The sequence below is a fragment of the Oncorhynchus tshawytscha genome, linkage group LG09 (assembly GCF_018296145.1).
Source record: "Oncorhynchus tshawytscha isolate Ot180627B linkage group LG09, Otsh_v2.0, whole genome shotgun sequence".
Taxonomy (NCBI): Eukaryota; Metazoa; Chordata; class Actinopteri; order Salmoniformes; family Salmonidae; genus Oncorhynchus; species Oncorhynchus tshawytscha.
Window position 1 is genome coordinate 17,732,246 of NC_056437.1, and position 142,713 is coordinate 17,874,958.

Below are 142,713 nucleotides of genomic sequence, written 5' to 3' on the forward strand. Positions count from 1 at the left end.
CCGCCCTATGGGACGCCCAATCACGGCCAGTTGTAATACAGCCTGGATTCGAGCCATGGTGACTGTAGTGACACCTCTAGCACTGAGATGCAGTGCCTTAGACCACTGCACCGCTTGAGAGCCCATTTAGAGAGTTCATGTGTGTGAAATTCCATTAGCTGTCCGTATCCCAAGTCACTAACACTTAATTTGGCTGCTCATTAACCATATAAACATAACATCAAATAAACGTACACATCCCATTTACCAATAACGGGGATTCTGTCTGTTAGGATCGGTCAGTGATTTGCTGAATTGTTTTGTGCTACTGTGACACTTTGATGTTTTGGGTATATATATACTGCTCAAAAAAATAAAGGGAACACTAAAATAACACTAGATCTGAATGAATGAAAACAAGTCAAAATGAGGCTCAGTAGTGTGTGTGGCCTCCAAGTGCCTGTATGGCCTCCCTACAACGCCTGGGCATGCTCCTGATGAGGTGGCGGATGGTCTCCTGAGGGATCTCCTCCCAGACCTGGACTAAAGCATCCGCCAACCCCTGGACAGTCTGTGGTGCAACGTGGCGTTGGTGGATGGAGCGAGACATAATGTCCCAGATGTGCTCAATTGGATTCAGGTCTGGGGAACGGGCGGGCCAGACTATAGCATCAATGCCTTCCTCTTGCAGGAACTGCTGACACACTCCAGCCACATGAGGTCTAGCATTGTCTTGCATTAGGAGGAACCCAGGGCCAACCGCACCAGCATATGGTCTCACAAGGGGTCTGAGGATTTCATCTCGGTACCTAATGGCAGTCAGGCTACCTCTGGCGAGCACATGGAGGGCTGTGCGGCCCCCCAAAGAAATGCCACCCCACACCATGACTGACCTACCGCCAAACCGATCATGCTGGAGGATGTTGCAGGCAGCAGAACGTTCTCCACGGCGTCTCCAGACTCTGTCACGTCTGTCACATGTGCTCAGTGTGAACCTGCTTTCATCTGTGAAGAGCACAGGGCGCCAGTGGCGAATTTGCCAATCTTGGTGTTCTCTGGCAAATGCCAAACGTCCTGCACGGTGTTGGGCTGTAAGCACAACCCCCACCTGTGGACGTCGGGCCCTCATACCATCCTCATGGAGTCTGTTTCTGACCGTTTGAGCAGACACATGCACATTTGTGCCTGCTGGAGGTCATTTTGCAGGGCTCTGGCAGTGCTCCTCCTGCTCCTCCTTGCACAAAGGCGGAGGTAGCGGTCCTGCTGCTGGGTTGTTGCCCTCCTACCGCCTCCTCCACGTCTCCTGATGTACTGGCCTGTCTCCTGGTAGCGCCTCCATGCTCTGGACACTACGCTGACAGACACAGCAAACCTTCTTGCCACAGCTCGTATTGATGTGCCATCCTGGATGAGCTGCACTACCTGAGCCACTTGTGTGAGTTGTAGACTCCGTCTCATGCTACCACTAGAGTGAAGGCACCACCAGCATTCAAAAGTGACCAAAACATCAGCCAGGAAGCATCGGAACTGAGAAGTGGTCTGTGGTCACCACCTGCAGAACCACTCCTTTATTGGGGGTGTCTTGCTAATTGCCTATAATTTCCACCTGTTGTCTATTCCATTTGCACAACAGCATGTGACATTTATTGTCAATCAGTGTTGCTTCCTAAGTGGACAGTTTGATTTCACAGAAGTGTGATTGACTTGGAGTTACATTGTGTTGTTTAAGTGTTCCCTTTATTTTTTTGAGCAGTGTGTATATTTATAAAACACACACACACCACACACTGGCAAGAAAAAGTATGTGAACCCTTTGGAAATACCTGGATTTCTACATAAATTGGTCATACAATTTGATCTGATCTTCATCTAAGTCACAACAGACAAACAGCCTGCTTAAACTAATAACACACAAACAATTATACATTTTCATGTCTTTATTGAACACACCGTGTAAACATTCACAGGGTGAAAAAAAATATATGTGAACCCTTGGATTTAATAACTGGTTGACCCTCCTTTGGCAGCAATAACCTCAACCAAACGTTTTCTGTATTTGCGGATCAGACCTGCACAACGGTCAGGAGGAATTTTGGACCATTCCTCTGTACAAAACTCTTTCAGTTCAGCAATATTCTTGGCATGTTGTCGTGAACGGCTCTCTTGAGGTCATGCCACAGCATCTCTAATCGGGTTGAAGTCAGGTCTCTGACTGGGCCACTCCAGAAGGCATATTTTCTTCTGTTGATTTACTTCTGTGTTTTGGATCGTTGTCCTGTTGCATCACCCAACTTCTGTTGAGCTTCAATTGGCAGACAGATAGCCTAACATTCTCCTGCAAAATGTCTTGAAAGACTTGTGAATTCATTTTTTCGTTGACGATAGCAAGCTGTCCAGGCCCTGAGGCCAAAGCAGCCCCAAACCATGATGCTCCCTCCACCATACTTTACAGTTGGGATGTGACGATGTTTGTGTGCTATGCCATTTTGTTCTCTACACATAGTGTTGTGTGTTCCTTCCAAACAACTCAACTTTAGTTTAATCTGTCCACAGAATAATTTTGCCAGTAGCACATCCAGGTGCACTTTTGAAAAATTCAGACGTGCAGCAATGGTTTTTTTGGATAGCAGTTGCTTCTTCCGTGATGTCCTCCAATGAACACCATTATTGTTTAGTGTTTTACATATCGAGATGTTAGCATGTTCTAGAGATTTCTGTAAGTCTTTAGCTGACACTCTAGGATTCTTCTTAACCTCATTGAGCAGTCTGCGCTGTGCTCTTGCAGTCATCTTTGCAGGACGGCCACTCCTAGGGAGAGAAGCAGCAGTGCTGAACTTTCTCCATTTATAGACATTCTCTTACTCTGGACTGGTGAACATCAAGACTTTTAGAGATACTTTTTTTTTTACCATTTCCAGCTTTATGCAAGTCAACAATTCTTAGGTCTTCTGAGATCTCTTTTGTTTGAGGCATGGTTCACATCATCTTGTGAACAGCAAACTCAAATTTTGTGAGTTTTTTTTATAGGGCAAGGCAGCTCTAACCAACATCTCCAATCTCATGTCATTGATTGGACTCCAGGTTAGCTGACTCCTGATCAAATGAGCTTTTGGAGAAGTCATTAGCCTAGGGGTTCACATACAGTTGAAGTCGGAAGTTTACATTTCAACTCAGTTTTTCACAATTCCTGACATTTAATCCTAGTAAAGATTCCCTGTCTTAGGTCAGTTAGGATCACCACTTTATTTTAAGAATGTGAAATGTCACAATAATAGTAGTGTGTGATTTCAGCTTTTATTTCTTTCATCACATTCTCAGTTGGTCAGAAGTTTACATACACTCAATTAGTATTTGGTAGCATTGTCTTTAAATTGTTTAACTTGGGTCAAACGTTTTGGGTAGCCTTCCACAAGCTTCCCACAATAAGTTGGGTGAATTTTGGCCCATTCCTCCTGACAGAGCTGGTGTAACTTAGTCAGGTTTGTAGGCCTCTTTACTCGCACACTCTTTTTCAGTTCTGCTCACAAATTTTCTATAGGTTTGAGGTCAGGGCTTTGTGATGGCCACTCCAATACCTTCACTTCACTTGTGACCAAGCTTTAACTTCCTGACTGATGTCTTGAGATGTTGCTTCAATATATTCACATAATTTTCCTGCCTCCTGATGCCATCTATTTTGTGAAGTGCACCAGTCCCTCCTGCATCACAGCACCCCCACAACATGATGCTGCCACCCCTGTGCTTCACAGTTGGGATGGTGTTCTTTGGCTTGCAAGCCTCCCCCTTTTTCCTCCAAACATAATGTTGGTCATTATGGCCAAACAGTTATATTTTTGTTTCATCAGACCAGAGGACATTTCTCCAAAAAAGTAAGATCTTTGTCCCCATGTGCAGTTGCAAACCGTAGTCTGGCTTTTTTATGGCAGTTTTGGAGCAGTGGCTTCTTCCTTGCTGAGCGGCCTTTCAGATTATGTCAATATAGGACTCGTTTTACTGTGGATATAGATACTTTTGTACCGTTTCCTCCAGCATCTTCACAAGGTCCTTTTCTGTTCTGGGATTGATTTGCACTTTTCGCACCAAAATACGTTCATCTCTAGGAGACAGAATGCGACTCCTTTCTGAGCGGTATGATGGCTGCGTGGCCCCATGGTGTTTATACTTGCGTACTATTGTTTGTACAAATAAACGTGGTACCTTCAGGCATTTGGAAATTGCTCCCAAGGATGAACCAGACTTGTGGAGGTCTACACTTTTTTTTTCTGAGGTCTTGGCTGATTTCTATAGATTTTTCCCATGATGTCAAGCAAAGAGGCACTGAGTTTGAAGGTAGGCCTTGAAATACATCCACAGGGACATCTCCAATTGACTCAAATGATGTCAATTAGCCTATCAGAAGCTTCTAAATCCATGACATAATTTTCTGGAATTTTCCAAGCTGTTGAAAGGCACAGTCAACTTAGTGTATTGTAACTTCTGACCCACTGGAATTGTGATACAGTGAATTATAAGTGAAATAATCTGTCTGTAAACAACTGTTGGAAAAATTACTTGTCATGCACAAAGTAGATGTCCTAACTGACTTGCTAAAACTATAGTTTGTTAACAAGAAATTTGTGGAGAGGTTGAAAAACTAGTTTTAATGACTCCAACCGAAATGTATGTAAACTTCCGACTTCAACTGTATGTTTTCCAACCTACTCTTTAAATTATGTATTCAATATAGACAAGACAAATACATGTATTTGTGTGTTATTAGTTTAGGCACACTGTTTGTCCATTGTTGTGATCAGATCAAATTTGATGACCAATTTATGTAGAAATCCAGGTAATTCCAAAGGGTTCACATACTTTTTCTTGTCAGTGTATATATTATGTGACCGGTTTCTCTGTGCTCTCTTTTTCTGTGTTGCAGTACCAAGTTGGTCAGCTGTTCACCGTAGCTGAGGCCAGTAAGAATGAGACGGGGGGAGGAGAAGGCATTGAGGTGCTGATAAATGAACCCTATGAGGAAGAGGGAGAGAAGGGACAGTACACACATAAAGTTTACCATCTGAAGAGGTACAGTAGTACATGCACACAGACATACATCTGCCACCTAAGAGATGCATACACTGGGTGAGGATGAAGAGGAGAATACAGACACACACACATACACACAAATGCAAGGTTTCCCAAACTTTGTCCTGGGGCCCACCCTGGGTGCATGTTTTGTTTTTGCCCTAGCACTACACAACTGATTCAAATAATGAAAGCTTGATGATGAGTTGGTTATTTGAATCAGCTATGTAGTGTTAGGGCAAAAGCCAAAACGTGCTCCCAGGGTGGGCCCCAGGACCGAGTTTGGGAAACCCTGCAATAAGGCTGCGTTTTGCCTAATTGACCCTTCGCTAAGGCCCTCCCCAGAATTGTGGGCAACCAATCGCTTGGAGTCCCCTCTCCTCAGATAAGCTCTTGTTTCAAATACATGTAAACCAAAGAGGACAATGGCAAAAAAGGAATTTTCATTTAAAAAAAGTTGAGATTGTTCAAATGGCTAAATAATTTAACAGCAGGGGTACTTGCGACTGTGAGTCATGAAATGCAGAGCCTGATGGAATATTTTTTGAATCCGGAATTATGCATTTGTTTCATAATTTGATAGCTGGTTAGCTAGCTCTGTCTCATTGACCATCATTGAAAACGTTGCTAGCTAGCCAGTTAATATATCTTATTTTCCCCAAATGTACAGTGCATTCGGTAAGTATTCAGACCCCTTGACTTTTTCCACATGTATTAAATCGTTTTTTCCCCTCATCAATCTACACATAATGACAAAGCAAAAACATGCTTAGAATTTTTTTTTATGTATTAAAAAAAATATAAGAAACAGAAATACCTTATTTACATAAGTATTCAGACACTTTACTATGAGACTCAACATTTCTTAAAACCTGTTTTCTCTTTGTCATTATGGAGTATTGTGTGTAGATTGATGAGGGGATTATTTAAAAAAAAAAAAAAAAAATTAAGTTTTTAAAAAACGCTGTAACCTAGCAAAATGGGAAGGGGTCTGAATACTTTCCGAATGCACTGGATGTCATCTGCTTTCAATGACAGGATACGATTTGAGCACTAGTTGGCTCCAAAAGTGGTTAGTAACTTTGACTGCATGCTGACAGCGCATTCCGAGCCATCCAGTGGCTATCTGTACTAAAATACATTTTTATTATTTTTCTCCCCCTTTTTCCTCCCCAACTTCGTGGTATCCAATTACAGTCTTGTCTCATCGCTGCAACTTCCGTACGGACTTGAGAGATGCAAAGGTCGAGAGCCTTGCGTTCTCCGAAACACAACCAAGCCGCACTGCTTCTTGACACAATGCCCATTTAACCCGGAAGCCAGCCGCACCAATGTGTCAGAGGAAACACCGTACACCTGGCAACCGTGTCAACATGCACTGTGCCCGGCTCGCCACAGGAGTCGCTAGTGCGCGATGGGATAAGGACATCCCTGCCAGCCCTCCCCTAACCCTGATGACGCTGGGCCAATTGTGCGCCTCCCCATGGGTACCCCGGGCGCGGCCGGCTGAGACAGCCTGGGCTCAAACCCAGAGTCTCTAGTGGCACAGCCAGCACTGCGATGCAGTGCCTTAGACCACTGCCCCACTCGGGAGGCCTACTAAAATACATTTTACCATGTTCCCGTGAAGCAATTGTAATTACAGTCCACTACAAAATACCCAAGAGTCTCTTGATTAGCAAGGGGTAGTCTGCTTAATTTTTATTGTGTATTAGAAACACAGTTTGAGGTCATTGTGATGGGCAATTGAGCTTCCTGGGAAAATATTGACCAAGGTAGTGACAATAACCAAAGGGGTGGGGCTTAGCCAAGAGTCAATTATTGGCAAAAGCAATGATCTGATTGGTCAAAAGATCCGAGTTGGACTGCCTGTGTAAATGCAGCCATACACACTCAGCTGATTGACTCCTGTCTCTCTCTCTCTTTGCAGTAAAGTCCCAGGCTGGTTGAGGTATATTGCACCAGAGGGAGCATTAGTTTTCCATGAAAAAGCCTGGAATGCCTACCCATACTGTCGCACCGGTGAGTACCAGAACTCTAGTTTAAACACTCAATTTAGCCCATCTCTGATTGGGACTGGCTTGCAAGAAGATACCAACCCTACTGTTACGTTGGTTTACAATCAGCTGCACTGGGGTCGGAACGTAATCATGGTTACATTAAGACACTGGAGCCGGTGCAAGATTTGGGACGGAAAACGTACCTCAATGCAGGGATGGCATATGCCACTGTACTCCAAATGTTACCTTTATCCACACTGCTCCATCATGAAGAAAAACTGTTTTTTTTTCATCCTCATGCTAGCTAGCAGTACCCACAGCAGCCATTATGGAATGTTGAACAAAAGGAGCTGATTGGCCGACACTGCCATTGCAAAATGATAGCAGTATTTCAGTCTTCTCGACGTAGCAGTGTGGATAAAGGTACAATTTGGAGTACAATGGCATATCCGATCCCTGCATTGAGGTACGTTTTCCATCCCATATCGCACGTCGGGTTTAAATGTGTCTTAATGTAACCATGATTGCGCTCAGTATTAACAAGCATAACGGTAGGGTCGTCATAACGGTAGGGTCGTCATAACGGTAGGGTCTGCATCTTCTGGCAAGGTACTGGCCTACATTGTAATTTGTCACTGATTATTTTATTGAAAGTAAACTGTTTCCCTTTTTCTTCTGTTGCTTGTTTTCTCCATCTGCTGCAGTTATAACGGTGAGTAGTGAGTGAACTGACACAAACACATGCACACTGGGGCCTTGCGGTTAAGAGCGTTGGGCCAGTAACGGAAAGGTCGCTGGTTCGAATCCCTGAGCCGGCAAGGTGGGAAAGTCTGCTCTTCTGCCCTTGAGCAAGGCAGTTAATCCCCAAAAACTGCTATACGGGCACCAATGACGTTGATTAAAGCAGCCCCCCCTCACCTCTCTGATTGAGGGTTTAAGTTAAATGCGGAAGACACATTTTGGTTGAAATGCATTCTTGTGCAACTGACTAGGTATCTCCCTTTCTCATATTCCCCCAGCTATTGTCTGTGTGGGCTAGGTTTGTTGTGTGAATGTATTTGAGACACTCGATCCCATTAGTGACTTATGGCGTGGTGGCGTTGTGTAGCTAGCTATGTTGCTAATGCTATCACACCACAGTTAGCTAGGCAGAGTGAAGTAGTGCACTAACCAGCCATGCCGTTTCAGCCTGTTGAGGGAAAATTTGTTTGAGGAATTAGGCAGAAGTCATCTATCAGCAATAAGAGGTTTATTCAAGCAATTGCAAGGAAGATCACTCTCAGGATGAACCCGGAGAGTATCCTTCAGGACATACTGGAAAGGATTTCTCAGCATATACCACAGTGGATCTCAAAGATTTTACAATCAGTCTTTATATAAGTAATTTACACAATGAACTGCTTACCCCTCCAAGGGGGAGGCGAGCTTACAAAAGAGATAAGGGGTAATTGGTTCCACTTCCATAGAAAAAACATACGAATGAGAACAGGTTCTAACCAGTTCTCACAGTCTTAAGATAGAGGAGTGATAGGATCTTTAAAGCCAAACCAGAGGAAACTAGATTTCTGCCTAGCTAGGTTTTTAGTGTCTGAAAGATAATGAGCCAGTAATAAATCACTTCTCTGTGCAGTATGTAAAGGGTTTACTGGAAAGGTGTGGGAAATGACCAGTGACTAGTACTATTCAACAACATACTGTAGCATTAGACTGCACCCACAAGCCCAAACAGATAATCAGTTAATTAGCTTAGCTGTGGGGTTTAAATAGGCCTTAGGCATCCCAGGACTCCATGCAAGACTTTCTCAGTATGAGATTCCCATTGGTTCTCCATTCAAGGCATTCTCAAGCTTGCAATTGGCTGACATTTTAAGGCTACTATATAGAGGAAGTGAACACTAAAGCCTTCTTGCAATTAGTTTCCTTCCCACCACAGAATCCATAGAATCAACTTATCAACCATTTGGAATGGTACACCCAACATGGCTGCCATCCTGACCCACATCAGCAAGAATGAATTTATGCTTTGCCAGGCTAGATTAAAACATGGGCAGAGATTTGATTTGTCTCCTTTTCTTTCATTGCTCACTTATCTTTTCTCCTCCTCTCCCTCCAGAACGAGTATATGAAAGATGACTTCCTGATAAAGATTGAGACGTGGCACAAACCTGACATGGGAACTCTAGAAAACGTGCATGACTTGGATGGTCCTACGTGGAAGACAGTGGAGGTGATTCCCATCGACATCGCAGACAAAGATGTGGTGGCCCATGGGGTGAGTGGGCGTACGCGCACACACACTAGTTGAATACATGGAACACTGTTTGAAAAAATGTATCATTCCTCTATTGCGCATCAGACCTGACATCACTGTATTGGCTAAAGCAGTGAGTTTTTAACCACTCAGCCATGTTAGATCAGTGACATCAAGATGGCTCTTTTCCCAAGTGGTAATGTAGTCTGTCCCCTGTCCCAGGCACTGATGGTTATATCACTAGGGTATTTGTCTCCCCCATGTGGAGGAGTTGTGTCACTGCACGTTGACTGGTTGTCTCTGCCAGTCTACCTCCTTGCCAGAATCCCCCCCTCTTTGCATGAACGTGCACTCACTCAATTCTTCATTGCTGCGATTTGCTAGTTGAGATTTCGGTTCATGTTAGGCTGCGTTTCATTTTATGTCGGTTTGATCACGGGGGAGGCACTAGTATTATCTGCAGTTTTCGGTTTGGCTAACACATTTGAAACAAATAAGTCTATAAATAAATCTCTTTGCCAAAATTCGGCATCTCTCCAATGTCTTATTTGACTAGTAGTTGTTCTGAAATGTTTATTGCTTGCCTGTGTGCCACAGAAAGTATTTGACTCTAGCCACAAATTTAAGGAAATTAGAAGGGGGGGTTCGGTAAGGCTATTTTCTAATTTCCTTAATTTTGTGGCTAGAGTCAAATACTTTCTTTGGCACACACTACTGGTCAACATGAGCTAGAAAAAATATTTTGAAGTGTGTCATGCCTTGCAGTCCCAAGATAGAAGGGGTGGGGGTGGAATTTCGGCAGGCAAGAAAATGGCCTTGCCGAACCCCCCCTTCTAATTTCCTTAATTTTGTGGCTAGTGTCATACTTTGTGGCACACATCAGTCAAATACTTTCTATAGAACAAACTTCACGTCAGGATAGGCAACCGAAAATAATAATGTATGTGTGTTATATTTAACATAGAGGAGGGAGAAAAATGTAGGCAAGCAATAAACATTTCAGAACAACTACTAGTCAAATAAGACATGGGAGAGATGACGAATTTTGGCAAAGAGATTTATTTATAGATTAATACACTTGAAACAAAAAGCCAAGCTGAAAACTGCAGACATTACTAGTGTCTCCCCCGCGGTCAAACAACCATAAAAAATCAAATGAAATGCAGCCTGACATGATCAGAAATCTCAACTAGCATTGCAAGTTGCAGGTTGGGGGATTCTGTCAGGGGGGAGATTTTCAGCACAACACCGGAACAAAGTTCCTTGTTAGTCGCACAGTCTGCTCCTCTAACGTTTGTTACGTGCTTCTGTCCATGAAAGATTCCTGCCAGTCTAGTGTCATTCCTAGTCCTGTGTCTGCTGCTGTTAGCCTGCCAGTCTAGTGTCATTCCTAGTCCTGTGTCTGCTGCTGTTAGCCTGCCAGTCTAGTGTCATTCCTAGTCCTGTGTCTGCTGCTGTTAGCCTGCCAGTCTAGTGTCATTCCTAGTCCTGTGTCTGCTGCTGTTAGCCTGCCAGTCTAGTGCCATTCCTAGTCCTGTGTCTGCTGCTGTTAGCCTGCCAGTCTAGTGCCATTCCTAGTCCTGTGTCTGCTGCTGTTAGCCTGCCAGTCTAGTGTCATTCCTAGTCCTGTGTCTGCTGCTGTTAGCCTGCCAGTCTAGTGTCATTCCTAGTCCTGTGTCTGCTGCTGTTAGCCTGCCAGTCTAGTGTCATTCCTAGTCCTGTGTCTGCTGCTGTTAGCCTGCCAGTCTAGTGCCATTCCTAGTCCTGTGTCTGCTGCTGTTAGCCTGCCAGTCTAGTGTCATTCCTAGTCCTGTGTCTGCTGCTGTTAGCCTGCCAGTCTAGTGTCATTCCTAGTCCTGTGTCTGCTGCTGTTAGCCTGCCAGTCTAGTGTCATTCCTAGTCCTGTGTCTGCTGCTGTTAGCCTGCCAGTCTAGTGTCATTCCTAGTCCTGTGTCTGCTGCTGTTAGCCTGCCAGTCTAGTGTCATTCCTAGTCCTGTGTCTGCTGCTGTTAGCCTGCCAGTCTAGTGCCATTCCTAGTCCTGTGTCTGCTGCTGTTAGCCTGCCAGTCTAGTGTCATTCCTAGTCCTGTGTCTGCTGCTGTTAGCCTGCCAGTCTAGTGTCATTCCTAGTCCTGTGTCTGCTGCTGTTAGCCTGCCAGTCTAGTGTCATTCCTAGTCCTGTGTCTGCTGCTGTTAGCCTGCCAGTCTAGTGTCATTCCTAGTCCTGTGTCTGCTGCTGTTAGCCTGCCAGTCTAGTGTCATTCCTAGTCCTGTGTCTGCTGCTGTTAGCCTGCCAGTCTAGTGTCATTCCTAGTCCTGTGTCTGCTGCTGTTAGCCTGCCAGTCTAGTGTCATTCCTAGTCCTGTGTCTGCTGCTGTTAGCCTGCCAGTCTAGTGTCATTCCTAGTCCTGTGTCTGCTGCTGTTAGCCTGCCAGTCTAGTGTCAGTCCTAGTCCTGTGTCTGCTGCTGTTAGCCTGCCAGTCTAGTGTCATTCCTAGTCCTGTGTCTGCTGCTGTTAGCCTGCCAGTCTAGTGTCATTCCTAGTCCTGTGTCTGCTGCTGTTAGCCTGCCAGTCTAGTGTCATTCCTAGTCCTGTGTCTGCTGCTGTTAGCCTGCCAGTCTAGTGTCATTCCTAGTCCTGTGTCTGCTGCTGTTAGCCTGCCAGTCCATTCCTGTCCTCCAGAGGATAGGCCTGCGCAAGACACTGTGTAGAAACTCTGATCTATACATCACCTTACTGACATACCGCTGACGTGCCATATTGTACAGGCCATAACATAACATTAATTAGCGTAGATCAGGAAATTTCTGCTAGTAGACTTGACCCTGTGTAGTAGTGATGGATACAATTACGTATCGCAATATCATTTTTGGGACAATCGATATTTGACTCAAAGTATAGATTTGTACATTTTTATAAATGTTTTGTTACTATAGGTAGTGTTAGCTAGCACTAGTCGTTTGTACCTACACCAAAACTCCAGTATTTTTCATCCTATAGCTTGTTCTCCATCTTCTGTATAAATAGTGAGCCAACATGTTTCAGCACTTTTATTTCCCTAACTGACCAAAACTCGAGTGGTGTCTTTCAGAGAGCTGCCCTCTGGTGGTGCACAGCGCTCACATCTGATTCAGTACATCAATGGCTGCGGTCCAAACACTTTAAAGACACACCCTATCCCCTCAGCCCTCATATTAAGTGGACACTTCTGATGACGCATCATGACGTCTGACGAGTATACACTTGCAGGGCGAGGGAGGAAGGAATGACTTCTAAATGGACCGCCCTTGGCTGGAAATTCGTCACTCGATCATCCTGTGATGATTGCGTTTTCAGCCAACGGTAGATTGTGGATGCTTATATGCGCTACAGTCAATTATGAGTGCCTGTCTACTTATATTAAATATATCATTATTAATATACGCCTGCTGTATGATAGCTAGCTAACGTTAGCCTGCCTAGCGGGAACTTCTGAAGGAAAAACATTTTTTTCCTACAATTTCCAAAAGATAACCAAACAAAAGCATATTTACTTTTTACGTAGTAGCAAAATGTCTAGCTTATTTGCATTTGTTTTTTCTTACACTTGTATGTTGACTTCTCCATTGTTGTTTTTAAGTTTTTGCAGATTTTTCTTAGCGGATGTACAATCATGGCAAATTGAATTATGGGGAGTTTCAGGCCCGGAGTGAACATCATTGTACACTCGCAAAGCCCACTAAAAACGAGGGCTTAGGGGCTTACGTTGTAAACTTCCCTTGCTTGGCTAATCATTTGGACCACCCTCCAAGATGGCGACGGGGATTCCCCCAAGGGCATAAGGTGGACGAGGGTGTGTCTTTTTAAGTGTTTGGACCGCAGCCAATGACTAGAACAAAATGGATGGGTGTCCCCAAGCACTGTAGCTGAGAAACCATGCTCTTCTCTGTCTAGTCAGGCTACTGTGTCTGTAGTGTTAGTCTCATGTACAATACTGACTGACCACTCAGCCGGTAGTGTACCAGGACTACAGTGCAGTGGCTCCTGTACAGTACCCACAGCAGCCATGTAATAACACGAGGGGATCAGTGGTAGGGCCACGCCCTAATCTGAGGGGCCATCTGCTGCAGGTACACACACACAGGCCTGACGGATGCAAAGGGACAAGGGGAGAGCCTGTGTGTGGTTGTGTGTGCGCCTGCCATCATGCTGCTCCAATGGCTTTCCTGCATCATAAGGGCATGGCGTTGATCTCTGTTCCCCAGAGCGTCGTATCATCCACTCTTCTGATTCTACACACAATATGTGAAAATCAAGAAATATGGAGCGGCTTCATTCCAGATACTATTAACTCAATGAACAATAGTATATACAACTCCATGTCATGAGTTTCCCTGTGTGCGTGTTCTCTCCTGCAGGACTAGAATGGAGCTGTACTGCGTATATATATATTGTTGTCAGTATCAGGGTTTCTATTAGGAAAATGTTGCACCGCACAAGTTACCTTGAGATTTGTATTTATTGGACATTTGAGAAATGTATCAGTCATCCATATGCATTGGGTGCGTACCCATTAAGCCATCCACTCACACAGCCAGCGCCATCATATTGGTTAAATATGACGAACAGTTCTTGTGCTGACGTTGCTTCCAGAGGCAGTTTGGAACTCGGTACTGAGTGTTCCAACCGAGGACAGACGATTTTTACGAGCTATGCGCTTCAGTACTCGGCGGTCCCGTTTGGTGAGTTTGTTTAGCCTACCACTTCGCAGCTAAGCTGCTGTTGCTCCTAGACATTTTCACTTCACAATAACAGCACTTACAGTTGACCGGGGCAGCCCTAGCTGGGCAGACATTTGAAGTACTGACTTGTTGGAAAGGTGGAATCCTATGACGGTGCCACTTTGAAAGTCACCGAGCACTTCAGTAAAGCCATTCTACTGACAGTGTTTGTCTATGGAGATTGCATGGCTGTCTGCTCGATTTTATACACCAGTCAGCAACTGGTGTGGCTGAAATAGCCAAATCCACTAATTTGCAGGGGTGTCCACATACTTTTGTGTGTATGTATGTATGTATGTATGTATGTATGTGTGTATATGTATATTTGCATACATACATACATGCATACATACATACACACACACACACACACACACACACACACACACGACCGTTCAAAGTTTTGGACTCACTTACAAATGTCCTTGTTTTTGAAAGAAAATCTAATTTTTTGTCCATTTTTAAAATAACATCAAGTTGATCAGAAATACAGTGTAGACATTGTTGATGTTGTAAATGACTATTGTAGCTGGAAACGGCAGATTTTTTAATGGACTATCTACATAGGCGTACAGAGGCCCATTATCAGCAACCATCACCCCTGTGTTCCAATAACACGTTGTGTTAGCTAATCCAAGTTATCATTTTAAAAGGCCAATTGATCATTAGAAAACCGTTTTGCAATTATGTTAGCACAGCTTAAAACTGTGCTGACTAAAGAAGCAATGAAACTGGTCTTCAGACTGATTGATTGACAGACAGATATATCTTTCTATTTATATGAGAGAGTAGCAGCAGCGTATGTGGAGAGTGAAAGCTGAGCACATCATCTCTCCATCTGTGACAACAGGATAGCTGTTTTCCAAGCAATCGTATTTTAAAATGTTATACAATCGGAAAACAGATTTCTTTCTCCTGGAGCATTTTCTTCCCCCCCAGAAAAGGGGAGAGGGGGAGAGTGGCTCGCTCGACACAGCTGCAGGACCCCAGCGAAACGGGCAGGCAGTCACACTTTCAGTACTGGATTCATGAGGATAATGTACTTTACCGTTTGACCAAATCATGGTTTTAGCCTCCTAAAAAAAGAGGATGTTTTTAATGAGGTGAATGAGTGCAGCCTGCACCGATGCGACCAATATAGTTGTAGTCTTGAGCCCTGCCTTGTAGGCTTTTCACTGTAGACATACACTCCAACTTTCGTTTTACTTCATTGAAAAAGACCTTCGTCTTCGCAATCAATAATAGCCTAGGCCAAGTCTCTCTCTTTCGCTCTCTCCTCAGCAGAACGGCAGCCCCGGACAATTTGGCTGGCTACAATTTTATTTATTGGCTTTTCATTTATTTTATCTACCAAAATCTGGAAATTACCGGCTAACGGAAACTCTGGTCAGTATGCATGTATAATGCATTTTCTGTCCTACATGACTATAATGGGTTGTAATGTGTATATACACTGAGTGTACAAAACATTAAAAATGCCTTCCAAAAATTGAGTTGTAACACCCCCTTTGCCCTCAGAACAGCCTCAATTTGTCAGGGGAGAGCATACAAGGTGTCAAAAACATTCCACAGGGACGCTGCCCTATATTGACTGCAATGCTTCCAACAGTTGTGTCAAGTTGGCTGGATGTTCTTTGGTCCACCACCCATCCTTGATACACACGGTAAACTGTTGAGCGTGAAAAACCCAGCAGCATTACAGTTCTTGACACAAACCAGTGCGCCTGGCACCTGCTACCATACACTGTTTTAAAGAGGCTTAAATCTTTTGTCTTGCCCATTCACCCTCTTGAGTGGCACACATACACAATCATTCTTAAACCTCCTCCCCTTCATCTACACTGATTGAAGTGGATTTAACCGGTGACATCAATAAGGGATCATGGCTTTCACCTGGTCAGTCTGTCATGTACAGAGCAGGTTGTCGTTGTGTAAGGTATGTTTTTTGTTATTTACTACAGGATTATAAAGCAGAGGAGGATCCTGCTCTGTTCAAATCTACAAAGACAGGCAGAGGACCGCTCTCACCTGAATGGAAGGTACAGGATTTTACCTACTGTCACCATATATATCCCGTCTTGTCTGTGATAGTTAGTCATATTGACACACACACTACCATGCTTCTCTCGTTTGTGGTGCTGGAGGTTAATGCTCCAAAATCAACATTGTAGAAAATAAAAATACATTTTGCCTCATCCCTCCCTGTGTTTCTCCTATGACAGAACGATCTGATGAACAAGACCGACTGTCCTAAGATGTGTGCCTACAAACTGGTCACTGTCAAGTTCAAGTGGTGGGGCCTGCAGACCAAAGTAGAGAACTTTATCCAGAAGGTACAATACTTTTCTCTTTCTCTCTTTATCCTTTTCACATTTAGGGCCTCCAATGAGAAAACAGACTGATACCTAATATGGTTGTTCTCTGGTCTCTCCTTTCATTCCCTCTCCCCCTCTCTCCTCCCCCATCTTCCCTCCTTAAGCAAGAGAAGCGTATTTTCACTAACTTCCATCGCCAGTTGTTCTGTTGGATTGACAACTGGGTGGAGCTGACCATGGCAGACATCCGACGAATGGAGGAAGAGACCAAGAAAGAGCTGGAAGAGGTAACACACAATTAATGTCTGCCATTTTTTTCATAGGTTTTAGACTTGTGCCTTGTTGTTTTTTTGTGGTGCATAGATAGGGACAGATGATGAAAAGGTCACGAACACATGATTCCAGAGGCATTGAGGGATCAAGGACCACAATAAACAACAAATCACCTATCTAGGACTGACCGTGACCCTCACTAACCCCTATGGCCTTAACCTTTGACCCTCCTATGAAGCTCTCTGATTGGTCCAGCTGACAGTTCTACTCTGCTGCCTTTAGATGCGTGAGAAGGGCACCGTTAGAGGAACCTCGGCAACGGAAGAGTAACCCCGCCCCTATAGGTCAAAGGTCAGAGACAGGCTGAGTAAGTTCCCCAACAGGACACAGGAAATGACATCTTCGTGGTGTTGGAGACTCATCCTGTACCTGCTCTCATCTCTCTCAATCCCCCCCATTAATTTGTTGCTCATCATGTTTTTCTCCCTTTTTCCAGCTGCATGTTGCCTTGCCTGTCTAATGAAACAATCTGCTTTTGGTTCAGTCTGTCGTTTGTCTATGGTGGTTTTGGAGTTCTATCTGCATGTGGTGCTCTCATTCCGTTTCTCTTTTTTTCCATGGCGTCTGCATCCTGTCTCTTTTTTTCCATGGCGTCTGCATCCTGTCTCTTTTTCCATGGCGTCTGCATCCTGTCTCTTTTTCCATGGCGTCTGCATCCTGTCTCTCTCTGCAGTTCTGCTCCTCAGCTCCTGCTGCATGACTTCTTCTCTTCCTTACCTCTTTGAAACCTTTTGTCCCCTTGCTGTCTTATTAACATGGTGTGGTCTGTGTGTGGTTCCAGGTGTTGGGGCAGCGCTCCTACCCTGTTGCTCTCTGCCATCTTTCTGCATGTATCATGTTGCCTACAGATGGAAAGAGGAGAGTTTTCACTATGATGGAGATGGGTTGAAGTGATGTGACTGCTAGTAAAGAGGAAACATTATTCTCTATTTCATGAACTAAACATTGGCCATTAGTTCACAATGTAGTACGTTTAGCTGTTGCTACATTATATATATATGATGGAAAGAGAGAATATGTTCACTCCATCACCTCAGTCTCTCCTACAGACACACATTTTGTCCTTCACTGTGTGACACGTGTGACTAATCTGTTTACTTCCTCCGCCAGCTGCGTAGTTCAGGTCAGGTTCGAGGCATGAGTGCTGCTCACGAGCAGTGAGGTCGACCAACCAAACCCTTCCATGATGATGATGTCACCAAGCTCACAAAGAAGAGGAAGTCAGCTGCTCTACTTCCTGTCTCCCATGATTCATATAGGGGTTTGTCCTGATTGGTCAATAGTAGTGTACCGACCCCCAATCACACGCCTCCTATTCACATTTAAAAAACGATTTGCACAGAAAGTAAATTTAAATTGCCTGTAACTATAATTGTTAGTTAATTATGAGACAGGCTTCATTTGTATCCAAGACACTCAAAGCCAATCCTTTTAATCAGACTAGAATGTTATTTTACAGTCCTCAGTATATGTTATAGTTTCCCCCTAAATTGGAATCGGATCACTTATTGGACCAATTTGTGTTATGTATTTTGTTCCCTGTTGGATACTGTATCTGTCATGGCTCTAGTTGGCTTCATCCTTGTTTCGGTCTCCTCCCTCGAGACTAAGATCTGTATAAACCCTTATACGAGGTGTAGGGGTCCGCAGACTTGAAATAAGTCCAAAATGGCACCATATTCCATATAGTGCACTACTTCTGGCCAGAGGGCCGGGTCTGAATAGGGTGCCATTTGGGAAGTCGATTTAGCACATCAACCCCTGTCTGGCAGGTGGCTGGAGGATGTTTTTTTGATTTGACCCTGTCCAGGCCTGTTGCTATCTCTTGTAAAACATGGTTGAGTGGTTTGACATGCATGTATACGATTCCTGCCCTCTGACCGATTTTGTTGCCATTTGTTGTTGCATTGCTGTCCTTTGATCCGATGTGTTTTCCTTTCAGGTTTTAAACATTTCATCCATTGTTTGCCTCAAGTGAGTGTTCACTGAGTTCATACATTTCAGAGCTGCTAGATCAGCTGTCACTTGTACCTGTAGTTCAGGTGTCATTCTACTCGGATGATGGAGAACAGATGGAATTAAACCCTTTTGCTTTCTGCTTACCTGTAGTCACGTCGCTAATGACTTCGGGGCTAGAATTTGGTGGCGTTGAAATACTTTAAAAGTATTTGATAGATACCCAGGTCTGCTGCACCGTTAGGAGGGACAGAAATACATTGCCCTTGTGACTGATGTCTCTAGCTGTCCTGTGGGAATACCAATTTATTTCTACCACTGTAGTGTTGACTGTCCTCCTATTTCATATTCACGGTTATAAAACATGGTCAGGTCCACTCCAGAGGAGTGTTTCCCAAACTCTTTCCTGGAGCCCCCTGGTGGGGGGCAGGACCGTGTTTGGGGAAAACCCTGTTCTAGATGACCTCTATCTCCAGTACTGTAATTATATATAGTAGGGAGCTGGCTCAAATGGCACCCTGTTCCCTATATGTAGTGCACATATAGTAGATGGGGTGTTGAGGTTTAGAATAGGTTGTATTACTCTTGGAAAGTTTGTCAGATCAGACACTGCTCTGACAGGTTAGGATTGGAGAAAGTAATGTTCCTAGAGCTGTGACTTAGGTAAAAATGTTCCGCTTTCAGCCATACTGTAGTTATTACCCCTGTGAATGTAGTGTGTCTATGGGATAATGCATGTCTTAGTATGCAAAGAAAATATTTTTGTGTGGATAATCACACATTCTCCATCAGCGCAACCATGTAGCTACCTGCTGCAGCATTAACAGATAAGGATATTTGATGAAGTATCTACTTAAACTAACTGAAAATTGATAGTTTATTCCCGTTATCTTGTTTTACATTTTGATCTCCAGGATCATGAAGCCTTGGAGTGAGAGAGACACTGTTAAAAGGATAAGTTGTATTCTTTTGTCCATTGTGTTTCTCCTATTTTTTGGGGATTTTTATTTTTTAGCCGTTCCTGTTGGGTCGCACAGCTGCATCCGACAATGGCTGCATCTACATAGCCAGCCCAGTTCTGATATTTTTCCCTCCACATCCCATCAGCTCATCTGGCTGGTCAAAAGATGAGAATTGGGCTGCCTGTGTAGATGCAGCCGATGTGACCCTTAACTGTCGCAGGTGATGATTTGGATTAGTCTTTATAGAAGTACCAGTGATGTGAGCCAGGTTTAGAAAGGCCTAATGGAGTATCACTTAACTCAGTCCTGGGGGTCCCCTTTTCATTCCAGCCCAACACTAAAACTGAATTAACTAGTTTTCACCAAGCCACTGATTACTTTAATCAGGTGTGTTAGTGATGAGCTGGAGAAAAACTGTGTGTACCCCCCCAGGAATGGATTGAGAAACACTGGCCATCAGTCCATTGTATCTGTATGGTCATCATGCCTAAGCACTTGCAAAATAAATTTCAACGATGCATATAAATGTATATTTTCTGATCATGTAGTGAATGTAAAATGTTAATATTTTTGTTTTTCACAGCTTCTGAGCTGTGGCAAGGTCTAGACGATAACAGAATATCTATTAAAATTTAACACAAAACTCCACCCAGTGCTGTGCTATTAATTTGACATCACGATTGTGGTTCATCTACTACTGAATATACAGTTAATAAATAGCCTACTCTGTATTTGAGACAAACTGATTTATTTTATGACATTCCAGTGTTTGTTTTCCATTTTCTAGCAAAAGAGACAGGATGGGTATAAATTGATGGCACTCCAGATTGTCGACCACTTCGTTCTCAGCACCTCAATGAGTCCACTGACAGCCTCTATAGAGGGTCCGGGGGTCAGTGTGAGAGGATCAAACTGTTCAACGTCCCTGCCCTCTCGTCCACGTCTTGTTTAAAAAGGATAAAATAAACCAAAGCATATAGAGATTGATATTAGTCAGTCTCAGTGTCCCCGGCTGTAAACATGTCTACTAGTTTAGGTCTCTATTCAATATCGCTGTAGCGTTACAGATTGAGCCGATATGCGTTTTGCAGTCTCCCCTAAAAGATTTCCACATAACAGGATAATTTGGATAGCATTCTAGCTTCGCCCCCATGTGGTTGCTAGCAAGCAGGCTAGGTATCAACTGCCAATCCAATAGGGGCTGGAAGCTATAGTGAGCTTTAATTGGTTAATAGCGTTGCGAGATCACAGAACTGCATAAAATTCAGCTTTCCCAAATTTGATCCAACCATGTCCACACTCCCTCGCCCCAAAGATATGTGGAAATGCACTAACTCGAACATTGCCTTTAAAAATGTCAATCACGCTGATAGACTGAATAGAGCCCTTAGGAAGCCTCCAGATAGAAATGCATTGATTAGAACACATTTTAGAGCGTTCCACAATGCTACTGAACGTGACCCTAATGTATATCGGTAGCTAGCAGGTGAAACGCCATAAGAGCAACGTTTTTAAGACACAACGGCCATGTTAGAGAAGATCAAAACCGCAATATATCATTGGTAAATTGTGACCGATCTAATGAGTCATATTTGATGCTCTCGAACACGGCCATTGACAGTTTTGGTTAGTGAAATTAATTGTGGGAGATCATTGCAGCGAGATGCACCCTGAAGAGACAATGAAGGACTATTTCAAAAACATTTCCCATCTTCATTGCAAATCGGACACGTTGGTTGTCTCCTTCACATTTAGATATCTTAACTTTGGGTTTCAGCCATTGTCAGAACTGTTTCCACAGCATTTAACACTAGCACCTCTGAATAAACAGGTTGTATAACTATCGGTTTGTCTGGTTTCTCTCCTACAGTGTTAAAACAAACCATACACTGACTGTTAATTTAACTAAACCAGGCAAGCTACAGATACATGACTTTTCAGATTCAGGTATTCCAATAACTACAGAGGGTTTCAAACAAAGAAGACAAAGGGGGAGTTTGGGATTGAAAGGCTGGTGGGGAGCAGGGTGAGGAAACCAACCAGAGGTGCAATGAGTTAACCAGGTTCATTAAGAATGACTCAACCACATAGATGTTTAGCTATTAGACTAAGCTCATCTTTAAAAAAATATATATATTTAGGCAGGTTAGCTGGCTAACTCTTTGATCCTACCTTGTAGTATACTCATCTGCTCTAAACTGACCTATTAAGTCACTGGTTGCCCGGAGAGGAGTGCAGACAACTCGTTTCCCAGGTTGCTGGCTAAAAGTCAAAGCCTAAAATCAGCACTGGAGTTGTGCACTTCTGAAACCAAAAATTCAGAAGCTTTTCAGAGTTGGGGCCGCGTTCAGCTTTCCTTGCTTGTACAATACGCCAAGAACCTTCTTTGTTCAGCTGTCCTCGTTTTCATACAGTAAGCTAAGCACCATCTCTGCCCCATTTGTTCTTATGAGCAGAAGAGTGTCACTGACAACAGTGGGCTGCCAGGTCAGGCTCGGGAAGTGAGGAGTCCAACATGAAAAACAGGAGCAGATCTTCTCATCTGTCACCATGGAAGCAACAGAGGCCAGGAAAAAACAACTATGTTGCTTAGTTCTTATTTCATTCACGTTAAGTCAAGGAGTTGTTGCTGTGGTAGTTGATCTGTAGACTATGTACAATAATTTATTAGAGTAGATCTAAAATTGCTTATTTAGTATGTTTGAGGAGCTTCTCTGACATTATCACATATAATAAACCGGAAATATCTGTGGTTCCTTGCTGAGAGAGAGCAGTGATGGTGGGAGTCCTGTGTTATATAAAGTGACACCCAGGGTGAAGGAGATGTAGGGAAGGCGATAAAGTGAAAGACTGTTGGTAGCAGGCAACACCTCCTTTGAGAGGAGCAGGGGGGGCAGTTAGATGAGGTGATCCAGTATAATAGTGATAATTAGGTATGACAATATTGATTGAAGGGTGATGGTGATTGCTGGTCAGAACTTGAGGCTCTTCAGCGAATCAGCTCTCTTCCTCAGTAGATCTCCCAGCTCCTGCAGCGAGCCAAGATAACTCGTCTGAACCTTGTCCATGGCTGCTCTGGTGAATCCACACTCCTCCTGGGAGAGAGAGGGTAGAGACAGACAAAGATGTAAGGCAAGGGGGGGAAAGTAAGAACCATGCTTTGAATTAAAGAAACACATCAGTAATCATACACACAGCTACCCACCCAGACCTACCAACCTGTGTCTGTGCGTGTCCCACCCCCAAGGTGAGTGCTGCTAGTTTGAGGGCTGTCAGGCTGGCCTCCTGCCCCTTCACGTGATCCAGAGCCTGAGTCACAATGCCCTGTAGGCTGCCAGTCCACTCCTGGAAGCCACTCAGCACCACTGGCTATAGGGACAGAGGAAGGGGGCAGAGAGTTATTTGGCGAAAGGGATGGTGTCAGAAGGGTTGTACGCGGACAAGGGGAGGATGAGACGGTAGTGAGTGTGTACCATGGCTGTGCTGCTGTCCTTTGTCTTCTTCTTCTTCTTCTTCTGTAGGCTGGACTTGAGCGGTCGCAGGACGCTGGCAGAGTAACTGGCCACCCACAGCACCACACACACAGTCTGACCAGGAGACATCACCATGTATTACACACACACACACACACAGTCTGACCAGGAGACACCACCATGTATTACACACACACACACACACAGTCTGACCAGGAGACACCACCATGTATTACACACACACACACACACACAGTCTGACCAGGAGACATCACCATGTATTACACACACACACACACAGTCTGACCAGGAGACACCACCATGTATTACACACACACACACACACACACACACAGTCTGACCAGGAGACATCACCATGTATTACACACACACACAGTCTGACCAGAAGACATCACCATGTATTACACACACACACACACACACAGTCTGACCAGGAGACATCACCATGTATTACACACACACACACAGTCTGACAGTCTGACCAGGAGACACCACCATGTATTACACACACACACACACACAGTCTGACCAGGATACATCACCATGTATCACACACACACACAGTCTGACCAGGAGACATCACCATGTATTACACACACACACACACACACACAGTCTGACCAGGAGACATCACCATGTATTACACACACACACACAGTCTGACCAGGAGACACCACCATGTATTACACACACACAGTCTGACCAGGAGACATCACCATCTGACCAGGAGACACCACCATGTATTACACACACACACACACACACAGTCTGACCAGGAGACACCACCATGTATTACACACACACACACACAGTCTGACCAGGAGACACCACCATGTATTACACACACACACACACAGTCTGACCAGGAGACATCACCATGTGTCTGACCAGGAGACACCACCATGTATTACACACACACACACACAGTCTGACCAGGATACATCACCATGTATTACACACACACAGTCTGACCAGGAGACACCACCATGTATTACACACACACACACACACAGTCTGACCAGGAGACACCACCATGTATTACACACACACACACACACACACACAGTCTGACCAGGAGACATCACCATGTATTACACACACACACAGTCTGACCAGGAGACATCACCATGTATTACACACACACACACACAGTCTGACCAGGAGACATCACCATGTATTACACACACACACAGTCTGACCAGAAGACATCACCATGTATTACACACACACACAGTCTGACCAGAAGACATCACCATGTATTACACACACACACACACACACAGTCTGACCAGGAGACATCACCATGTATTACACACACACACACACACACCACACACAGTCTGACCAGGAGACATCACCATGTATTACACACACACAGTCTGACCAGGAGACACCACCATGTATTACACACACACACACACACACACACACACACACAGTCTGACCAGGAGACACCACCATGTATTACACACACACACAGTCTGACCAGGAGACATCACCATGTATTACACACACAGTCTGACCAGGAGACACCACCATGTATTACACACACACAGTCTGACCAGGAGACATCACCATGTATTACACACACACAGTCTGACCAGGAGACATCACCATGTATTACACACACACACACAGTCTGACCAGGAGACATCACCATGTATTACACACACACACACACAGTCTGACCAGGAGACATCACCATGTATTACACACACACACACACACACACAGTCTGACCAGGAGACACCACCATGAATTACACACACACACACAGTCTGACCAGGAGACATCACCATGTATTACACACACACAGTCTGACCAGGAGACATCACCATGTATTACACACACACAGTCTGACCAGGAGACATCACCTTGTATTACACACACACAGTCTGACCAGGAGACATCACCATGTATTACACACACACAGTCTGACCAGGAGACATCACCATGTATCACACACACACAGTCTGACCAGGAGACATCACCATGTATCACACACACACAGTCTGACCAGGAGACATCACCATGTATTACACACACACACACAGTCTGACCAGGAGACATCACCATGTATTATACACACACACACACACACACAGTCTGACCAGGAGACATCACCATGTATTACACACACAGTCTGACCAGGAGACATCACCATGTATTACACACACACACAGTCTAACCAGGAGACATCACCATGTATTACACACACACACACACACACACAGTCTGACCAGGAGACACCACCATGTATTACACACACACACACACACAGTCTGACCAGGAGACATCACCATGTATTACACACACACACACAGTCTGACCAGGAGACATCACCATGTATTACACACACACACACACACAGTCTGACCAGGAGACATCACCATGTATTACACACACACACACACACAGTCTGACCAGGAGACATCACCATGTATTACACACACACAGTCTGACCAGGAGACATCACCATGTATTACACACACACACACACACACACACACACACACACACACACACTGACCAGGAGACACCACCATGTCTGACCAGGAGACATCACCATGTATTACACACACACAGTCTGACCAGGAGACATCACCATGTATTACACACACACACACACACAGTCTAACCAGGAGACATCACCATGTATTACACACACACACACACAGTCTAACCAGGAGACATCACCATGTATTACACACACACAGTCTAACCAGGAGACATCACCATGTATTACACACACACACACACAGTCTAACCAGGAGACATCACCATGTATTACACACACACAGTCTGACCAGGAGACATCACCATGTATTACACACACACAGTCTGACCAGGAGACATCACCATGTATTACACACACACAGTCTGACCAGGAGACACCACCATGTATTACACACACACACACACACACACAGTCTGACCAGGAGACACCACCATGTATTACACACACACAGTCTGACCAGGAGACACCACCATGTATTACACACACACACACAGTCTGACCAGGAGACACCACCATGTATTACACACACACAGTCTGACCAGGAGACATCACCATGTATTACACACACACAGTCTGACCAGGAGACACCACCATGTATTACACACACACAGTCTGACCAGGAGACACCACCATGTATTACACACACACAGTCTGACCAGGAGACACCACCATGTATTACACACACACAGTCTGACCAGGAGACACCACCATGTATTACACACACACAGTCTAACCAGGAGACATCACCATGTATTACACACACACAGTCTAACCAGGAGACATCACCATGTATTACACACACACACACACACACACACAGTCTAACCAGGAGACATCACAGTTGCTGTGCATCTGCAGTATTTCTTATTATTACATTTCCATTTGAGCAATGTTTTAGTGATATATATTTAGAGCGACTACACTGACCTCGACGAAGAAGACCAGTGTTTCTAACAGGGAGGGCTGGGTCATCAATCTGCTGTCTTTCATCTCCAACACATCTCCTTTACATCTGGATAACAGCTCTGGAGGGAGGAGGGGCACAGATCAGCATGGGGGAATAAGAAGGAACTACTACACCAGTGATACCTCGACTAGCAACCCGAAGCCATGACATCTCCTGTGGCTGACTACACAGTCATTATTACCATGGACCTGTTGTAATCTTTAAAGTGCTCTGATGTCTTACCTTGGAGTTGTACTATTAATGATTTGAAGGAGTTACAGATCTGGGTTTGGAGTTCTGACGAGTCGTCTGGAAAGAGAAATTATAAAGAACATGACATAATTTCTCCCCTTCCCCTCTCTAGACTCCTCCCACTTCCCCACCCCACATCCCTCTCTTCCTCCATCGCTCTCCTCCCCAGTCCTGCTGCTTCTGTAGATGGACAGACGGTTGGAGGCCAGTGGTACAGAAGTCTACATCACTCATCTTACCCAGTCCAGTGGTCTCTAGTTCCTGAAGAGTCAGTGATAGTTGCAGAGCAGAGGCCTGACAGTGACAGCTGCCACTAGACAGAGCAGAGGCCAGGCGGGAGGAGGGAGGGCCCAGGAACGGGTACTAGAACAACACAACAACAGTTAGGGGTCTTGTGTGGCTCAGTTGGTAAGAGCATGGTGGTGGGTTCTGTTCATGCTGGGGCCATCCAGTATGCACTCACTGATGTAAGTTGCTTTAGATAAACCAACTACCATATTACATTACACAGTTATTAGTGAAGCGTGTGTACCTGTGTCTGTTTCTCTGTGATCTGGGCTGCGGTCTGTAGTGTCAGGTCTAGCTGGGAGAGGAGAGTCTGGAGGGTGGAGCTTTTGGCCGATACACCATTCTCATTGGTCTTATCAGAGTTCCGTTTTGAGGGGGCGTGTCCGAGCAGAGCCAATGAGGCGAGGAGGCGGAGCGTGAGAGAGCGAACCTTTAACCAGACCGACTCCTCCTCTAGAGACAGACGACGATGCTCCTCAGTCAGCTCCCTGGAATACACACACATTTTTACAGACTGGCATGGGTAAATATGTTGTGAACTTGTGACAAGTGTGTGTGTACCGGTCCTTGGGGTCCCAGCTGAAGAGGACCGTCAGGTCTCTGTTGTCCCTCATGTTGTCCCAGGGAATGTCATCCTCCTCAGGACACAGACCCATCGCCTTCACACTCTCCTCCAGACTTGATGTGCTAGAGCAACACAGGAATGTGTTATAGGTAGGTGTGTGTGTGTGTGTGTGTGTGTGTGTGTGTGTGTGTGTGTGTGTGTGTGTGTGTGTGTGTGTGTGTGTGTGTCTCACATGTCAGCCTCGGTGTACAAGTCCAGTAACATCCTCTCGGTGCGGACCTGAGCGAAGTGCAGAGATTGGTTGAGCCGGGTTCTAAATGCTATGAATTCTGGGATTTTCTCAAACGCTCCATACTTATAGGCCTGGATTATGTACTCTGAGGTCTGGTGGAGGACAGAAAAGAGGAAACAAGGAGAGGTGAGAAAATACAACTCATCAGAATATATGACATATTTAGGACATATTTAGGACATACTTAGATGAGACAGGGACTCACATCTTTCTGGTTGGAGTGGAAAAACCTGAGGGAGAAGTTATAGGACTGGGAGGCTGCAGCAAACTGCCCCAATGACCCTGCATAACGAGTTAACAGATACCTAGGAGAGAGGAGAGAATATAAGGATTAGTGCATCGGTTATGGTCATCTTAATGTGTGTGTGTGTGTGTCAGCGTTTCTGTCAGAGCATTTTAATTTACTGGACCAAAAATGGTTGCGGAACCAGATTACGGCGTCCACCCAGTTCTCAGAATGACAGAAATACCATTTAGTTCATGGTAACATGCATCTCGGATGCAACGGAGTGAGTCATTCTTAATGAATTCCGATGAGGAATTGGAATATGTTAGAATACATAGGAAGTGCGTTGAATTATACTGCCAACATTATATAGTCTAATTAACTTATTCGTGTCTATACAGAAAGAAAGAAAATCATCAGAAATGTGGCTACTACACCAGAAAGCATGATTTGGCCAAAGAGGATCATTAGCTGTGGATTGTTTTAGAAATCACAGCCTACAGTCAGAAGGGCCCGCAATTTGGGCAGAGCACGCGGCAAATACCAAATAGATGATTGTTGAGATGCGATCGTCAGTGAAAAGCATTTAGACCCCGAGCCAGGCATATCGCAATATTTAAAAGTACAAATCGCCAAAAAACTGTTTGGAAAACAAATGACTATTTCTGTAAATGCCACTGTCAGCCAGAGAAATATGCTGAGAAGAATTATCACCACAGCAAGCAAGGTACTTGGAGTCACAGACAGGCCTAGATGAGATCTTTAAGGTCAGGGCCCTCCGCAAGGCTCACAAAATCATTTTAGACCCAAGCCACCCCCTGTAGCCAGACTTTGAACTACTCCCCTCTGGGCGCAGGTATAGGGCACCCCTCAGCAGGAAAAACAGAACGAGACAATAATTTGTTCCAGGTGTGATATCCCTCCTAAATAGATCAGGCCAATGTTCCTATCGACTCAGTAAGGCCAGCAGGCTAGTCTTTTTTTAAATTTTCAATGTTTTATTGGTATGTAACTTATGAAAGTTGTATTGTCAATTTTGTATTTAAAGGCCACTTTAAACGTGTACATTATACTGCAACAACATTTCCCCATGGGGACAATAAAGTAAGTAAGTAAAGAGAAGACAATGAAAAGAAACCAATCTGTCTTAATTATCAAAAGTCTCAACTTAATTGAGCGATCTTATTGGCACCAGCGAAGAACATTGGCCATATCCCCGGTGAGTGTGCATATTCACCGTCTGTGTCAGTGCCACCTTTGTTCGTTTCTGGACAATAATTTTCTCCTCCAGCTTAGATGGACATCATATTGTATTTGTCTCTCCCCTTTTAGTTGGCCTAATATATGGATCAGACAATGTTGTTATTGATCTGCTAGTCAGTGTCACCATGTCATTTATGTGGGGCGGCAAGGTAGCCTAGCGGTTAGAGCTTTGGACTAGTAACCGGAAGGTTGCAAGTTCAAACCCCCGCACTGACAAGGTACAAACCCCCGAGCTGACAAGGTCTGTCGTTCTGCCCCTGAACAGGCAGTTAACCCACTGAAAACAAGAATTTGTTCTTAACTGACTTGCCTAGTTAAATAAAGGTTAATAAAGGTCTCCAGTCATATAAAGTATAGTAGAATTGCTTGAAATTTGTTCATAAAAATCCAAAATTTTCCTGAGAAGAAATATAGGCTCTGATATAGCCTAGGCCTTCTCAAAGTCACTACTCGCTGCATTGAACAGTCTTTTTTGCAAACAGTGATCGAGTTATATTATTATGACTATCCAATCTAATCAACACATTAGGAATAGGAGGCTATCTTACATACGTTTGCAAATGTGAGAATGCATGGAATGCTTTATTATAAAAGGTGCATTTTTATGGAGAAACTTAGCTTTCCCAAACTTGAAACCCAAGTGTCACCTATGTTAGAACTGCCCATGTGTACTTTTCCTCAGCCAACAATGTGTGAGACAAACAGCAAAATCACTAGTCTAAGTCAATCTACTATCCCCCATAGTAGAAAAGTTGACCTATTCTATTGGCCAGCTTGTCATTCTGTGCGAGAAAGAAATAGCCTATTCCAAACAGACTCTGGGACAGTTGTGGGAAGATAGACATGAAATTCATACAACCTGTAGGCCTAGGCTACATTAAAAAAATGTTTTTAAAGCAATGAGTCTGATGCAACAGATCAGAACGTCCAGAACAGCTGGTGCTCTCATGCATGCTTCTGTGTTGATTGCTCCAAGCAAACATAAAAAGGCATTTAGCTCATCTTGTAGGCTTGTGTCACTGGGCAGCTCACGGCTGCGCTTCCCTTTGCAGTCCATAATAGTTTAAGGCCTGCCACATCCGACGAGCGTCAGAGCCGGTGTAGTAGGATTTAATCTTAATCCTGTATTGATGCTTTGCTTGTTTAATGGTTTGTCTGAGGGCATAGCAGGATTTCTTATAAGTGTCCGGATTAGTGTCCCGCTCCTTGAAAGCGGCAGTTCTAGCCTTTAGCTCGATGCAGATGTTGCCTGTAATCCATGGCTTCCGGTTGGGATATGTACGTATGGTCACTGTGGGGACGACGTCATCAATGCACTTATTGATGAAGCCTGTGACAGGTGGTATACTCCTCAATGCCATTGTATAAATCCCGGAACATATTCCAGTCTATGCTAGTAAAACAGTCCTGTAGCTTAGCATCCGCATCATCTGACCACTTCCGTATTGAGCAGCCCGACCTCCGTCCCTCTTTTCTCCGTCTTTTCTTCATGCAAATGATGGGGATTTGGGCCCATTTTTACTCATAATATGTAGTAAGAGGTTCAGGTTTCAAAAAATTAAGTATACGTTTTCAAAATGCATACTGCCTCCAGCTCATTGCAAAGTGGTGTGTGATGCGCTGACGCCTGCCTAGTTGCCTATGCACTTGTATGGAGAATTGGAAGCGCGCTTCAATTACCAGTTGAGAAAAAAGGAGCTTTTTTGAAATCGCAGCCATTGTTTTTTTAACATGCAATTGCTTTTATAATTGTTGCGCAATTATTGGGCTTTTTAAAGCGCGTTTTACTCCAGCAGCAACCAGCTGAGGAGCTGATTTCTCCTGCAGATCCCCAGCTGGTTGCTGCTGGAGTAAAACATGCGCTTTTATCAGCACATTCATTGCACAACAACTCTAAATATAATCACGTCTTAAACAGTGTGCACAATTAAAAACAGCTTGGCTTTTCAAATCAATATATACGATAAAATGCATTATTTCTCAATGGGATTTTATTATTTTATTTAAAAATAGAATGGTTCATTTTTGGGGGGGCCAAGAGCCGGCCATTACCAGTTAACGGAAACCCTGGGGTGTGTGTATTACTATCCTAATGGGTACCGGAAGTCCCCACATGGATAGTAAAACAAGGAAAATCCTCCCTCGTGGGGACATTTCCCAGGTCCCCCATGAGGACAAAGACTATTTTAGGCTCAGGGGTTAGGTTTAGGGTTAGAATTGGGCTTAGGGGTTGGCTTTACAATTAGGTGTTCGTTTTATTGTAAGGAGTTAAGGAAAATAGGATTTGGAATGGAAATCTACTTTAGCTCACAAGGATTTGAGAGAATTGTGAGTGTGTGTACTAGAGACCCACCCTATGGTGTCGTGCTGTACGTGCTTGGCATCCAGACTGGAGTAGAGGTCCACTACGGGCTGGAAGGCTCCGAGGCGACAGAAAAGAAGCAGCAGCAGTAGTTTGAACTGAGCGTTGGAGGGACTGTAGGACAAACCCTCCTCTAATACTCCTAGACACTGCCACAGCATGTTCTCGTCGCCTAACACGCACAGAGACACACACACACACACAGTATGTTAACAAACAGAGAAACCAAGAGCGAGAGAGGGAAAGAGAGGCAGAGAGTGAAAGGCAGGGAGACAGAGAGAAAGAGGCAGAGAGAGGCAAAGAGAGAGGCAGAGAGAAAAGGCAGGTAGATGAGAGAAAGAGAGAAATTAAGACGATGACTCACCAGTTTCTGTCCAGAGGTCGATGTAGACGTGAGCGACCATGAGACAGTACGTATCAGAGAACTGGAGCTCTGTCTTCAGACACGACTTCCCTGTTTTACACACACACACTATTGTCAGAAACTATTTTCTGGTTCTTCACAAAATTGCCATTGCATCTCTTCCAGCTGTTTTTTAAGCTAAATGCATCACATTTTGGATGGCTAGACGGAAAGGGATAGATAAAGATAGGGACCGATAGAATGTCCGTCCTTACCAAACTGTAGTCCATAGTGGTAGTGGGCTTTGAGTTCTGTGATGAGGCATAGTTTGCCCTCTGTGTCCAGAGTGTGTTGCAGTCCCAGCACCCGGCTCAGCTGACACACACACAGGTGTCTCTGCAACGCCTTCGTATCCCCCGGAAACCCAAAGCCATCCTCACCCACCTCCCCCAACGGAACCAACTCCCCCAGACGGTTTTCAAACTACAGGGAGGAGGAAAGAATAGGAGAGGGAAGGAGAGGAGCAGAATTGTCCAACTCATCAGGGGCTTGGTGATAGATTCCCACTACTGGTGGTGTTCTGCAGGTGTGTGTGTACCTGTGTGTGTTGCTCAGGGGGAAGTAGGTGTAAATATATCTTCAGGTCTGTAATACAGCAGGGTTTGTCTCCAAACTTCCCAAAGAACTGAAGCATCAACTCCAACGGATCTCCTGTAGACAACCAATAAAAACACAACGCAAATAAACTGTCAACAGCCACGGAAACTGTAAGGTGTGCGTTAGTGCTTTGAGGTTGGTTCGGTCTCGATTCATCAATTTAAAAAATCATCATGGTTTTCAATATCGGTTTCAACCATCATTATTAGACAAATGCATTATGTGGGTTAAATGGTATAGCACAAAATACAACTATTAAGTTGAATAAAAGTCCCATGATGGTTGTGACTGCCCATTACGGCTTATGCCTTATTAACCATCATTAATTTACTTTAATTAAATATTTCAGTTTGTGTACATTACATTTGTTTTATTTGATGACTTTATTATTTAATTCCAAGTCATCACATCTCTATAGAGCTGCTGCCTATGTTGTCAGACAAAATCACTATTTAGTAGTTCTTCGAAAGTAAATCAGCATATTTCTGACTGCTGAATACCAACTATCAATCACTTAGATCATGTGCAGTATTTTCAGGTAGAAAAGAAAAGATCCAAAGCAACTGCTTTCTGCCCCTCTCTTTCCCTCTTGATTTCGCGTTCTCTCCGTCTCCGTGTGTGCTCCACACCACTGAGGTATAATAAGCTCCATACAGATTGGACAAGTAGGCGGACGCGCAACGGATTATGGTCCTTGTAGTCAATTACCACATTTTCTGCGCTAAACTATGTAGAATATTAGCCTTTTGGAAACTACAAATCCCTACTACATTGCACAGTTCGATCTGATCTCTAGAGAAACTGTGCATCGAGCTCACAGAAAAACAAATGCAATTCAAATAATTGAACCGAGTTCCAAAAATAACAGCAGCACTAGTGTGTGTTTGTGTGTGTGTACCTAGCTCTTCCTCATCAGGACAGCCCCTCTGTCTCAGTCTGTGTATGAGTTCCAGGCAGGCCATGTAGGGACCTCTGAGAGGACGAGAATCCTTCTTGTCCTCCTCCTCCATCCTGTCCACCACAAACTTCACTGCCTCCGCCACAGTGGTGTGCACTGGACCCTCCACACAGCTAGAGAAAGAAGGGGAGGCAAAGAAGATAGTTTGTTTGATCAGCCCATCTCTTCTATGAGGTAAAACTTCCACCAAGAGCAGAATCTCTAACAAGCAATGGCCTCTTGTAATAGTTATTATATATATATATCACTCACACAACAGGGTTTCTGTTTGCCGGCTTTTAGTCGAAAAAACATGAAAGGCCGATAAATAACTTTACCGGCCAAAATGATTGAGAGAAAAAAAAAGGTTTTTAATATTTTGGGGTAGCATGTAGCCTAGTGGTTAGAGGCATGTAGCCTAGTGGTTAGAGGCATGTAGCCTAGTGGTTAGAGGCATGTAGCCTAGTGGTTAGAGGCATGTAGCCTAGTGGTTAGAGGCATGTAGCCTAGTGGTTAGAGGCATGTAGCCTAGTGGTTAGAGGCATGTAGCCTAGTGGTTAGAGGCATGTAGCCTAGTGGTTAGAGGCATGTAGCCTAGTGGTTAGAGGCATGTAGCCTAGTGGTTAGAGGCATGTAGCCTAGTGGTTAGAGGCATGTAGCCTAGTGGTTAGAGGCATGTAGCCTAGTGGTTAGAGGCATGTAGCCTAGTGGTTAGAGCGTTGGCCCAGTAACTGAAAGGTTGCTGGATCGAATCCCTGAGCTGACAAGGTAAAAATCTGTCGTTAAGCCCCTGAACAAGGCAGTTAACCCACTGTTGGCCGTCATTGTAAACAAGAATTTGTTCTTAACTGACTTGTCTAGTTAAATAAAGGTTGAATTCATTGACGGAAATACCAGCCGATGGAAATACATTTGATCGTCATACTTATCGCTATATAGGTTCATTTTCATATAATAGTGGAATTAAATTGGTGTATGTGTATTTGTTAGTCATCGCTTAGCCCATCTTATTTATCCAACACAACTATCACACAGAGCCTATTTTGAACAGGATTTCTCCTGCAGCTCCTCAGCTGGTTGCTGCTGCATGTGCTTTTATAAGCCCATTCATTGCATAACAATTCTAAATGCAATCACGTTTTAACTGTTTATGTGCACAATTAAAAACAGCTATTTTTATTTCACAACTTTATTACCGCCTTATTCAAGCGCAGCGTCACCACTTTAAAATGTGAGCTGGAGGCATTAGGGCCTATGCATTTTGAAAACATAGGCCTCCTTGATTGTTTAAAACCTGAATGTCTAACTTTATGTTACGAGGCATGTCTTACCTTGCTTCAAAGTAGCCTATAGGCAAATCCCACCATGGAAACGTGGAGGCAATTATTTTATTAAGACTTCATAGGCGGCGCGTAAATTTCAAGTTTGGGGAAGCTTACAATTTATCCTCGTACCATTTCTACCGATCTGCGTGCCAGTTATGATTTTCATTTGCGCATTTTTGTGGAACAGTTTGATTTCAATAATAATGTTTTTGTTTCTCAAAATCATTGGCACGTGGTTAATCATGAAAATCTGAATTAAAATGATACAAAATTCAACTATGGCGAGAGCACTACCCTCTGCTATATGGACACATTGATACACTGTGATCTATTGCCCGCTAAAGAACTGATAGCCTATAGGCCAATGCAGCAGTAGGCCTAACTTCCATTGTCAACTAAAATCAAATGCATTAAACCGAAAATGATCAATTCAGGTTTTCAATTGCATTTATTTCTCAGTCTGCCTGCATCCCTTTCTAAATGTCTTGACTTGAGCTACTCTTTTTATAAATTCCCCATTACGTTTACTACGGGTGACATATGTACCCGTAATTTCCTGACTATAAGCCGCTACTTTTTTCCCACGCATTGAACCTCGCGGTTTATACAGTGACGGCAAATGTATGGATTTTTCCAAATGCATATGATGCAGCTTTCAAGTTGAAGGCGATCGATCTGGCTGTTGGAAAAGGAAATAGAGCTGCTGACAGCGTGGAGCATTGTCAAAAAATCCACTATCATCAACGGGTTTCGAAAGGCTGGACCGCTGCGTGTTGAAGAGATCAGCGATCCAACATCGGATGAAGCAATTCTGAGGCTATTCAACTCCGACACCGAAGGAGATGACTTCAGTGGTTTCAGTGCACAGGTGGAGGAAGATAGTGACCAATGACTTTCTTGGTAGGCTACTGTTTACTGCTATTTTTAAATGTTTTGTTACAAGCCGTGTTTTGTTTAAAGGCCTATTTATTTTTGTTACAAGCCGTGTTTTGTTTAAAGGCTGGGTAAAGTTCATTTGTTTCAATGTACCAGTAGACACCTGCGGCTTATAGACATGTGCGGCTTATTTATGTACAAAATACATATATTTTTTTTATTCAGTGGGTGCGGCTTATATTCAGGTGCGCTTAATAGTCCAGAAATTACGGTAATGGGAATTGATAAAAACAATCAAAAGGGCAAACAATTCACACAATAAAACAACGAATGTGCAAAAATTGGCGGGAGACATCTGAGCCATTCTGGTGAGACTCGCCTATATCTTAGCCACATCCCCCACACCTCCTTGTCTCAACATTTGTTGATATACTCAAGAGAATCTATACACATATTTTAGATGCTTTTCACTGACAGCCGCAACTCAACAGTCAGCTAGGCCTTATTGGCATGCATTCTGCCCAAATTGTGGCCTTTGCAAATAGGCATAGGCCTACAAGCTTTTGATTTCTAAGAAACCACAGCTATTTTTTAAATATTTTTTTTTAAATCTAATGATCGTTGATTCTGCTGTGGATAAGTCATGCTTTCTGGTGGAGTATTTTGAATGATTTTATTTATGTATAGACAAGAGTAATGATATAATTTTGCCAAATGTATTCATATTTACTTCCCTAGCCTACTCGACGCACCTCCTATGAAAGACTTCCTCATGTGCCATTGCTCTCCTGTTCCATTGGCTTTCATATCAACTATCCTTCATTGTCCAGAAGCCAAAGGCACAATCCTAGTCATATTAGCAACCCATCCTAGTTGTTGCATCTTTAGATCTCCCCCTCTTTCTAAGTTTCTAATGGAGATTTTCAACAATGTCACATATAGAACCACTCTCACCAGGTGTGCCGTTTAGAATGGACTTTTCCCGTGAATTGCATTTTGGCAAATGTTTGAAAATTACATTTTATTTTCTGCTTCGTTACAGGAGTTGAATGTTCTGTGAAGTTGCATTACCATAATCTAAATGTGATTTCTGTCATTTTGAGCACAGTGGGTGGATGCCGTAATGGGTCCGGTAAATTTCTCAAATGGCCGGTAAATTGAAATCTTCCCGGTCACGTTGTCCGGCGCCACATTTTCCTAACCGAAACCCTGACACACATAGTACTCACTGCTCTTCCTCATTAGGTGGGCTCCAGGACTTGTCCATGAGATGGAAAAGAGAGTCAAAGTAGGAGAGATAGAACTGCCATTCATCAGGACTGTAGAGAGATTGAGAAAGAGGAGAGAGGGGGAAAGAGAGCAAGAGAAAGGGGGAGAGAGGGGGGGGAGAAAGAGAGAGGGGAGAGACATAAAGACCAACTTTGTAAGAGCAATGCTGAAGTGTGTGCATAAATGTGAGTTTGATATAAATGTGTGTACTCACTTTTTGAGCAGTAGCTTGTAGGACAGAGCATTGCATTCAGGCCAGAGCTGCAGTCGTTGGTACATCATCATACACTTATTCTCCCTGCTCTGCAACTCACTGGTCAACTTCTCTATGAGACGGCAAACATACACAGAGTGAGTAGAAAGACATGAACAAGTCGCACAGCGAACAACCCAGAAGCTGTACAAATTGTCTCTTGAGTCTCTCACACACGCACACAGAATCTCTGTCCATTCTTACCTCCCAGTGGACCGCGGACCATGTCCAGAGCCTCCACATACTTCCCCAGCCGCTCCAGGATCATAAAGTACAGTTGAACCTCAGCCTCAGCCTCGATCTTCTCCTCCTTCACCATCTTCTCCACCATGCGTTCAGCCAGAGGCAGGAACATGGTCTGGGCCAACTTCTCATCCTGCGCAGAAATGGCCTGAAACACACACACAGAAAGTAAACACACACAGTCACACAGACAGACTCACACAGTCAATCAAGCTATATATTTAGTGAGAGTGTATGCCTACCTGCATGACCAGACTCATGACAGACCAGAAGTAGTAGGGGTTCTTAGGAACGGTCTTATACAAGGCCATCCCCGCCTAGCGAGCCAGACAAACAGAACAATACAAAAGAACACATGACTTATTATTTGTTGACATCATGGGAATATTGAAGACACTAGTTAGGGGTACTTAAACCCTTTGACACGTACAATCACATATTCGCAATCATTGTTGACTGGTCCCTGCAGCGTATCATCACAAATAGTGCATTCAGACCACTTGACTTTTTCCACATTTCAAATCAAAGTTTGTCACGTGTGCCGAATACAACAGGTGTAGACTTTACAGTGAAATGCTTACTTACAGGCTCTAACCAATAGTGCAAAAATGGTATTAGGTGCATAATAGGTAAGTTAAGAAATAAAACAGTAAAAAGACAGGCTATATACAGTAGCGAGGCTATAACAGTAGCGAAGCTACATACAGACACCGGTTAGTCAGGCTGATTGAGGTAGTATATACATGCAGATATGGTCAACTTCTTATGGCTGCAGGGGCAGTATTGAGTAGCTTGGATGAAAGGTGCCCAGAGTAAACAGCCTGCTCCTCAGTCTCAGTTGCTAATATATGCATATTATTAGAAACCACTCTGAAGTGCCTAAAACTGTTTGAATGATGTCTGAGTATAACAGAACTCATATGGCAGGCAAAAACCTGAGAAGAAATCCAAACAGGAAGTGAGAAATCTGAGGTTGATCGATTTTCAACTCGGGCCCTATTGAATTCAGATTGGGATATGAATGAAGTTGCACTTCCTAAGGCTTCCACTAGATGTCAACCATCTTTAAAAACTTGAATGAGGCTTCTACTGTGTTGTGGGACTGAATAAGAGCTGAATGAGTCAGGTTACTGGCAGAGAGCCATTTCCTGGTCACGCGCATTCCACATGGTATCGACTTGCGGTTGGAACTTTATTGAAGATTTATGATAAAAACATCCTAATGATTGATTCTATACTTAGTTTGAAATGTTTCTTCGACCTGTAATATAACTTTTTCAAGTTTTTGTCCGAACACGAGCGTTTGGATATGTGTACCTAACGCTAATAAAAGTAGCTACTTGGACATAAATAACAGGCATTATCGAACAAATCAAGCATTTATTGTGGAACTGCGATTCCTGGGAGTGCATTCTGATGAAGATCAAAGGTAAGGGAATATTTATCATGTAATTCCTGGTTTCTGTTGACTCCAACATGGCGGCTAATTTCATTAATTTTCTGAGTGCCGTCTCAGATTATTGCATGGTTTGCTTTTTCCGTAAAGTTTTGCTGAAATCTGACACAGCGGTTGTATTAAGGAGAGGTATATCTATAATTCCATGTGTATAACTTGTATTATCATCTACATTTATGATGAGTATTTCTGTTGAATCGATGCGGCTATGCAAAAATCACTGGATGTTTTTGGAACTAGTGAACGTAACGTGCCAATGTACACTCAGATTTTTTTTATATAAATATAAACTATCAAACAAAACATACATGTATTGTGTAACATGAAGTCCTATGGGTGTCATCTGATGAAGATCATCAAAGGTTAGTGATTTATTTGATCTCTATTTGTGCTTTTTGTGACTCCTCTCTTTGGCTGGAAAAATGGATGTTTTTCTGTGGCTTGGTGGTGACCTAACAATCGTTTGTGATGCTTTCGCTGTAAAGAATATTTGAAATATGACACTGTGGTGGGATTAACAACAAGATTACCTTTAAAACGGTATAAGATACATGTATGTATGTTTGAGGAATTTTAATTATGAGATTTCTGTTGTTTTGAATTTGGCGTCTTGCACTTTCACTGGCTGTTGTCATATCATCCCGTTGACAGGATTGCAGCCCTAAGAAGTTAGTGACTATGCATATATGATGAACAGAGAGTAGGAGTAGCGTAAGAGAGGATTTGGCGGGTGGTGGGTGGGACACAATGCAGATAGCCCGGTTAGCCAATGTGCGGGAGCACTGGTTGGTTGGCCCAATTGAGGTAGTATGTACATGAATGTATAGTTAGTGACTAAGCAGATATGATAAACAGAGTAGCAGCAGCGTAAAAAGAGGGGTGGGGGGGGTTTGCATTACAGCACTGGGAGCCTAGTCACATGACAACCTGCTTGCAGTTTAGCGAATTTATTAAAAGTAAAACAGAAATACCTTATTTAGATAAGTATTCAGACCCTTTGCTATGAGACTTGAAATTAAGCTCGGGTGCATCCGGTTTCCATTGATGATCCTTGACGTTTCTACAACTTGATTAAAGTCCACACCTGTGGTAAATTCAATTGACTGGACATGATTTGGAAAGACACACACCTGTCTATATAAGGTCCCACAGTTGACAGTGCATGTCAGAGCAAAAACCAAGCCATGAGGTCAAAGGAATTGTCCGTAGAGCCCCGAGACAGGATTATGTCGAGGCACAGAACATTTATGCAGCATTGAAGGTCCTCAAGAAGACAGTGGCCATCATTCTTAAACGGAAGAAGTTTGGAACCAGCAGGACTCTTCCTAGAGCTGGCCGCCCAGCCAAACTGAGCAATCGGGGGAGAACGGCCTTGGTCAAGGACGTGACCAAGAACCGGATGGTCACGCTGACAGAGCTCCTGAGTTCCTTTGTGGAGATGGGAGAACCTTCCAGAAGGACAACCATCTCTGCAACACTCCATCAATCAAGCCTTTATGGTAGAGTGGCCAGACGGACGCCACACCTTAGTAAAAGGCGCATGACAGCCCGCTTGGAGTTTGCCAAAAAGCACCTAAAGGACTATGACAATGATAAATAAGATTCTCTAGTCTGAGAAACCAAGATTGAACTCTTTGCCCTGAATGCCAAGCGTCCCATCTGGAAGAAACCTGGCACCATCCCTACGGTGAAGCATGGTGGTGGCAGAATCATGCTGTGGGGATGTTTTTCAGCGGCAGGAACTGGGAGACTAGTCAGGATCAAGGCAACGATGAACAGAACCAAGTACAGAGATCCTTGATGAAGTCCTGAGAGCACTGGAGCAGGTTCTCTCAGACTGGGGCGAAGGTTCACCTTCCAAAAAGACAACGACCATAAGCACACAGCCAAGACAACGCAGGAGTAGCTTCAGGACAAGTCTCTGAATGTTCTTGAGTGCCCCAGCCAGGACTTAAACCTGACCGAACATCTCTGGAGAGACCTGAAAATAGCTGTGCAGTAACGCTCCCCATCCAAAATGACAGAGCTTGAGCGGATATGCAGAGAAGAATGGAAGAAACTCCCAAAATACAGGTGTGCCAAGCTTGTAGCGTCATACCCAAGAAGAATCAAGGCTGTAATCACTGCTTTTTGCTTTGTCATTATGGGGTATTGTGTGTAGATTGAGGGGGAAAAAAACAATTGAATTTTTGAACAAGGCTGTAACCTAACAAAATGTGGAAAAAGTCAAGGGGTCTGAACACTTCCTGAAGGCACTGTACATTTGGTATGCTACAGTAGAAACGACAACACAATATGCAGAAAATAAAGCCCTTACTTTGGTAGGAACGCACACATGTCCAAAGTCTAATTTGTAAGGAAACTACAATGAAGGTAATGCGGGCGCCGGCCAGATAATGTGCCGGGGGAAAAAGTTTGCAATCCTGTTCTGACTAGAGATGCAGAATGTCTTCATACTGGATCTGGGGAAACACTGGGGAAGTGCTTGGGCTCTCGTTGAGGAGAGAAGTTTGTTGAGAGAAGTTTGTCCGACTCAGTAAAGCCTCAAATATAAATGATCTGCAACAGTGAAATGGGCTACTGCTTATGTGAATTAATGAAGCGGGACACACTTCAAATCAAACTGTTAGAAAACTAGTTAGAAAATAATTATAAATTGACAAGTTGAAACATAGATAATTGGCAGGCAGTGTGGCTTGGTTTGAGGGCAGCCTGTCTTGTTGGGTAACAATCACATTTTGCAACAGTGAGTGCACATAAAAAACCTCACACTGGGGAAACCGTTAGAGATATTTGGAACTTATGTGTGAAAAGGTTAAAGCAGTTGTATTTAATGCTTTGGGAAAGCTGGGGAAGTGTGTGTGTGTGTGTGGGAAAGGGGGATATCTAGTCAGTTGTACAACAGAATGCCTTCAACTGAAGTGTCTTCCACATTTAACCCAACCCCTCTGAATCAGAGAGGTGTGGGGGGCTTCCTTAAATCGACGTCTTCGGCGCCCGGGGAACAGTGGGTTAATTGCCTTGCTCAGGGGCAGAACTACAGATTTTTACCTTGTCAGCTCAGGGATTAGATCCAGCAACCTTTCGGTTACTAGTCCAATGCTCTAACCACTAGACTGTGTGTGTGTGTGTGTCTGCATTTTCTGACCTGCTGCATCTTCTTGTACTCTCCAACACGGGCGTAGGCCATGAACAGGTGAGAGTGATACTCCTCGCTGAGGGGAACCTTCTTCACCGCAGCTTCATACAGCTTAGTCACCAACTCAGCTACAGACAGAGGGGATGGGGAGAGTCAACATCACAACATCTAAGGCCTTTGCAGACTGTATGGCAGCTTCAGTCTTTTACAATCATCACATTACACTGTGCGATGTAATCAAATGAAAATATTGATAACCTGGCCAGACTGCACAATTTGCTTCAGTTCTGTCATCAAATTCCGCGATTGGCTTGAGAGTCTACGTCAGTCTACGTAGGCTGTGTCAACTGCAGCGCTGTATTTGATCTGCGCATCTGCCAGCACCAGCAGAACAAGCCACTCTTTATGCTTATGCGCAAGTTTGGGAAAAAATGAAAGTGTGCATAGTTTTCATATAACTGTACATGTCCGAACTTAGAGTCAAATAGGCTTCCCCAAAATAGCATGGTCGCTGTGGTAGAACGCTTACTTTGATTGGTGATTTTGTGCATTTATCAAAATCCCATTGGGTAGCCTGATTTCAGATTATTAGGGAAATCATTCTTCTTGCACAGCATGTAAATGTTTAAATCGAACTATTGTATTAAACTGATTATTCACAATAATGTGCATACTTAGTGCCGGCCATGTTCCTATTGGTCAGTCACCAGGATCGGCTCATAACACCAGCCACACTATACAATAAATGCGAAACAATTCTGACACTGCCAGAACTTACACAGTGGTACTTTAAAAGTCGTCAGACCCCGACCCTGTCACACTGAACGAGCCAAGACGTCCGACAGTCGTTTACGACCTACCAATTTGCCAACAAAGTAGACATTTTGTTTGGGACAGAGAAATCATAGCATAAGACGGCTAAAATCTTACAGTCTATGGGGGCGCTTTAAAGATAATTCAGAGAGTTGTGTGGATGTGTGCATGTTTGGTTTTACTGCCTTTGTGGAGAACAAAAGTACTCAAAAGGATAGTAAAACAAGAAAAATCTGGAAAATTGGGGACATTTTCCTGGTCCCCTAAAGGAAAAAGCCTATTTTAGGCTCAGGGGTTAGTGTTAGGTTTAGGGGTTAGTGTAAGTGTTAGGTTTAGGGTTACGGAAAATAGGATTTTGAATGGGAATCAATTGTTTGGTCCCCAGAAGGATAGTACAACAAATGTGTGTGTGTGTACTCACGGCGGTGCATCTCTCTGTACAGTATAGTGAGAGCCTGTAATGAGTTATCGTCGGTGGGTTCGAGTGTCGCCACCTCCTGGGCCAGGCTAAATGCTTCATCCTGCTTTCCTGTTCGCTGCAGACCGATGGCTTTCAACACCTGGCGAGAGGGATCTGCCTGAGTAACATGCCACCATCATCATCGTAGGGGGTAGAGGTTAGGGGCAGGGTTTTAGGTAAGGCCTAGGGGGTCAGGTATGGATATAAGTGCTTGTCTCTCTTTCAGTCATTAACCCAACTTCATTTACAGTTGCTAGCGAGCAGTTTTTGACCAGACCAGGAAAAGCTCTGGGCTCCATCTTGGGCCCTAAATACAGCCCAGAGTCCCACCCACCTTGGCACAGTGCAGGTCCTTGTGTTTCTTCAGCAGTTTGTCAGCCTGCTGGATCGCCATCTTGTTGTTGCCATTGTCCAGGTAGTCTTAAGGGAGATGAAATTACAGAATCAGTTAACCTACTCCATACAGTACTATAACACATACACACCCACCCCAGCCCAGTCCCACCCAAGGAGAAAGGGAGATATTCCTTGTATTTCTCTACAAACCATTCATGGAGTACTAAGACCTGTCAGCAACCAAATTTTCATATAAACTTGCACACTGATTTAAATAATTTAACCAAAGCCATTATCAGGCTCTGGAAGTAGTTTCTAAAATGTGGAATGTCCAATCAAAGACGCATATTTTGAACCAATGGGTAAAATAATATGTTAATTGTGTAAATAATCATCTAAAACAACCAATGGTCCAAACCTCATGTTTCTAACATTATTCTAACATTATTTAAGTTTTTACCCTTGTAGGATGACCAAAATTGAAAAGTGATAAAAAAAATAAGGACAGTTGCACAGCATAGCGTAAGCTAGGCTGGATGCTGTGCGAGAATAAAGACTACCTGACAGGCTCACTTTCCCGTTGAACTCGTCATGTCATCATTCTTCTCGAATAAGCAGGTAAGATAGATATTGATTTTGAGACATGACATGTAGTATTTCTTTGTTTTAGTATACGCCTTTTTATATTTCATGAAACATTCCTGTTGTGTTTTTGAAGATTTCTCACAAAAACAAGCAGATCTCTGAAATGTCAACTGGGCATACCATAAGCTTTTTTTCCTAAGCCTTTTATATGTAATTCACATTGTCATGCAAATGTAGCTTTCTTTTTTTACAGAGCACACACAAAGACAAGCAAGCACACAGTCCATTTCATAGGGCAAGTTGGGGTCTAGACTTCAGGGCAGCTGGATGCCAAAAAGAACCCTGCCAGACAGACACACAGTGCTCTCCAGCTACACTATGTCATCAGCCCAAACGACAGCCAGGCCAACATCATTATGTCTCGTGTTGGCCATCAGGGTTTCCCCATTCTTCATAAACCAAATGTCTCTAGATCAGCATCAATTTATATATCTACACCCATACAGCAGAAATATTTTTCTGTTGTACAACAGGTATATTTTCATTGTGTCCAGTGTCCACTCACTGACAGCCTCTGTCAACTGATGATAATCAACTCCACATGACTTCAGCAGAGCTTTTGAGGAATGGGAAACAGAGAGAAAGCTGAGAGACCAAACAGAAGTCTCAACGGTGCATGTAATTAGAGCAGTTTGAAAATAAATCTAACTGGATATAGCTAGCTATCTGTATGATATAATACGACACTAGAATGTCATCGAATGGCCCAAATCAAAGGCTACAACACAACCATGCATATCAAGCTAGCCAACCTTAATCCTCTTAAACCCATCTGACACATGACAGCTAGCTAACCATGATCATTGATCTGTAGTTATAGCCTTCATACTTTGTAGCTAGATAACAAATGAGTTAACAGCGTTGGCATCAGCATCAGAGACACGAAATCAACAACACCCGCTAATAAAAACCCATCTAACCAGCTATTTAGTTAGCATCACAACTACTGCCTTGTAACGTTAATAGCCAAACCATGGCATCCTGTTCTAGAGAGCTAAATTAGCATCTAATGGTAACTTAGCTAGCTACCGAGTTAACTGACGGTAAAACGCAACCGACCAATGTGTGTAATACACCCCGGTGTATCTGACCAACTAACTGGTTAGCTTAAACATAGTTGCTGATATTTCTGTGGCATGCAAAACTATTTGTAATAACGTTAAGACTCAGATCCATCACTGTTTCTACATGCTAACATAGCTAAGCCTTAGTTAATTAGCTGTCAAATCAAAGAGACCTGAATTTAGCAAGTGGGAGACTAATCGCTGAAACTATTTTAGGGTGTAGTTCAAAGCAAAGCTGTTTCATCGTGCATTGAATAACGGTGGGCAAAATATCTGCAGTTGTGCGCTGTCAGAATTGTGCTGACATCCACTCAAGCCAAGGTGCACGGTCATTCGGCGCTGCAGGCGAATTGAGTCCGGGGATGGGACTTGGGGGGCCCCTGGTGCTGCCCAGCGAGTGACAGACACAAGCTACTGATCAGATGACTGCTCCGGTACGTCGATAAACAATGACAACACATTTAACCAGACACAAATGTGCTGTTTCCTTGCGAATTGTTACCGTAAATGGGTCTAAGTCTCCGGTCGTTAGGGTCTTGCACATGGCCTCTAGCCGCCATGTTGGAGGTTACCAGTATATGTCTGAGCATGCGCGGTCGCGTCAAACCGGCAGGAATTAAAAGGGGCAGCACATATTTTTTTTCACCTTTATTTAACCCGGTAGGCTGTCAGGCTCTCATTTAGAACTGCGACCTGGCCAAGATAAAGCAAAGCAATGCGACACAAACAACAACACAGAGTTACACATGGAATAAACAAGCATACAGTCAATAATACAATAGAAGAAGTCTATATACAGTGTGTGCAAATGAGGTAGGATAAGGGAGGTAAGGCAATAAATAGGCCATAGTGGCGAAAAAATTACAATATATCAATTAAACACTGGAGTGATAGATGTGCAGAAGATGAGTGAGCAAGTAGAGATACTGGGGTGCAAAGGAGCAAAATAAAAAAAAACAGTATGGGGATGAGGTAGTTGGACGGGCTATTTACAGATGGGCTATGTACAGGTGCAGGGATCTGTGAGCTGCTCCGACAGCTGGTGCTTAAAGTTAGTGAAGGAGATGTAAGTCTCCAGCTTCAGTGATTTTTGCAGTTTGTTCCAGTCATTGGCAGCGGAGAACTGGAAGGAAAGGCGGCCAAAGAGGAATTGGCTTTGGGGGTGACCAGTGAAATATACCTGCTGGAGGGTGTGCTATGGGTGGGTGCTGCTATGGTGACCAGTGAGCTGAGATAAGGTAGGGCTTTACCTAGCAATGATTTATAGATGACCTGGAGCCAGTGGGTTTGACAACGAATATGAAGCGAGGGCCATTTCAGTAGGATTTATCTGAATTGAATCTACTCAATACAGCAAATGCCAAATAAATGTTAAAATACAGTCTCAGTATGTCAACTGCAGTGCTTTAAAATACTTTAAAATACTACTTAAGTAGTTTTTTGGGGGGTATCTGTACTTGACTTTTTATATGTTTGACAACTTTTACTTTTACTTCAGTACATTCCTAAAGTAAATCATGTACTTTTTACTCCAAACATTTTCCCTGACACCCAAAACTACTCGTTACATTTTGAATGCTTAGTAGGACAGGGAAATGGTACAATTCACACAGTTATTAAGATAACATCCCTGGTCATCTCTACTGCCTCTGATCTGGCAAATTCACTAAACACAAATACTTCATCTGTAAACGATGTTTGAGTATTGGAGTGTGTCCCTGGCTGTCCGTAAAAAATGTTTAAATAAATGCGAAAATTGTACAGTCTATTTTGCTTAATATATGGAATTTGAAATGATTTATACTTTTATTTTGATACTTAAGTATATTTAAGCAATTACAATTACTTTTGATACTTAAGTATATTTAAAACCAAATACCCAAGTAAAAGCCGACAAGGTAAAAATCTGCCTTTCAGCCCCGGAGCAAGGCAGTTAACCCCCAACAACTGCTCTCCGAGCGCCGATGATGTGGTTGTCGATTATAAGGTGGCCCCCCGCACCTCTCTGATTTGAGGGGTTGGGTTAAATGTGGAAGACACATTTCAGTTGGATGCGTTCAGTTGTACAACGGTATCCCCCGTTTCCAACTGCCATTTACCCATACTGATCGTTCATTATTTGAAAAGACTGTAGTTTCTTACATGCAGTTCACAATGACACATGACTGTTGTACTTAGCTGTGCCACTAGTGGTCCCTCTTGGTCTGTCAAACTCTGGTCAAACTCTGACCTTTAAAAAATATTATTCAGCTCTAATTTTCTCATTTTAATTTAAAATGTCTCCATTAAAATTGAATTGATCATAAATAATAATTCCCTATGTATGTGAGTGATATACTGATCTGCATATCAGAATGATGTCTTAATAACGAAACAACTGCAGATACCTTGAAATGGTCCCCACTCCAGTCCTTCCCCAGATAATGTACTGTACTTTCTTCACCACTACATGGCCCTAAAAATATATGGTCTACTGAAACTAGATATTCTATAAGTCTACTTCTGTCTACCTCTGGAGAGGTGAGCGTTGACTGAGACATCAAACCAACTCTAGGTGAGAATAACAAAGTGAATGGACAGAGAGTAAATATAGAATATTAGCTTAAAACTATTGTGGAGCTCCTGCAACTACAGTTGGGTCATGGAGTCATTAAGGTTGGAGTCAGGTTGGAGTCATTAAAACTAGTTTTTCAACCACTCCACAAATTTCTTGTTAATAAACTATACTTTTGGCAAGTCAGTTAGGACAACTACTTTGTGCATGACAAAGGTAATTTTTCCAACAGTTGTTTGCAGACAGATTATTTCCCTTTAATTCACTGTGTCACAAAATTATGACATGCCTTTAGAAGCTACTGATAGGCTAATTGACATCATTTGAGTCAATTGGAGGTGTCCCTGTGGATGTATTTCTAGGCCTACCTTCAAACTCAGTGCCTCTTTGCTTGACGTCATGGGAAAATCAAAAGAAATCAGCCAAGACCTCAGAAAAACAATTGTAGAAAATTGTAGACCTCCACAAGTCCAGTTCTTCCTTGGGAGCAATTTCCAAACGCCTGAAGGTACCACGTTCATCTGTACAAACAATAGTACGCAAGTATAAACACACTGGGACTACGCAGCTGTCATACCGCCCAGGAAGGAGACGCGTTCTGTCTCCTAGAGATTAACTTACTTTGGTGTGAAAAGTGCAAATCAGTCCCAGAACAACGGCAAAGGACCTTGTGAAGATGCTGGAGGAAACGGGTACAAAAGTATCTATATCCACAGTAAAACGAGTCCTATATCGACATAACCTGAAAGGCCGCTCAGCAAGGAAGAAGCCACTGCTCCAAAACCACCATAAAAAAGCCAGACTATGGTTTGCTACTGCACATGGGGACAAAGATCGTACTTTTTGGAGAAATGTCCTCTGGTCTGATGAAAGAAAAATAGAACTGTCTGGCCTTAATGACCATCGTTATGTTTGGAGGAAAAAGGGGGGGGCTTGTAAGTTGAAGAACACCAACCCAACCGTGAAGCACGGGGGTGGCAGCATCATGTTGTGGGGGTGCTTTTCTGCAGGAGGGACTGGTGCACTTCACAAAATAGATGGCATCATGAGGCAGGAAAATTGTGGATATATTGAAGCAACATCTCAAGACACCAGTCAGGAAGTTAAAGCTTGGTCACAAATGGGTCTTCCAAATGGACAATGACCCCAAGCATACTTCCAAAGTTGTGGCAAAATGGCTTAAGGACAACAAAGTCAAGGTATTGGAGTGGCCATCACAAAGCCCTGACCTCAATCCTATAGAAAATTTGTGAGCAGAACTGAAAAAGCATGTGCGAGCAAGGAGGCCTACAAATCTGACTCAGTTACTCCAGATCTGTCAGGAGGAATGGGCCAAAATTCACTCAACTTATTGTGGGAAGCTTGTGGAAGGCTACCCGAAACGTTTGACCCAAGTTAAACAATTTAAAGGAAATGCTACCAAATATTAATTGAGTGTATGTAAACTTCTGACCCACTGGGACTTTGATGAAAGAAAGAACAGCTGAAATAAATCATTCTCTCTACTATTATTCTGACATTTCACATTCTTAAAATAAAGTGGTGATCATAACTGACCTAAGACAGGGAATTTTTACTAGGATTAAATGTCAGGAATTGTGAAAAACTGAGTTTAAATGTATTTGGCTCAGGTGTATGTAAACTTCCAACTTCAACTGTAAATATAAACAGTACCGGCACCCAAAATGAGTACTGTCATCTGTTTCAGTCCATGTCAAGCACAACTACCATCACATGAAATGCCCATGAAAAGCCCTCATGCAAATAAAGGGCACAATTTCAGCAAAAGACATTGATACATTTTATTATTCAAAAGTTCTAGTCAATATCCATTGTGTCATATATATATATATATGTATTCATACACATAGCTCATATATTATACAGAGTCAAACTAAACCGCCTGACTCAAGTCATTTTACGTACCCCTGCTAAAACAGGAACCAGCTCACACACCCAGCCCCCCCTCAGCTCTTTTGTCTCACGACCCCAGGAAACACAGACATTCCATCGCACGAACACATACACCCAGCCATAAAACTGCCCCCTCTCTGTTGTCCTGCCTCTACCTTCTTGCATAAACACACACACCTCACCCCCCCTCTACTGGTCGGGTGCTCAGAACAGAAGACTCTGCTGTGCACCAATGGGGCTCCTGCTCTGGCTAGAGCAGGTCCGCCTCCAACCCTTCGGGACCATTCAGAAGACCAACACGACAAGACTCCACCTACATATTCCATGTATAAAATCTGCTGTAACCAATGTCTAGGTCCCTTTTTCACCTAACTCCCTACTGAGTTATGCGAATAGGTCCGCGCACGGTAAAACGGCAGGACAAGATATCTTTCGTATATCTTTCGATATCGAATTTCGTAAGTAAATTGGTGAACTGGAAAATAAATAATTGATATTAATGTGGCAATATCGTATTTTGAGGTAAGACGGTGGTATGTGGGCTCGTCATAAAGTCCTTAGCTAGCTAGTGTTTCGTTAAACGTCATTTGTCCCTCTTTAGCCAGGCTTTTGGCTTGCTAACATTAGCTAGGTTAACTTGCTAGCTAGCTTTGCTGTCATCCAGTCTTTGTTTTGTTTTTTCGTCGAGAAGAATCGTCATTCTTCCATAACACATGTGTGTCACTGGAAGTTATCCGCCTGGAGCTCGCAGACCAGTCTCTTTCTCCACAGGATTTCCAATAGACCGCTGGGGAGTTTAATTATTTCAGTTTTAATATTGACGTCGCCATCTTGCTAGATATACGTTATTTATTTAATGTAACTAGCACACAGTGACGTATGGTGTTTGTTTTTGCACTGATTTTTATAGACAGCCAGCCTAATACATTTTTGTATGTGTACTGCTATCATTTATTGGACCATACACAATTTTCTGTACATTGTGTCCAGTAAAAGGGGCCATTCTACTCAGGAGCACTTGTAGTTTCCAAATCCACAGAGTTTACACCCAGAGGAGCGTTGCTGCTTACTTTGTGGCCACTCTTTAAGGACTGATCAGCTTAAATCCAATCGTTTTTTCATGCTGGACATACACAATTTTCTGTATGTTGCGTAAAGAAAATAGACAAATACATTATCTTATAGAAATACTTTTAATTACTCTTTGTATGATAATTAGTGTAAAATATATTGATTGTGCACATTTTCAAAAGTATTACAGGACTTGACTCTTATTCTGAAGGATTTAAAAAAAAAAATCTGTGACCCAGAAGTACATAGTTATTTTTGCCAGCTTCACAGCGGTAGAACATAGAACAGCAGAATAATTACTTTTGAGGAGTCAGGCAACAGAATCAGAGCAAGTCACTCCCTCTTACCATCAGAGACCTGCTCAGGTTACTGTTTCTGGAACACATTTGTCTGAGTAATTTAGCAATGATGGCAATAGGTATTGATCCAGAAGTTGATGCTTTGTGTTTGCCTATTCTCCCTTTTTTTTAATCCCTCTCCCCCTTTTGCTCTCTGGCCCTGTAGTTGAGAATGTGTCAGAGGAGGATTTGCAGGAGAAAGCATAGAGCTCAGCCAGGCTCTCTCTGAGTGGGAAGAAATAGTTGGAGAGAGCAGCCGTCTTACATCATCACATCGGCAGCAGAACCATGGGAGACATGGTCATCGAGACCTTCCCACCCAATCCTGGTAAGAATCAGGATATATAGCAATATGGATGACATATTTAATGAATATGATGCTGTACACAAACCAATGCATTATTATATGTTGGTGTGTAATAATACTAATACATGTGGTGTGTGTGTATAGGAAGATGGGGTGTGTTAAAACATATTCTGAGATTTCAGAATGACTGACTAAAGAAAATACAGCTGTGGTTATCAGTTTGTCAGACTTTATAGGAATAGAAACTACTAGAAACCTACATTTCTCCCCTAGGTGAGCAGACTGGGGCAGAGGGAGAGGAGGGTGGAGGAGCCCAACCCCTAGAGGATCAACCAGACGGGAGGGGTCCTACTGAGGGCCCTACAGATGTCAGTGCCGAGGGCACAGAGGTGGCTCCAGACTCGCCCTCCAAGCAGCTTCCAGACCAGATCTCCTTCTTCAGTGGAAACCCCTCAGTGGAGATTGTCCACGGCATCATGCACCTCTACAAGACCAAGTGAGTCTCTGTTGCTATACACAACACTGAGTGTGTTTACATGCAGACTAATAATTCGACATTAAACTAATTATGGCAGAAGGCCGAGTATGGCTTTAGACATGTAAACACCTTACTCTGCTTATCTTAATCGGCATGAAGTCAAAATCTAAGAAAGCATACGCCGATTAAAACACTGGTTTTCTGAGCAATCTTTCTTATTATTAGGATGTAAACACAGGTTGAAATATCAAAACGAACTCTGAACCAACTATTAATTTGGGGACAGTTCGAAACACAAGAAAACATTAATGGCCATTTAGCTAGCTAGCTTGCTGTTGCTAGCTAATTTGTCCTGGGATATAAACATTGGGTTGTTATTTTACCTGGAATGCACAAGGTCCTTTTTTCTGGATCTTTGTAGAATTTTTACCCATTTTGAGTCACACAAAATCGTATGTTCTCTTCTCAAACAATTAATCCACAGATAAAAGGGGAAATCTAGTTAGTTTCTAGTAATCTCTCCGCCTTCTGTCTTCTTCGGTGGACTTTATATGGCAGTTGGCAACTAACTTTAATGTGCATTACCACCATCAACTGGACTGGAGTGTGAACCTCAGTTAATTTTTCAATCACTCATGTGCGTATATGCTCCTAAAAGACTATGAGGAGATGGGAGAGGAGGGACTTGCAGCACGTCATGCGTCAAGTAGAACCAAGTTCTATTTTAGCGCCTGGCTACGCAGACACTCGTTGATGCGCACTAGCAGTTTGGATGAAATGATTGAATAATATGTATGTGTACACAACGCAAGTGGTGTGGTCAGCATGTTACTGTGAGAGAAAAGGGGAACAGAGTGTCTGGCCAAGGTCTGTTGAGGAAGGTGAACAGAAGGTCACTTGTAAACATCATGGAGACCCGGTAGAGAGGAACTGCTACCAGAGCACTCTACTGTGAAGACAACATTCTAGTCGTCCGTTTTGAGTTTTTACTCTGTTCAGAAACTAAGAGTGCTCATTGAGTCTGAACCCATTGACTTTATATTTCCATTCAGTAGGCTTGGGCGGTGTCCAGATTGGGATATTCAGTAATATCGGCGCTGAACACGAGGGGCGCTACTTTCAAACCCCAGATAGCCTCGAATCCAAAGGTTAGCAATACTAACAAGTACATATAAAATCCCATAAAGTTTTACAAGTAACTAAAAAATGCTAGTCAGTTTGCTGCACACTCAAAATAAATATTAGAAAGCAAGGCTCTTGATCCAGGAGGGGATTCTCTGCTGTTATCAGGAGAAGCTTCATTTGGCAAGAAGCTAACCAGCTAGCTAACTACTAAATTGGCAAACGAAATGCACAATTGCAGAGCATTTAGCACATTTTAAACAGTTAACTTAATAGTTACAATATTTGGTTTAGTTGTAAATTGCATACTGTAATTATGGTTGAAAAACCATCTGGCTATTTCCAAATATCCCCGGTATACATTATATCACCCAAGCCTACCGTGCAGTAGACATTCTGTACTATATCTGGAGCGACTACAATATACCAAAGATATTGTTTATTGAAAAGATTTCTCACTGGCAATATGAGACCATTTAGTTTCTCCTGACTGTCCCGTCGCAGCAAGATGACATCACTGACGGAGGACATGCGTCGCAGTGCCATGCTGTGTATCCTGACCGTACCCTCCACCATGACAAGACACGACCTCATGAAGTTTGTGGCACCATTTTATGATGTCATGGAGCACATGAAGATCATACGAGACTCCACCCCTAACCAGTACATGGTGCTGATCAAGTTTAGTAGCCAGGTGAAATGAGTAAGATCATAGAACACTGCTGTTGTTGTATCTGAAAGTCTGCTTAGAAACTGTTTTTAGAATTATTCACATTATTACTCCGTCCGTCTCTCTCTGTTTCCCCCTTTCTCTCTCCAGGCTGATGCAGATAGTTTCTACACAGCGTGTAATGGCTGTACGTTCAACTCCATAGAGGATGCAGTCTGCCAGCTGGTCTATGTGGAGAGAGCTGAGGTCATCAAGTCTGAGCAGGTACAGTATGTACACCAGTACCTCTAATGACTGTCTGAGCAGTGCACCTGAGGACATAGATTTGAATCATTTCTCTCTCTCTCCGTCTCTCTCTCTCTCACCCTCTCACCTCCAGGGCGCCAGTCTTCCAGTGATTGAGCTGGCAGAGCTTCCTAAGTGTACCGTGTGTCTGGAGAGGATGGATGAGTCAGTGAATGGGGTACTCACTACACTCTGTAACCACAGCTTCCACAGCCTGTGTCTGCAACGCTGGGAGGATGCCTCGTGAGTATATACCAGCACACACACACGACTCACAGCATGACCCTGAGTTCATTTCTCCATCCTCCCTTTCTCTGGTCAGTGGATGACTGTCATGTGCTGCAGTTTTAGTCCTTTTGTGGCACAACATGTGAGCAATATGGCATTGTGTTTTAGCATGGGGACAATAGAAGTGGTAGCTACTGCGCATTTGGTGTTTTTACGTGTGTAAAGGTGTTGACTGGGGTGTATTGACTGTTCTGTTCCAGGTGTCCTGTGTGTCGGTATTGTCAGACCCCAGAGCCTGTAGAGGATAACAAGTGCTTTGAATGTGGAGTTCAGGAGGTAAACATTATTTACACACAAAAATCAACACTACATACATTTGCATACATCTACAGGTACTCTTGTTGTTTACAGTTGCTAATGTTTTCCTTCCTACGCCCCTCCCCCTGGCTAATGTTTTCCCTCCTACGCCCCTCCCCTGGCTAATGTTTTCCCCTCCTACGCCCCTCCCCCTGGCTAATGTTTTCCCTCCTACGCCCCTCCCCTGGCTAATGTTTTCCCCTCCTACGCGCCTCCCCCTGGCTAATGTTTTCCCTCCTACGCCCCTCCCCTGGCTAATGTTTTCCCCTCCTACGCCCCTCCCCTGGTTAATGTTTTCCCCTCCTACGCCCCTCCCCCTTGCTAATGTTTTCCCTCCTACGCCCCTCCCCTGGCTAATATTTTCCCCTCCTACGCCCCTCCCCTGGCTAATGTTTTCCCCTCCTACGCCCCTCCCCTGGCTAATGTTTTCCCTCCTACGCCCCTCCCCCTGGCTAATGTTTTCCCTCCTACACCCCTCCCCCTGGCTAATGTTTTCCCTCCTACGCCCCTCCCCTGGCTAATGTTTTCCCCTCCTACGCCCCTCCCCTGGCTAATGTTTTCCCCTCCTACGCCCCTCCCCTGGCTAATGTTTTCCCCTCCTACGCCCCTCCCCCTGGCCTATGTTTTCCCCTCCTACGCCCCTCCCGCTGGCTAATGTTTTCTCTCCTACGCCCCTCCCCCTCCAGAACCTTTGGATCTGTGGTCATATCGGCTGCGGTCGCTATGTCAGTCGTCATGCCTACAAACACTTTGAGGAGACGCAACACACGTACGCCATACAGCTCACTCACCACCGTGTCTGGGACTATGCTGGAAGTACAGGATACTGTGGAGGGCTAGGGGCAAGAGTACCGACTTCTGTCTATAATCAAATACAATGTACAGTGCCTTGCGAAAGTATTCGGCCCCCTTGAACTTTGCGAACTTTTGCCACATTTCAGGCTTCAAACATAAAGATATAAAACTGTATTTTTTTGTGAAGAATCAACAACAAGTGGGACACAATCATGAAGTGGAACGACATTTATTGGATATTTCAAACTTTTTGAACAAATCAAAAACTGAAAAATTGGGCGTGCAAAATTATTCAGCCCCTTTACTTTCAGTGCCGCAAACTCTCTCCAGACGTTCAGTGAGGATCTCTGAATGATCCAATGTTGACCTAAATGACTAATGATGATAAATACAATCCACCTGTGTGTAATCAAGTCTCCGTATAAATGCACCTGCACTGTGATAATCTCAGAGGTCCGTTAAAAGCGCAGAGAGCATCATGAAGAACAAGGAACACACCAGGCAGGTCCGAGATACTGTTGTGAAGAAGTTTAAAGCCGGATTTGGATACAAAAAGATTTCCCAAGCTTTAAACATCCCATGGAGCACTGTGCAAGCGATAATATTGAAATGGAAGGAGTATCAGACCACTGCAAATCTACCAAGACCTGGCCGTCCCTCTAAACTTTCAGCTCATACAAGGAGAAGACTGATCAGAGATGCAGCCAAGAGGCCCATGATCACTCTGGATGAACTGCAGAGATCTACAGCTGAGGTGGGAGACTCTGTCCATAGGACAACAATCAGTCGTATATTGCACAAATCTGGCCTTTATGGAAGAGTGGCAAGAAGAAAGCCATTTCTTAAAGATATCCATAAAAAGTGTTGTTTAAAGTTTGCCACAAGCCACCTGGGAGACACACCAAACATGTGGAAGAAGGTGCTCTGGTCAGATGAAACCAAAATTGAACTTTTTGGCAACAATGCAAAACGATATGTTTGGCGTAAAAGCAACACAGCTCATCACCCTGAACACACCATCCCCACTGTCAAACATGGTGGTGGCAGCATCATGGTTTGGGCCTGCTTTTCTTCAGCAGGGACATGGAAGATGGTTAAAATTGATGGGAAGATGGATGGAGCCAAATGCAGGACCATTCTGGAAGAAAACCTGATGGAGTCTGCAAAAGTCCTGAGACTGGGACGGAGATTTGTCTTCCAACAAGACAATGATCCAAAACATAAAGCAAAATCTACAATGGAATGGTTCAAAAATAAACATATCCAGGTGTTAGAATGGCCAAGTCAAAGTCCAGACCTGAATCCAATCGAGAATCTGTGGAAAGAACTGAAAACTGCTGTTCACAAATGCTCTCCATCCAACCTCACTGAGCTCGAGCTGTTTTGCAAGGAGGAATGGGAAAAAATTTCAGTCTCTCGATGTGCAAAACTGATAGAGACATACCCCAAGTGACTTACAGCTGTAATCGCAGCAAAAGGTGGCGCTACAAAGTATTAACTTAAGGGGGCTGAATCATTTTGCACGCCCAATTTTTCAGTTTTTGATTTGTTAAAAAAGTTTGAAATATCCAATAAATGTCGTTCCACTTCATGATTGTGTCCCACTTGTTGTTGATTCTTCACAAAAAAATACAGTTTTATATCTTTATGTTTGAAGCCTGAAATGTGGCAAAAGGTCGCAAAGTTCAAGGGGGCCGAATACTTTCGCAAGGCACTGTATATAAAACAGAGATGCAACAAATATACAATTACATTTTAGTCATTTATCCAATGCGACGTACAGGAGCAATTAGGGTTAAGTTCCTTGCTCAAGGGCACATCAACATATTTTTCCCCTAGACTGCTCTTGGATTCGAACCAGCGACCATTCAGTTACTGGCCCAACGCTCTTAACCGCTAGGAAACCTGCGCCCAATGTACAATTGTTCTTAACATTTAAAGTGCAATTTTTAAAAAACATTTTAATGATAAGAAAAAATAATAAAATTATATGAATTCACAATTCAGATATGATCCTGCGTATGACCGCTATGGGGGCCAATGCAGTTCAATCTACCTGGCTACCTGACAGCGCTCATCTTCCTGCTGTCCCCTACCCCTTTTTCGACATGGCATCTTGTAGTCTGGTTCTAGATATGCCATCAGGGCAGTGAAGCCAACATCCTCTACCATTTGACAATGGCTGCATATCAACCGCTGTGATTTTCTCACCCCGTCCCTTATCTGCTGCCAGCAACTGGTTGGGTCACGGTGACTCCCTTTCAGATGGTTAAGCATTGAACCTGTACTGCCTCTGCAGCTCAATTCCACCTTGCAAAGTTTGTATTTATTTCACCACTGTAGTATCCTTAGAGGCTTCTTAGATTGATGAGTCATGACACGTAAGTAGGGTTTAGTATTTAATTGAGTCAATACTGCCATCTATTGGTCAACATAAATATACCAGGCTACTCCACCCCCCCCCTTTAAAGCTAATAACCCAACTTAATTCCTTTCTGAGCTATGCTATTTTCATATTTAAACAAAATTCAAACATGATCTCCTTTAGGATCTGAACTGTAGGCCATCCTTTCAGAATAAATTCATGCACTTGTGATAATGTCACATCCTTTGAAGTCTATTGCCTGATTTGTGCTGTGTTCACCTGTGCATCATCCAACACATCGATCATCAAAACCTGGTCATTTTCTTCTTCCTGAATGATGATTTGTGGAACGGGCAGCCTACTCAGAGCATCAGCATTCCCATGGTATCTACCTGGTTTGTAAATTCTTATTTTCTTCAATTCTTATTTTCTCCGCTGGCGACAACATTCTTGACATGAACCCGATAGGTTTCTCTGCACCAATCTTCATCTGGTGTGATAGCACCGCTCCCACATCATACGATGAGGCATCACACGATAAGATGAGATCTCTGTCTGGTGAGAAGTGCACTAGCACTTCAGCTGATTGCAGTAACACCTTTACTTTGCAAAAGCTTCTTCCTGTCTTTCTGACCATTTCCAGGCCACATCCTTCCATAACAGTTGATGCAGAGGAGCTAAGAACGTAGAGTGGTTCGGGAGGAAGTGATTATAATCGTTCAGTAAGCCTAGATAGGCTTTCAGCTTGGCCTATAGAATCTGGGAGTAGCATCAGCAGCAACATGAATGGTAGCTTGGACCCCTTTTAATGTCCCTAGCTCTTCTTTGAAAACACACTCATGCTTTGAAATCAACTGATGCAGTGTCAATGTCTCTGTGGTGACATGTTTGATTTCATCCCAGTTCAATTTTATTTCCTCCAACCACCCTCTCCCTAGTAAGCTGGTGGCAGTACCTTCCACTTCTAAGAGAGGCAGACTTTTATTTTGTCCTTGATATTCCACTTAAGCATCAGCAACTCCAATCACAGGGATCTTCTCCACTGTGTACGTTTTGAGTTTAATGGGGGTGTCTCTCTGTTTAGGCACTTCAACGTTTTTTCCACTTCCTATAGAATTGGGACCTGTTCATCAGCGTGACACTACATCCTGTGTCCTAGTTCCAACGGTACCTTAAATCCATTTATTCCCATTTCCACAATGAAAGGCTTCACTTTTTCCATATTCACCACCTGTACACTGTACATTGAGAATGCTTGCTCTGTGTCTGCGCACTCACTTTCACTTTCTATCACTTGATTAGAGCGGTAGCTAGAGCTTCTGTGGGTATTCTGTTTTCTGTCCGTTCTCTTTTCTGCAGCCCGTGGCTTTTTTTTATTGCGGCACGCCCTCGCAATGTGGCATATTATCCCATCCTCGTCACCAAATATGTAGTATCCTTAGAGGCTTCTTAGATTGATGACTCGTGACACTTAAGTAGGGTTTAGTATTTAATTGTAACTTAGAATAACATTCTCTAATGCACCTCGCTTAAGCTACCTGAAGCTTTCTTAAATCACGGTTATATAGGTAGACATAGGAAATGGCTATGGATAGCGGAAAGCAAACCCCCGTCTTGAGTCAATACTGTCATCTATTGGTAAACATAAATATAGCAGGTTACGACAACCACCTCACATGACCTTCTCAGTATTGCCATACAGGACTTTGCTCCTGTCCCTTCCCTGTCTTACTCACTTACATTTTTTCAAATTGTTAACGACGATGACTACGTGCGAAGCAATTTATTTCCGAGGTAAATCATTGGAAAGATGCATATCTCCCCCTAACGTTACAGCATTGTTGCATTAGGTATCTGTTTAATAGTGTTCCCTTTATGATGGTGATGATCAGGACCTGTTAGTTTTGTAAAAAATAAAATAAATGTTTTTTAGTTTAGAGATTTTATCTAAATGTTAACGATCCCAATGTCATTTAAACCTTCCCACCACTAATATAAAACCCTGTGTGTAGCACCACAACAGTGCTTCACTGATTTGTGTGTGTGTGTGTAGATAACTATTTTCACAGGCTGGTGGCCAGTAAGACTGATGGGAAGATGGTTCAGTATGGGTGTGAAGGAGAAACCTGTCAAGAGGAGAAGATAAATGCTCTGCAACTAGAGGTGTGTGTGTTTGACTCCCTGCTTTTCATTCTAAAAGTGTGATACCTATTAGTTAACATGGCAAACAGCTGTTACAGCAGATATCTCACCCAGAATGATGTTACCTCTTCCTGTAGTACTCTCACCTGCTAACGAGTCAGCTGGAGTCCCAGCTCATTTACTGGGAGAATAAGATTGATCACCTGGAGAAGGACACAGCAGAGGAGGTAGGATAAGAATCATTGCTGCATGTCTGAAATCATGTCTCTATCTAGCCATTCAGCTAAATATCCGATTCTCTGTGTGTGTGTGTGTGTGTGTGTGTGTGTGTGTGTGTGTGTGTGTGTGTGTGTGTGTGTGTGTGTGTGTGTGTGTGTGTGTGTGTGTGTGTGTGTGTGTGTGTGTGTGTGTGTGTGTGTGTGTGTGTTCAGATCAGCAACCTGAAGGCCAAGTTTAAGGAGACCATAGATCGATGTGATAACCTGGAGCGTCGGCTGGGAGAGCTGGCCAAGGACAAACAGAGCATGGACAAGAAGTAGGTGGATCGTCTCACACTGCAGGCAGCTGTCAATCATCCTGACACAGTAAAATGTTAGAATCTGACTGTGGCCATAGTCATGTTGTACTGTAGGTTTTCATTTTCTTTCTCTCTCTAAACTAGTAGAGAGAGACGTTGTTATCTGCTATTGAAAATCTGTGTGTCTTGGTAGCACCATCTCTGTCTCCCCCCTCCTTCAGGTGTGGTCAGTTGTCGACCCGTGTGACGAAACTTGTTCAGGACCTGAAAGAGGAACAGGAAATGAATCGCTGTCTGAGAGCCAGTCAGGTTCAGCTACAGGCCCAGTTGGCTGAAGATGAGCACAAGGCTAGAGAGACTGGTGAGTCTGGGGGAGTGAGAGACTAGAGCCTAATTCTGGGGGAGGGGGAGACTAGAGCCTAATGCTGGGGGAGGGAGAGACTAGAGCCTAACTCTGGAGGAGGGAGAGACTATAACCTAATTCCTGGGGAGGGAGAGACTAGAACCTAATTCTGGGGGAGGGAGAGACTAGAGCCTAATTCTGGGGGAGGGAGAGACTAGAGCCTAATTCTGGGGGAGGGAGAGACTAGAGCCTAATTCTGGGGGAGGGAGAGACTAGAGTCTAATTCTGGGGGAGGGAGAGACTAGAGCCTAATTCTGGGGGAGGGAGAGACTAGAGCCTAATTCTGGGGGAGGGAGAGACTAGAGCCTAATTCTGGGGGAGGGAGAGACTAGAACCTAATTCTGGGGGAGGGAGAGACTAGAGCCTAATTCTGGGGGAGGGAGAGACTAGAGCCTAATTCTGGGGGAGGGAGAGACTAGAGCCTAATTCTGGGGGAGGGAGAGACTAGAGCCTAATTCTGGGGGAGGGAGAGACTAGAGCCTAATTCTTGGGGAGGGAGAGACTAGAGCCTAATTCTGGGGGAGGGAGAGACTAGAGCCTAATTCTGGGGGAGGGAGAGACTAGAACCTAATTCTGGGGGAACCCTCCATTGTGGACGTAGTCTTTATCTAGGAGTTAAATGGATGACAACATTTTATCTTATCCTTGATGCCTTTAACCTCTCTTTCCCCCCCTCCAGGCGAGCGTAAGGACAGGGTGATAGCAGAGCTCCAGGAGCAGCTGAGAGATGTCATGTTTTACCTGGAGACTCAGCAGCAGATAGGTCTGCCTCCAGAGACCAGGACTGAGATACAGGAAGGACACATCAACATAGGCGCAGCAGCCACTCCCGCCCCAGGACCCTCCACCGCCATAGGCCGAGGCCGCAGGGGGCGGTCCAAAAAGGGGAGGGAGAGACTAGATCCTAATTCTGGGGGAGAGAGAGACTAGAACCTAATTCTGGGGAAGTGGCACAACCAGGAAGTGGAGAGAAGTCATAAACCCTGCCTATTTCTACAATTTATTTTCTTAAAATGTGATTTTAAACCGAACCTTAGCCTTAACCACACTGCTAACCTTATTCCTAACCTTAAATGAAGACCAAACATTTTTGTTTTCATACATTTTCTATGATATAGCCTATTTTGACTTTGTGGCTGTGGTAAAACCAGAGATGTCAGATGCCTGAAATGCCGAACCAAAATTACCTTATTAAAGTGTGTGTGGTGTGCGTGCGTGTTTGCGCAATTGTGTGTGTTTGTGCTTTTCAAATGGACTTTGGCTCCTTTGACAGTACTCTAAGAGGATGGGATCAGAAGTTAAGTGTATATCTCTGCTTCAAGGTGCCCACTTTGACTTCTCCCTCCATTCTTCTATAAAAAAAAAAAGTCATCTTGTTTTCTTCCTGAAAGGAGGAGAGATTCATGTGAATAAGGAAGTGAGAAGTGGACAAATACCTCATGTTTGAATATGCTGGCTTTTCTAACTAACTGTCCAGTCAGTTTTTGTAGGTATGTGTGTTGTTATAAATGGGTTGAGAAAGTCTGCTTCTGAGGTTCCCTACCAGCTGGTTGTCAGCGTTTGTCATCTCTGTTTTATCAAACATCTGACTCCAATCTGGTCTCAGGAAACGGAATGACTCAGTTCTATCGTGAGAATGTTTATTTATTTTTCATTTAGATCATTTAAAATGTGACAGAAAACAAACTGAACATCACTTTATCTGAGAGATTAAGTCAAGTGCTGAAATATTTAATTTCTCAATTTAGTTCTGTGTAGACTTAACAGACAGGCACAGGTATGTGTGGCTGATGCTTTGGCATTCCTACACTAATCTGAGATGTGCACCTGATGTCAAGGGTTGCCCTATTGCCTGGGCCAAGTCATTTGAGCAGTCATGCAAGTTAAGCCTAAGGTTGCACGTTGGGCAGGTGATTTTTGACAAAAAAAAAGTAAAAACAACCAAACTGCAAAGAATTCCAGTAACCTAAAGCTGATCTTTCTGGTTCCTCCCCATTGTTTAAATGAAAGACAGACAATGTATGGCAGTTGGGCAAGTTGAGCCTGTTCTACTTGCTAATAACAACCAAAATACAAAGAATTCCAGTAGTGATCTTTCTGGTTCCTCCCCTATGTGTAGGTGAAAGACAGGCAATATATGGCACTTCTGTGTGTAAATAGCTAATTTACATTTTCGGGCAAGTGCCTTTCAGACTTTAATGTCAATCCCTGTAATACAGTACAATACTCTACAAATACAGTATCATACAACAGTTTGACTCCTGTTTCCCTGCACTTAACGGTGTGTATGTGACCACCATTTTCTTCACTGACAACACATCTGTGGCAAGCCTGAAAGGGCACCATATTGCCTGTACAATGCACCACTGACCAGATCCTGATAAGCTGTAAAGACGTGTGTGTTTGTGTTGAAAGGCTACCGGTATTTTCTGCTCAGTCACAGCTTTCCACTATAATATAGCATCAATATTGTCATAGCATGGTATTGTATCTAGGTCAACGCAGACGTTGGAATAGTACACAGCAGCAGCAGAATCCCACCTTTAGCCTATTGTGAACATGTCATATTTCCTTTTACCTTCCTGAATGTCAACTTAAAGCAGTTTAAGTATTCACTATGTTTTTTGTTAACATGTTAAAGTGCTCAATAAATTGTGTTATCATTTGTACTCGGGGTGATAGTTTTGTTTTAAAAGTTCCTCTATGAAGGTTCATGATAGTCAAAATGAAGACTTCCTAGAAAAGGCCTCTTTTTAAATAATACTTTATTTACCACCCACACCGGCTGCCCAGTCATTTCTGTGTGATGTCTGTGTAAAGGGAAGTTAAAGATGGTAAACTATACTATAAGGCACTTTAAAGAGAGTAAACCATAAGCTGTGAGTCATAGAGAGAGTTAGGGGTGGGGGTATTTTTCTCCCCGCTCCAATGGGGGGATTTTTCGTGGCGCCCTGCTGACGGGTATTTCACTCATACAGCAGTCATAAAGGCCTAGAGCACTAATTTAATGTAATTTTTATTTTAAAAATGATATTCTTTTTTAGCAGCACCCTCAGCACCCCTAAATCCCTGTCTATGGGCTGGATTCAATACGTAGTTCTGAAGATCAGCGTTGTAGGCCGGTGGAAATGTAAAGGTCATTTTTGGTTGAGCCGGAAATGCAGCGTTTACCCTAAATGCAGTCTCTGAAAAAAGTATGGTTGCTAAGGGTGAGCGAACTATAATACAGAAGCTGTGGCTCTTTCATTGTTGATGGACACATTTAACAAGGTGTGGTAAACTTTATAGGAAGATATTTCAATACCATAATTCATGTCAGCCTGATTCAGATTTCAGATAGGTAGACTTAACATTAATTTAAGACAAAATATGTACTTATTAAGCAGAGGCGTCATGCCCATAGGGGGTACAGGGGCACATATATATATGTGTATATATATATGTATATATATATATATATATATATATATATTCAGACCCCTTGACCTTTTCCACAATTTGTTACATTACAGCCTTATTCTAAAATGAATTACATTTAAAAAAAAAATTTCATCAATCTACACACAATACCACGTAATGGCAAAGCGAAAACAGGTTTTTGGAAATGTTAGCGAATTTATATAACAACAAAACAAATATAAATAGCTAATTTACATAAGTATTCAGACCCTTTGCTATGAGACTCTAAATTGAGCTCAGATGCATCCTGTTTCCATTGATCATCCTTGAGATATCTCTACAACTTGATTGGAGTCCACCTGCAGTAAATTGAATACATTGGACATGATTTGGAAAGGGACACACCTGTCTATATAAGGTCCCACAGTTGACAGTGCATGTCAGAGCAAAAATCAAGCCATGAGGTCGAAAGAATTGTCCGTAAGCTCCGAGACAGGATTGTGTTGAGGCACAGATTGTACCAAAACATTTCTGCAGCATTGAAGGTCCCCAAGAACACAGTGGCCTCCATCATTCTTAAATGGAAGAAGTTTGGAACCACCTAAAGCTGTTCGCCCGGCCAAACTGAGCAATCGAGGGAGAAGTCACTCTGACAGATCTCCTCTGTGGAGACGGGAGAACCTTCCAGAAAGTCAACCATCTCTGCAGCACTCCACCAATCAGGGCTTTATGGTAGAGTGGCCAGACGGAAGCCACTCTTCAGTAAAAGGCATATGAAAGCCTGCTTGGAGTTTGCCAAAGGGCAGCTAAAGGACTCTCAAACCATGAGAAACACGATTCTCTGGTCTGATGAAACCAAGATTGAACTCTTTGGCCTGAATGCCAAGCGTCAGGTTTGGAGGAAACCTGGCACCATCCCTGCGGAGAAGCATGGTGGTGGCAGCATCATGTCTGGAGGAAACCTGGCATCATCCCTGCGGAGAAGCATGGTGGTGGCAGCATCATGTCTGGAGGAAACCTGGCACCATCCCTGCGGAGGAGCATGGTGGTGGCAGCATCATGCCTGGAGGAAACCTGGCACCATCCCTACGATGAAGCATGGTGGTGGCAGCATCATGCTGTGGGGATGTTTTTCAGCGGCAGGGACTGGAAGAGTAGTCGGGATTGAGGGAAAGATAAACGGAGAAAGTACAGAGAGATCCTTGAGGAAAACCTTCTCCAGAGCGCTCACGACCTCAGACTGGGGTGACGGTTCACATTCCAACAGGACAACAACCCTAAGCACACAGCCAAGACAACGCAGGAGTGGCTTCGGGACAAGTCTCTAAATGTCCTTGAGTGGCCCAACTAGAGCCCGGACTTGAACCTGATCAAACATCTCTGGAGACAGAGCTTGAGAGGATCTGCAGGTAAGAATGGGAGAAACCCCCCAAATACAGGTGTGTCAAGCTTGTAGTATCATACCCAATAAGACTCAAGGCTGTAATTGTTGCCGAAAGTGCTTCAACAAATTAGTAGTAAAGGGTCTGAATAGTTATCTAAATTATATATTTCAGTTATATATTTTTTTATAAATGTGCAAAAAATTCTAAAATACCTTTTTGCTTTGTCATTATGGGGTATTGTGTGTAGATTGATTAGGGAAAAAACGATTTAATACATTTTAGAATGAGGCTGTAATGTAAAAAATGTGGAAAAAGTCAAGGGGTCTGAATACTTTCCATATATATATTTCTGTAATACTACTAGCTACCTAACAATTTGATGAAATTGGCTTTAGCCCAGATAGGTTTCCAATCTCCCAGCCTCATAATCTTCTTTTAATTGTAATATGTTTTTATACAAAGGGCACCATTGGGAATTAGACCCTGGTCTCAATTGGGCTACCCTGAATAAATAAAAGATAATAAAAATACATTTAAGAAAACTAGTTACCAAGAAGCCATTTCAGGGTAACAATTAAGTTAGAGTAGCTAGCTTGTTTAACTATCTTATCTGGCATGCCTGCCTGCTGGCAAGGTTGGTAGACTTTCGAAAAGCAAACAATAACTAAATGTGTTCTTTTCAATCGTATACCCAGATTTTAGCAGAGAAACAGAGAAGCATATTCAGTTTATTTTAAAAAAAAGAACCACCACTCAGTAGGATACAGAAAGCTCAAGAGGTATGCTTAGATATGCAATAATGAACATGGCTCTGCAGTACTTTTGTCAACTTTTTCTTAAACTTAGGTTCATGTTGAGACAACCATCTCAAGTTTGAATTGAAACTGAATTGACCTCAACCATGAGGGAGATGAGCCTCCTCTCTCTCATCCGTGAGATATTTACTCTTTCAAATCAACCACACCAAGCCCCCCACACACACACACACACACACACACACACTACCACCCACACTCACAAGTAAAACACTCACACCCTCTCAGCCATTAATAACACTCAGTTTTGTGAATTGTTCTCTTCAGTAGCATCATGTTGCGACATTGACGCAGAGCTATTCTGCCTTGGGCTAGTGCAAAGTAATTACAATCACAGGACAAAGAAGGTCAAACATTTGTAGAATGTTACCTAGTGTATGAAAAGGATTTCGAGGGAACTTAATCATGTGATGGTTTCATTGTTGTTTATTTACACAAAATACTTACAATAGCAAGACAAAACTGAATTGGAGAGCCCATATTGTATTAAAGGTTGTCTTTGTTCACAACAACAATCCTCTATTGTTATGATGGATAATATGACAAGTTCTCTCCTTGAACTCTTGGTTACCAATCATCATTTGTACATAGATATGACGTTAAACCAGCCCTATCAGTTTCCCCACTGCTTGGCTGTGGGTTTCCTCTTCTCATATATGCTGTGAAGCAAATGACACACTAAATATGCAAACATTTATCACACCGCCTAGTTTTCCGCTAAGTAGAGGACCTCTAACTAAGCAAATGGATTAATTAAACAAAGTTATCCACACTCTGAGAAAAAAGGTTCTATCTACAACCTACAAGGGCTTTTCAGCTGTCTCCGAAGGAGAACCCTTTGAGGAACCCTTTTTGGTTCTAGGTAGAGCCCTTTTTAGTTCCATGTAGAACTCTCTGTGGAAAGTGTTCAACATGGAATCCAAAAGGGTTCTGCTTGGAACCAGAAGGGTTCTACGTCCCCATATGAGTACTCTTTTTGGTTGTAGGTAGAGCTGTTTTTGGCTCCATGTAGAACCCTTTCGGGTTCCAGGAAGAAGTCTTAGTGGAAAGGGTTCTGCATGGAACCCAAAAGAGTTCTACCTGGAACCAAAAGGGGTTATCCTATGTGGATAGCCAAAGAACCCTTTTGGAACATTTTTTATAAGAGTGCATGCCTGCAGGCTGGGAGTGAAAGTCTTTACTTAAGACTCATCTCTTCAGTGAGTCCAATGATTGAGCGTAGGGGCCCCTCGAGCACATTTCTCTTAGGGCCCCCAAAAGGCTCGATCCGGCCCTGATGGAGGATATGTAGAGCAGGAAAGGGGAGAGGGTAGGTGGAAGGACAGACAGAGAGAGAAAGAGGAAGGAGGAGACTGCAGAGGACATAAGCGAGAATGGGGAGGGTGAGATAGAATGATAGGAGTGGTTGTATAGCAGTCTTAGTCTAGCAACTCACTATATGCTGATGAAGTTCAAGAGAAGGACTTACTCTATTGTTCTCTCCCAACTAAAATCTTGGTGCGAGCCTAGTGAAGACCCATCAGTCTATAGGAGGCTTGATATTACCTATACATTTAAGGTAAGCCAACTGATTACCCTGCATTTCTCTTTCTGTATACTGTTTTGATTCTTTCCCCGCTCCTATCTCTCTCTTCTTGCTTACACTGTTGTTTGGGTGACGTATTTGCAGCTGGGTCTCTAGTCCTACACAATCTCCCTCTCTTTCTCTCACTCTCAGGGTTGGAAAAGCTCACGTGTGTACCTAGCAGCTAGGACCCTTCCAGGAAGGAAATGTAGTCAGCAGAGAGCAGTGGTGGTCTGAGAGAGAGGGGGATACAGAACGTTGAGAATGCAGCCAGGGAAAGACACCTGGAAAGGCTGTAGAATGTGTGGAATGCCGCCAGCCCCTCTCAGGACACAACATGTGAAGGAGGGGGTTAAGATGATATCAACTCACCTGGCTGCAGGACACACTAAGGTGTAGTTAGTCTAATTCTATTGCACTTGGTCAGAGAATGGCTGACACTAAGTGAGTAAGGTTTCCCAGCAGCAGAGCTAACGTTAGTGCCAAGGTAAACAAGCTCGCCAGACTAGCTAGAAAGAAATTACTCTCAACATTCAGCCTTCGGTTCATCTCCAGTGGCATGTTTGATGTGCGTTTTTTTAGCTCTGCGTGCCAGGCCTGCACACGGCCGGTGAGTGAGACTGGTGCCAAGGTAAATACTGTGGTATTACAGTGGTGTTACATTAGTTTAGCTATATGTTTATGGGTTATCTTGTTTGTTTCACACTCTTTAGTGGGAGAAACCAGATGAAATAGTTAGCTGGGACTGTATGTGGCTGTGTGTTCTTTTCCTTAGGCAGTAGGCACAGATCTATGATCAGTTTACCCTCCCCAAATCCTGACCTGAACCATTAGAGGGGAAAACACAAAAATGAGCTTATTGACTATTGTTTACTGATAAGGTTTATGTTTACTGATAAGGTTTACGCTTCCCAGACTTGGTGCCAGATGATTTTGGATCCTACACTGGGGATGTTGGCATGGGTCAGGACACTGACATTGGTCCGTCGATCCTCACACCTGATGTTTAGTATCTTTCTCAGAAAGTGTTGTTGCTTTGTACACGTTTTACAGCCGCAGAGATGGTTGAGATTATGACAGCCTTGTACACGTTTTACAGCCATAGAGAGGGTTGGGATTATGACAGCCTTGTACACGTTTTACAGCCATAGAGAGGGTTGAGATTATGACAGCTTTGTACACATTTTACAGCCATAGAGATGGTTGAGATTATGACAGCCTTGTACACATTTTACAGCCATAGAGATGGTTGAGATTATGACAGCCTTGTACATGTTTTACAGCCGTAGAGATGGTTGAGATTATGACAGCCTTGTACACGTTTTACAGCCGTAGAGATGGTTGAGATTATGACAGCCTTGTACACATTTTACAGCCATAGAGATGGTTGAGATTATGACAGCCTTGTACACATTTTACAGCCATAGAGATGGTTGAGATTATGACAGCTTTGTACACGTTTTACAGCCGCAGAGATGGTTGAGATTATGACAGCCTTGTACACGTTTTACAGCCATAGAGATGGTTGAGATTATGACAGTTTTGTACCGTTTTACAGCCATAGAGAGGGTTGGGATTATAACAGCCTTGTACACGTTTTACAGCCATAGAGAGGGTTGAGATTATGACAGCTTTGTACACGTTTTACAGCCATAGAGATGGTTGAGATTATGACAGTTTTGTACACGTTTTACAGCCGTAGAGATGGTTGAGATTATGACAGCCTTGTACATGTTTTACAGCCGTAGAGATGGTTGAGATTATGACAGCCTTGTACACGTTTTACAGCCGTAGAGATGGTTGAGATTATGACAGCCTTGTACACGTTTTACAGCCATAGAGAGGGTTGGGATTATGACAGCCTTGTACACGTTTTACAGCCATAGAGAGGGTTGAGATTATGACAGCTTTGTACACATTTTACAGCCATAGAGATGGTTGAGATTATGACAGCCTTGTACACATTTTACAGCCATAGAGATGGTTGAGATTATGACAGCCTTGTACACGTTTTACAGCCGTAGAGAGGGTTGGGATTATGACAGCCTTGTACACGTCCTGAGATCGTGGTTTTTGAATACCCATTAGTTTTCCAAAGGCTGTGCTTGTGCAGCCTATCGTGTGCTTTATATCTTCCTTAGTGGTGACTCATTAGGCGAGATGGCTGCTGAGGTAGGCAAAGTGTTCCACGTTGTCAAGTGGTTCACATTCATCATAGGTCACTGTTGGATTTGGTGGTTTGTTTTATTTATGTTCAGGCTCTTGTATGTTTCAGAGGAGCTTTTGAGAGCAGTTTGGAGGTCTGCTTTGGAGTGTGGAACAATGGCACAGTCTTCAGCATATTGGAGGTCTTTGACTTTGGTAGTTCTCACAATGGTTTTTGCGCGAAGGCCGCAAAGATCGAAATGGTTTCCTTTATTTATTACACAGTGAATCCTTATGATGAGCAGTCTTGTGTGAGGGGTTGGAGTGCTGCAAGGAATAGGGAGAAGTTGGTGCCAGCACACATGCTTTCTAAAATGTATTTTACAAGGACCAATCAATATTTCCGTAAATGTGCCATGTGTATAGCTGTTTCATCAGTAGTAACTGAGTGACATTACATACAGTGTGAATGGCAACACAGAGGTGTCAGCGCTACTTTCAGAACATGACTAAATCCTGTCATTAACACTATCTACAGTATCTGTTTGATATTGGAGTGGAGCATGACTAACATGATGATAAGAGGCTGTTATTATCTGGGAAAGGCCATGATGTCATTGTAATCTGCCATCACTCACTCCCACCTGGGAAAGGTGTTTGATCATACACTCTCTAATCTGGGAACAAACAGGTGTGTCATGAATCATGTTTAAGTGATAATGCCCGAGAAGCCTGTGTTTGGAGGATATGTTGGCACAGGTGTTGTTTCTTCTCGGGCCGGCAAACCTTGCCAATATATTCTCCAAACACCGGTATTGAGGGCATTATCAATTTTATACAACGAGTTACCAACATATTCAAAGAATGATTTACATATTTGAATTAAAAACGTTATTTTGGGTCTAAGGCACTGTATCGCAGTGTTGCGGCGTCACTACAGGGATTGAACCCAGGCTGTGTCCAACAAGCCGGGACCGGGAGTCCCATAGGGCAGCACACAATTGGCCCAGTATCATCCGGGTTAGGGGAGGGTTTGGCTCATCGTGCTCTAGCGACACCTTTTGGTCAGGCCGGGTGCCTGCAGGCTGACATCGATTGTCAGTTGAATGGTGTTTCCTCCCACACATTGGTGCAGCTCACTTCTGGGTTATGTGGGCGGGTGTTAAGAAGCGCGGCTTGGCTGGTCATGTTTCGGAGGACGCCTCTCCCGTGCCCGTTGTGGAGTTGCAGCGATGAGAAGATCGTAATCGCGAAATTGGGGAGAAAAAGGAGATAAAAAGTTATTTTGATGAATTTATTCATACTGTTTCATCCTTCCACAAGATCTAGGGTTGCTACCCAAGCCGGCTGGTTGCTCGTTCGTTCCTTCTATCGGTTCGGTTGCCAGAGACGCGACCCAGCCTTCAGTCTTTTTGTTCCGTATCTATGGACACGACCCAGTCGTCCGTTCTAAATGTTCCCTTGCCATACTGGCTGGCAACGTTCTTATCCCTTGCTTGCTAGCTAGCCAACTACAGCTAACTTACAGTCACATCAAAAAGTCAGAATAACAGTAACGTAGCTGCATTGCGTAAATTTAAGCTGTTTTCTAGTGACATTTATTTGGATACTTCCATAACACTTCCATAACAATGAGCAAATGATGCACAATTTCACCTGGCATAGAAAATGTGCTCTCTCGTCTGGACACTGTTGTTCAGAGGAGCAAGCCAACAACACAACTAACACAATCACTTCAAACTGAATATGGAAAGACAGATAAATATCTGCACGCTTTACCTGTATGTCTAAAAGAAATGTGAGTTTATAAATTGCCTGGCTGGGCTGATGAGACAGTGGATTGCGCAGTCAGGTGGAACAGAGCAAATAGGCATTTTAAGGTCATAGATTTAGCTGATGGTAACTTGCGGGAATAGACACCGGCTGGGATATGCTTTTAACCAATCAACTTGCACATTAGATCCACACTTTGTATAAGAGCTTATACACACTGTAACCCCCCCCCCTTTCTCTTTCTCTCCCCTCTCTCTCTAGCTCTGATTTGCACACATCACAACACTCTTTAAAGTAATGTAGACCTTACCATGAAATGCTTACTTACAAGCTCTTAACCACCAATGCAGTTAAGAAATTAATATTTACTAAATAAAGTTTAAAAAAAGTAACACAATAAAATAACAATAACAAGGCTATATACAGGGGGTACCTGTACTAAGTCAACGTGCGGGGTACAGGCTAGTCAAGGTAATTGCGGTAGTATGTACATGTAGCAGCAGTGAAAAATAATCTATGCAAATAGTCCAGATAATTGGTTAATTGTTCAGCAGTGGCTTGGGGGTAGAAGCTGTTAAGGAGCCTTTTGGACCTAGACTTGGCGCTCCGGTACTGCTTGCCGTGCGGTAGCAGAGAGAATAGTCTATGACTTGGGTGACTGGAGTCTTTGACCATTTTTGGGCCTTCCTCTGACACACTTCCCTCATTGTGCATTGTGTGATCCACTGTGGAAAAACCTGAACAAGAGGAAAACTTATGTGAGAGTGTTGTTCATTGACTACAGCTCTGCTTTCAACACAATAATGCCCTCCAGGCTCATCACTAAGCTTAGGGCCCTTGGTCTGAACCCGTCCCTGTACAACTGGGTCTCAGACTTCCTGATCGGCTGACCCAAGGTGGTGAGGGTAGGCTACAACACCTCCGCCACACTGATCCTCAACAGGGGGTAGAGCTCTGCTACCCGACCCGAGCCCGACGAGCCTTTAGAGCCGGGTAAGGACTGTTTTTTCATCAATAACTAGGTTACAGGCAGGGCTTGGGTGTCACTAAATTGATCACTAGTAGATGAAAAAACATGAGCTGGCGCACACCCAGAAATACTAGCCTGTGTGGAGGTGCTGACCAAAGGCGAACAAACTACAAACTACCAAAACAAAGAAAGTCACACACTCCATGTATAAACCCCCAGCAACCTAATGGGTACAATAAAAAATCAACAAAAAAAATGCACATCTCTTCAAGGAACCGCCACTGGTGGTCTGTAAGCGTGGTCGCAATACTGAAGATAGTTTGGTGAGTCTGACCTGCCCCCTGAGCCCACTCAGACACTCTTGACACCTATCCCAAATGGGAATTACAAATGTGGCTCATGCGCACAGTGTAATAGCACTATAAAAACATCTTTCTTCAGACACTCATATACAGGTTGAAAGATCCCTGTTAGGGGTATCATCTCATGCAAGACCAAGGGAGTAAATCTACCTCATCACCTGTTCATGTGGAAAAGCCCACGTAGGACAAACAAAAAGACAATTAAAACAACACATAGCTGAACACTGCAGCTCAATCAGGTGTAAGAACATTGACTATCCAGTAGCAGCTCACTTTGTTGAAGCTAACCATCCAATCCCCTCCCTCAAATACACAGGCATTGAGCATGTTGCTCTACCAAGGAGAGGAGGGAACATCGAGATCCTACTACTACAAAGGGAGGCTTACTGGATATCCTATCTAATAACATTGACCCCTAGTTGCCAGAATATTGACTTTGATTCCAGGCCCTTCTTATGAACATATTTTTCCTTTATGAACAAGTCTTATAAATTTATATATTATTTCTACAGCTTATTAGCGTACAACTAATATGTTCCCCCTGTTGATGATGCTCATTATACATTCAGGTTGAACTAAAAGATTACATGTAACAAACATGAAATTATGTGAAATTGAATGAAACAATAATGTATGTTGATGCTAATATGATGTACAATATTCCATTATGTTTCTATATGATAGCAATAGTGTAATATATTTAATATGACATATAATATTTTTTAACAGTTTAACTAATTAATTTGAAATAAATTAATCATTATGAAACACCCCTCACTATTGTCATTGGTTGCACTAATTGCACTGTTTGTCTACATAACCTGGTTCAAGTATTCATGTCATTACCCAGAGGAAGGCACAGTGATGCTGAAACATTGGTAAATACCCATTAGGTTGCTGGGGGTTTATACATGGAGTGTGCGACTTTCTTTGTTTTGGTAGTTACTAAATTGATCAGGAACATTTTGAAGCTGAGCCATTTGCTCATGCTCTGCTGCACAGCACAGTCATATCTGACTAAGATTATAACATGGTGTCAGAAGTGCTTCAACCTCGTCATTTAAAACAGGATAGATTATTTCACAGAAAACAGTAATAATGTTCCTGAGTTTTGACAGTTTTCAGTGAGTTTTCTTTAATTTCTCTTCATTGAGCAGAGCAGCCCAAGCAGAGCAGTTGCTATGGATACTCACAGACTCAAAGCTGCCATGAGCAGAGTGCATGAAGAGCGAGATGTGCGCAGGGAGTGAATGACAGACAGAGAGGAGCAGCTAATGGATATACTAACGGTGGAATTTATTTCTTATTTGGGGTTTCGGGCAGTGCTGGGCCGAGCCTTAAATCTGTCAGAAGCAATCGGGCCTGGGTAGGGTAGGGCCTGATCGTTGCGGGCATGTGTTGGGCTTGGGTTTTAAATGAATTCCTGTGCAGGGCTCTAACACGGGGGACCCCAAGGGGGGTGTGCTCAGCCCCCTCTTGTACTCCATGTTCACCTATGACTGCTTGGCTATGTATGACTCCAACTCATTCATCAAGTTAGCTGACGACACGACAGCCTGTTTACCAACAATGATGGCATAGTCGACAGGGAGGAGGTGAGGACCCTGGCGGAGTGGTGCCAGAAAAATAATCTCTCCCTCAACTTAAAAAAAACGAAGGAGTTTATCGTAGACTACATGAGACAGAATAAGGAGCAAGCCCCCATCCACATCGACGGGGCTGCAGCGGAGAGGGTCAAAAGCTTCAAGTTCCTTGGCGTGCACATCACTGAGGACCTAAAATGGTCCCTCCACACCGACACCATGGTGTCAACAGCATCTTTACAACATCAGGCGGGAGAAGAAATACGGCATGGCCCCTAAGACCCTCACTAACTTCTACAGATGCACCATTGAGAACATGCTGCCTAGCAACTGCACCGCCCTCAACCGAATGGCTCTACAGAGGGTGGTGTGGTCAACCCAACGCATCACCAGGGGAACGCTGCCTGCCATCCAGGACATTTACAGCACTCAGTGTCAAAAGAGGGCCAGGAAGATCATCAAGGACCTCAGACACCTGAGCCATGGTTTGTTCACTCTGCTACCATCCAGCAGACAGAGACAGTACAGGTGCATCAAAGCGGGGACCGAGAGACTGAAAAACAGCCTCTACCTCCAGCCATCACCCCATCTCCAGTAGTAAGACTCATTCACACAAAACACATACACACACAGACAACGCTGCTGTCCCATGTATATAGAGACATTAAACACTGGACACTTCCTGTTTCTTTTATACTGTTTTTCACACTGTGTATTCATATACTGGATTCTTGACATCGCTCATTGTAATATATCTACTGCCATCTACTTTTTGCTATATATTTTTGTTGTGTATACTGTTGGATTCTGGGGTGAACTTTGAACATTGTTATACTCAGAGAATAGGAACATTAGTTACACAAGAGACATGAGGGGTGCCATAATGAGGGGCTGAGTGCAGGGAAAACAATCATTTGTGACAGTACTGATAAGGGGAGAAACCGTTGAAGGCTCATATCACTTAGTTCCCTGCTTAGCAGGAAGGATGCAATGTTTAGAGATAAGGAGGAGACTCTACCCAAAGTGGGGTATGAATACCACCACAGGGGAAGCCATGTCTGTGTCTGAATTACAGCAGTAACGACCCTTTGGGAAGAATTCAACTTGGTTAAGCTTCTCTAGTGTCCGTGAGTTATTTACTCTGAAAAATTAGAACCTAACACTACGCATAGATTGCATTTGTATTACTGATACAGTGTTATTTGGGTTGTAATTGGGTTAGTTCCTGTAATTAGCTGTAAGACCTTGATCAGACTTTGTAAATAAATGCACTATAATGATAACATACCGGTACAGACACAGACCAAGCATCGTCTCCCGTGACACAGACCAAGCATCGTCTCCCGCGACACAGGCCAAGCATCGTCTCCCGCGACACAGGCCAAGCATCGTCTCCCGCGACACAGGCCAAGCATCGTCTCCCGTAACACAGACCAAGCATCGTCTCCCGTGACACAGACCAAGCATCGTCTCCAGTGACACAGACCAAGCATCGTCTCCCGCGACACAGGTCAAGCATCGTCTCCCGTAACACAGACCAAGCATCGTCTCCAGTGACACAGGCCAAGCATCGTCTCCCGTGACAGACCAAGCATCGTCTCCCGTAACACAGGCCAAGCATCGTCTCCCGTAACACAGGCCAAGCATCGTCTCCCGTAACACAGACCAAGCATCGTCTCCCGTAACACAGGCCAAGCACAGGCCAAGCATCGTCTCCCGTGACAGACCAGGCCTCCCGTAAGGCCAAGCATCGTCTCCCGTAACACAGGCCAAGCATCGTCTCCCGTAACACAGACCAAGCATCGTCTCCCGTCTCCCAAGCATCGACACAGGCCAAGCATCGTCTCCCGCGACACAGGCCAAGCATCGTCTCCCGTGACACAGGCCAAGCATCGTCTCCCGCGACACAGGCCAAGCATCGTCTCCCGTAACACAGGCCAAGCATCGTCTCCCGTGACACAGGCCAAGCATCGTCTCCCACGACACAGGCCAAGCATCGTCTCCCACACAGACACAGGCCAAGCATCGTCTCCCGCGACACAGGCCAAGCATCGTCTCCCGACACAGGCCACACAGACCAAGCATCGTCTCCCGCAACACAGACCAAGCATCGTCTCCCGTCTACACAGACCAAGCATCGTCTCCCGCGACACATGCCAAGCATCGTCTCCGGCTCCGACACAGGCCAAGCATCGTCTCCTGTGACACAGGCCAAGCATCGTCTCCCGTAACACAGGCCAAGCATCGTCTCCCGTGACAGACCAAGCATCGTCTCCCGTGACACAGGCCAAGCATCGTCTCCCGTAACACAGGCCAAGCATCGTCTCCCGTGACACAGGCCAAGCATCGTCTCCCGTAACACAGGCCAAGCATCGTCTCCCGTAACACAGGCCAAGCATCGTCTCCCGTAACACAGGCCAAGCATCGTCTCCCGTAACACAGGCCAAGCATCGTCTCCCGTGACACAGGCCAAGCATCGTCTCCCGTAACACAGGCCAAGCATCGTCTCCCGTAACACAGGCCAAGCATCGTCTCCCGTAACACAGGCCAAGCATCGTCTCCCGTGACAGACCAAGCATCATCTCCCGTGACACAGGCCAAGCATCGTCTCCCGTAACACAGACCAAGCATCGTCTCCCGTGACACAGGCCAAGCATCATCTCCCGTGACACAGACCAAGCATCATCTCCCGTGACAGACCAAGCACCGTCTCCCGTGACAGACCAAGCATCGTCTCCCGTGACACAGGCCAAGCATCGTCTCCCGTGACAGACCAAGCATCGTCTCCCGTGACACAGGACAATATACCTTTGTAGTGTTTTGTGTTTAAAAACTGTGCTGAAATAACTGTGTTAATTGAATTTCATACCACACAGAACTCTTGTCGCAACTGCAAGGCATGATCAACAGCTTCACTTGTATTCCTGTAATCATTATCTGTCAATCAGGGGAGAAAATGCTCTGATACCTTTGTAGGACAATTGAAATGTATTGAGTCAAACGTTACATGAACTGAGTTCTCACAGTCTGGTATGTCTCAGTATCTGACCCTTTATCTGACTAGGGGAAATGGCTGAGGGTAGTATTAACCACACACACACCAAGTCTGACTACATATAATGACTGTTTGAGCAGCAATGAAAGGATTACGCAACTAAGTGCAATGTCACAACTTGAACTGAAAAGGATATTTGTCAAAGATATTTACACAATTACATTCCCAGGTCACGTTATCAGGTACTATGCGATGCTGACATATTTGACTAACATGGTGTATTATTGGATATTTCCCACCCGTCTATCTGTTCAGTGACAGGCAGTTAGTTTAGCAAGTCAAGTTTAAGAAGGAAGTTGCAGCAGACAAGCTGTAACCCTCTGGGTTTCCATTTAAACTTTACCACCACAGTAAATCATAACCTCGGCTAAACATGAGCATATATAGCATGTTTAATAATAATATATGAATAATAATAATAAATCATATTATAACCTATGCATCTAAGAGAAGATAATCAATCATTAACATTCATTCTTGCTTAGTAGAACACATTTTTCTTTCTCTTGAGGAAAAAAAACAGATTGTGATCCTGAATGTAATTCAATAAATAACCCCTCTACTCCTCTCTCTTTTCCTCCTTCAGATGGGCGACCAGGATGTTTATGACAGAATGTTTGGGTCCCAGATAGACGGAGAGATGGACGAGGATAAAGATGAAGAAGGAGAAAGTGAAACGAGGGGGTCGGGGAAAGGCGCTCAGAGTTTCTGCCAGTTCTCGTCCTCTCTGCGTACTGTGGTTCGCATCAAACAGAAGTACCAGGCCATGAAGAAACGACGGCTGGAGTTGGCCGGGATGGGGGGAGGAGGGCTAGTGTTAGGGGCTGGTCTCCACACTGGTGCCCCTGTTCGCAGCAGCCCCAAAATCTTCACCTTCGAGACCCCCTCCAGCTCCCCCTCTGCCTTATCGTCGCTCTTCCTAAAGATGAAGAAGAAGAAGTCGCGGCGGGTCATGTTCCCCAGTGGAGGGGGGCGCAAGGCCCCCGTCGTACAGGAACACAGCCGAGCAACGATCTGCCTCTTCCTCCTCTGCACCATCCTCTTCTTCCAGGTAATGAGTGAATGTGTGTGTGTGTGGTTCATCTTCATCATCCTCTTTGCCTGTGTTTGTCTCATTCTGTACTTTCTATCCTCCCTCCCTCCTTCCCTCCAGGTGTATAATGCCATAGAGAACCTTGATGACCACGTCCTGAAGTATGACCTGGGAGGATTAGAGAAGACTCTGTGTAGGGAGGTGTTTGGTCAGCAGGGAGCGATGGATGCTCTGTTAGCACAGCTCAGAGACTACCTCTCTACCTACGTCCACAGTAAACCCTTGGTCCTGTCCTTACACGGACCCAGTGGCGTGGGGAAGAGCCACGTAGGGCGACTCCTGGCTGGCCACTTCCGCTCGGTGGTAGGCGAGCCCCTGGTTCTACAGTACTTTGTGTTGCACCACTGCCCCCTGGAGGACGAAGCCTGGCGCTGCGCCCGAGCCCTGTCGATCTTAGTGTCAGAGACAGTGCTGAGAGCAGAGGAGGAGGAGAAAATTCCTCTTTTCATCTTTGACGAAGCAGAGCACCTTTACCCAGAGCTTCTTGATGCATTGAGTGACTTGGTCCGCTCAAACCGCTCCAACGAATACCTGAACGCAGTCTACCTGTTCCTGAGCAACCAAGGACACACCCACATCACCATGCACCTGCTGTACAACTCCTCCAGCGACTCCATGATGACCGCATCTGGACACCACGGCAAACTCGTCAAGGAGCTGAATCCGTTGTTGCGCAACACTCTGGTGAAGCTCCACCCACTGTGGGCAGAAGCTGAACTCTTACCAATGACCCTGCTGGAGAAAGGTCACGTGATGGAGTGCTTCCTGGATGAGATGACAAGGGAGGGGTTCTACCCGGACCGTACCAACGTTGAGAGGCTGGCGGGAGAGATAGAGTACTACCCTGTGGTAGGGGGCCACGTGTATGCCCAGACAGGTTGTAAACAGGTGGTTGCTAGGGTCAACCTGCTATGAGAGACTTAGAACTGCAGGGGAAAGTTGTGATTAGATGAGATGTCTCCTGAGAAAAGACAGTTCTGGTCCATATCCTTTTGGTGTTTCTTATGATCCACCAAGCAAACATTACCAACGTTACAAGCCAGAACCCATCCTTGAAAAACATTTTTAAATAAAAAGGTATATGTCTGAGAATGAGGAGTATCTCCATGACGGCTAATCATGTCCGATAATCATGTTTTTTACGTTCTGTAACTGAACCTCCCAAACAAGACTCTTGATTACTGGACGAATAGATAATGACCATTTTTGGTATGAAAGGGAAAAGAGAGAGGTGAGTTTGGGATAATATCCTAGCCTGCACATGTACAGAGTGAAGTCACAATCAGATGTTATGGTGAGACACGGCTGTGCCCTTCTCCCACAATGCTGTTAGTCAAAATACTCACGGTAATAGACAGACCCACTCCTGATAGAGGACGAGAGAAGTGATTGGACCAAATGAGTCTGGCTGTGGCATTGACAACAGCAGATCAGGAAAATGTGATGCAGTATTTGATGCATTTTGTTAACAAAAAGAATGTATTGATTAAACTATCATCCTGTCTAAATGATTAGTCTGTCTGGTCGACAGTGACCAAGGGTTTGGGGCAGACTGCAGAAGCAGCTTTCTCTGGAAACCCCAGAATTAGAAATTCTAAATACATATTATTACAACTGAACCAAATACTGCAATTATCACTACTATTCTCACTTCAGCGTTAACGGACAATGAAAATATTCTCATGTCTTCTGAGAAACAAAAGACATGACATGATCAAGTCAATGTGTTTATTTATTAGACTTCCATTACTTGAAGTTGGAAAAAATGTGGTACTGTGTCTAAACACACAAAATCAAAGTGATGCACAATTATGTCAACAAATGGAAAGAAAACAAAGAAATGGATAACTGGTTTATGACTTGGTAAAGGAAACAGTTGAGTTCCACACAACGGGCTCTGACATGATCCCTTCAAGTGTTTTCTGACTGTAGGAGTGGTGAAACTAAGAGGAGAATATGTATACTATGTACAGAGAGTGGGAATGACAGGGAGTGTTGATTGGCTCCCAATGGGACCGATGGCAGCCAGGAAGGGGTGTCGGTCCAAAGTAGCATGAGCAACAACAACATTCTAGAATGGCACCAAGACACTCATTTTAGAACAGACTAAATTAAATCCCTGAACAGAAATTCTAACTCATAAGTCGCTCAAAATACTCTCAAATAGCGCTATGTCCACGTCCCTCTTCACGTGACCACAGATCTTAACTAGATAGATGAAAGCAACACTGTAGAAATGCCACCTATTCTAACCTACTGGAAGATTCCACCATATTATTTTCACCTACCAGCTGGCATATACAGAAGCGTGGCAACCGAGCAAAGGAGAGGAAAATATTTGAGTGTTTCGGGACACATGTAGAACTGCATTCGGCGGACGATACTAATCTTACTGAAACTCTCCTGCAGACGCCCCTATTGTTCAGTGGTTACAGTAACAGCAGATGGTAGCAGTGGTCAAATGGTGGATTCCTTCAAGGTTGGACTCAATTAAAATCTCACTTCAGTCAAATGAGGAATTAAAACATAAATTGTCTGAAATTAGATAGTTCTTACGCCAACCCTGTTTCTTCTGGCTTTAACCGGTCTCTTTACACCCTTCCCGACCAAAACCAACAATGGTTTACATCCGTGATATGAAAACATACAATGGAGTCGTACATCATGTCCAACATCACTAAAACATCCTATGATCACACCTAGTTTAACTGATACCATGGTCCACGACTGACAACAACACAACCAAAATACAACATTTGATACTCAAACCAATACAATTAAACAGACCGACAGAGGGAACACTGGACTTCAAATGCATGAGGCTTCCATTCTTACCAAGCCTTCCCTTCTACTCCAGATATTCATTCAGACGAAGGGGAATATATACACACGTACATAAGCACATGAGCTACAAGTTTCCCAAGGACGACTCCCCCAAACCCCTACTGAGGTGACTCTTCAGATACCAGTCAGATGACAAAACTCCCCTGCGTTTCTGTACAACGTCAGTTAAAGGGGAGGTATACATCTTATGTGCCTGCCTTTCCCCTCTAAGACTGAAACACTTTCTTTAAAACAAGATGAACGGTAGTGGTAGCTAACTATCTAAACCAAAGGACTAGAATATATAATGGCCATGACATTACAGAATGTCTCTCAGTATTCATTCAGGTTATTTAGCTACTTCAGTCATGACGGACATGGCTGCCACGGGTTTGACTATTCCTCCCTAAACACTTAGTGTGTGTGTGTGTGTGAGAGAGACAGAGGTGCAGGAATGGAGAGGCTACATGAAGATCGTTTTGGATAAGGGCTGTGGTAGGGTTTGCATGTGGTTGGGAATGGAGGTGTGATTGGTTCTGAGCTCTTCTCTTGGTTGGTGGGTCTTGTTCCTGCTTTATGCCTCCAGCTCGAAGCCCAGGCCAACCTTGTGGCCGCCAGTGTTGAAGTTCTTCCCATCGATCAGGGCTGACAGAGTCACCTTCACACCTACACGCACAGAGGAGAATAATATTACTGGAGGTGTTAAACACTACAGCTAGACCTAACATGACGGTTGTGCTTAGATCATAACCTTCTCTGTTGTGATTGTTACTCACCTGGCCTGAGGCTCTGGGTGTAACCAACTCCAATCAGGCTGGCGTTATTCACTTTGGCCTGCAGGGGGAGACACAGTTAGAGACAGCCAGAGAATGTGTGTTAGTCTGTAAAGCTGGCTGAAGTCCCACCAGGGTAAAGGGCTGATGTCTCGCCAGGGTAAAGCGTGTAAATGGAACGTGTGTGTAAATGTAACTGTGTGTTACTCACAGACAGGGAAGCATCTTTGTCTAGAGCGTATTTGGCTGCGATGCCAAAGCGTGTGTTGTTGCTGCCGGCCGTCCAGGCCAGAGTGACCGCCGTCTCCAGCTGGTCATCCACCTTCTGGTAGATAGAACCCCCAAATTCAGTCCCATCGTTACTGAGAGAGGAGAGAGAGAGCAGTTAACAGACATGCCCAAATCAACCCCTAGTTCATACTCCTAGACACCTTCTGGTGGGTGGATCCCTCTTAATTCTGTTCCGTCATTACTGAAAGAGAGAGAAGGTAACACAGAAACTCCTTCCTACTCTAACCTCCATACCATTACTGCTGAGAGACACGGGGCAACAGCAGCCACGGTTCCCAAACTTTACCATCTAACACATTCCACATTTCTGATGACTCACTCAAAAACAAATCCAGTGTTTCTAGGCAAGATCCACTGCATTGAGATACTCACACGTTGGTGTGGAGCTGGAAGTCTCCAGCCTTGTATCCCAGGGCGAAGTTGTTCTGGGCCAGTTTGGACTTGGCCGTGTCAAAGGCCATCTGGTACCCGGCCAGCCAGCCCTCATAGCCCACCACTGCGGCTGCGTGGATGATGGGACCCTCGAAGTCGACGTCACAGCCCACATTAAGGAAGTCACGCTTGTAGCCTGTCTTCAGCTTGCCACTCTTCTTGCTGAGGACAGATGGAGAGGAGACACCCAACAAATAACCTTTCATATCTGATCCTTCACACTCCAAAAAAAGAAAGGCGATAACATATTTAATTAATAAATCCTAAATCATTTCATATTTTTTTGTCAAAAGGAATAACGTGGTATGTCATTAACAGTTTGATGTCCCTCTCTCACCCAGTGTTTGGTACGAAGGATGTGTCCAGAGCCAGCTTGAGTCCCTGAGCCAGCTGGTCCTCCACAGTGACCTCTGTAGCCAGAGTGTTGTCGGTGTTCCACTTCTGGTTGAAGCTCAGGCCCAGCTCCTTCATCTTGTACTTGGTCTCCAGGTTACCAGCTGCCTTCCCTGTGTCTGTGTTACTGGAACCTGATGTGTTGAACTCCTGAGGGGGAGAGAAGAGAGGGCGGGAGAGAGTGAGGAAAAAGAGGAAAATGTATGAGGCAAGAGATGGTGGAGAGAGAGTTGGTCAAATAGTTTAAAGTGAGTGAGTGAGATCTAGAAAAAGCAGATTTTTGAAAAGGGATGTTTTTTTGCTTACAGCAAAAGAGAACACCCTGTATGATTAATGAACGATGTAAGGAGAAACACAGAAAACAGATTACAGGTAATAGAGCATGAAAAGGTTCACCAGGAAAATAAAGGTCAAGAAAGTGAGGGATGCAAGGTAAGGAGGGTGGATAGGTGGGTGGGAGGAAGTATAGACAGAAACACTATATATACACACAAAAGTATGTGGATACCCTTTCAAATTAGTGGATTCGGCCATTTCAGACACACCAGTTGCATCCCTCACTTCGAGCACACAGACATTCAATCTCCATAGACAAAAATTGTCAAGAGAATGACCTTACTGAAGAGCTCAGTTACTTTCAACATGGCATCATCATAGGATGCCACCTTTCCAACAAGTCAGTTTGTCAGATTACTGCCCTAATAGAGCTGCCCCGGTCAAATAAGTGCTGTTATTGTGAAGTGGAAACATCTATGCGCAACAACAGCTCAGCCGCGAAGTGGTAGGCCACACAAGCTCACAGAACAGGACCGCAGAGTGCTGAAGAGCGTAGAACGCAAAAAGTGTGTCCTCGGTTGCAACACTCACTACAGAGTTCCAAACTGCCTCTGGAAGCAACAGCAACACAATAACTGTTCGTCGAGAGCATCATGAAACGGGTTTCCATGGCCGAGCAGCCGCACACAAGCCTAAGATCACCATGCCCAATGACAAGCATCGTCTGGAGTCCCCCCCACCCACCTTTATCTAACCAGGTAGGCTAGTTGAGAACAAGTTCTCAACTGCAACCTGGCCAAGATAAAGCAGTGCGATAGAAACAAAACCACAGTTACACATGGAATAAACAAGCGTACAGTCAATAACACAATAGAAAAAAAAGAAAGTCTATATACAGTGTGTGCAAATGGCATGAGGTGGTAAGGCTATAAATAGGCCATAGTAGCAAAGTAATTACAATTTAGCAGATTAACACTGGAGTGATTGATGAACAGATGATGGTGTGTAAGTAGTGATACTGGTGTGCAAAAGAGCAGCAAAGTAAATAAATAAAAATATGGGGATGAGGTAGGTAGATTAGGTGGGCTATTTACAGATGGACTATGTACAGCTGCAGCGAACGGTTAGCTGCTCAGATAGCTGATGTTTAAAGTTAGTGAGGGAAATGTAAGTCTCCAGCTTCAGCAATTTTTGCAATTCGTTCCAGTCACTGGCAGCAGAGAACTGGAAGGAAAGGCGGCCAAAGGGGGTGTTGGCTTTGGGGATGACCAGTGAAATATACCTGCTGGAGCACGTGCTACGGGTGGGTGTTGTTATCGTGACCAGTGAGCTGAGATAAGGCGGGGCTTTACCTAGCATAGACTTGTAGATGACCTGGAGCCAGTGGGTCTTGCGACGAACATGTAGCAAGGACCAGCCGACTAGAGCATACAGGTCGCAGTGGTGGGTGGTATAAGGCACGTCGGGAACAAAACGGATGGCACTGTGATAGACTACATCCAGTTTGCCGAGTAGAGTATTGGAAGCTATTTGTAGATGACATCGCCGAAGTCGAGGATTTACTAGGGTAAGTTTGGCGGCGTTTGTTGCGAAATAGAATGCCGATTCTAGATTTGATTTTGGAATGGAGATGTTTGATATGAGTCTGGAAGGAGAGTTAACAGTCTAGCCAGACACCTAGGTATTTGGAGTTGTCCACGTATTCTAGGTCAGAACCGTCCAGAGTAGTGATGCTAGTCGTGCGGGCAGCGAACGGATGAAAATCATGCATTTGGTTTTGCTAGCGTTTAAGAGCAGTTGGAGGCCACGGAAGGAGTGTTGTATGGCATTGAAGCTCATTTGGAGGTTAGTTAACACAGTGTCAAAAGAAGGGCCAGATGTATACAGAATGGTGTCGTCTGTGTAGTGGAGGATCAGGGAATCACAATCAGCAAGAGCGACATCGTTGATATATACAGAGAAAATAGTTGGCCCGAGAATTGAACCCTGTGGTACCCCCATAGAGACTGCCAGAGGTCCGGACAACAGGCCCTCCGATTTGACACACTGAACTCTGTATGCGAAGTAGTTGGTGAACCAGGCGAGGCAGTCATTTGAGAAACCAAGGCTATCGAGTATGCCGATAAGAATATGGTGATTGACAGAGTCGAAGGCCTCGGCCAGGTCGATGAAGACGGCTGCACAGTACTGTCTTCTATCGATGGCGGTTATGATATCGTTTACTACCTTGAGTGTGGCTGAGGTGCACCCATGACCAGTTCGGAAACCGGATTGCACAGCGGAGAAGGTACGGTGGGATTCAAAATGGTCAGTGATCTGTTTATTAACTTGGCATTCAAAGACTTTAGATAGGCAGGGCATGATGGAAACAGGTCTATAACAGTTTGGGTCTACAGTGTCACCCCCTTTGAAGAGGGGGATGACCGCGGCAGCTTTCCAATCTTTAGGGATCTCGGATGATACGAAAGAGGTTGAACAGACTGGTAATAGGGGTTGCAACAATGGCGGCGGATCATTTTAGAAAGAGAGGGTCCAGATTGTCTAGCCCAGCTGTTTTGTTCGGGTCCAGATTTTTTCGGGTCCAGCTCTTTCAGAACATCTGCTATCTGGATTTGGGTGAAGGAGAACTGGGGAGGCTTGGGCAAGTCGCTGCGGGGGGTGCGGAGCAGTTGGCTGGGGTTGGGCTAGTCAGGAGGAAAGCATGGCCAGCCGTAGAGATATGCTTATTGAAATTTTCGATTATCATGGATTTATCCGTGGTGACCGTGTTGCCTAGCCTCAGTGCAGTGGGTAGCTGGGAGGAGGTGCTCTTGTTCTCCATGGACTTTACAGTGTCCCCAAACCTTTTGGAGTTAGAGCTACAAGATGCAAATTTCTGTTTGAAAAAGCTAGCGTATGCTTTCCTGACTGACTGTGTGTATTGGTTCCTGACGTCGCTGAACAGTTGCATATCGCGGAGACTGTTCGATGCTATTGCAGTCCGCCACAGGATGTTTTTGTGCTGGTCAAGGGCAGTCAGGTCTGGAGTGAACCAAAGGCTCGCCACCATTGGACTCTGGAACAGTGGAAACGCATTCTCTGGAGTGATGACTCATGCTTCACCATCTGGCAGTCCAACGGACAAATCTGTGTTTGGCAGATGCCAGGAGAACGCTACCTGCCCCAATGCATAGTCCCAACTGTAAAGTTTGGTGGTGGAGGAGGAATAATGGTCTGGGGCTGTTTTTTCATGGTTTGGGCTAGGCCCCTTAGTTCCAGTGAAGGGAAACCTTAACACTACAGCATACAATGACATTCTAGATTAGACTGTTTCAGCATGACAATGCTCCCGTGCACAAAGTGAGGTCCATAAAGAAATAATTTGTCGAGACCAGTGTAGAAAAACTTGACTGGCCTGCAGAGCCCTGACCTCAACCCCATCGAACACCTTTGAATTGGAACGCCGACTGCGAGCCAGGCCTAATCACCCAACATCAGTGCCCGACCTCACTAATGCTCGTAGCTGAATGGAAGCAAGTCCCCGCAGCAATGTTCCAATATCTAGTAGAAAGCCTTCCCATAAGAGTGGAGGCAGCAAAGGGGGGACCAACTCCATATTAATGCCCATGATTTTGGAATGAGATGTTCGACAAGCAGGTGTCCACATACTTTTGTTCATGTAGTGTAGGTACAGCAAAGCAGTGAATGGCAGTCAGTGGTTGAAGCTGGACAAAGAAATGGATGACAAAATGAAATTAGTTGAAGAGACATTGACACCAGTCAATCCAGATGGACAAAGAAATGGATGTGAAATACATGTAAATTAGTTGGACAGAATTATAATAGTCACTGGACAGTGATGTAGATGCAAACAGACTAACAGTACCATCTGCTGGACACAAGGATGCTAAAACAAGACTTAACAGTGAAATCAGACAGTCTGTCGATGCATTTTCCAGCACGTATCATGTTGTACATACATAGAGACATCAGCACACTGCGGGAGAGAGTCTTACCATCTAAAATAGAGCGCAGTCCAGGAGGCAGGGGGACAGAGCAGGGGTTAGGATAAGCAGATGGAGACAAACAGGCCCCACACACAGTCTTAAACACAAGCTGCCTCTCACACACACACAGCCTGTCATATCTCTTTATCCTGAAGCATAAAGCCAAGCAGAGCCAGCAACATCACCTAGCAACCTGTGAACCTTAGAGCACAGAATTACAAACTGTTAGAAGGGTCGTTATTACAGTACCATAGAGAGAGAAGGGTTATTTATAAAATTACAGTCACAGAATCGCAATCTACTTTTTCCTCAGAGAAAGAAAAATGTTCTACTAAGATGTTCTACTAAGCAAGAAGGAATGTTAATGACTGATTAACATTAACAGAGAGAGAGCAACCGAGGAAGCGCAGGTGGTACAGTGGCGGGGGGAGGGAGAGAGAAGTGGAAAAGGCGAGGACAGAAACAGAAGACTCACCACTCCACTCTGAGACTTGGTCTTCAAGTCCAGCTTCACGATGCCGAAGCCTTGAGGGTTAAACAAGAGGTTGACGAGCTAAGTGTACATTTGAGCAGACTTGAAGAACAATGACAATTTGTTTATGATGTGTTGAGTTACATCATGGTTTGCATTTAGGGATGTGCATCTTTCCCTTTCAAGACGTTTCGATACGTATCCAGATACATGGGCTCCAACACGATACGCTTTAGTTTGAATCGATTCGGTGCCATTTCAGCTCCATGCGATTCGATGCACTAACATATGCTGCATAAACCCAGTTACCTCACATTGGTAACACTACTTTAAGGGTCCATAATAAACCAATTATATAAGGCATTTATAAATTGGGTATACCCCATGTATTAACTCGCTACTCAAACAATAATAAACCATTTACTAACCAATAGTAAAGCATTTTTGCAGTCCCTAATCTAGAGTGAGTGCAATTTAAACTACTAAGTTTTGAGTGACCAGTATAACTTCTCACAAAAAGATGGGCATGCCAATTGTAGACATTCTTGCTGTACCTGGTAAAAGAACAATTATACAACACAGGATGTTTAAGTAAACTCAGCAAAAAAAGAAACCTCTTTTTCAGGACCCTGTCTTTCAAAGATATTTGGATTTTTACAAATTAACTTCACAGATCTTCATGGTAAAGGGTTTAGACTCTGTTTCCCAAGCTTGTTCAATGACCCGTAAACAATTAATGAACATGTACCTGTGGAACAGTCGTTAAGACACTAACAGCTTACAGAAGGTAGACAATTAAGGTCACAGTTATGAAAACTTAGGACACTAGAGGCCTTTCTACTGACTCAGAAAAACACCAAAAGAACGATGCCCAGGATCCCTGCAGATGTGGCCAGGGCAATAAATAGCTATGTCCGTACTATGAGACGTCTAAGACAGCGCTACAGGGAGACAGGACGGACAGCTGATCCTCCTCGCAGTGGCAGACCACATGTAACAACACCTGCACAGGATTGGTACATCCGAACATCACACCTGTGGGACAGGTACAGGATGGCAACAACAACTGCCCGAGTTACACCAGGAACGCACAATCCCTCCATCAATGCTCAGACTGTCTGCAATAGGCTGAGAGAGGCTGGACTGAGGGCTTGTAGGTCTGTTGTAAAGCAGGTCCTCACCAGACATCACCGGCAAAAACATCACCTATGGGCACAAACCCACCGTCGCTGGACCAGACAGGACTGGCAAAAAGTGCTCTTCACTGACGAGTCACGGTTTTGTCTCACCAGGGGTGATGGTCGGATTTGCGTTTATCGTTGAAGCAATTAGCGTTACACCGAGACCTGTACTTTGGAGCGGGATCGATTTGGAGGTGGAGGGTCCGTCATGGACTGGGGAGGCGTGTCACAGCATCATCAGACTGAGCTTGTTATTGCAGGCAATCTCAACGCTGTGCGTTACAGGGAAGACATCCTCCTCCCTCATGTGGTACCCTTCCTGCAGGCTCATCCTGACATGACCCTTCACATTGACAATGCCACCAGCCGTACTGCTCGTTCTGTGCGTGATTTCCTGCAAGACAGGAATGTCAGTGTTCTGCCATGGCCAGCGAAGGGCCCGGATCTCAATCCCATTGAGCACATCTGGGACCTGTTGGATCGGAGGGTGAGGGCTAGGGACATTCCCCCAAGAAATGTCTGGGAACTTGCAAGTGCCTTGGTGGAAGAGTAGGGTAACATCTCACAGCAGGAACTGGCAAATCTGCTGCAGTCCATGAGGAGACTGCAGTACTTAATACAGCTGGTGTCCACACCAGATACTGATTTTTGCATTTGATTTTGACCCCCCCTTTGTTCAGGGACACATTATTCCATTTCTGTTCGTCACATGTCTGTGGAACTTGTTCAGTTTATGTCTCAGTTGTTGAATCTTATGTTCATACACATATTGACACGTTAAGTTTGCTGAAAACAAACGCAGTTGACAGTGAGAGGACGTTTCTTTTTTTGCTATATTATATATATATATATATAAATAAAAACGGAGTTTACCGTAAATGTGTGAAGTTGGAAGTTTACAAACACCTTAGCCAAATACATTTAAACTCAGTTTTTCACAATTCCTGACATTTAATCCCTTAGGTCAGACATTTAAGTCTTAGGATCACCACTTTATTTTAAAAATGTAAAATGTCAGAATAATAGTAGAGAGAATGATTTATTTCAGCTTTTATTTCTTTCACACATTCCCAGTGGGTCAGAAGTTTACATACACTCAATTAGTATTTGGTAGCATTGCCTTTAAATTGTTTAACTTGGGTCAAACATTTCAGATAGCCTTCCACAAGCTTCCCACAATAAGTTGGATGAATTTTGTCCCATTCCTCCTGACAGAGCTGATGTAACCGAGTCAGGTTTGTAGGCCTCCTTGCTCGCACACACTTTTTCAGTTCTGCCCACAACTGTTCTATAGGATTGAGGTCAGGGCTTTGTGATGGCCACTCCAATACCTTGACTTTGTTGTCCTTAAGCCATTTTGTATGCTTGGGGTCATTGTCCATTTGGAAAGCCCATTTGTGACCAAGCTTTAACTTCCTGAATGATGTCTTCAAATGTTGCTTCAATATATCCACATGATGGCATCTATTTTGTGAAGTGCACCAGTCCCTCTTGCAGCAAAGCACCCCCACAACATGATGCTGCCACCCCTGTGCGTCACGGTTGGGATGGTGTTCTTCGGCCTGCAAGCATCCCCCCTTTTCCCTCCAAACATAACGATAGTCAGTATGGCCAAAAAGTTATATTTTTGTTTCATCAGACCAGAGGACATTTCTCCAAAAAGTACGATCTTTGTCCACATGTGCAGTTGCAAACCGTAGCCTGGCTTTTTAACAGCGGTTTTGGAGCAGTGGCTTCTTCCTTGCTGAGCGGCCTTTCAGGTTATGCCGATATAGGACTTGTTTTACTGTGGATATAGATACTTTTGTACCCATTTCCTCCAGCATCTTCACCAGGTCCTTTGCTGTTGTTCTGGGATTGATTTGCACTTTTCTCACCAAAGTATGTTCATCTCTAGGAGACAGAACTCGTCTCCTTCCTGAGCGGTATGGTGGCTGCGTGGTCCCATGGAGTTTATTCTTGGGTACTATTGTTTGTACATATGAAAGTGGTATCTTCAGGCATTTGGAAATTGCTCCCAAGGATGAACCAGACTTGTGGAGGTCTACACATGATCTTTTCTGAGGTCTTGGCTGATTTCTATTGATTTTCCCATGATGTCAAAAAGTGGCACTGAGTTTGAAGGTAGGCCTTGAAATACATCCACAGGTACCCCTTCAACTGACTCAAATTATGTAATTTAGCCTATCAGAAGCTTCTAAAGCCATGACATCATTTCTGGAACTTTACAAACTGTTTAAAGGCACAGTCAACTTACTGTATGTAAACGTCTGACCCACTGGAATTGTGATACAGTGAATTATAAGTGAAATAATCTGTCTGTAAACAACTGTTGGAAAAATGACTTGTCATGCACAAAGTAGATGTCCTAACCGACATGCCAAAACTATAGTTTGTTAACAAGAATTTGTGGAGTAGTTGTAATGACTCCAACCTAAGTGTATGTAAACTTCCTACTTCAACTGTGTGTGTGTGTGTGTGTGTGTGTGTATATACACATACACACGTGTAAATAACTAGCTTACTAACATTGACAAATGTGTGAGTAATGATAAATAAATTGAGAGCAACTGGATTGTAAATACATTATAAATGGTTCATTATGGACCATTCAAATAAAGTGTTCACCCATTCTAAATTATAATCTGCTGCTGATGGAGCTCATAAGACCCCTGAGCGCAATCTGTCTGAGCTAACTTCTGTGGGTATGTGTAAATGATGTTTGTCTATGAAGGTATGTCTATGAAGTCGGTCTATGAAGTCAGTCTATGAAGTACAGTGCCTTTTAGACATTTTTCCTAATTCATTTATTTTTTTAACCTGGAAATATCACATTTACTTAAGTATTCAGACCTTTTAGTCAGTATTTGTTGAAGCATCTTTGGCAGCGATTACAGCCTCGAGTCTCCTTGGTTATGACCCTACAAGTTTGGAACACCTGTATTTGGGGAGTTTCCCCCATACTTCTCTGCAGATCCTCAAGCTCTGTCAGGTTGGAAGGGGAGCGTCGCTGCACAAGTATTTTCTGGTCTCTCCAGAGATGTTCGATCGGGTTCAAGTCCAGGATCTGGCTGGGCCACTCAATGACATTCAGAGACTTGTCCTGAAGCCAATCCTGCGTCGTCTTGGCTGTGTGCTTAGGGACGTTGTCCTGTTGGAAGGTAAACCTTTGCTCCAGTCTGAGGTGCTCCGGAACAGGTTTTCATCAAGGATCTCTCTGTTCTTTGCTCCATTCAGCTTTCCCTCGATCCTGACTAGTCTCCCAGTCCCCGTCGCTGAAAAACATTCCCACAGCATGATGCTGCCACCACCATGCTTCACTGTAGGGATGATGCCAGGTTTCCTACAGATGTGATGCTTTGCTTTCAGGCCAAATAGTTCAATATTGGTTTCATCAGACAAGAGAATCTTGTTTCTCACGAGTCCTTTAGGTGCCTTTTGGCAAACTCAAAGCGGACTGTCATGTGCCTTTTACTGAGGAGTGGCTTCCATCTGGCCACTACCATAAAGGCCTGATTGGTGGAGTACTGCAGAGACGGTAGTCCTTCTGGAAGGTCCTTCCATCTCCACAGAGGAACTCTGGAGCTCTATCAGAGTGACCATTGGGTTCTTGGTCATCTCCCTGACCAAAGCCCTTCTCCCCCAATTGCTCAGTTTGACCAGGCAGCCAGCTCTAGTAAGTCTTAGTGGTTCCAAACTTCTTCCATTTAAGAATGATGGAGGCCACTGTGTTCTTGGGGACCTTAAAAATTGCAAAAAAATGTTTTGGTACCCTTCCCCAGATCTGTGCCGAGACACAATCCTGTCTTGGTGCGCTACGGACAATTAATTCAACCTCATGGCTTGGTTTTTCCTCTGACATGCACTTCCTTTTACATTGCACAACCTTCAATGTTATATCATAATTACGTAAAATTCTGGCAAACTAGTTTGCAACGAGCCAGGTGGGCCAAACTGTTGCATATACCCTGACTCTGCGTGCAATGAACGCTAGAGAAGTGACACAATTTCACCTAGTTAATATTGCCTGCTAACCTGGATTTCTTTTAGCTAAATATGCAGGTTTAAAAAATATATACTTCTGTGTATTGATTTTAAGAAAGGCTTCAATGTTATGTTTATGGTTAGCTACACATTGGAGCAACGACAGTCCTTTTTCGCGAATGCGCACCGCATCGATTATATGCAACGCAGGACACGCTAGATAAACTAGTAATATCATCAACCATGTGTAGTTAACTAGTAATTATGATTGATTGTTTTTTATAAGATAAGTTTAATGCTAGCTAGCAACTTACCTTGGCTTCTTACTGCATTCGCGTAACAGGCAGGCTCCTCGTGAGGCAGGTGGTTAGAGCATTAGACTAGTTAACTGTAAGGTTGCAAGATTGAATCCCCGAGCTGACAAGGTAAAAATCTGTCCTTCTGCCCCTGAACAAGGCAGTTAACCCACTGTACCTAGGCCGTCATTGAAAATAAAAATGTGTTCTTAACTGACTTGCCTAGTTAAATAAAGGTGTAATATTTTTTTACCGATTTCCGATTGTTATGAAAACTTGAAATCGGCCCTAATTAAATCGGCCATTCCGATTAATCGGTCGACCTCTAGCTGAAAGGAAAGCTCTGCTGTTGGCACAGTTTTATGTACTGTAGTACCTAACAGTTTATGGCCACCGTTTGTCAGTGTTATAGTGCAATGAATGTATTGTTTTGTGTTGTGGCTTTGCTGGCATGCATCTAAAATGTTTTGCGTTTGTCCCAGCAAGATTTACATGCTAATATCGCCACTGCTCTGTATATCAAAAAGAATACCATATTACACTATTACACTAATTGCAAAACAACCAAAATTATTGCTGTTGGTGAACCTGAATAATCAAAATAAAATCTATTGTAGGCCCCGTTCAGCAGGTAGAGCCTATAGCCAGATGAGAGTTGTCTCCGGCAGCTTACTTTTAGTCTGGTAAAATACATTTTTCAACAGCGCATAGATAACCTAGAAAATTACATTGGTTGTCAGTTAACTAATAAAACCTTATATTGCGCTAGTCATTTGGGGATTTTAATGCTGAAGGTGCCGGACACCGTATGTAGTTTGACTAGGCTACTGATAGTCCCTGGGATTGTTCAGCAGGTAAAAGGACTTGAAGAGCAATGACTGTCAATGCAGTTACATGCTTAGTTCCACACTGAAGGAGAAGACGCATCAGGTGTTACAAAAAAAAAAAGGTATTTTCAGAAGGTAGAAAGTAAGCACAGAGTGAATTAGTGATTCATAACGTTTGAATATATTTTCTGACCAATGCAGCTGCATCTAAAACATTTTAAAACAGGGATCAAGGCATATTGGTGAATCCTTACATCCCTATCTGCTTTGCTTTCTAACAGTCCATAACCTTGCCAGCCAAGTGCAACTTAACATTTTTATGTATCACATTGGCTGATTCCCAGGCGGCTTTGGTGTATCAAATAGCACCACCAGACTATAAACAGTAACTTTATCTGTTATTTCATGCTTCAGCTAACTCCTGACTGTCATTCTTTGTCATGTGTGGAATTTTGGCTTCTCCTTGGTAAGCTAACTGTTCAGGTGTGCAAATGGTTTTACTATTTAGTAACCTATCATAGCCCTTGCTGAAGATAGTTAGTAACTCACCATAGCCCTTGCTGAAGATGTCCTTGGCAGCCTTGCCCAGGTCTGAGTATGAAGGAGGAACAGCCATTTTACCTGGAGAGGAGGAGACAAGTCAGGAAGGTCAACACATGCAAGCCATATACAGTTGCAGCCAAATATATTGGCTCCTTGCCAATACATTCCCCATTTCTTCTAAAATAAGTTGGGGGGGGGGAAATGGCCTCCTTACCTTGCTATTCGATTTAACATTGCAGAACCATTTTTATTTTTGTAAACTTAAGTTAACAATTAGATTTTCGAAAATAAAGACAAATGGCATGGACAAAGTTATTGGCAACCCATAGCTGGTACTTGGTTGCACAGCCATTGGCCAAAAGAACTGCCAACAAATGTTTCTTGTAGCCATCAATGACCTTGCTGCACTTTTCTACTGGCACTTTTTAGCAGCAAACTGCTCTAATTCTTCTATGTTTGAGGGGAGCCCTCCAAGTGCTGTTTTCAGCTCTCGTCATAGGTTATGGGTGTGATTCAGATCTAGATCGTTGCTGGCCGCTCCAGAACAGTCCAGTGATACTTCTTGAACCATTTCAGGGTGCTTTTGCTGTATTTTTGGGGTTGTTGACTTGCTGGAAGACCCACAACCATCAACGGAGACATTGTTTTTGGACACTGGGTTGAACATTACACTCCAAAACACAATGATAATCTGCTGATTTTATGTCTTGCACACATTCAATGCCCCCAGTGTCAGAGGCAGCAAAGCAACCCAACAGCATTGCCAAACCGCCCCACATTTGATTTTAGGGAGGGTGTTCTTTTCTTTGAATGCTTTATTTAGTCGTTGGTAAACATGAGACCCCACTGCTGAAGGAGACACAAGAAAGCCTAATTGAACTTCTCAAAAACTCCCCTAAACAAGCCTAAATCCTGCAGAAATGTTCTGTGGACCAATGAAACAAAATCAGAGCTCTTTGGCAATACAGATCAGCACTGTGTTTACTGACAACCAAATTAAGCAGTCAATGAAAAGAACACCCTCCAACAATCAAAGACGGGGAGGTTTGATAATGCTGTGGGGTTTCCTTGCTGCCTCTGGTACGTGGGCCTTGAACGTGCAAAAGGCATCATGAAATCAGAAGATTATTAGGTGTTTTGTAGTCCAATGTTGGACCGACCCAGTGTCCAAAAACTGGGTCTCCATTGAATGTTGTGGGTCTTCTTCCAGCTGGACAGCAACACCAAACACAAATCAAAAAGCACCCTGGAATGGATCAATAAGAGATGTTTAAGGAAAGTGCCAATATATTTGGCCGTAACTATGTCCCACTGCAATACTTGACTCAGTGTGTGATGTTCTAGAACGTTGCATACAGCTGACATGATACCTTCAGGACTGATTTGGAAGTTGTCACTAGAAATCTCAGGACTCTCCATTTTGCTGCGGTGTGCCAGTGCCTATTCTGCAGCATGACTTTCCTGCAGCAGACATTTTTTTCCCTAGTGAATCATCAGTGTAGAATAGATGCCCTGTCACATATCCTTGGCAACCAGAGTGCTGGGAGGCTGGGTACCTAGGTCATGTGACTGGTTTCCCAGTGAGTGAGCTCAGCTGGAGAACAGATTGTTTCTTCTGGCAGGAAGATAGCTAGGCCGACACCAGCATCACACCCAGGCCACACACACACAGCACTGGATTAGCCTATAGCTTTGATTGACCTACATAACCGTAAGGAGATGCTTTTACATGCCATTCTAGGCAAGTTTCCAAACCTATCATCTCAAGGATAAACTGAAGTCAGAGGTGACATGTATTTTCTTGACTGGGGACAACAGGAGCTTGCAGAACAGGCTGCAGTATTTACAAATCTAGCCCCTTGAGGTTTGACAGGACCGGGCATAGGCACATATTTTAAAATATTTGCAGTTATCACAATACCAAACAAATAGATAGTTGATTTTTACTTAGAATTTTATTTTCAGGTGGATTTTGAGTTAACTTGATCTGTCACAAAGCCAAAATATATGTCAGGTTAGTAATATTTTTATTTAACCAGGTAAGTTGACAGAACACACAGGGTGGGGGATGAATGAGCCAATTGTAGATAACTAGCTAGATGCATCTAATAATGAATACATTTTTTTTTAAATGTAATGTTATGTCATCCTTCCAACCAGCTAACAGTAAGGCACTGGTTAATTCACTTGGTTAATTCAATTCTTCTAATTTCAGCACGCAACGACAGCTACGCAACTTAGTTTAGCAAGATAGACTCAACCAGAAAAAATGTGTGTTCATCTTGAAGGTGAGGGTCATAGCTATCAGTTACCAAGGTGAGGGTCCTCCTGTAAATGAACGCCACCAGCACAAATGAAAGTACCTAGATGGCTCGCTAGTTTATATATTTCCACAGCTACATTTTCATTGTTCTATTGTTTGCAATAACATATTTTGTGCACTGTCTATTTCTGACAAAGGACTGTAGATGGGGCCGTTTAAGAGAGTCAGTTGTGGTGGTTAGCCAGGCTAGTCAAACTGGTTAACATTAGCCAGCTGAAATGTTGGCTGGCGTAGATAACGCTACAGCTGCATGATGCATTGGGGATGACTGGAATCAGTAAGAGTAAATATGCCAAAAACGACAAAAAGTATCACATATAAAAAGTTAAGTACTTAAATTTGATAAATATTGCAGCTAGTTAGCCTCGTTAGCTAGTTAACTAACAGTAGCTAATAGTGGAAAAATCATGGTACACGCCCCTTATTTCTTTAAAAGAACAACTGTTAATCCTTTTAAAACGTCAAAATAACGTTAAATAGTTTCATCTCGTTAATTGCAACACAACTCTACCTGGGATTATACAGCACAATATTATGTAATATTTGCTAGCTAAAAGGTTAGCATGTTAACCACATTAGCTAAAACAGATGGACATTGGAATAGGCCCTTGTAGCGAGCTACCTAACATTAGCTAGTTGCTCAGTTGGTGCAGTGGCTAACCTTGGACAACCGCGCTAACTAGTGTAGTGACATTTACTGTCAATGATGCATTCATGCGATGAATGGCATTATTAAAAAAAAAATCAAAAAACATTCATGTTTTATATTAGCTACATCAACAGTTAAATGTTCATAGCTACCGATTTTATGATGTGAAGCAAGGAGAGATGGATATCTGCAAAGCGTCTGGTCCTTTTTCACCCTGTCAAAGCTAGCATCTGCCGGCCTGGCAAAGATAGGGCACAGTGAAGGAGACACAGGGAGCATGCGCAATTCACAGGGGCGACTGTTTGAACGACTGCAGAAATATGCAATTTACCTGCCGGTACATAATCCACATTTCTTCAATTAATTCTAGCATTTTCCAAAACAGTAGTAGTTTCAATGATTGTATTTATAGTAGTCGAAGTGCATCTCAAATGTCAGCAATTTACAGCCTTTTTTACTGCCTACAGTTTGAAACATCATTATATTCGGACGAAAATTGATTTTTTTGTGTCAAATAATAAGATGAGAAAGATAAATCATCATCACTGTAGCCCCTCCTATGAGCAAAATACGTTGAAAAAACGTTGAAAATAGTCTTGTGCTCACTGGGATAGGAAATGGGGAATGTAATGCTTACAAAGGGCCCAATAGCTGTGTTAGGGTCAAAAGTATAATTTGTGTGAGGGCCACAGTGGTGAAAAACACAATTGCTGTTGTCATTTACACCTGCACTTTAGGCCAGTGGCCACCCTGATAAAGTTTACAGCAGGATATTTGGAGAGGCAGCATTGGGAGCTATTTTTACAGTCTGGTTGGGACAACTTGTGAGGTGTCTGTTTCTCAAACCAGACACTCTAATGTACTTGTTCTCTTGCTCAGTTGTGCACCGGGGCCTCCCACTCCTCTTTCTATTCTGGTTAGGGCCAGTTTGCGCTGTTCTGTGAAGGGAGTAGTACACAGCGTTGCACGAGATCTTCAGATTCTTGGCAATTTCACACATGGAATAGCCTTCATTTCTCAGAACCAGAAAAGACTGGCGAGTTTCATAAGTAAGTCCTTTGTTTCTGGCCATTTTGAGCCTGTAATCGAACCCACAAATACTGATGTTTCAGATACTCAACTAGTCTAAAGGCCAGTTTTATTTCTTCTTTAATCAGAACAACAATTTTCAGTGGTGCTAACATAATTACAAAAGGGTTTTCTAATGATCAATTTGCCTTTTAAAATGATAAACTTGGATTAGCTAACACAACGTGCCATCGGAACACAGGAGTGATGGTTGCTGATAATGGGCCTCTGTACATCTATGTTGATATTCCATTAGCCGTTTCCGGCTACAATAGTCATTTACAACATTAACAATATCTACAATGTATTTCTGATCAATTTGATGTTATTTTAATGGACAAAAACTAGTATTTTCTTTCAAAAACAAGGACATTTCTAATTGGCCCCAAACTTTTGCACGGTAGTGTATGGTTCAATCTTAGTTTTCCTTATCTCCACTGTGACATTCTGTACCTTCTGTGGCCCTGTGGAATGTCCATGTTGATCCTCTTGGTCCATCCACCTGTCTTTGTTAGTCAGGCCTGACCCCTTCATCCCGTAGTTTATTCCAGTTATTTATTTTAATATGACTGAAGATGCAGAAGTTTATGCCAGGCCCCTTCTGATAGTGTATACCAGACTGGTTAGAACTTTGACCACACACCCTTTAGACGGACTACATGCCCTCTATCAAATCAAAACTGGATTTTTGTACTCAAAACAAAAGTTGTAAAAGTATGCTAGACATTTATAGAATACATCATACATAGTTTGACGATTCTGTGACAAACGGTGAATTAGTTATTGATTTACACTGCTTTAAATGCCATTTATATATTTTATGTATTCCAGCAAGTCAAAACTGGAATTTCTACTCAAAACAAAGGTTGTAAAAGTATGCTAGACATTTATAGAATAAATCATATCTAGTTTGACGATTCTGTGACAAACGGTGAATTAGTTATAGATTTGTACATTTTTAAATGGCTTTTGGCGAATGTCTGTTGAATGTCTGTTGAATGTCTGTTGAATGTCTGTTGAATGTCTGTTGAATGTCTGTTGAATGTCTGTTGAATGTCTGTTGAATGTCTGTTGAATGTCTGTTGAATGTCTGTTGAATGTCTGTTGAATGTGTGAATATAAAACCAAGTCCCGTTCCACCTTAAATCGGATTTGCGTTTGTGAAAAAATATGGCGCTTTTATGAGGGTGAAAACACCGCGCCCCGCCCTAAAAACACTGACCACGATGGGCCGATACACTAGCCTACTGGCAATGGAGGAGTGAGGAAACTTCGCCTGTCAAAAGTGCAGATTCAACATTATCTTTTGTACTGTGCCAAGTCCAATGATCAACACCGCCTTTGTAAATGATCGCACAGCAATTCGTGCACAGAGCAGTAGAGTGCACGGAGGCTGACGATCGGGAGAGAGAACGAGTGTCGTCGTAGAATAGAACAAGTTCTAGTTTGTTTTTTGGGGCGCGATTGTTGCCAATATGTCCGGGAATCCCACATTTGTGAGTCCCTTCCACAGACCCCGCTGTTTGGCCGCAGCCGCGCCAGCAGGGAAAGCCAAACTCACCCACCCGGGCAAAGCCATTCTAGCAGGTAAGGATGAAGTCATTCATTTTTCCTTGTGTAAGCTGCTGACTTTGTATCACATTTTCATACAGTGTTCATTCCAGCGCCCTGCTACATTCTAACACTGCAAGTCATTGTCACTGTGACAATGCAGGGTATTCTACATGGGTTTCTTTTTACTTTTGTCGAGTGTTATATTGTAGCAATATATTTAAACACGAATGCCTGCCTATAGTGTTTGCTATGGGAGTGGAGAGGTGAGCTTTGTTAGTGTAGTGAGTTATTTGAGAGTACTAATCCATTCAGTCATTTTTTTCTTAATTTAGTCATGAACTACTTGTCATTCAGTTGCTAGGGAGTAAGTAGCCCATTCATAGACGCTAACCACCTTTATCGTCAGTTCATGACGGCATCTTCGAGAGTCAGACTTTGATTACAATATAGCAACCCACATCATGTGCTGTTCTTGACAGGGTGCTGCAATATGAGAATTATTGAACGCATATGAGACTTAAGGAATTCAAGACAGTATTGAATTGTTTGGAAATTAAACCTAAAATAAGAGTCCACCATGTCTAAGCCTGGGCTGTCTTTAAACTGTAGTAACCTCGTAGTGTTAAGCAAAATCCTACTCACTTTGACTATGGTTCTGGCTCCATCTGTTGAACTACTACTATCAATTTGCCCTTTGAGCCTTTACTTCAATGTGTGTGTGAGCGAGTGGTGTGTCTGTTCTAATCAAGGACACATGCTCTGGCTGAAAGTTCCAGGGTGTATAAAGTTAATTAGATGCATGTGGTGGTCCTTTTTCTCTGATAATTACTGACCCCATGATCCTACTGAATCCCCCTCTCCTCAGTCCAGCAGAGCTTGGTTAACATGGCTTATGAATGGAAGTTAGGCAGGCTTTCCCCTCACAGGAATGGGGGCTGAGTGGAGTGTGCCATAACACTAAAGTTACAGAATCTGGCAAACTAGGTTTCAGACACACAACATTTACAAAGTTCCAATCTAGGAAAGAATTTGTTTGGATTTTGTAGAACACTTGGTGCCATCACAGATAATGGTTGGCTGTTCTATCCCTTTCTCGGAGTACAGTTGTGGCCAAAAGTTTTGAGAATCACATCAAATCAAAGTTTATTTGTCACGTGCACCGAATACAACCTTAGAGTGAAATGCTTACTTACAGGCTCTAACCAATAGTACAAAAAAGGTATTAGGTGAACAATAGGTAAGTAAAGAAATAAAACAACAGTAAAAAGACAGGCTATATACAATAGCGAGGCTACATACAGACACCGGTTAGTCAGGCTGATTGAGGTAGTATTTACATGTAGATATGGTTAAAGTGACTATGCATATATGATGAACAGAGTAGCAGTAGCGTAAAAGAGGGTTTGGCGGATGGTGGGTGGGTGGGACACAAGAATGACACATTCATTTTCGACATCTGCTGCATCAGTTTGTATGATGGCAATTTGCATATACTCCAGAATGTTATGAAGAGTGATCAGCAATTAATTGCAAAATCCCTCTTTGCCATGCAAATGAACTGAATCACAAAAAATACATTTCCACTGCATTTCAGCCCTGCAAAAAAAGGACCAGCTGACATCATGTCAGTGATTCTCTCGTCAACACAGGTGTGAGTGTTGACGAGGACAAGGCTGGAGATCCCTCTGTCATGCTGATTGATTTCGAATAACAGACTGGAAGCTTCAAAAGGAGGGTGGTGCTTGGAATCATTGTTCTTCCTCTGTCATCCATGGTTACCTGCAAGGAAACACGTGCCATCATCATTGCTTTGCACAAAATGGGCTTCACAGGCACGGACATTGCTCCCAGTAAGATTGCACCTAAATCAACAATTTATCGGATCATCAAGAACTTCAAGGAGAGCGGTTCAATTGTTGTGAAGAAGGCTTCAGGGCACCCCAAAAAGTTAAGCAAGCGCCAGGACCGTCTCCTAAAGTTGATTCAGCTACAGGATTGGGGCACCACCAGTATATAGCTTGCTCGGGAATGGCAGCAGGCAGGTGTGAGTGCATCTGCACTCACAGTGAGGTGAAGCCTTTTGGATGATGGCTTGGTGTCAAGAAGAGCAGCAAAGAAGCCACTTCTCTCCAGGAAAAACATCAGGGACAGACTGATATTCTGCAAAAAGTACAGGGATTGGACTGCTGAAAACTGGGGTAAAGTCATTTACTCTGATGAATCCCCTTTCCGATTGTTTGGGGCATCAGGAAAAAAGCTTGTCCGGAGAAGACAAGGTGGGCGCTACCATCAGTCCTGTCCCATGCCAACAGTAAAGCATCCTGACCCCATTCATGTGAGGGGTTGCTTCTCATCCAAGGGAGTGGGCTCACTCACAATTTTGCCTACGAACACAGCCATGAATAAAGAATGGTACCAACACATCCTCCGAGAGCAACGTCTCCCAACCATCCAGGAACAGTTTGGTGACGAACAAGGCCTTTTCCAGCATGATGGAGCACCTTGCCATATGGAAAAAGTGATAACTAAGTGGCTGGGGAACAAAACATCGATATTTTGGGTCCATGGCCAGGAAACGCCCCAGACCTTAATCCCATTGAGAACTTGTAGTCAATCCTCAAGAGGAGGGTGGACTAACAAAAACCCACAAATTCTGACAAACTCCAAGCATTGATTATGCAAGAATGGGCTGCCATCAGTCAGGATGTGGCCCAAAAGTTAATTGACAGCATGCCAGGGCGGATTGCAGAGGTCTTGAAAAAGTGTCAACACTGCAAATATTGACTCTTTGCATCAACTTCATGTAATTGTCAATAAAAGCCTAAGACACTTATGAAATGCTTGTAATTATACTTCAGTATTCCATAGTAACATCTGACAACAATATCTAAAGACACTGAAGCAGCAAACTTTGTGGAAATTAATATTTGTGTCATTCTCAACTTTTGGCCATGACTGTATACGCTGAACCTGGCTATTGCCTTGTGTTGCACGGCTGTGTAGATATTTGTAGTCATAGTAAGGCTTATCTAAGTTTACATGTAAATCAAGTCAAAGTTTATTGGTTGTACACACAATTTTGCAGGTGTTATCGCAGGTGCAGCAAAATACTTATGTATTCTTATGCAGCCTGAGGAGGAAGGTCCTTGGATGGAAACATTGCAGCACATGCAACAGATTTTTAAAAATCAAGGGACCTTTGAATGCAGTTCTACTACTTGTTTTGTCTCTTTTACATCATAACTAAGAGCATTCATGGGTAATAGCTGGGGGCATTCATGGGTGATAGCTGAGGGCATTCATGGGAGATAGGCACAAATGTATGCCCTCAGCTAACTGCCTATATTGCTTCTGTATCTTGCTTTTTGCAAGAGTGTTGTTCAAACTCAAAAAGCACCAAAAAAAAAATGATTTTGACACCCACCATCTCAGATTCTTGTGAAATAATTTCTGTTGTTCATGCTTCATGTCCAAATCTACCTAACGTATCTAAAAATGTATTGTGTAACTTATAGATGATTTGGATATAAAGCGCAAAAATGCTAACATAGGTACCATTGACTTGCATTGGATTTGTGCCACAAATTATTTAAAGTTAGCATTTGAAGCAGTGGCCAGGTAAACAAAACCAAAGAATGGGTTGCTGTCATACCTGGTTCAGAGACTTACCCTGTAAGAAAACCAATATGTAATTTGGACATAAACACAACTTCAATGGCTAATTTCTCAAAACATGAATAAAACATATTTTTGTTGCTGAGAATACATTACATAGGATAAAGAAGCAATACTCCAAACCGCAGCTCCATACTACTTGTCAAAGATTAAGTAACGATACTATATACTCATTGTTGGGCTGGGATACTATATACAGTGCCTTGCGAAAGTATTCGGCCCCCTTGAACTTTGCGACCTTTTGCCACATTTCAGGCTTCAAACATAAAGATATAAAACTGTATTTTTTTTGTGAAGAATCAACAACAAGTGGGACACAATCATGAAGTGGAACGACATTTATTGGATATTTCAAACGTTTTTAACAAATCAAAAACTTACAGCTGTAAGTCGCTTGGGGTATGTCTCTATCAGTTTTGCACATTGAGAGACTGACATTTTTTCACATTCCTCCTTGCAAAACAGCTCGAGCTCAGTGAGGTTGGATGGAGAGCATTTGTGAACAGCAGTTTTCAGTTCTTTCCACAGATTCTCGATTGGATTCAGGTCTGGACTTTGACTTGGCCATTCTAACACCTGGATATGTTTATTTTTGAACCATTCCATTGTAGATTTTGCTTTATGTTTTGGATCATTGTCTTGTTGGAAGACCAATCTCCGTCCCAGTCTCAGGTCTTTTGCAGACTCCATCAGGTTTTCTTCCAGAATGGTCCTGTATTTGGCTCCATCCATCTTCCTATCAATTTTAACCATCTTCCCTGTCCCTGCTGAAGAAAAGCAGGCCCAAACCATGATGCTGCCACCACCATGTTTTGACAGTGGGGATGGTGTGGTCAGGGTGATGAGCTGTGTTGCTTTTACGCCAAACATAACGTTTTGCATTGTTGCCAAAAAGTTCAATTTTGGTTTCATCTGACCAGAGCACCTTCTTCCACATGTTTGGTGTGTCTCCCAGGTGGCTTGTGGCAAACTTTAAACAACACTTTTTATGGATATCTTTAAGAAATCGCTTTCTTCTTGCCACTCTTCCATAAAGGCCAGATTTGTGCAATATACGACTGATTGTTGTCCTATGGACAGAGTCTCCCACCTCAGCTGTAGATCTCTGCTGTTCATCCAGAGTGATCATGGGCCTCTTGGCTGCATCTCTGATCAGTCTTCTCCTTGTATGAGCTGAAAGTTTAGAGGGACGGCCAGGTCTTGGTAGATTTGCAGTGGTCTGATACTCCTTCCATTACAATATTATCGCTTGCACAGTGCTCCTTGGGATGTTTAAAGCTTGGGAAATCTTTTTGTATCCAAATCCGGCTTTAAACTTCTTCACAACAGTATCTCGGACCTGCCTGGTGTGTTCCTTGTTCTTCATGATGCTCTCTGCGCTTTTAACGGACCTCTGAGACTATCACAGTGCAGGTGCATTTATACAGAGACTTGATTACACACAGGTGGATTGTATTTATCATCATTAGTCATTTAGGTCAACATTGGATCATTCAGAGATCCTCACTGAACTTCTGGAGAGAGTTTGCTGCACTGAAAGTAAAGGGGCTGAATAATTTTGCACGCCCAATTTTTCAGTTTTTGATTTGTTAAAAAAGTTTGAAATATCCAATAAATGTCATACCACTTCATGATTGTGTCCCACTTGTTGTTGATTCTCCACAAAAAAATACAGTTTTATATCTTTATGTTTGAAGCCTGAAATGTGGCAAAAGGTCGCAAAGTTCAAGGGGGCCGAATACTTTCGCAAGGCACTGTAAGTAATGATACTATATACTCATTGTTGGGGTGGGATTGGCATGGGGTGTAGGGCTTTTGACCACTTCTTTTGGACTCCTCATGTCTTACTCATTGTTAGCAAAACATTTGGTCCAAATTGGATGCTAGGTACTATAATTATTGAATATTATATACAGTTGAAGTTTACATACACTTAGGTTGGAGTCATTAAAACTCATTTTTCAACAACTCCACAAATTTCTCGTTAACAAACTATGGTTTTGGCGGTAAGGACATCTACTTTGTGCATGACACAAGTCATTTTTCCAACAATTGTTTACAGACAGATTATTTCACTTATAATTCACTGTGTCACAGTTCCAGTGGGTCAGAAGTTTACATTCACTAAGTTGACTGTGCCTTTAAACAGCTTGGTAATTTTCCAGAAAATGTCATGGCTTTAGAAGCTTCTGATAGGCTAATTGACATAATTTGAGTCAATTGAAGGTGTACCTGTGGATTTATTTCAAGGCCTACCTTCAAACTCAGTGCCTCTTTGCTTGACATCATGGGAAAATCAATAGAAATCAGCCAAGACCTCAGAGAATAAATTGTAGACCTCCACAAGTCTGGTTCATCCTTGGGAGCAATTTCCAAACGCCTGAAGGTACTATTTTCATCTGTACAAACAATAGTATGCAAATATAAACACCATGGGACCACGCAGCTGTCATACCGCTCAGGACGGATACGCGTTCTGTCTCCTAGAGAGGAACGTACTTTGGTGCGAAAAGTGCAAATCAATCCCAGAACAACAGCAAAGGACCTTGTGAAGATGCTGGAGGAAACGGGTACAGAAGTATCTATATCCACAGTAAAAGGAGTCCTGTATTGACATAACCTGAAAGGCCGCTAAGTAAGAAGAAGCCACTGATCCAAAACCGCCATAAAAAAGCCAGACTACGGTTTGCAACTGCACATGTGGACAAAGATCGTACTTTTTGGAGAAATGTCCTCTGGTCTGATGAAACAAAAATATAACTGTTTGGCCATACTGACTATCGTTATGTTTGGAGGAAAAAGGGGGAGGCATGCAAGCTGAAGAACACCATCCCAACTGTGAAGCACGGGGGTGGCAGCATCATGTTGTGGGGATGCTTCGCTGCAGGAGGGACTGGTGCACTTCACAAAATGGATGGCCTCATAAGGAAGGGAAATTATGTAGATAAATTGAAGCAACATCTGAAGACATCAGTCAGGAAGTTAAAGCTTGGTCACAAATGGGTCTTCCAAATGGACAATGACCCCAAGCATACTTCCAAAGTTGTGCTAAAATGGCTTAAGGACAACAACGTGAAGGTATTGGAGTGGCCATCACAAAGCCCTGATTTCAATCCTATAGAACATTTGTGGGCAGAACTGAAAAAGCGTGTGCGAGCAAGGAGGCCCACAAATCTGACTCAGTTACACCAGTTCTGTCAGGCGGAATGGGCCAAAATTCACCCAACTTATTGTAAGAAGCTTGTGGAAGGCTACCCAAAAAGTTTGACCCAAGTTAAACAATTTAAAGTCAACGCTACCAAGTACTAATTGAGTGTATGTAAACTTCTGACCCACTGTGACTGTGATGAAAGAAGTAAAAGCTGAAGTAAATAATTCTCTCTACTATTATTCTGACATTTCACATTCTTAAAATAAAGTGATGAACCTTACTGACCTAAGACAGGGAATTTTTACTAGGATAAAATGCCAGGAATTGTGAAAAACGGAGTTTAAATATATTTGGCAAAGGTAAACTTCCGACTTCAACTGTAAATCCTGTAAATAAATATGTCCAATTTGGGTGCAATCAAGTAGCTTAATTTCTCAGAGATCAAATTATATTTCAACAAAATAATGTTTCCGGAATGCTTATGTATCTAACTACAGAAGCTATTTCAGAACAAGTGAACACAGACCCATTCCAATTCCCCGATTGACTGGAAATATCACTGATTGACTGGAAATATCACTATCTACTTTAGGTGATTGAAATCATTTGTCTGTCTCTCAGATCTCTGGCACATTTTTCAGGACAATTTTTTTTCAATGTCTATCGGTGTTAGTCAATTACTATGCTTTCACCAGGGAGTGATACGGGAGTTATAGGGGCCCACTCATTTTAACTCACAGAATAGATGAGAGCAATATGATAGTGCTTTCAGTCAAACTGAAATGAAGGAAAGGAATACAGTGAGATTCACCCAATAATGTGAGTGCTTGGCAGGGGGCTGGGGCCTGCAGTGCAGTGCTGTGTTACTGAATACATGAACCATGATGACACAGCATAAATCCACACACTTCTGCAGTTCAGAGAGCACACACATGCACACGTGCAGCTGGATTACAACATCCTTTCACCCGACCAGCTCAGACCAGGGCCAGGGACACATGCTGGAGGTAGTAGGGTTGTCCTTTTCATTTTTTATTGTCTTTCTTCACTGTTCACTTTTTAGTGCAATTTTTGTACTTGATTACCCCCATAGAATGCAAGTACTCTGAGACCCAGTAAAATGTGTCATAAATGTAAATCAATTAATTGGTAATGTTGTTGAGCATAAACTATGGTCTTCAACACCCTCATCTACACAGATTACGTTATATCTGGCTATGCAGTATTTTGGCTTGCTCCTCATCTTTAAATTTGAGCCTTTCTTTCTCAACATAGAGAGTTGTAGTAGGTCAGTTAAAGTCAACTCCTATTGAAGTATCATTGTTGCACGATCACTTATTTCAGCGTGTTTTGCTTACACACTTTCCTTTGCAAGAAAATAAGTGTGTGTGTGTGTGCTCGAATGTTTCCCTCCCACCAGAGACCAGTCAACAAAGCTGTCTTAGCCCAGAGACGATTGCAATCTCAGTAGTCAGACCTGACAAACTGGTTGTCTTTCTCCTGTCCTGTTATGAGGAAACTGTTCAACATGTCTAATTATAAATATCTAACTTTATGACGGAAGGCACTGGGCAGAATTTAGAGCCTACTGTGTAATAACATGATAATTTGCGTGAGCGTTTGTGTGTTTGTGGAGATTGTTGCATGTTCATTCCTGTGTGGGACTGACAGACCAGCATGTCTGTGTGTTCAGGTGAAATGCATGCTTGGAGTTCAGAGCCTCAACAAATGTCTCTTTCAGAAGCCGCAGCATTGGGTTGCGGTTGAGGTTCAACCAGGACGTTTCCCAAACACACACAGGTTTAGGGTCAGCTTTCCCAACTCCAAATCTAACAGATTTTTTCCATGGTGAGTGTTTTAGCCTAGTTACAACTGGTTAGAGATCAGTGGTTGAGAATGCTAAATTATCAAATAACTTTTAGGTTGCTACCGGCAACAAACTCTATATGTCTGTGTTGACTCTGTGTCACTGAGTGTGTGTGTAGCTCTAGCTCGCGGTCCCCTGCTAAGACGTTGCATGCATCAAATCAAATTCTATTGGTCGCGTACACATATTTAGCAGATTCTATCGCAGGTGTAGCGAAATGCTTATGTTCCTAGCCCAACAGTGCAGTGCCACTGGGCTGCCGAGTGGCGCAGTGGTCTAAGGCATCAATACAGTCCCTGGTTCGAATCCAGGCTGTATCACATCTGGCCGTGATTGGGTGTCCCATAGGACGGCGCACAATTGGCTCAGCATCGTCCGGGTTAGGCCAGGGTAAGCTGTCATTGTGAATAAGAATTTGTTCTTAACTGACTTTCCTAGTTAAAGAAAGGTTTAATAAATTTAATACATTTAACCTTTTATTTAACTAGGCAAGACAGTTAATAACAAATTCTTATTTACAATGAGTGCCTACTGGGGAACAGTGGGATAACCGTCTTCAGGGGCAGAACAACAGATTTCTATCTTGTCAGTTTGGGGATTCGATTCAGCAACCTTTCGGTTACTGTCCCAATGCTCTAACAACTAGGCTATTTAAAAGAAAATGCCTGACGATATAAGCAACCCCCCTCAAAAAGAATAAAGAAATTAAGAAATATCAAATTATTAGAATGAGCAATGTCAGAGTCCTGAATAAAAATATATACATATACAGTTGAAGTCGGAAGTTTACATACACTTAGGTTGGAGTCATTAAATCTCGTTTTTCAGCCACTCCACAGATTCATTGTTAAACTACAGTTTTGGCAAGTCGTTTAGGACATCTACTTTGTGCATGACACAAGTCATTTTTCCAACTATTGTTTAGACAGATTATTTCACTTATAATTCACTATATCACAATTCCAGTGGGTCAGAAGTTTACATTCACTAAGTTGACTGTGCCTTTATACAGCTTGGTAATTTCCCAGAAAATGTCATGGCTTTAAAAGCTTCTGATAGGCTAATTGACATAATTTGAGTCAATTGAAGGTGTACCTGTGGATTTATTTCAAGGCCTACCTTCAAACTCAGTGCCTCTTTGCTTGACATCATGGGAAAATCAATAGAAATCAGCCAAGACCTCAGAGAATGAATTGTAGACCTCCAAGTCTGGTTCATCCTTGGGAGCAATTTCCAAATGCCTGAAGGTACCACGTTCATCTGTACAAACAATAGTACACAAGTATAAACACCATGGGACCACGCAGCTGTCATACCGCTCAGGAAGGAGATGCGTTCTGTCTCCTTGAGATGATCGTACTTTGGTGCGAAAAGTGCAAATCAATCCCAGAACAACAGCAAAGGACCTTGTGAAGATGCTGGAGAAAACCGGTACAAAAGTATCTATATCCACAGTAAAACGAGTCCTATATCGACATAACCTGAAAGGCCGCTCAGCAAGGAAGAAGCTACTGCTCCAAAACCGCCATTAAAAAGCCAGACTACGGTTGCAACTGCACATGGGGACAAAGATCATACTTTTTGGAGAAATGTCCTCTGGTCTGATGAAACAAAAATAGAAATGTTTGGCCATAATGATCATCGTTATGTTTGGGCGAAAAAGGGGGAGGCTTGCAAGCCGAAGAACACCATCCCAAACGTGAAGCACGGGGGTGGCAGCATCATGTTGTGGGGGTGCTTTGCTGCAGGAGGGACTGGTGCATTTTGCAAAATAGATGGCGTCATGAAGGAAAATAATGTGGATATATTGAAGTAACATCTCAAGACATCAGTCAGGAAGTTAAAGCTTGGTTGCAAATGGACAATGACCCCAAGCATACTTCCAAAGTTGTGGAAAAATGTCTTAAGGACAACAAAGTCAAGGTATTGGAGTGGCCATCACAAAGCCCTGACCTCAAACCTATAGAAAATTTGTGGGCAGAACAGAAAAAGTGTGTGCGAGCAAGGAGGCCTACAAACCTGACTCAGTTACACCAGCTCTGTCAGGAGGAATGGGACAAAATTCACCCAATTTATTGTGGGAAGCTTGTGGAAGCCTACCCAAAACGTTTGACCCAAGTTCAACAATTTAAAGGCAATGCTACCAAATACTAATTGAGTGTATGTGAACTTCTGACCCACTGGGAATGTGATGAAATAAATAAAAGCTGAAATAAATCATTCCACTATTACTCTGACATTTCACATTCTTAAAATTAAGTGGTGATCCTAACTGACCTAAGACTGGGAATTTTTACTAGGATTAAATGTCAGGAATTGTGAAACTGAGTTGAAATGTATTTGGCTTGTAAACTTCAACTTTTATTATGTATATGATGGTTTGTATAGACAGTTATTGGCAGTATATGAATAGAAAAGTTGTATACAGCAGTAGTTATACAGGATAAGCCTTGACTAGAATGCAGTTCAAGGACTATATTCACAGAGCAGGCGTCTCTAAGGTACAGGGTAGAGTACCGGGTGGTAGCTGGCTGGTAACAGTGACTAAAGTTCAGGTCAGTGTACTGGGTTGAAGCTGGCTAGTAGTGACTATTTAACAATCTGATGGCCTGGAGATAGGAGCTGTCTCTCGGTCCCAGCTTTGATGCACTTGTACTGTCTCCGCCTTCTAGATGATAGCGGGGGAACAGGCTGTGGCTAGGGGGCAAAGGCGAATTTCTTCAGCCTCCTGAGGTTGATGAAGCTCTGTTGCCGGTTGTGTGCCACATCATTGCCTGTGCCGCGGACGCCAGATTGCTATAACATACAGCATGATGTGGTTAGCTGATATGTAAAATACCTATCCGGCATTTGTAAGATCTGGCATGCGTCACTAATGCCCAGGCAAGAGGAACGCACCCTATGCGTGTACTACTTTCTCTGTTCCAGTGGAGAACACCGTTTACCACAGCCACAAAGTCAAAATTTTATTTATCGTAAGATTTTTGGTCTTAAATTAAGGTTAGGCTTCGACATAAGGTTAGCAGTGTGGATAAGGTTATTGTTAGGTTTAAAATCACATTTAAAGAAGATGCATTGTAGAAATAGGCAGGTATTTGACTGTAGCTGTGGTTACTAGAGAGGACTAGTCACATCCCCACTGATCAGGAACAGCACAGAGGGGAGTATCCTGTGGGCAGAATCCCAGTTGAACCAATCAGAGACCTTCTTTCTGTTTGCTGTTCAACTGCAGATGTGTGGAGCTACTGCTGTTAAGGTGGAACTATGAGGTTACCAATAAAACTACAGTTACAGAGAAAAGTCCTACACCGTTGATCTTTTTGAATTGTTAAGTTATTGAAACACTTTGATTCTTTATAATATTATTACATATTTTATTTGTGAATGCGGTAATGACACATGCTATACATAAAAGGATGACATTCAGCTAGCAGAGAAGACCCATCTACAGGGCCTTCAGAAAGTATTCACACCCCTTGACTTTTTCCATGTTTTGTTACAGCCTGAATTTAAAATAGATTAAATATAGATTTGTTTGTCTCTGGCCTACACACAATACCCAATAATGTCAAAGTAGAATAATGTTTTTTTGAAATGTAATAAAAAATGAAAAGCTGGAATGTCTAGAGTCAATAAGTATTCACCCCTTTGTTGTGTCAAGCCTTAAGTTCGTGGGGGGGATGTCTTAACAAGTTGCATAATAAGTTGCATGGACTTACTCTGTGTGCAGTAATGGTGTTTCACATGATTTTTGATTGACTACCTCATCTCTGTACCCCACACATACAATTATCTATCTGTAAGGTCCCTCAGTCGAGCAGTGGATTTCAAACACAGATTCAACCACAAAGACCAGGGAAGTTTTCCAATGCCTTGCAAAGAAGGGCACCTATTGGTAGATGGATTAATAAAAACATTAAAAACATTGAATACCCTTTTTAGTATGGTGAAGTTATTAATTACACTTTGGATGGTGTATCAATACACCCAGTCAATACAAAGATACAGGCGTTCTTCCTAACTCAGTTGCCGGAGAGGAAGGAAAACTGCTCAGGGATTTCACTATGAGGCCAATGGTGACTTTAAAATAGTTAGAGTTTAATGGCTGTGACAGGAGAGAACTGGAGGATGGTTCAACAACATGATACTTACTCTACAATACTAACCTAATTGACAGAGTGAAAAGAGATGAAGCCTGTACAGAATAATAATATTCCAAAACATGCATCCTGTTTGCAACAAGGCACTGAAATAAAACTGCAGAAAATGAGGCAAAGCAATTCACTTTTACCCTGAATACAGTGTTAAATCCAATACAACAAATTACTTAATACTACTCTCAATATTTTCAAGCATAGTGGTGGCTGCATCGTGATCTGGGTATGCTTGTAATCGTTAAGGACTGAGGAGTTTTTCAGGATAAAAAATAAACTGAATGGAGCAAAGCCCAGGCATAATCCTAGAGGGAAAGCTGGTTCAGTCTGCTTTCCACCATACACTGTGAGTTGACTTCACCTTTTCAGCAGGACAATAACCTAAAACACAAGGCCAAATCTACACTGGAGTTTCTTACCAAGAAGATAGTGAATGTTCCTGAGTGGTCTAGTTAGTTTTTACTTAAATCTACTTGAAAATCTATGGCAAGACCTGAAAATTGTTGTCTTGCAATGATCAACAACCAGTTTGACAGAGCTTGTAGAATTTTGAAAAGAATCATGGAATAATTTTGCACAATCCAGGTGTGGAAAGCTCTTCGAGACGTACCCAGAAAGACCACTGTAATCGCTGCCAAAGGTGCTTCTACAAAGTATTGACTTGGGGGGGTGAATACTTGTGTAAATGAGATATTTCTGTATTTCATGTTCAATACATTTGCAAAAATGCCTAAAAACATGTTTTCACTTTGTCATTATGGGGTGTTTGTAGATGGGTGAGAATGGTATTTTATTTAATCAATTTTGAATTCAGGCTGTAACACAAAATGTGGAATAAGTCAAAGGATATGAATACTTTTTGGGAGGCACTGTACCTTTAACTGAGAACTTGTGACTGTTTCAGATTGAGCAGGGGGTATAGTGATCAGCCCAACCTTAACACTTTCTCTGTCTCTCGCTCTCTCTAGGTGGTATTGCTGGAGGAATAGAGATCTGTATTACATTCCCTACAGAGTATGTGAAGACTCAGCTGCAGCTGGATGAGAAGGCCAACCCTCCCAGATATAAAGGCATTGGTGGGTATCTGTTCCAACAGTTTCTCCCAAACAGGAAAGGGAATTATTTTGTTACTTTTACATGATTTCCTATATTGTTACCAGTAATAGCAGTAACAGTCCATCATTGGCACACATTGAAACAGAGATAGCTGTTTGCAGTAGACCTTACATGGCAGATTAATGAAAAGCCTTGAACCAGGGATCTGTACTAAATGGGTCTACACTTTCCTGAGGGGTGTGTGTGTGTGCCTAGCTGTGTTATCTGTGTGTTTAGAGTCAGTGGACTTTGGTTGGAGTCGCTCCTGAGCAACATGTTTGTCAGTCAGTTCTGAGTTCATACTCATGAACTGTTAACTGTAGAAGCTGCAAGTTGATGTTTGTCATCAGTTCTGCCTTCAGGGTAAAACTCATCGCCTTCTGCTAGATGGGCCGGCTTCAAAGTCAAAATTGTTTAAATTGTAAACATTTATGAAGATTAAAGTTCGCTTTTTTGTCTTAATTTAAGGTTAGGTTAGCAGTGTGGCAAAACCATTTTTTTAAAATGTATTTTATTTAACCTTTATTTAATTAGGCAAGTCAGTTAAGAACAAATTCTTATTTACAATGACTACCCCGGTCAACCCCTAACCCGGACGAAGCTGATCCAATTGTGCGTCGCCCTATGCGGACTCAGCCTGGAATCGAACCAGGGTCTGTAGTGACACGTCAAGCACTGAGATATATTGTCTTAGACCTCTGCGCCACTCGGGATAACATCAGATTTGCTGACTTTGTGGCTGTGCCAGGTAGTAACCACTCTGCAGAGCTGCCTCCAGTACATGAGTCATGACGACAAATGCCAACCTACATAGATGCAAGCACCATGACTGTCACTAACACTTTCCTATATCCATGCATTACTTTTTGGTGATACTATTGAATGTTCCACATGTAACGTGCACAAAACACTATGCACAAAATACCTTAAGCCGAGTTGAAATATCTGCAGTTGACTGTGTATGTTTGTCATTTCTCTCCCTGATTCTCTCTGTCCCTTTTCCTTTCCCTCCCTGTAGTTGACTGTGTGAAGCAGACGGTAGACGGTCATGGGGTGAGGGGTCTGTACAGAGGGCTCAGCTCACTGCTCTATGGCTCCATACCCAAAGCAGCTGTCAGGTACTATACACAGACATACAACCACACTACACCACACACTGTTTATTTGTCTCTGTATATCTTTTCTATGTCCCTGACAACCGCTCTCTCTATCAGGTTTGGTATGTTTGAGTTCCTCAGTAATAAGATGCGTGATGAGAATGGGAAGCTGGACAGTACCCGGGGTCTTTTCTGTGGTCTGGGGGCAGGAATGGCTGAGGCTGTGGTGGTGGTCTGCCCCATGGAGACGGTCAAGGTATGTGTGTCTTAAAATGTTTTAGGAAATCTTAAACAGTTATTTGCATGTGTGTTGGTGTCGATATCAATAAAGATCTGCATATAATTTGAATCCGTGTCGTCCGCTTGTGTCATTTCAGGTAAAGTTCATCCATGACCAGTCGTCAGCCAACCCAAAGTACCGGGGATTTTTCCATGGAGTCAGGGAGATCATCAGAACCGAAGGTAACAGGATGATTGACATTTTTCCATTCATCTAATAGGGGGATCCTGTTTTCTGCTAACAATGCCTGCAGTACCGCCAATTTTTATAACTAATCCAAGATACACCACAGCCTGTCGTTTCCAATGGGAACAAATTAGTCATAGTGGGCAGAACAAGCAAGGAGGGGTGCAGAGCCAAGCACGAGCTAGCGAGATCCTATTGGTGCATTCTAGCATGTATTTGCATATTTCCATTAAGGAACGTCTACTCTGTGATGTGCATGTGCAGTAACTCAATTAGCCCTTGCACTCTTTCTAAACAACTGCATTTTTTCCCTTTGGCAAATGGTAAAATCTACACAACTTCGTCCAGTCTATTCGTAACAGATTCTGGTTTAGGGAACAAAAAACTGTATTGAGATAAAATGTTTCCTCAATGAGAAAATTAGCATTATGTCAGCCAAAATCCATCTCGCTATGTCTTCTCCCACTGCCGGCCACTGGCCTTCCTCTCATCACCATATTTGGTAATGAGTGGAAACACCAAGCGGATGCTTCACACTTATACATCAGGTGAAATATCTGACTCATTGTTCTATCTGTGGTACTGAGTTTGGCCTTGAACTTCCGTGGCTTCAATGAGAGGGGAGTCATTCTCCACTGGTCGAAAGAGACTAGTGAAGGGAGGGGGGAGTAGTTACTGCCATCTGCTGGACAGTTATTTGTTCTGGTCTCACCATAACTGACATGGCCGTTGGATGGTTATTTTATGGTAATTGGACGGAAGATTGTGTGATGGTTATTGGCTGTGTGTTGATGTGTTATGGTGTTGTGCTGTGCTGTCAATATTTCTTCCAGGCCTGAGGGGGACGTACCAGGGTCTGACAGCCACTGTACTGAAACAGGGATCCAACCAGGCCATCCGCTTCTACGTTATGACCTCTCTAAGGAACTGGTACAAAGGTGTGTGTGTGTGTGACCGACTTAGTTTGAATCCTTGTCTCCTGTGTGTATGTGTGTGTTGTTTACCTGTGTGTGTATCCAGAGAGTCTTACTGCTCTGTCTCTCCCTGTCCGTTTCCTAGGTGATGACCCTAACAAGGCCATTAACCCTCTGGTCACGGGAGCATTCGGAGCCTTCGCTGGAGCTGTCAGTGTGTTTGGAAACACTCCTCTTGATGTCATCAAAACCAGGATGCAGGTAGACACTGCCATGATTAATGACCTGGTCACATGCAGTGAATTGTAGATATTTCGCTATACATGTATTGTATCATAATGTTAAGTGAACCCCGCCTGTCTCTTCTCTAACAGGGTCTGGAGGCTCACAAGTACAAAAGCACCCTGGACTGTGCCGTCAAGATCATGAAGCATGAGGGACCTAAAGCGTAAGTATCTCTGTACACACTAACTTTGTGACCTGTCTCATTTTCATCTATCAGACTGATAATGGTATTGACCCTGTCTGCCCTTCGCCTCCTTCCTTCCTTCCTTCATTATTTCCTCCCTTTCTCCCCAGGTTCTATAAGGGTACAGTCCCCAGGCTGGGCAGGGTGTGTATGGACGTAGCTATCGTCTTCATCATCTATGAGGAGGTGGTGAAAGTCCTCAACAAAGTCTGGAAGACTGACTAAGACCACATTTGTGTGACGACCAGCGGAGCAGGGAACGGCCGGGAAGGCCTGTTGACATCATAACTATGGCCTGATTCCAAACCCAATCCTTTTGCCCTTTCCTTAGGTTTACTATGACTAGCAACCTCCTCACAGATCTGACACGACTCTCTGTATTTCATTCCAGAAAGTTGTTCTCTGTCCCCTACCCTTGTTTACTTTTATGGTTGAGTGCACTTCACCTAGGGTGCTATAGGATCCTATCAGGGACACTACTATCATATTGGTTATACCTACTGTCTTTGATCTTCTTAAGATCCGCAAGGGCACAGGGGGTAGGGTGAGGGATTGGGCCTACGTGACTGAAATATGGGAACACTGTCATTCCAGAGAAGTGTCGTAGACGGACGGTGCTTCAGTTCACTAATGGCTATTGTTATCATCTTATGTTATACGTTAACATACTTGACTTAATCAAAAATGAAATGATACTTATAAAACCCCAAATAATGTGATGTAGATCAACAGAAAACACTTGAAATGACAGAGGAGGATCTCGGAGGCTTTTAACTCCAAGGGCCACGGTGTACATTTAACAGGAAATGGTATTACCCGGTGAAATGGGTCTGGTAGAGACCATCGTTTTCCCCTAATAGCAGTATAACAGACATGTCTGTTTGTTCACGGGTCATATGAGTCTTATTGTCCAGGTTTAATGCAGGTCTGAAATGTTTTAGCTGCTTTACATACCTGAGTGCTATTACATCACAATGCCTTATAGATTGTTATATTCAGAGATATCTTTATGGTAGAATGCTATTATGTTTGCGTTCGTAAATTTGTCAGTTATTCTGTTCTGTGGCACATTCAGACCAGAGTGCTCTGAAATCGGAGTAGATAGAGTGAATTTACGAACGCACCCTATATGTAGTAACCATAATTGTTGTGACCATAGAATTAGAACTCAATGTTTAATTGCTATTCATTCTACTAATTCTGTAGTGGTGAATAGCCTGTTTTTGTCAAATACAGAGATGTACATGTCATACAGTATACTCAGACATTCTGCAGAATGCACCAACACTTTTTAAAGTTAATTCCATAAAAACAATGACCAAGATTGAGATGATGCTGGTGAGGGTGATGAACTTTGCAATTGCAAATGTGAAACATCAGAAATATTTACATAATGATTGTTTATTGGGGTGGTTGATTGTTGTATGAAAGTGCCTGCAAGTGTATCTCATGATTGTTTTAGAAATCTGGTATAAGATGTCTAGTGTTACTAATGTCTATAGTTGAATGTCTTATCTGGGTCAGTTCTTCATTGTCATATGATACAATAACTGAATTGTTTTTATTTAATATAGACAGTAACACAGTGCAATGAGGCCTTGCTGAGATGTTTTTATTGGCAAATATGATTAGATGTACTGGTTGACAGTATAGCTCACCAGACACTATCATAATACAGCCTTGAGTAATTCAATGTGATGAGATGTCTCGTAATGTTCCCTGTCAGTTATAGAGTATGTATAAATGTCTTTGATTTACAATTTATGATTACACATTTCCTTGGTAGTGTGGAGGGGGTGGGGACACTGATTTTTATTTAAAGTGACTAGATTTATCTTCAGGGCGGCTCCAGGCACAAGCAGCATAAACTCAGTCCAGCTGTCAATTTACTGTTGAGAATATACACAAGGTGCAAGTTTGAAATTTGGTTGTGCATCAACAATTTTTCTATTATGTCAGTCACTAGCTATGTTTCCATCCAATTGGCGACAGATTTTCATGTGAATATTCTAGAATCTGCATAAATAAAATATGGTCATTTTGGACGGAAAGAAATCAGTGTGATGACGTAGTGCACACAAAATGTACCTTTTCACTTAAGTTTTCATGTACCGAATAAAACGTTTTGTTTCCATAGCATTTTCAACTCTACCGATAGGTTTATCACAAAAACTGTTGCATTAAATAGCGAATGTGCCTGCTTTGGTCTTGAGACATGCTCTCTGACCAACAGCTCACAGCTACTGTTCCTGGGATCCACATAAAACGTACAAATACATGACAGAACAGTAATAGACAAAAACAACGAGATATTTATTTAATAAGATTAGTATTTGTGTAGAATACTATATATACACTGCTCATAAAAATAAAGGGAACACTAAAATAACACATCCTAGATCTGAATGAATGAAATATTCTTATTAAATACTTTTTTCTTTACATAGTTGAATGTGCTGACAACAAAATCACACAAATTATCAATGGAAATCAAATTTATCAACCCATGGAGGTCTGGATTTGGAGTAACACTCAAAATTAAAGTGGAAAACCACACTACAGGCTGATCCAACTTTGATGTAATGTCCTTAAAACAAGTAAAAATGAGGCTCAGTAGTGTGTATGGCCTCCCTACAACGCCTGGGCATGCTCCTGATGAGGTGGCGGATGGTCTCCTGAGGGATCTCCTCCCAGACCTGAACTAAAGCATCCGCCAACTCCTGGACAGTCTGTGGTGCAACGTGGCATTGGTGGATGGAGCGAGACATGATCTCCCAGATGTGCTCAATTGGATTCAGGTCTGGGGAACGGGCGGGCCAGTCTATAGCATCAATGCCTTCCTCTTGCAGGAACTGCTGACACACTCCAGCCACATGAGGTCTAGCATTGTCTTGCATTAGGAGGAACCCAGGGCCAACCGCACCAGCATATGGTCTCACAAGGGGTCTGAGGATCTCATCTCGGTACCTAATGGCAGTCAGGCTACCTCTGGCGAGCACATGGAGGGCTGTGCGGCCCCCCAAAGAAATGCCACCCCACACCATGACTGACCCACCGCCAAACCGGTCATGCTGGAGGATGTTGCAGGCAGCAGAAGGTTCTCCACGGCGTCTCCAGACTCTGTCATGTCTGTCACATGTGCTCAGTGTGAACCTGCTTTCATCTGTGAAGAGCACAGGGCGCCAGTGGCGAATTTGCCAATCTTGGTGTTCTCTGGCAAATGCCAAACGTCCTGCACGGTGTTGGGCTGTAAGCACAACCCCCACCTGTGGACATCGGGCCCTCATACCACCCTCATGGAGTCTGTTTCTGACCGTTTGAGCAGACACATGCACATTTGTGGCCTGCTGGAGGTCATTTTGCAGGGCTCTGGCAGTGCTCCTCCTTGCACAAAGGCGGAGGTAGCGGTCCTGCTGCTGGGTTGTTACCCTCCTACGGCCTCCTCCACGTCTCCTGATGTACTGGCCTGTCTCCTGTTAGCGCCTCCATGCTCTGGACACTACGCTGACAGACACAGCAAACCCTCTTGCCACAGCGCATTGATGTGCCATTCTGGATGAGCTGCACTACCTGAGCCACTTGTGTGGGTTGTAGACTCCGTCTCATGCTACCACTAGAGTGAAAGCACCGCCAGGAAGCATAGGAACTGAGAAGTGGTCTGTGGTCACCACCTGCAGAACCACGCCTTTATTGGGGGTGTCTTGCTAATTGCCTATAATTTCCACCTGTTGTCTATTCCATTTGCACAACAGCATGTGAAATTTATTGTCAGTGTTGCTTCCTAAGTGGACAGTTTGATTTCACAGAAGTGTGATTGACGTGGAGTTACATTGTGTTGTTTAAGTGTTCCCTTTATTTTTTTGAGCAGTGTATATATCTAGTATAGTCTACATGATGAGATTATTATGGATAAGAGCGAGAATATTTTTATTTGTCAAACGGCAGTCAAGCATTGATCATCGTATCACCAGAATTAGACCCTCGATATTTAATGGAAAGGAGCATCAAGCTCATCACCTTGCACTTTCACCACCCTGTGAAGTTCATCTTAACTAATGTCATCTGTAGCCTAATAAACTGCATAGTTTCCCGAGTCGTAGTGGGAGTGTGACTCTAAATTTACTTCGATATGATGGTGGTTATATCAATATTTGGGCATGAAGGCGTTCCATTGACATTTCAAGTAGAATACATTTTACAGACACAAAAAGATCCCACTATGTCGAACGAACAAATTACACCGACACTTCCCGTTTCCAGCTGTCGTGTAAATTTTTTATATGATAAGACTTTACTCACTTGAAAACTGTGGATTGAAACATGGTTAATGACAGTCACTCAATTAGCCATGTCAGATAACAATTGTCAGGTTGGTAAATTAGTCTAACCAGCTATCTGAACTTTTAATAATCATGTCCGAATACCGACCCTACCCAGGGTCCCTGACCTCCAGGCCACCCCCCTCCCCCTGTAGAATTACAGGAAATTTGCTTTAAACTGTTTTAAAAAATGTCTCCACCCCATGGCAAAATTGGTAGAATTATTGGAAATTTGCTGTGAAATTGCAATGTATTTCTCTCTGTCCCATTGCAAAATTAGTAGAATTGCATGAAATGTTTTATAAAATTGTAACATTTTCTCTCCGCTCTATGGCAAAATATGTAGAACTGAAGAAAACTTTAAAACTGCATGTTTTTTTAAACGTTTTTTTTACTCAGTCGAGGTCTCAATTTACTGTTGAGTTAGAATAGTAGAATACAGTAGGTGTAAGTCGAAGTTTGGTTGTGCATCAGCAATTTATCTCTTATGTCAGTCACTGACAGTCACTCAAATCAAATCACATTTTGTGCTGAATACAACAGGTGTAGACCTTACAGTAAAATGCTTACTTATAAGCCCTTAACCAGCAATGCCGTTTTAAGAAAATAGCAACAAAAAAGTCTAGGGAGGGCCTAGACTTGGCACTCTGGTACCGCTTGCCGTGCGGTAGCAAAGAGAACAATCTATGACTAGGGTGGCTGAAGTCGTTGACAATTTGTAGGGCCTTCCTCTGATACCGCCTGGTATAGAGGTCCTGGATGGCAGGAAGCTTGACCCCGGTGATGTTCTTGGCCATACGCGCTACCCTCTGTAGTGCCTTGCGGTTGGAGGCCAAGCAATTGCCATACAAGGCTGTGATGCAACCCGTCATGATGCTCTCAATGGTGCAACTGTAAAAGCTTTTTAGGATCTGATGACCCATGCCAAATCTTTTCAGTCTCCTGAGGGGGAATAGGTTTTGTCGTGCCATCTTCGCGACGGTCTTGGTGTGTTTGGATCATGTTAGTTTGTTGGTGATGTGGATGCCAAGCTCCACTGTTAGCAATTAGCCCCCAAAAGGCAAGAACCGACCCTGTTTATATTTAGCAAAACCTAATAGATGTTTTACATGAAACAAGACATTTGCCACTGTTATGTCTACCCAATGTAAAATACATCCATTTTTGATGCTCTTAGACAAGATCTTGAGTAAGCATGTTTTATTGAAAGATCACGTACACAGTCATTGCAGATTCTATTTGCCTGAAGTGAGACATTTGGAACATTTGCCTTTGGGATTGTGAATATGCCATGTGTGCATTAAAGAGTATAAACGATTGTGTACAAGATGAGTCTGTTTAGCCTGGTTTGAACCCAGGCTGTATCACAACCGGCTGTGATTGGGAATCTCATAGGGAGGCGCACAATTGGCACAGCATCGTCCGGGTTTGGCTGGTGTAGGCCGTCATTGTAAATAACAATTTGTTCTTAACTGACTTGCCTAGTTATTAAATGAAGGTTAAATAAATAAAAACTGAAGCAGCAGTTATCCTCTAGATCCTACCAGCAGAATCCTCCTACCTCACCAGTACCTCCATTAATGTCTTACATTATGAAGATGTTTGTGTGTGACACATATGCCTTGCTTCAGATCTACTTGCGCCATATCTGCACAAAAAAAGGCAAGAACTTGTGGGTGGCTTTTATTTTCACATAAGGTAAGCAGAGAGGAACGGACCTCACTGAGAAACTGCATGTGTCACACCCTGATCTATTTCACCTGTCTTTGTGCTTGTCTCCACCCCCATCCTGCTGCTGCCTATCTTCCCCATTATCCCCAGTGTATTTATACCTGTGTTCTCTGTTGCCAGTTTGTCTTGTCAGGTCTTACCAGTGTAGTTTCCCGGCGCCCTGCTGTCTCAAGTTCTGTTTCCCTGGTTCTGATCATTCTGACTGCCCTGAGCCTGCCTGCCGTTCTGTACCTTATTGACTCTGCCCTGGATTACAGACCTCAGCCTGCCTTTGACCTGTCTTTTGCCTGCCCCCTGTTTCGGTCAATAAACATCTGTGACTCTAGCTGTCTGCATCTGGGTCTTATCCTGAGTTCTGATAGCATGGGTCTACAACAGACCCACGTTTGGAAATTCTGTTTAATTATACATTCCATTAGATGTTTTCTCAAATTCTCCGCTGCACAAGGATCTAGCTTCAGCAAACTAGTCTGTGTTTTTTTGCCAGCTAATTCAAAGCAACGCTAGTGTGTAAATACTAGCTTTGCTAAAAGCTTCTAATAATCCCTCATCGTCAACAAACTGAAAAATATTCATGGTCAACAAACAATCTTTTTTTTAAGTGATTCCTACATTTTTACATTTCTGGTTCTGAACAGACATGATTTGCCATTCAGTTGAGTTCTCAAATTGTTTGAAGTCAAAACCTTTACAATGTTGACATACCCTTAACAACACTTTTTTCTGTTGACCTTGAACTCACGTGCTCGCTGTAGATGATGGTGTCTGCTAGGGTCGTCACTAATTACCACAGCCACAAAGACAAAGAATTATTAAATCTTAATCTTAATTTAAGGTTAGCAGAGTTAAGATTAGGGTAATATTTAAAATCAGATTTTAAGTAGAGAAACTGTAGAAATGGGGAGAGGGGTCCAGCTGCGACATCATCTTTCAGAGCAGGCATCCCTCAGGTTTTCTATGCTGACACATATGGGTTGCACAAATGACATCTCTCAGGAAAAGTAGGGGTTTCGAAAGGAACCATATAAGGGCAAGTGGGGGTTTCGAAAACAACCATATAAGAAGAAGTGGGGGTTTCGAAAGGAACCATATAAGGACAAGTGGGGGTTTCGAAAATAACCATATAAGAAGAAGTGGGGGTTTCGAAAAGGTGCCACTCAAGACGTCGTTTGAATTATCGGACGTTAGTCATGGTCTGCAGAGATGACAGAGAGGAATTTCAGTTATGCAAAAAAAAAGTCTACCAACAGGTAGCGTTGGTAGTAACGTTCCGTTTTTCGCAAATGTAAATGCTAGCTAATGTTAGCTGAATAATTTTTTAAATCTAAGAATGTATTGTCAATAAAGTATTTATTTGTGGGAGGAAGAAAAATATATTAAACAGACCAATGTACATTTTAACTTGCATTTTTATGTAATAATTTCACTAGCAGTTTTAGAGGAACGTAACAATAACAGAAAACAAGTAACAACATAACCATATGAATTAACACAGCAATAGCACAGCCTCCACATAGGCCTATCTGATAGTATTACACTCATTATTTCAGAGCTCACTTTACTTGCATGCAGCATAACAGGCTCTCTAGGGTGGATGTCTCCTCCCTGCCCCTAGTGACTCAACACACTTTATAGCTCAGTTTTGAACTCTGATCGCTAAGTGGAAGTTTCATCATATTGCCTTGAACCCACCTGTCCTTGACTTTTGCTACATATATGTATTTTACAGTCTAGCACTACTTTGACCGTCATGACGGTCACCGTATGCATATTTAACAGTGGAATAGACCATATTGATTTGCAGCAGCCGTCTGTCTGTAAAGCCATGTAGCTTAATATACAGTACACAATTCCAAATAAATCCATTATTATTTTGTTTAGGAGGGTCATACATTTTTTTTTAAATATCTAGACCAAAACTGTTACAGACCTATATCTATTCTACCCTGCCTTTCAAAAGTCTTTGAAAGCCAAGTTAACAAACAGATCACCGACCATTTCGAATCCCACCGTACCTTCTCTGCTATGCAATCTGGTTTCCGAGCTGGTCATGAGTGCACCTCAGCTACACTCAAGGTCCTAAATTATATCATAGCCGCCATCGATAAAAGACATTACTGTGCAGTCGTCTTCATCGACCTGTCCAAGGCTTTCGACTAGGTCAATCACTGCATTCTTATCAGCAGACTCAACAGCCTTGGTTTCTTAAATGACTGCCTCGCCTGGTTCATCAACTACTTCTCAGATAGAGTTTAGTGTGTCAAATCGGAAGGCCTGTTGTCCGGACCTCTGGCAGTCTCTATTGGGGTACCACAGGGTTCAATTCACGGGCCGATTCTTTTCTCTGTATACATCAATGATGTTGCTCTTGCTGCCGGTGATTCTCTGATCCACCTCTACCCAGATGACACCATTCTGTATACTTCTCAAATCAAATCAAATCAAATCAAATTTTATTTGTCACATACACATGGTTAGCAGATGTTAATGCGAGTGTAGCGAAATGCTTGTGCTTCTAGTTCCGACAATGCAGTAATAACGAACAAGTAATCTAACTAACAATTCCAAAAAAACTACTGTCTTATACACAGTGTAAGGGGATAAAGAATATGTACATAAGGATATATGAATGAGTGATGGTACAGAGCAGCATAGGCAAGATACAGTAGATGATATCGAGTACAGTATAGACATATGAGATAAGTATGTAAACCAAGTGGCATAGTTAAAGTGGCTAGTGATACATGTATTACATAAGGATGCAGTCGATGATATAGAGTACAGTATCAACGTATGCATATGAGATGAACAATGTAGGGTAAGTAACATTATATAAGGTAGCATTGTTTAAAGTGGCTAGTGATATATTTACATCATTTCCCATCAATTCCCATGATTAAAGTGGCTGGAGTAGAGTCAGTGTCATTGACAGTGTGTTGGCAGTAGCCACTCAATGTTAGAGGTGGCTGTTTAACAGTCTGATGGCCTTGAGATAGAAGCTGTTTTTCAGTCTCTCGGTCCCAGCTTTGATGCACCTGTACTGACCTCGCCTTCTGGATGACAGCGGGGTGAACAGGCAGTGGCTCGGGTGGTTGATGTCCTTGATGATCTTTATGGCCTTCCTGTAGCATCGGGTGGTGTAGGTGTCCTGGAGGGCAGGTAGTTTGCCCCCGGTGATGCGTTGTGCAGACCTCACTACCCTCTGGAGAGCCTTACGGTTGAGGGCGGTGCAGTTGCCATACCAGGCGGTGATACAGCCCGCCAGGATGCTCTCGATTGTGCATCTGTAGAAGTTTGTGAGTGCTTTTGGTGACAAGCCGAATTTCTTCAGCCTCCTGAGGTTGAAGAGGCGCTGCTGCGCCTTCCTCACGATGCTGTCTGTGTGAGTGGACCAATTCAGTTTGTCTGTGATGTGTATGCCGAGGAACTTAAAACTTGCTACCCTCTCCACTACTGTTCCATCGATGTGGATGGGGGTGTTCCCTCTGCTGTTTCCTGAAGTCCACAATCATCTCCTTAGTTTTGTTGACGTTGAGTGTGAGGTTATTTTCCTGACACCACACTCCGAGGGCCCTCACCTCCTCCCTGTAGGCCGTCTCGTCGTTGTTGGTAATCAAGCCTACCACTGTTGTGTCGTCCGCAAACTTGATGATTGAGTTGGAGGCGTGCATGGCCACGCAGTCGTGGGTGAACAGGGAGTACAGGAGAGGGCTCAGAACGCACCCTTGTGGGGCCCCAGTGTTGAGGATCAGCGGGGAGGAGATGTTGTTGCCTACCCTCACCACCTGGGGGCGGCCCGTCAGGAAGTCCAGTACCCAGTTGCACAGGGCGGGGTCGAGACCCAGGGTCTCGAGCTTGATGACGAGCTTGGAGGGTACTATGGTGTTGAATGCCGAGCTGTAGTCGATGAACAGCATTCTCACATAGGTATTCCTCTTGTCCAGATGGGTTAGGGCAGTGTGCAGTGTGGTTGAGATTGCATCGTCTGTGGACCTATTTGGGCGGTAAGCAAATTGGAGTGGGTCAAGGGTGTCAGGTAGGGTGGAGGTGATATGGTCCTTGACTAGTCTCTCAAAGCACTTCATGATGACGGATGTGAGTGCTACGGGGCGGTAGTCGTTTAGCTCAGTTACCTTAGCTTTCTTGGGAACAGGAACAATGGTGGCCCTCTTGAACTTCTGACCCTTCTTTGGACACTGTGTTGACAAGAGTCCAGACAAGCTTAAATGCCATAACTCTCCTTCCATGGCCTCCAACTGCTCTTAAATGCAAGCAAAACTAAATGCATGCTCTTCAACCCATCGCTGCCTGCACCCCCCGTCTAGCGTCACTACTCTGGACAGTTCTGACTTAGAATATGTAGACAACTACAAATACCTAGGTGTCTGGTTCAACTGTAAACTCTTCTTCCAGACTCACATTAAGCATCTCCAATCCAAAATTAAATCTAGAATTGGCTTCCTATTTCGCAACAAAGCCTCCTTCACTCATGCTGCCAAACATACCCTCGTAAAACTGACTATCCTACCGATCCTTGACTTCGGCGATGTAATTTACAAAATAGCCTCCAACACTCTACTCAGCTAATTGGATGTAGTCACAATGCCATCCGTTTTGTCATCAAAGCCCCATATACTACCCACCACTGCGAACTGTATGCTCTCATTGGCTGGTGTCACGCCCTGACCATAGAGAGTCCTTGTTTCTCTATGGTGTCCGGTGCCAACTGTGCCGGCTCCACGCATCAGGCCTCCAGTGCGCCTCCCCAGTCCGGTACGTCCTTTGCCTCCTCTTCGCAACCGCCCTGGTGTGCATGTCACCAGTCCGGTGCCACCTGTACCGGCTCCACGCAGTAGGCCTCCAGTGCGCATTCACAGTCCAGAGCTTCCGCCGACAGTTCACAGTCCAGAGCTTCCGGCGATGGTTCACAGTCCAGAGCTTCCAGTGACGTTTCACAGTCCGGAACCTCCTGCGACGGTCCACGGTCCGGAACCTCCAATGACGGTCAACGGTCCGGAAACTCCAGCGAGGGTCAACGGTCCAGAGAGTCCAACAACGGTGTCCAGTCCCGCTCCAAGGCCGGAGCCTTCCTCTGCGCCGGTGCCCAGTCCAGGCACGGCACCCAGTCCCGCTCCATGGCAGGAGCCTTCCTCTGCGCCGGTGCCCAGTTCAGGCACAGCGCCCAGTCCCGGTCCATGGCCGGAGCCTTCCTCTGCGCCGGTGCCCAGTTCAGGCACGGCGCCCAGTCCCGCTCCAAGGCCGGAGCCTTCCTCCGCCCCGGTGCCCAATCCCGCTCCATGGCAGGAGCCTTCCTCTGCGCCGGTGCCCAGGCAAGGTGTCCAGTCCCGCTCCAAGGCCGGAGTCTTCCTCTGCGCCGGTGCCCAGTCACCACCGACACTAGTCACCCCCCCTAACCCCCCCATTTGATTTCAGGTTTTGCGGCCGGGGTCTGCACCTTTGGTGGGGTGTTAGATGAATTTAGTTCTTATGTGTTCATTAACTAATTCGATTAAAACACTGTCCATTTCTAAGAATTTGTAAGGTTCATATTTGCATAAAATGGACAGAGACCAGCCATCAAAATTAGCCAATAGCGTTTCTTCTCGAGAGCTCTACCAATCATTTCATGTACATTGGTTTATATACCTCTCATTTCGTCATGAATGTCCCTCCTCTAAGACAATGACAAAGCTGCTTTTCAATTCCATTCCAACACATACATATTGCTTATCATATTCTACCACATGTTACACAATCTACTGCAAGCCCAATGGTTTCTCCCATCCCTGGTTGGGGACCAGACATCCTTCCTGTTGTTAGTTTCACTGTGATCACAAGTTGTCTGTTAACCCTTCCTCTTGGCCTATGTACAAATATTCTTCATCAGACAGGATAGAATTCTATTAGTTATAATTCTACGTTAAATGTATACATCATTTAGTCATTATTGATAAAAATCCTTCAACAGGGGGGTACTGTCACACCCTTGACCATAGAGAGCCCTTGTTTCTCTATGGTGTTGTAGGTCAGGGCGTGACTAGGGGTATTCTAGTATATTATTTTCTATGTTGGTGTTTTGTATGATTCACAATTAGAGGCAGCTGGTAATCATTGTCTCTAATTGGGGATCATATTTAAGTAGATATTTCTCCCACCTGTGTTTGTGGGATATTATTTTGTGTTTTGCCTGTGCACCACGTAGTCACGTTTCGTTGTTCGTTTATTGATTTATTGTTTTTGCTTTAAGTTTCACTTTTGAAATAAATATGTGGAACTCAACCTCCGCTGCGCCTTGGTCCCGTTCTTACGACAACCGTGACAGCTGGCCCTCACTTCATATTGTTCACCAAACCCACTGGCTACAGGTCATCTACAAGTCTTTGCTAGGTAAAGCCCTGCATTATCTCAGCTCACTGGTCACCATAGCAGCACCCACCCGTAGCACGCTCTCAAGCAGGTATATTTCACTGGTCACCCCCAAAGTCAACTCCTCCTTTGTCCGCTTTTCCTTCCAGTTCTCTGCTGCCAATGACTGGAACGAATTGCACAAATCACTGAAGCTGGAGACTTATATCTCCCTCACTAACTTTAAGCATCAGCTGTCAGAGCAGCTCACCAATCATTGCACCTGAACATAGCATATCTGTAAATAGTCCACCCAACTACCTCATCCCCATATTGTTATTTATTTTTTTACTCCTTTGCACCCCAGTACCTCTACTTGCACATCTATCACTCCAGTGTTTAATTGCTAAATTGTAATTATTTTGCCACTATGGCCTATTTTTTGCCTTATCTCCCTAATCTTACTATATTTGCACACACTGTATATAGACTTTTATATTGTGTCTTTGATTGTATGTTTTTTTATCCCTTCTGTAACTCTGTTGTTTGTGTCGCACTGCTTTACTCTATCTTGGCCAAGTCACAGTTGTAAATGAGAATTTGTTCTCAACTGGCCTACCTGGTTAAATAAATAAAAATATCAAAGCTGCAGGCTAAAGTTAAATCTAGACATGGTTGCCTCAATCACTCCTCTTTCGCCTCAGCTGCCAAACTACCCTGATTCAGATGACCTTCCTACCCATGCTAGATTAAGGAAACATAATTTATAGATCGGCAGGTAAGGATGCTCTCGAGCAGCTAGATGTTCTTTACCACTCGGCCATCAGATTTGCCACCAATGCTCCTTATAGGACACATCACTGCACTCTATACCTGTATACCCGTCGCAAGACCCACTGGTTGATGCTTATTTATAAAACCCTCTTAGGCCTCACTCCCCCCTATCTGAGATATCTATTGCAGCCCTCATCCTCCACATAGAACACCCGTTCTGTCAGCCACATTCTGTTAAATGTCCCAAAAGCACACACATCCCTGGGTCGCTCGTCTTTTCAGTTCGCTGCCGCTAACGACTGGAACGAGCTGCAATAAACACTCAAACTGGACAGTTTTATCTCAATCTCTTCATTCAAAGACTCAGTCATGGACAATCTTACTGACAGTTGTGGCTGCTTTGCATGATGTATTGTTGTCTCTACCTTCTTGCCCTTTGTGCTGTTGTCTGTGCCCAATAATGTTTGTACCGTGTTTTGTGCTGCTACCATGTTGTGTTGCTACCATGTTATTGTCATGTTGTGTTGCTACCATGCTGTGTTGTCATGTGTTGCTGCCTTGCTATGTTGTTGTAATTTATTTTAACATAAAAATGCATTCATTTTAGAATGTATTATTTATTATTGATTATACAACAGGTGGGTCTAATCATGGATGCTGATGGGTTAAAACGGCCTTCCAGCCGGTGTCTATTCCACAAATTACCACCCCAATCCCCTGTCTCATCAGCCCAGCCAGGCAATTTATGAACTTGATCTCCACTATAAAAAGCATTTAGACATGATCTCACATTTATTTTAGACTAACATTTAGTTTTCAACAGCGGAGATTTGTATAAACCTTGCTGTCTGTCTCTCCAACATTGTTTCAATATTCAAATTCGATCTCCAGATGTCACCTAGCAATGAACACAAGGGACTCGGGATGAGACAGACAGGCAGGCAGCTTTTCTCAGCCAGTCAAAATCATGAATCAGCATAATTTGTATTTCTATATGAAGAAATGTCAATAGAAAACAGGTAAAACAAAACGAAGTGCAGATAGTTTGCAGTCTTTCCAGCTTCCGTTTGAAGTGATGGTGTTAGCTGTGTTGTTGGCTCTTTCCTCTGAACAAGTGTCCTGATGAGAGAGCACATGTTCTATGCCAGGTGAAATCGCACACCATTAACTCATTGTTATGGATGTATTCAAATAAATGTCACGAGAAAACAGCTTTGAGTAAATGCAAATGCAGTTATGTTGTTATTCTAGCTGCACTGTTTGACGTGAATGTAAGTTAGTTGTAGTTGGCTAGCTAGTAAGGGATAAGAACGTTGCCAGCCAGTATGGAATGAACGACTGGGTCGCGTCCATACAGAACAAAAAGACAACGACTGGGTCGCAACTCTGGCAACTGGACCTATAGAACGAAGGACCAGCCGGCTAGGTTTGCAACCCTAGATTTGTGTCAGGACTATATCTTGTGGAAGGAAGATATAGTATGAATAAATTCATAAAAATTACGTTTTTAATGAAAATATGTAAATCATTGTTTGAATATGTCGGTAACCCGTTGTATGAATGAGATTATGCCCGAGAAGCCGGTGTTTGGAGAATATATTGGCCCATAACAACACCCGTGACAATATATCCTCCAAACACCGGCTTCTCGGACATTATCACTTAAATATTTGAAATAATAATATATAATTGAAATATCAAGTCATTGCGGTTCTAGTAGTTATGGAATTCCAGCGCTTCTAGTGTTAAAATACTCCTTTCGAAACCACCACCTCTTACGTGGTTCGTTTCGAAAGCCCCCACTTTTCCTAAGAGATGCTCTGCACTGAGAGATGACATATCAGTAGGTGGCAGCATAGAGACCCTCCGGGACCCTATTGGAAATAGGCGTGGCTTAGCCATAATTATGACCTTGTGGCTGTGGTAACTAGTGACGGCCGTCTACTAGGCACTAACGTTGGGTGCTAGCTTGTCCACTTCGCAGCGGTAAAAGCTGTATAATGTTCTTACTTTCCGTTTGTCTTGATTCGTAAACATGTCTGCTAAAGGAGTAGGGACGAGGGGTTTTTATTTCAACACTGTATTGTCCCTGGCGCGCTCTTTGGCCGCACACCGCCCAGCACCGATAGATAAGGTGAGTGATGTTATTAGAGTTAACGTAAAGTGAGCGTATGCTAGCTAGCTAGCTATAAGTTGTCTATACAGTTCCGTAAACATACATTTTTTTACAGTATCGCCACAGAATAATATACATTATTTACAAAAAAACTTTCGCTATGGCTAACGTTATATGGCAGTGATATGCGATGCTATCGAAATTAGCTATTAGCTAATTATTCGTTTTCCAAGAGCTGCACACGGCTGTTGGACAGCAATGCTAGCCACTGCAGACGTTCATTCACAAGTAGAGGCCCTTAGTTAATTGGCTTGTAATTTCACACCGGAACACGACACAAAAACTAGGCAGTTTTATATACTGACAACCTAGTTTAATAACTAACAAATCACTTGCTAACTACGCGTTTAGCTATCTGTCCTGTCGATTATGATATATGGTGGATTGTCATTCCATCAGAATGAGGAAGTTGGCATACCCATTAGTTAGCTAGCTCTCAAACCTCAACCAAGGTAACGCCCCCGTTTATTTCTGGTCATTGATTGGTCACTATTTACTTGACTGCATTGTATATTCTTTATTTCAACCATAAGGTCTATGATTTCAACAGACAGTTTGCTCTTTTGCCTTATATCACATTACATCATGTTGATTCAGGTGTTGGTAGGAAAGCTGTATGGGAGGAACTTTCAGCCAAACTTTAGGCAAAAACTGGAAGTCATCAATGATGTTGCTCTGAATGGTCTCTCTGTTTTTAAATTGTGTACAAACGCATATACTGTATATACAGTACCAGTCAAGAGTTTGGACACCTACTCATCAAGGGTTTTTCTTTATTTTCACTATTTTCTACGTTGTAGAACAACAGTGAATACATCAGAACTATTAAATAACACATGGAATCATGTAGTAACCAATTTATTCAACAAATCTAAATAAATTTGAGATTCTTCAAAGTCGCCACCCTTTGCCTTGATGACAGCTTGGCACCTTCTTGGCATTCTCTCAACCAGCTTCACATGGAATGCTTTTCCAACAGTCTTGAAGGAGTGCCCACATATGCTGAGCACTTGTTGGCTGCTTTTCCTTCACTCTGCGGTCCAAACCATCTCAATTGTGTTGAGGTCATTCAGAGATCCTCACTGAACTTCTGGAGAGAGTTTGCTGCACTGAAAGTAAAGGGGCTGAATAATTTTGCACGCCCAATTTTTTCAGTTTTTGATTTGTTAAAAATGTTTGAAATATCCAATAAATGTCATTCCACTTCATGATTGTGTCCCACTTGTTGATTCTTCACAAAAAAATACAGTTTTATATCTTTATGTTTGAAGCCTGAAATGTGGCAAAAGGTCGCAAAGTTCAAGGGGGCCGAATACTTTCGCAAGGCACTGTATTATACAGTTGTAGTCGGAAGTTTACATTAACTTAGGTTGGAGTCATTATCGTTTTTCAACCATGCCACAAATTTCTTGTTAACAAACTATACTTTTGGCAAGTCGGTTAGGACATCTACTTTGCATGACACAAAGTCATTTTTCCAACAAATGTTTACAGACAGATTATTTAACTTATTATTCACTGTCACAATTCCAGTGGGTCAGAAGTTTACATACACTAAGTTGATTGTGCCTTTAAACAGCTTGGAAAATTCATGGCTTTAGAAGCTTCTGATAGGCTAATTGACATCATTTGAGTCAATTGGAGGTTTACCTGTGGATGTATTTCAAGGCCTACCTTCAAACTCAGTGCCTCTTTGCTTGACATCATGGGAAAATCAAAAGAAATCAGCCAAGACCTCAGAAAAAAATAGTGTAGATCTCCAAGTCTGGTTCATCCTTGGGAGCAATTTCCAAACGCCTGAAGGTACCACGTTCATCTGTACAAACAATAGTACGCAAGTATAAACACCATGGGACCACGCAGCTGTCATACCGCTCAGGAAGGAGATGTGTTCTATCTCCTAGAGATGAACGTACTTTGGTGCGAAAAGTGCAAATCAATCCCAGAACAACAGCAAAGGACCTTCTGAAGATGCTGGAGTAAACAGGTACAGAAGTATCTATATCCATAGTAAAATGAGTCCTATATCGACATAACCTGAAAGGCTGCTCAGCAAGGAAGAAGTGACTGCTCCAAAACCGCCATAAAAAAAGCCAGGCTACGGTTTGCAACTGCACATAGTGACAGATATCGTACTTTTTGGAGAATGTCCTCTGGTTTGATGAAACAAAAATAGAACTGTTTGGCCTTAATGACCATCGTTATGTTTGGAGGAAAAAGGGGGATGCTTGCAAGCCAAAGAACACCATCCCAACCGTGCTGCAGGAGGGACTGGTGCACTTCACAAAATAGATGGCATCATGAGGAAGGGAAAATGATGTGGATATATTGAAACAACATCTCAAGACATCAGACAGGAAGTTAAAGCTTGGTCACAAATGGGTCTTCCAAATGGACAATGACCCCAAGCATACTTCCAAAGTTGTGGCAAAATGGCTTAAGGACAACAAAGTCAAGGTATTGGAGAAAGCCCTGCCCTCAATCCTATAGAAAATGTGTGGGCAGAACTGAAAGCGTTTGTACGAGCAAGGAGGCCCACAAATCTGACTCAGTTACACCAGCTCTGTCATGAGGAATGGGAAATGATGTAAATATATCACTAGCCACTTTAAACAATGTTACCTTATATAATGTTACTTACCCTACATTATTCATCTCATATGCATACGTATATACTGTACTCTATATCATCGACTGCATCCTTATGTAATACATTTATCACTAGCCACTTTAACTATGCCACTTTGTTTACATACTCATCTCATATGTATATACTGTACTCGATATCATCTACTGTATCTTGCCTATGCTGCTCTGTACCATCACTCATTCATATATCCTTATGTACATATTCTTTATCCCCTTACACTGTGTATAAGACAGTAGTTTTGGAAGTGTTAGTTAGATTACTTGTTGGTTATTACTGCATTGTCGGAACTAGAAGCACAAGCATTTCGCTACACTCGCATTAACATCTGCTAACCATGTGTATGTGACAAATAAAATTTGATTTGATTTGAATGGGCTAAAATTCACCCAAATTATTGTGGGAAGCTTGTGGAAGGCTACCTGGAACATTTGACGCAAGTTAAACAATTTAAAGGCAATGCTACCAAATACTAATTGAGTGTAAACTTCTGACCCACTGGGAATGTGATGAAAGAAATGAAAGCTGAAATAAATCATTCTCTCTACTATTATTCTGACATTTCACATTCTTAAAATAAAGCGGTGATCCTAAACCAGGGAATTTTTACTTAAATTAAATGTCAGGAATTGTGAAACTGAGTTTAAATGTATTTTGCTAAGGTGTATGTAAACTTCCGACTTCAACTGTGGGTGTGACAGTGTGATTTTTATTACTGGATTTGTATCTCTCTCTCTGCTGTGGTGGCGAGTTGACATTTAGGCTGTAATCCTCCTCACTGAGCTTAAAGGCTGATCCCCGTTAGCTAAGCTAATTAATGCTAAGGGCTAGTTGTTTGGCTCCTCGCCTGGAGTGCAGTCACGCTGTCAATGCCATGTTTACTATGCGGTATAGGACTGTCTGTGTTGTTTTTCCTGAAGGCCATGGAATCCAGGGGTACTTTACTATCTTTATCTGTAAAGCTGGAGCAGAGGCAAGCGTTTAGCCTCTTGTGAATGTCAGTTGGCCTTGGTAGAAGTCACCCTAACTGCTAATACAGGGCAAGGTATTTGTGAAGGTTAGGACTGATGGTTTGATTAGTCAGCCGCAAGCCATTTGTTTGCTGTTTATTCTCTGTTTCAGGTCCAAAAGCTCCAATGCATGTGTCCAGTGGACTTCCGAGGGGTGTTCCAGCTGGACGAGAGGAGGAGGGATGCAGTCCTAGCTCTGGGTATCTTCCTGGTCAAGTCTGACCTACAGGTACATTGAACTGGAGCAGCGATGCCTTCTCTCTGACACTGTTAAGGGTTGTATTTATATCCTGCTTTTTATGGGATGGATGTTCCCTGACCTCCTCAGGACTAATAATTGGCTCCTGTCCATGGCACCTTCTGTGCTCCCCTTAGCTGTTTAATGGCCTTTGCTCAGGCGGTTTGTGAATTATGTTTTTATTGTAGCACAAAGACTCTATTGTCCCCTACCTGCTGGGGCTGCTGAAGGGACTTCCCAGAGTCCAGTGGATCGAAGAAAGCTCTGGAAGCAAAGGGCGGGGTAAGGAGAGAGATGCCAGCATTTTGTCTCTCGCACCAGTCAAGATGATGTCTAATTCCACATTTCTGACTGGTTGATGATCTTTCTTCTTGTCCTATAGATATCCTTCCGGTGGCAGAGAACTTCTGCTTCTGTCTGGTCACTCTTCTCTCAGACGTGGCCCAGCGAGATGACACCCTGCGAGGACAGATCTTGGAGGCCGTCATGGACATAATGCAGGTCCTGCTGGACATCTGCTTGAACTCAGAGGGACATGATAAAGGTACCAGCATGCTCTCTGTTCCACCATTTCATGTTCACCAGTGTTTAATGAATATGCTAGTGACTGATTAGTTATCTCGTTGTTGTCTCTTGTCCTCACAAACTTTGATTCAAGTATGTGGAGACGGAATGACAATGAAAAAGGCAGCCTTTCACTTGTCTTTCTTTCTTTGTTCCCCCGTCTCCCTCCCTCCCAAGAATACCTGTGCAGGTACACTGTGCCCTGCTTGTTGGGTGTGGCCCGGGCCTTTGGTCGCTATAGCAACACGGAGGAGCCCCTGCTGTCCAAGCTGTTTCCGCGGGCAGAAGCCCCGCCGGTGTCCACTGGCAATGATGTCGACCCATCACGACGGCGCTCCTTCAACGACTTCCGCTCCATCATGCCTGCTTCGCTGCTCACAGTCTGTCAGGGAGACACCATCAGACGCAAAGGAAGCTCCGTGTCCAGCATATCACAACAGGCACTATTACTATACTAGACCAGTGGTTCCCAACTCCGGTCCTCCAGTACACCCAACAGCACACATTTTGTTGTAGCCCTGGACAGACGTTCCTGATTCAACTAATTGAGGACCTGATGATTAGTTGACAAGTTGATTTAGGTGTACTTGTCTAGGCCTACAACAAAAATGTGTACTGCTGGGAAGCACTGTACTCTACTACTACCACTACACCATAGTACTACCACTAATTCTCATCAGGTATCAGGGAGACACCATAAGATGCAAGGGCTCTTCCTTTACCATATATATATCACTACAGAGAATATAACTGTACTACCATAGCCGGCCACTAGAGGACAAAGGAAGCTCTTATTTGAAATGTCTGAAAATGATCTGTTCCTCTGTCTGTAGGCCAGTCCAGAGAGAGCAGGACTCACCCCCAGCTCCCCAGCTGACCCCTCAGCACAGTACTTTGAAGGTAAGAATATATTGGACAGGTAATATATTTCTGAAGTATTTCAGTTTATTACTAAGTAGCCTGTGTCTCTCCTTTTTTGACTGTCCTTTTCTCCCCCTGCCTCCCTCTCTCTCCAGGCTCCTATCTCCCTGATGGTAGTGCTGTGGACCCAGACTATTACTTCTCCACCATCAGTTCTAGTTTCTCTGTGTCTCCTCTGTTTACTGGCAGTGCCCAGGGAGAGTTTGACGTCCCTCTGGACGTTCTGCGCCAGCTCCTCAACATGGTCAGTACGTGGAATCAGAATGCATAGAACTATAGAATTTAGGATGGGTAGAACATCGTTTATCAGAATTCCTTTCTGAGTGTTCTGTTTGTCTTTTGCAGGTTGAGCAGTTTGTCTCTGAATCCTTTCTGAAAACACTGGATAACACCCTGCAGGAACTTCTGGAGGTAGGTTAATTTTCCATATATTTGAATGAAAGCGCTGTCCTGTGTACTCCTCAATGTGACATCGTGTTTGTTGTGTTCTCTCCCTCTAGTTGAACCCAGGGATGCACCTGCACTATAGGACCTTCAGTGACCCTCTGTATGTGACCATCTTCAAGATGCTCAGAGACACGCTGTACAACCTGAAAGGTAACAAATACACTGCTCTCTCACTTTAACCTTTACTATCTCTAATATACAGAAACCCTCTGCTATGACCTGATTATTCTGAAGCGGTTCAGTAGAGTTTATTAGGTTTTTATTACTGTGCTACTAACATGTTATTGATGTTGGTGTGATGGTGTTCCCAGACCTGCAGACAGGCTATGTGAAGGAGGTTCATGACTTTGTGCTGAAGCAGTTCAGTAGTAGCCAGTCAGAGCTGCAGAGGATCCTACATGATGTAGATCACCTCCACAGTGAACTGAGTCCTCTGAAGCTACGCTGCCAGGCTAACGCTGCCTGTGTCGACCTCATGGTCTGGGCTGTCACTGAGGAGCAGGGTACGAGTGTGTTTGTGTTCAAACCTGTGTGTGTGTGTACTATCCATCCGTGCTCATGTATTGAAAAATATCAGGTCGTGAATTTGGAATGCATTTGCCATGTGTTGAAAAACATTGGGTCGTTAATTTGAATTGAACACCAAACTAACTGTTGTTCATGCGTTTTGTTTTGATCAGGAGCTGAGAACCTGTGTACCAAGCTGTCAGAGAAACTGCAGTCCAAGACGTCCAGTAAAGTTATCATCGCTCACATTCCCCTGCTCGTTTGCTGTCTACAGGTTGGGCCTGTAATGTCTTCATCTGTCTTCACAATACTGTGTTGATAAAATGCCATAATACCAGTATTATCCTACCTAATCACATTTTTCCCGTGTGTGTGTGTGTGTGTGTGTGTGTGTGTGTGTGTAGGGTTTGGGTCGTCTGTGTGAGCGGTTCCCGGTGGTGGCCCACTCTGTCACCACGTCTCTCAGAGACTTCCTGGTGGTCCCCTCACCTGTCCTTGTAAAGCTGTACAAGTACCACAGCCAGAACACCACAGGGACTGGCGAGATCAAGATCCATGTGACCAATGAGCACTCCCAGTCTACGTTCAGTGCTCACGCTAATAAGAAGAGCCAGCCCTCCATGTACGAACAGCTCCGAGACATCTCCATTGACAACATCTGCAGGTGAGGAAAGATCAAATATTGTATGTGAAAGGAGAGATATGAGCTGTGTTTGCATAATTGGTTACCATGGATCAATCTCTTTTCTTCTCCCTCTCTCTTTCTCTGTCTTCCCCTGCTCTCTCTGCCCCTTCCCCCCTCTCTCTGCTTCTCAGGTGTCTGAAGGCAGGTCTGACTATGGACAGTGTTATAGTGGAGGCTTTCCTGGCCAGCCTGTCCAACCGTCTCTACATCTCTCAGGAGAATGACAAGTAAGTATTATTTCATACCTGAGCCCTCCAATATTACCAGTTAGTGTACTTTACTTATTCACAGGCTGGATTACGTCTGAGAAATAACTGTCAATGTTAGCGAGTGAAACCTCAGGTGATCTCGCTAGTTAGACTCTCCTGCAGTGATTGACAGCTGCTCTGACCAGTCCCCAGGTCCGTGGCAATGACTGACAGCCCCTCTGACCAACCCACTGTTTCTCTCTCCCCAAGGGAGGCCCATCTGATCCCGGACCACACCATCAGAGCGCTGGGTCACATCGCGGTGGCTCTGAGGGACACGCCACGCGTCATGGAGCCCATCCTGCAGATCCTACAGCAGAAGTTCTGCCAGCCACCGTCACAGCTAGACGTACTCATTATAGATCAGCTGGGATGCATGGTCATCACTGGGAACGTGAGTCACACACACACACACTTGATCCTGTATACACTTAATTATTTTACCTCTCCCCTCAGCAATATGTCCCTCAGTAAACTCTCCTCTCTCGCTCTCTCTCTTCTGTCAGTAAACTCATCAACCTCTTGCCTCTCAGTAAACTCATCTGTTTCTCTCTCTCCTCACAGCAATATATCTACCAGGAGGTGTGGAACCTGTTCCAGCAGATCAGTGTGAAGGCCTCCTCCATGGTCTACTCCACCAAGGACTACAAGGACCATGGATACAGGTATCCTTAGCCGCTACACCTTTACCCCTATCCCCAATTCCCTACCCATAGCCAGCTCCACGACCCACTCTGCTAAAGACTACTGTGTTAATCTTGCGTGTTCCAGACACTGTTCCCTGGCTGTGATCAATGCATTAGCTAACATAGCTGCCAACCTGGCAACCGAGCAGATGGTTGATGAGTTGCTGGTCAACCTACTGGAGCTGTTTGTCCAGCTAGGACTGGAGGGAAAGAGGGCCAGCGAGAGGGCCTCAGACAAGGGCCCTGCACTGAAGGTAAATTCCGTTTACAGTAGCCATGACTTCTGATAGACCTATAGAGATCAGCAACAACAGGCTTGTGTTAAGGGCCCTACACACTTCATTCAAACTACGCAAACGCAATGTCGTTTTCGCTCCTAGTTCTACGTACTTTTGTGGGTTTCAAATTTGGAAACGGGGGTGGGTAGCGGCCTTTAGAGGTTAACTCTTTTTTTTTTTGTTGACATTTGTTTATTATTTGTATTTGCAGGCGTCGAGCAGTGCTGGAAACCTTGGAGTACTCGTTCCTGTTATTGCTGTGGTATGTGGGTTACCTCTACACATTTTTCACTTTCAACAGTTTGTCCAGTAGTGCCTCTGTGCCCGAGTGTCTATACAGTACTCCGTATATAATCTATACACTTAGTATTGATCGAGATCCCCCTCCTCTCTCTGTGTAGCTGACGAAGCGTCTACCACCCATCAAGGAAGCGAAGCCTCGTCTACAGAAGCTGTTCAGAGACTTCTGGCTCTACTCTGTGGTGATGGGTTTCGCTGTTGAGGGATCAGGTGGCTGTTTAACAATGTTAACTTGTACTACAATATTCCACCAGGATTGGAATACAATATAAAGAATTGACTAAACATGGTTGAAATGGTGGACTAATACCCATCTGATGGAAAGGGAAGTGAGTTATCAGGCTAACAGTCATCCTGCTATGTAGAAGTCTGTAGGTTTATTAAGGGCTTTGTGTGTTGTGCAGGTCTGTGGCCAGAGGAGTGGTATGAGGGAGTGTGTGAGATCGCCACCAAGTCTCCCCTCCTCACCTTCCCCAGTGGAGAACCTCTACGCTCTGAACTACAGTACAACTCTGCCCTGAAGAACGACACCGTCACAGCGGTACAGTACACATGCATGCCCACACAACACGCGTGTGAACAGACATACACACACACAACTGATGTTCTCTGGGTGGGTGGTTGTGTTTTCAGGCGGAGCTGAATGACCTGAGGAGCACCATTATAAACCTGCTAGATCCTCCTCCTGAGGTGTCTGCTCTCATCAACAAACTGGACTTCGCCATGTCTACCTACCTACTGTCTGTCT

At 43.4% G+C, this 142,713-nt stretch overlaps 7 protein-coding genes across 18 annotated transcripts in view; 5 read left to right on the forward strand and 2 right to left on the reverse strand.

Annotated features, from left to right (window-relative positions):
* Positions 1 to 20,266, forward strand: part of LOC112257485 (phosphatidylinositol transfer protein beta isoform) — a 31,229-nt gene extending 10,963 nt beyond the window's left edge. For 2 of the 4 annotated variants that reach the window (XM_024431077.2, XM_024431079.2), the window contains 9 exons: positions 4,895 to 5,040; positions 6,971 to 7,062; positions 7,745 to 7,752; positions 9,154 to 9,312; positions 16,014 to 16,091; positions 16,275 to 16,385; positions 16,532 to 16,654; positions 16,923 to 17,007; positions 17,811 to 20,266. In XM_024431077.2, the coding sequence (XP_024286845.1) occupies positions 4,895 to 5,040; positions 6,971 to 7,062; positions 7,745 to 7,752; positions 9,154 to 9,312; positions 16,014 to 16,091; positions 16,275 to 16,385; positions 16,532 to 16,654; positions 16,923 to 16,970 (765 nt within the window). In that variant the 3' untranslated portion in view covers positions 16,971 to 17,007; positions 17,811 to 20,266. The remainder of the gene's footprint in view (positions 1 to 4,894; positions 5,041 to 6,970; positions 7,063 to 7,744; positions 7,753 to 9,153; positions 9,313 to 16,013; positions 16,092 to 16,274; positions 16,386 to 16,531; positions 16,655 to 16,922; positions 17,008 to 17,810) is intronic. The other 2 variants (XM_024431076.2, XM_024431078.2) reach the window with 1 other exon arrangement.
* Positions 20,267 to 21,708: 1,442 nt separating this feature from the next.
* On the reverse strand, positions 21,709 to 46,245 carry LOC112257484 (N-alpha-acetyltransferase 25, NatB auxiliary subunit). 3 transcript variants are annotated; one of them, XM_024431074.2, is made up of 23 exons: positions 46,143 to 46,245; positions 43,930 to 44,015; positions 43,557 to 43,695; positions 42,332 to 42,450; positions 37,970 to 38,044; positions 37,689 to 37,875; positions 37,446 to 37,557; positions 37,192 to 37,281; positions 33,723 to 33,895; positions 32,766 to 32,878; positions 32,443 to 32,650; positions 32,189 to 32,278; positions 31,816 to 31,996; positions 28,179 to 28,278; positions 27,914 to 28,065; positions 27,678 to 27,803; positions 27,361 to 27,604; positions 27,068 to 27,191; positions 26,820 to 26,885; positions 26,558 to 26,655; positions 23,092 to 23,205; positions 22,838 to 22,987; positions 21,709 to 22,713 (listed from the first exon to the last, which is right to left on the reverse strand). In XM_024431074.2, the coding sequence occupies exons 1-23, from the start codon at positions 46,228 to 46,230 to the stop codon at positions 22,591 to 22,593; spliced, it is 2,958 nt and encodes a 985-aa protein (XP_024286842.1). In that variant the 5' UTR covers positions 46,231 to 46,245; the 3' UTR covers positions 21,709 to 22,590. The 3 variants fall into 3 exon arrangements, with proteins under 3 accessions (XP_024286842.1, XP_042182573.1, XP_024286843.1); XM_042326639.1 differs by having other exon boundaries at positions 43,557 to 43,778; XM_024431075.2 differs by lacking the exon at positions 23,092 to 23,205.
* A 4,249-nt stretch (positions 46,246 to 50,494) lies between these two features.
* Positions 50,495 to 63,123, forward strand: LOC112257264 (BRCA1-associated protein-like). Its single transcript, XM_042326347.1, has 13 exons — positions 50,495 to 50,515; positions 51,761 to 51,845; positions 52,098 to 52,320; positions 53,929 to 54,118; positions 54,245 to 54,358; positions 54,474 to 54,622; positions 54,868 to 54,943; positions 55,651 to 55,780; positions 60,178 to 60,287; positions 60,404 to 60,493; positions 60,698 to 60,801; positions 61,005 to 61,144; positions 61,866 to 63,123. Exons 1-13 carry the CDS (start codon positions 50,495 to 50,497, stop codon positions 62,114 to 62,116), a joined length of 1,683 nt encoding a protein of 560 aa, XP_042182281.1. The 3' UTR covers positions 62,117 to 63,123.
* Positions 63,124 to 68,049: 4,926 nt separating this feature from the next.
* On the forward strand, positions 68,050 to 80,838 carry LOC112257486 (torsin-4A). Of its 3 annotated transcripts, none has more exons than XM_024431080.2 (3): positions 68,050 to 68,343; positions 78,824 to 79,288; positions 79,391 to 80,838. In XM_024431080.2, exons 1-3 carry the CDS (start codon positions 68,224 to 68,226, stop codon positions 80,243 to 80,245), a joined length of 1,440 nt encoding a protein of 479 aa, XP_024286848.1. In that variant the 5' UTR covers positions 68,050 to 68,223; the 3' UTR covers positions 80,246 to 80,838. The 3 variants fall into 3 exon arrangements, with proteins under 3 accessions (XP_024286848.1, XP_024286850.1, XP_024286851.1); XM_024431082.2 differs by lacking the exon at positions 68,050 to 68,343 and adding an exon at positions 68,404 to 68,980; XM_024431083.2 differs by lacking the exon at positions 68,050 to 68,343 and adding an exon at positions 75,576 to 75,779.
* A 206-nt stretch (positions 80,839 to 81,044) lies between these two features.
* On the reverse strand, positions 81,045 to 98,885 carry LOC112257487 (voltage-dependent anion-selective channel protein 2). 2 transcript variants are annotated; one of them, XM_024431084.2, is made up of 9 exons: positions 98,732 to 98,885; positions 95,614 to 95,685; positions 88,780 to 88,829; positions 88,314 to 88,316; positions 83,987 to 84,192; positions 83,590 to 83,811; positions 83,138 to 83,288; positions 82,930 to 82,987; positions 81,045 to 82,819 (listed from the first exon to the last, which is right to left on the reverse strand). In XM_024431084.2, the coding sequence occupies exons 1-9, from the start codon at positions 98,856 to 98,858 to the stop codon at positions 82,728 to 82,730; spliced, it is 981 nt and encodes a 326-aa protein (XP_024286852.1). In that variant the 5' UTR covers positions 98,859 to 98,885; the 3' UTR covers positions 81,045 to 82,727. The 2 variants fall into 2 exon arrangements, with proteins under 2 accessions (XP_024286852.1, XP_024286853.2); XM_024431085.2 differs by lacking the exon at positions 88,314 to 88,316.
* A 1,971-nt stretch (positions 98,886 to 100,856) lies between these two features.
* On the forward strand, positions 100,857 to 120,144 carry LOC112257488 (tricarboxylate transport protein B, mitochondrial). The gene is made up of 9 exons (XM_024431086.1): positions 100,857 to 101,234; positions 115,017 to 115,124; positions 116,162 to 116,261; positions 116,358 to 116,496; positions 116,618 to 116,702; positions 117,540 to 117,644; positions 117,766 to 117,881; positions 117,995 to 118,068; positions 118,200 to 120,144. Exons 1-9 carry the CDS (start codon positions 101,123 to 101,125, stop codon positions 118,312 to 118,314), a joined length of 954 nt encoding a protein of 317 aa, XP_024286854.1. The 5' UTR covers positions 100,857 to 101,122; the 3' UTR covers positions 118,315 to 120,144.
* Positions 120,145 to 133,184: 13,040 nt separating this feature from the next.
* LOC112257265 (phosphatidylinositol 4-kinase alpha-like) overlaps positions 133,185 to 142,713 on the forward strand; it is a 31,861-nt gene continuing 22,332 nt past the window's right edge. For all 4 annotated transcript variants that reach the window (XM_042326640.1, XM_042326641.1, XM_042326642.1 and 1 more), the window contains exons 1-20: positions 133,185 to 133,392; positions 137,204 to 137,320; positions 137,518 to 137,611; positions 137,712 to 137,873; positions 138,071 to 138,333; positions 138,727 to 138,793; positions 138,910 to 139,058; positions 139,160 to 139,225; positions 139,315 to 139,411; positions 139,573 to 139,764; positions 139,942 to 140,042; positions 140,173 to 140,432; positions 140,585 to 140,680; positions 140,912 to 141,095; positions 141,266 to 141,366; positions 141,473 to 141,641; positions 141,877 to 141,927; positions 142,067 to 142,175; positions 142,370 to 142,506; positions 142,599 to 142,713. The exon at positions 142,599 to 142,713 is cut by the window's right edge and continues 19 nt beyond it. In XM_042326640.1, the coding sequence (XP_042182574.1) occupies positions 133,294 to 133,392; positions 137,204 to 137,320; positions 137,518 to 137,611; positions 137,712 to 137,873; positions 138,071 to 138,333; positions 138,727 to 138,793; positions 138,910 to 139,058; positions 139,160 to 139,225; positions 139,315 to 139,411; positions 139,573 to 139,764; positions 139,942 to 140,042; positions 140,173 to 140,432; positions 140,585 to 140,680; positions 140,912 to 141,095; positions 141,266 to 141,366; positions 141,473 to 141,641; positions 141,877 to 141,927; positions 142,067 to 142,175; positions 142,370 to 142,506; positions 142,599 to 142,713 (2,629 nt within the window). In that variant the 5' untranslated portion in view covers positions 133,185 to 133,293. The remainder of the gene's footprint in view (positions 133,393 to 137,203; positions 137,321 to 137,517; positions 137,612 to 137,711; positions 137,874 to 138,070; positions 138,334 to 138,726; positions 138,794 to 138,909; positions 139,059 to 139,159; positions 139,226 to 139,314; positions 139,412 to 139,572; positions 139,765 to 139,941; positions 140,043 to 140,172; positions 140,433 to 140,584; positions 140,681 to 140,911; positions 141,096 to 141,265; positions 141,367 to 141,472; positions 141,642 to 141,876; positions 141,928 to 142,066; positions 142,176 to 142,369; positions 142,507 to 142,598) is intronic.

Excerpts from the sequence above, each read along its gene's own strand:
- LOC112257484 (XM_024431074.2), bottom strand. The coding sequence starts at position 46,230 with ATGCTCAGACATATACTGGTAACCTCCAACATGGCGGCTAGAGGCCAT. Across the intron at positions 43,696-43,929 it reads AGGACCTGCACTGTGCCAAG|GTGTTGAAAGCCATCGGTCT; the intron begins GTGGGTGGGACT and ends CCCTCTCGCCAG. Across the intron at positions 32,879-33,722 it reads TCCTGATGAGGAAGAGCTAG|GAGATCCGTTGGAGTTGATG; the intron begins GTACACACACAC and ends GGTTGTCTACAG.
- LOC112257488 (XM_024431086.1), top strand. The coding sequence starts at position 101,123 with ATGTCCGGGAATCCCACATTTGTGAGTCCCTTCCACAGACCCCGCTGT. Across the intron at positions 116,703-117,539 it reads GGAGATCATCAGAACCGAAG|GCCTGAGGGGGACGTACCAG; the intron begins GTAACAGGATGA and ends TATTTCTTCCAG. Across the intron at positions 117,882-117,994 it reads TCATCAAAACCAGGATGCAG|GGTCTGGAGGCTCACAAGTA; the intron begins GTAGACACTGCC and ends CTTCTCTAACAG.
- LOC112257486 (XM_024431080.2), top strand. The coding sequence starts at position 68,224 with ATGCTGATGAAGTTCAAGAGAAGGACTTACTCTATTGTTCTCTCCCAA. Across the intron at positions 68,344-78,823 it reads ATATTACCTATACATTTAAG|ATGGGCGACCAGGATGTTTA; the intron begins GTAAGCCAACTG and ends TTCCTCCTTCAG. Across the intron at positions 79,289-79,390 it reads GCACCATCCTCTTCTTCCAG|GTGTATAATGCCATAGAGAA; the intron begins GTAATGAGTGAA and ends CCTTCCCTCCAG.
- LOC112257487 (XM_024431084.2), bottom strand. The coding sequence starts at position 98,858 with ATGCTCCCTGTGTCTCCTTCACTGTGCCCTATCTTTGCCAGGCCGGCA. Across the intron at positions 88,830-95,613 it reads CATCTTCAGCAAGGGCTATG|GCTTCGGCATCGTGAAGCTG; the intron begins GTGAGTTACTAA and ends TTAACCCTCAAG. Across the intron at positions 82,820-82,929 it reads CACCCAGAGCCTCAGGCCAG|GTGTGAAGGTGACTCTGTCA; the intron begins GTGAGTAACAAT and ends CTGTGCGTGTAG.
- LOC112257264 (XM_042326347.1), top strand. The coding sequence starts at position 50,495 with ATGCGAATAGGTCCGCGCACG. Across the intron at positions 50,516-51,760 it reads TGCGAATAGGTCCGCGCACG|TTGGAGAGAGCAGCCGTCTT; the intron begins GTAAAACGGCAG and ends GGGAAGAAATAG. Across the intron at positions 60,802-61,004 it reads AAACAGAGCATGGACAAGAA|GTGTGGTCAGTTGTCGACCC; the intron begins GTAGGTGGATCG and ends CCCCTCCTTCAG.